The 144,179-nt window shown below is 37.5% G+C and overlaps 1 protein-coding gene across 1 annotated transcript; it reads right to left on the bottom strand.

Moving 5' to 3' along the window:
• Positions 1–40,612: 40,612 nt before the first annotated feature.
• On the bottom strand, positions 40,613–130,321 carry LOC124864047 (protein ELFN1-like). The gene is made up of 2 exons (XM_047358653.1): positions 129,953–130,321; positions 40,613–47,585 (listed from the first exon to the last, which is right to left on the bottom strand). The coding sequence occupies exon 2, from the start codon at positions 47,176–47,178 to the stop codon at positions 44,839–44,841; it is 2,340 nt and encodes a 779-aa protein (XP_047214609.1). The 5' UTR covers positions 47,179–47,585; positions 129,953–130,321; the 3' UTR covers positions 40,613–44,838.
• Positions 130,322–144,179: the final 13,858 nt, after the last annotated feature.

Here is a 144,179-nt window from a genome sequence, read left to right as displayed (position 1 = left end):
GGCTCAGTATGAGCGGCCATCTGCCACGACCGACTGGGGGTTAGAGAGAACAGAGCAGAGACACAAAGAGAACAAAGAAGCACTGATCCAGGAGTACTTTCTATGGGAAGGGAAAGTAAATGTTAATGGATGTAGCTCCTTTAGTAATTTCACCTAGTTTCATCTGTTTAATTATTATTAAAAACTCTTCAACTCACCCTGCGGCTCCTGCCCTCTTGCTTGCACTTTGGTCCTGCACCACCCCAGCAAACCTTGACAGGTCCATCCTCCATAGACTCTGACCACATCTTTATTAGTCACAAATAATTAGTCACAAACATCGCTGACAAACCTCTTAAACAGCTACATAATGACAACGTAAATATATAATTTCTATTACTTTTTGATAAAAAGTAAATAAATTGCCATATATAGGTGATTTACCTTTCTCCTTTTTCTTTGAAAAATAAGAAACCTCATGTCATATGCACACAGATTGTGAATACAATATTTGGCCTTATTTTTGGTTGCAAATCAGATCAACACACTTTGAGCTGACACTGTAATCACATTACATCACAGTTTTGTAACTGTTATTATAATAGCTGAGAAACATTTCCCCAGCAAATGTTCTCACTTCCCTATTGCTACCTTTTAAATCAGGAGCTGTGGAAAACTGTTTAAGTCTTCAGCCCATCTGCTTTCATTAAGACAGAGTGGTGCTCTCTCCATCTGCAGTAATTGACATGTGGCTGAGCAATGCCTTACAGTGGAAAGTCTCCCAGACAGACCAGCTGAAGGGAGTATCAAGAATTGATTAATATCAATAGCAAATAGACCATATTTAGAGGACAAGACAGTATGTGTTTGTGTGGTTGTGATGGAGATGGGGGGTCTTCCTGTTTAATAGTCTGTAAGCAAGGCCTGAAAGTCTTCATTAGAACCACTGGGAGCTTTAATAACACACAATCAATGAGGTCTACTGGCAAACCTTTCACGGTAAAGTTATTAATTGGCAAATGAACAATGCAAAACTGTCACTGCAGAGATGTGGGCTTCCGGCAATTTAAACAGGATCCATTTACCAAGACAGGAAAGATCCCTGCCTGCTTTGTAATTGTATTTTGCCGCCCCCTCTTAGCCGAGCTACTACCCCTCCTCATGATCTCTCTGCTGATAAGAGCCATGGATTTGGAGGATGTAGACAAAAATTCAATTCATGGCGTCCTGTGTAACATGTTGTGAGAAACATCCAGCAGTATCCTGTTAGTGCTTTACATGATGTAGAGGTTGCAGAGAATGGGAGCTTTGTCCTCTGTCAGCCCCGCATTACTCACCAAACAAAGTGGAGGGATTTATCTCCAAATCTATTATCAAAATGAGTAGGCAGAAAGCAGGCTCATAATTCAATCGAGACTTTATGGTGTTTGTTATTGGGAGCAAAGGGGTGGGAGCACATACAGATGCTAAAATACTCCTGCTGGCAGAGTCACTATTAGAGCTACTGGCCTGCAAAGACTCAGCTTTCATTTTGAAAACAACCACCTCAGAGTGAATTAGTGACATAATAAATTAGTTTTTTGTTGTGTATTTTCTCAGGAATCTGCCAACATATATTCTTTATATTTCCATACACTGGTAGTTGCAGGTGTTAAAAAGTCTCTCAAGCATGTCAGCATTATAATGGAGCTCAGCCTAATTACAATGAAAGATTATCTTGTTCTTTATTGTAATCTGAACTCCTTGACCGTCTTTCAACCACTGTGATTTTATCAGTTTCATTTGTCACTTTTGGATTAGATTTAGGAGGATTTAAAAGGTTTACCCAAACACCTAAAGTAGATGTTACCTGGAAATCACCCCGATGGGGAATTAATACAATCCTTATTGCTGCAACCCTTGCAGTACAGCAAGTTTGTAACTAATGGATATTTTAAAAATGAATGATGCCTGTGATGCTGTCATTTTATACCAATTATGGTTGCTGAGTAGTTTGAGTCTGAGTCTGAGTAGCATTAAAAAGAGTGTATATTACAATGGTGAGGATTCTATAAATAAGACAATTTCATGAACTTGTAAAATCTGAGGTTAGCAGCTGTTTAGTTGTTGGAATTCAGTCAGGCAAAGGCTCATATTATATATTACTGCTACGATGAAAATGTACACTGCCCACAGCAGACATCATCAATGTGCTCTTCTTTTTTTTCAAAACTGGCATCTGATTCAAAAGAGTGTGACTGAATAAGTTAATTCTCACAACTTTCCAGTCTAAATCAAAGCGTAGTTCTACTGTGTTTGAGCTTAAATGAGACTGAGATCTATACACACAAATTATTCCGTCTGATTATTATCCATTTTGACACAGTAATTGCCTGAAGACTATTGCATGAAGCTGGTGAATGAAATATTTAGGCACTGCAGCCTTGTTAGGGAGGCTACTCTGGAAATGCATGCTTGTTGACATGTATGTTACATCTAGAAGGGTGGCTTGTCCTGATCAGGTTGGAGGGGAGTTTCTGCCTCAAGTGGAGGAGTTTAAGTATCTCGGGGTCTTGTCGGGAGATCGACAGATGGATCGGTGCGGCTGCCACAGTAATGGGGGCGCTGTGCCGGTCCGTTGTGGTGAAGAGAGAGCTGAGCCGAAAAGCAAAGCTCTCGATTTACCGGTCGGTCTACGTTCCTACCTTCACCTATGGCCATGAACTTTGGGTCATGACCGAAAGAACAAGATCCCGGATACAAGCGGCTGAAATGAGCCTCCTCTGTAGGGTGGCCGGGCACTCCCTTAGAGATAGGGGTGAGGAGCTCGGCCATCCGGGAGGGGCTCGGAGTAGAGCTGCCGTAGAGCCAGTTGAGGTAGCTCGGGCATCTATATTGGATGCCTCCTGGATGCCTTCCTCGGGAGGTGTTGCCAAGGTGAATGCCTTGGGCTCCCCCTGGAGGAACTGGAGGAGGTGTCTGGGGAGAGGGACGTCTGGGCGTCTCTGCTGAGTGAGAAGACGATGAGTACGAGTAGTTTAGAATGCTGAATAGCACAAACCAGACAATACAGAAATAATAGTGTTGCATAAATATTAATTTGGTTGTGCAGTTTTTGCTCTTTCATTGATAAATTTTATCACATGCAAACATATAGTAGCAAAACAAATGCTCATTTTAAGCTGCTCAGAAAACTGCTGATTGCCATTGAAAACATATCTGCACATGTGGGACCAATTAAAATTTTTATAGTTATAAATATTTAGACTTTCTGATCTTTTGCATTAGGGTCTAGTAGTGGCTAATAGCAAGCCGGAGTCATTTTTAGGATGATTTGAGGCCATCATAGCTTCCATGTCAACAACACATGTATAAATAATCAATAACCTCAATCAAAAGTGAGTGCAGGGTAAGAATTAATAAAATTGATGTAGACCTAATTTCTACCAAATGGTTTGTCCAGCCTGCTGTCCTCTCAGAACTTATTTTTGTTTAATATAAGTGAGGTTGTTCAGAGAGCCATCTATTGTAGTAATGCACTCTTCAAAATAGATTCAGACCTCATTAAAGGGGACATATGCAAAATCCACATTTTTGTTATGGAGTGACATTTTGGACTTGTTGGTTTATTTTGTAATTTTGATTCTCCTTATGGCTCTATGTTTATTTCTCAAGTTATTGTTTCTATGTTCCCCTCTAGTTTCTCTGTTTACTTTAGTTCATAGTTATTCTAGTTCTTTATTTCCTCTTTTGATTTATTCTCTTGCTTAGTTTGTGTTTTCTGTTTCAGTCCTTTCACCCATCCTCAGCCTTTGTATTTGTTTCACCTGTTCCTTGTCACACCTGTTCCCTGTTTCTTTGATTACCTGCCTTTTGTTCCCCTCTCTGTGCTCTGTGTATATTAGTTGTTCTGTTTGTTTAGTTCCTCGCTGGTTCCTTGTTTCTATGTTGGTGATGTCTATGCTTCGTTTATGCTACGTTTCTATGTCTATGCTTTGTTCATGCTTCGTTTATGCTACGCTTTGGATACCTATGCTTCGTTTGGACTATGCTATGCCTTGCTATGAGTACCTGCAGGTTTGCGCAAGTTTGATCTAGTCCTTGTTTCATCCCTGCAGTGTGTTTTGTTTCCTTTTGGACTTTTATGAATAAACAAGGAAGTAACTATGATGCGGCTACCGAGCTCTTGTCTGCGCTTTGGTCCGCCTACAGTCCTTCCCCGACAATTTTAGCCTTTAAATACATTTTGTTGTATAGTTGTAGTCTGTAGGAGTGCAGAAAAGTTTAATTTAGTTTCTTCAGGTGTTGCAGAGATATCTTTAGATTCTGTTTGGGTAATACTTTTTAGTCTGTTCAGTTTTCTCATCTGTTACGTTTTTCCAACTATTACGTCACAGTATTTGCTGTGGAACAGCTAAATAAGGTCATGGACTTCAAGCTGATCAATTTTGGCTATCCGCCATATTTATTTCTCGCTGAGATTTTGTAGTCCAAGCTGAAGTATGCCTACGCTGAAAGAAGATACGTTTGGTTCAGTTGTTGGGTGTATTAACCCACTCAATTCATTACATCGTCCCCCAGCAACAGAACATCTTCAAAGTGCCTGGTTAAATTTTATTTTTCATGGAAATGTTACTACATAAGTGGGGAAATTCCTATTTCCCCACTTCGAGGGCGAGTGCCTTCAGCAACCTCTGCCAGTATCAAGAAGGATTTGCTGAAAGATTTAAACTGATTAAGGGGTCAGTTCATTCTGTCTATGGAAACGACGGACACAGCAAAGCATTTAGCTGCAAATAATGACAATAAACTTTATTTTAGACACGAATTTATTGTGCGTTCATATGACGTCCTGGCTAGTGTTTAAATAGCAGTAGCATTGTGCCTTCGGCTTACGTTAGTGCTGTGTGCTGCTTTTAGCGCCTCAAGGACATAACTGTACTGTGTGTTTTGAATATTATTATTACAAAAACAGTTTTGTATTGTTTTTGCTGTTTTTGTCTTGTTTCTGCGACACTAGATAATAGTTGTCAAACCACAAAAATGGCTGAACGTGTTGAAGTGAAGCGCACCTTGACCTGTTGGGGGCAGAGTGTAAAGGGCCTCAACAGGTTTTAAAGAGAAAGCACCAAAATGAGTTGCTCTCAGACGCATCTCAGAACAGGGGTAAAAGGGGAGCCTTTGGAGCTACCATAACAAGAAATTCAGACCAAAGCATTGCAGTTCCAGTTTATATAGACCACAATTGAATAATTTAAGTGTGAAAAGGAAGGATTTAAATGCATGATATGTCCCCTTTAAGAGATTGAAAACCAGACAGAACATGGTTGGCGTTTGCAGGGTTTTAGAGAGGTTTTTTGTCATGCATCAAGAGCCTAGTGCCCTGCCCATTTTGACTGGTGCAGCATGGTTTCCCTGAATGTTTTGCGCATGCACAAAATGGTAGTGGTGGGATTATGGATGTTTATTATTGTGATGGAAGCATTTCAAGGTTCTGCGTGTGGCATAGAGAATCCTAGCAGCAGCAGTGGTAACCGGTATGAGGCTTGTGTGCACCAGTGTGGGTTGGTTGTCAGGCAATTTTAAAGCAGGACGAACTTGACTCATGCCAAAGCTACAATCTTAATATGCACACAGTGGGCTGGCAGTGCTGCAAGTCACAGAACCGGTATGCAAATCGCCATGACATGGGGTTTCCAGCTAGGGAGAATAACCAATACACCTCCAAATTGTGCATATAGGCTGGTTGCTCAGAGAGTGAGGGAACCTGTGAGATTTTCAGGTTGCAGTTTAAAAGCCAAATATGTTCATCATCAAAATAAACCTTGACATTGTATTTTACAGGGAAAGAGAGGATGATATACAATATCACAAAAGCCACTTTCATAAACTAAAATAGACTTTAGATAATCAACTCAAAGTAACAAGTGAAAAACATATTTTGGATTTTGTATCTAAGATTCCTTCTGATTGTATTGCCAGAGATATGCACACAGATCTCTGGTTGAAATTATTGCACAAGCCAGTGCTCGGTACAGTAATCCTACCCACTCATACATACTGCTGATGACATCATAAAAGTCCTAATGTTTTTTGCTTTTGTTCTGTAAAGCTAATGGGAGAACCTCAGAAACATCCCAAAGCGAAATCTCACGAAATTTTCAGTACTATCTTAGGTACCTTAAAGATCCTAGACTATGGGCCGCCCTGAATCTGATGCAAGGACAACTTAAGAGGCAGACGTATCTCTACAGAACCTTTCTTCCAAAGATCCAAATTTTAACCCTTAATAATATTTTAACCCCTAAAATAGCCTGGTCAACAATATAGATTTTTCCCTGTTTAAACAATAGAAAACAGTAACTGAAAAACAATACAAAACACTCTCTACCTTAAATTCTCATAATTAAAATACTTGATGGATCTTTGACCTTTTCGATTTGATCAAATACTACAAATTTAAACCTGCCAAGTCAATTATTATCAATAACCAACCTGCTATTAGTGAGCCTTTGAAATCCAAAATCTTTAATTGATTGAGGCAATGCATGAAAAGCAACCCAATAATAGCTGATATTTTAACCCTCCTCCATATCACACCAATTCAATCCATGTAGTTATTAGTGATGTACTTAACTCAATTAAAATCTGCTTCCACTTTTGTTAAATCTGTGACACTAAAATAAAAAACAATGCCCATGACTTTAGCTGGATGCATTGTAGCCTTCAATTCAATTCAATTCAATTCAATTCAATTCAATTCAATTCAATTCAATTCAATTCAATTCAATTCAATTCAATTCAATTCAATTCAATATTTCTACCATTTTTCATTCTTATGCTATGAAACAATGCAAAGAGTTTTAATGTCAAGGTAGTGTGTAAATAGAGCAGACGCCTTTATAAATCAAGTAGACATCCCATCTGTGTAATTTCTGAAACCGATTACAGATCTCTTATCTCATGTGAATTGACCATTAACATTACAGATGCTCTGTGATCGAAATTGCTTTGCACTCGTTCTTCTGACAGCACAATCTGTTCACAGAGGGCTTGAGATAATTTCAAAGAGCAGTGCCAGAGTTGTGTGTTTATGTTGATGTGTGCTTGTGTTGCATCACTCCCTTGCTGAGGTGGGGTGTGCCATCATGCCTTGAACCCATTAATCTTCTTGAGGATGGTAATGAATGCAGCCTTACCAGCATGGACGTTTGATGTTCCAATAATTAGAATAGGACTATGCCTAAAGTTCATGATGCTCTTCAGAACTGGAATATTGAGAACATAGGAAGCAGTGTTCTTCACATTTCATGAAGGCTGACACTTGGCATTTTGTCATTGTGGCATGTTCCAATCTGGAGAGAGTGCAGGTGTTGCATAAGAGTCACTGAGATGGCAGCCGCAACCCTGTCAAATTCTGCAGGAAGTATGGTGATCTAAATGGGCTTCAATCTCAGGTCCTTGGCTGATATTTTATTGAAAGGGGAAAAAAGCAGATGTGAAAAGGGCTTTATTGAGAATAACTGAGTTTCAGTCTGGTGCTTGGAATAATGTTTTAGCATGAACTACTGCCGCTGTGCTTGTAGTAGTTTCATTGAAAAGTATATATTTACATGGCTAAAAGGCTAGACCGCTGTAAATAGGCACCAGCTCCCCCATGACCCTGTGCGGAAGAAGCGGGTATTGCACAAAAAAGTGGGCTAGCTCTGTGATGATAAAGAAACCTCAAGTGGTAATTTACAGCCAGATATTGTTCCTAAATATGAATGTTTATATGGTAAATATAATTGTTTTGGCAGATTTTAAAAGACAACTGTGTATCTAGGATGGCTTAAAGATTAAAGGTAATGAATTATGTTTAATGTTACTGTTTAGGCTTACGTGTATTGTCCTGCTGTTTATCATTAAACAACCCTTAGATATGAATGAGTGTGTGCATGGTTGTTTGTCCTGTGTGTCTCTGTATTGCCTTGCGATGGACTGGCGACCTGTCCAGGGTGTACCCCTCCTCTCGCCCGTAGACCGCTGTAAATAGGCACCAGCTCCCCCGTGACCCTGTGCGGAAGAAGCGGGTATAGAAAATGGATGGATGATTAGTTTGCTTATTTAATTTTTTTTTTTATTACAATAATGCATTTAGTCAGATTTTCACTTGACGGTTTGCCTCCTTATTAAATTTTTAAAGTAAAAAATATTGCTTTTATTTAATTTAAAACACAAATCATTTCCCCTTTTGAATATGAAAACCTGCTACATATTCTAAATAATGAATCAAGAAATAGTCAAAGCTTCTTAATGACATTGAGTGAGAAAAGTAATGTAAGTACAATACTGACAAAATGAATTGTGTTAATGTACACAATAATAAAATGAAAGGCTGTAATCATATAAAGCTGCTTTCCTGCATCTGGTAGAATTTGCAATTAAATCTTACTGCTGCATAAAATTGTTTTGTATTTTACAGGTTGATGAAGAAAAGGCATGCTTCATGTGCTGCTGGTGTTTTCATACTCATATGCTTTGTTTCAATACATCTGCCGTTGTAGTTAAAATAATCGTTGCTGTTTTAACACAAATCAGTTTGAGTTCTTTCTGTGTACTGAGAAATTTTCGAATGTTTGCAATTTTTCCTGAAGTACCGTTAACCTTTCACAGGTTATAATGTTCAAGACATTAAAGGCATTTCTGCTGCCCAGTAGAACCAGATTCTGTTGAACTTTTTCACAAAGCAGCAGCTAACTGGAGGAGTTGTTGCTGAAAATATTGTTCACCACAGCACATTAATGAGAGTCATAAAAGAAGAGGATATATTTTAAGGCACCTGGAGCATTTAAATTTGCCTTATCTTACAGATTTTTTTGCTTAATGTTTAGTGGTTTGATACCTTGTTGTTTATAACTTTTAAAGAGCTCAGTTGGAGCTCTTAAAAGTCTTCATAATTTATAAATTCTTTGTAAAATAATTTTAGCCTTGCATTTGCACAGTTTTGTGTGCACATATTAAACAGTGTGCTCTTGGTTTTGTGTCCATGTCCACTGGTTGTTAGACAAACCGTTTTCTTTTTGAGTGGAAGATTTAAGAGATCTAAAGGTCCAAAGTATGTGTTCATTTTAAATCATTTCACAAGGAAGTGAGTCCTTGTCCTAAAGCCTACCATAGGTGTAGTCCAATCGACAGCTCTGACTCAATCATTGCATACCTGTTCTTATGGATTAATGACGGTTTCCATCTTGAAATTGATTAATGCATTATGTATAGCCTTCAGAACATCTCAAACTTATTTTTGGATGGATCATTAATGCAACTGAAACAAAAGCAGAATTATTGTGAATGTCTCAATATTGCACATTTTTTTCAAATGTTTCCTTTGGAGGCCTGTATTGTCTATTATTTCATCTGGTAAGAAAGCTTGACAGCCCCAGAGGTGACAGCAAGAGTAAGTACTGCCACTAAAGCTGTCATTTCAGTGTGAGAAATCACTGCGGTGTGGCAGGTAGTTAAATTTGTTCTGCAACCACATGTAAACCTAATTCAAAACTAACTGGGCTACACTAAACACAAGATTTGAAATTCTGGACTTATGATTGGGGATAGGCTCAGATCCCTTAGAACATCCAACTCTTATGACTCTAGCTTAATATATAGCAGGAATTATTAGTTGTTTGTTTTTAAGTAATTTTTAATAAATATTTTCCATAAAAAACCTTTTCATAGGCATTGCATTTGTTCGTACCAAAACATAGTCTTTTTTTTTTTTTTTTTTTCAGTGTCCTGTCCGGCAGAGTAGCACTCGGAATTGTTGTCTGAGTGCCAAGAAGAAGCCCAACAGATTTTTAACACTTTCACAAGTGGAGCATCACGGCTATCGCTATAATGCTCCGCTTCAAATATATATATATGTATATATATATATATATATATATAGAGGAGCAGGACTGGGTGAATAGCTAACCCACCAAGATCCTCAATGGGCCCCAATCTGACCAACCATTTGAACAAAATTGTTGGTCAGATTGGTACATGATGTAGATTGCTGGATCTAGGGTAACAATCTCTTAAATGTGTTGTAAATATTGATGCCAATATTTATAGATATGTATATAGTACAGACCAAAGGTTTGGACACACCTTCTCATTCAAAGAGTTTTCTTTCTTTTCATGACTATGAATATTGTAGCTTCACACTGAAGGCATCAAAACTATGAATTAACACATGTGGAATTATATACTGAACAAAAACGTATGAAACAACTGAAAATATGTCTTATATTCTAGGTTCTTCAAAGTAGCCACCTTTTGCTTTGATTACTGCTCCGCACACTCTTGGCATTCTGTTGATGAGCTTCAAGAGGTAGTCACCTGAAATGGTTTTCCAACAGTCTTGAAGGAGTTCCCAGAGAGGCTTAGCACTTGTTGGCCCTTTTGCCTTCACTCTGTGGTCCAGCTCACCCCAAAACATCTCGATTGGGTTCAGGTCCGGTGACTGTGGAGGCCAAGTCATCTGGCGCAGCACCCATCACTCTCCTTCTTGGTCAAATAGCCCTTACACAGCCTGGAGGTGTGTTTGGGGTCATTGTCCTGTTGAAAAATAAATGATGGTCCAACTAAACGCAAACTGGATGGAATAGAATGCCGCTGCAAGATGCTGTGGTAGCCATGCTGGTTCAGTATGCCTTCAATTTTGAATAAATTCCCAACAGTGTCACCAGCAAAGCACGGTGGTTGGAACCAAAGATCTCAAACTTGGACTCATCAGACCAAAGTACAGATTTCCACTGGTCTAATGTCCAATCCTTGTGTTCTTTAGCCCAAACAAGTCTCTTCTGCTTGTTGTCTGTCCTCAGCAGTGGTTTCCTAGCAGCTATTTTACCATGAAGGCCTGATTCACACAGTCTCCTCTTAACAGTTGTTCTAGAGATGTGTCTACTGCTAGAACTCTGTGTGGCATTGACCTGTTCTCTAATCTGAGCTGCTGTTAACCTGCGATTTCTGAGGCTGGTGACTCGGATGAACTTATCGTCCGCAGCAGAGGCGACTCTTGGTCTTGCTTTCCTGGGGCAGTTCTCATGTGAGCCAGTTTCTTTGTAGCGCTTGATGGTTTTTGCGACTGCACTTGGGGACACTTTCAAAGTTTTCCCAATTGTTCGGACTGACTGACCTTCATTTCTTAAAGTCATGATGGCCACTTGTTTTCCTTTTCCTTAGCTGCTTTTTTCTTGCCATAATACAAACAGTCTATTCAGTAGGACTATCAGCTGTGTACTGTATCCACCTCCTGCACAACACAACTGATGGTCCCAACCCCATTTATAAGGCTTGAAATCCCACTTATTAAACCTGACAGGGCACACCTGTGAAGTGAAAATCCTTTCAGGTGACTATCTCTTGAAGCTCATCAACAGAATGCCAAGAGTGTGCGGAGCAGTAATCAAAGCAAAAGGTGGCTACTTTGAAGAACCTAGAATATAAGACATATTTTCAGTTGTTTCACACTTTTTTGTTCAGTATATAATTCCACATGTGTTAATTCATAGTTTTGATGCCTTCAGTGTGAAGCTACAATATTCATAGTCAAGAAAATAAAGAAAACTCTTTGAATGAGAAGGTGTGTCCAAACCTTTTGGTCTGTACTGTATACATATCTGTAAAAAGATGCATATATATTCAGCTAGGACTGGAGACATTCCAAACTGAAATTTTAATTTCAGACAGGTTTGGAACTGAGTACTTACAACCTTACGCATTCTTTTCAAAGAGACATTGGAGGTAAACACCCACAAGCATAATGTTGCGTTTTAGCAAAAACAATGTGAGAAAATTATGTCTGGTAATTCTGTTATATTGGAGGTATTGAATTTGGTCAACCTCTGTGATGTCTCTGTGTGCCAATTCCAAAGATTATGCTACTGTTGCACTGTCTTGCATCGCATTGCAATAAGAAACAGTAGGTGAGGCTGACTGAGCCTGTCTGAGACTGTTTGTTCTGGCCAAATCAGAAAATTCTTCTTGTATTTTGTGGGTGGTCTAGTTTGTCTCTTTATAAAAGTGAGCTGGGTTACTACACAATACAAAATTCATAAAGAAAGTTCAACTTTAATATCTGGTGATAAGGCAGTTTCTCTAATACTGATGTTAAAGAATGCTTGTATAGTTTGCAAAGCTTTTAAAAACGACATCTACAGCAACACAAAAGAAGATAAAGAACACACAAAACTAAATCTGAATATGAAAGAAAATACAAGTTGTGTTTTGAATGCACAATTGTATCAGAAGGAGACAGAACTGAAACAGGTTTAGAATTTTTCCTCCCTTCCTTGCTTGTGTTTCTGGTGATGTATCATCACATTTGTCTTAGCCATCTGCCCCTAAACATAAATATATAGAGTTACAGAGAATGATCGTTCCTCTTCCCTCACTGGAGTTTATAGGCAGAGGGGAAAAAATGCTGTACCTTATCATTAATCTGAGCAGGTATTTTTCTCAAACCAAGTTCTGTTCACAGCTCATCCTCCACTGCCCCCATACATACAGCTATTCTCATCCCTAGCTTTTTTGTAGTGGGTGTTAGATTATGGTTGAGGAACACAAGGGAGATGTGGGAAGTTGCCACAAAGCACAAGTGAGGATCAAATTAAATAGAACAAGAAAGAGCTATTCTCAGTCTCCACTGCTAAATATTAGACAACTGTAAATGCAAAACATGAAAAGGGCACATCATATTTAAAATATATATTGAACTCTTACTGCATTAGTGTTTTTATGTTTGCTCAATCATCAGACTCAAAGAATGAATAAATCAGTGGCTGCCGTCAGAGACCCCCATGCTTCCCCCACACCCCCAGACATCCCAGTGTGTTGTCAATAAACACTAAAAGCTTGTCTGGCATGACTCAAGGGATGAACATGCAGAAAAGCACCTCCTAACGATCTGAAGTACGGTGGAGGATTTGTGATGCTGTGGGACAGTTCTTCATTACAAGCCTCAGAACCTTTTAGACGTCATGGGATCATGGAACTTTGAGAGCCCATTCTGGAAGATAATAATTCAAAACACATGGCCAAATCAACACAGTGATGCTTTCTCCATGGCCATGGCCAATAGAAAACCTTTGTAGTGAACTAAAATAAAGAGAGCATCACAGAGAGCTTTTAGGACTCTGACAATCTGAAGAGATTGTGCAAAAAGGAGTGGTCAAAGATCGTTCTCTTTTCATGTTAATTTTGATGACAAACATTTTGTTGTCAAATCTAATGTGAACAGCATTTTTCTCAACAAATGGAAATAAAAACTAAATAAAAACTACTATAGAATGACTAAAGCTATGATGAAAATGACAAACATTTTTGTCAACTAATTAAAACAAATAAAATATTGGAAGGACATTAATCCAATCAGATCTAGTTTCGGATGTGTGGAAAGATAGAAAATGTGAAGATTTGAAAAATAGCCAATGAGACCTAATATTTGTATCACACAACTTATCACACAACCTATTTTGGATTTTGAAACTTATTGAAAAAGCAAATCCTGTTCCATTCCAAGATAGATATAGCACTTAGTTGTAAACAAACAATTTGCCATCAAGACCCTATAAAATTCCTACATTCCTAACTTGAACTCTATTTCTCCACAAACTTTACTGTAAAATTTATTTCACTAAAATGACTTCACGACTAAATTGTTACTAAAACTAATTACACATTAGTCAAATGACTATGACTAAAACTAAATGAAAACTTGCTATCAAACGTAACACTGCTCTGTATACTTGTACCTTGTGAAAAGTAAAACATAATATCTGAATTCGGGTGTTGTCTTGTAGGAAAAGTATCAGTTAGTTTTAATCATCACAAAGCTTAGAAAAGTCTTTCTTTCTCTTCGGACATGTTAGTTATTTTTATTAACTACGGTACCAAAGCTTTTGATAAAGGGTTAAGTTACCTTACATCTTCCAGTAGTTTCATGTTTTTAGTATTTAGATATAGTCAGTGTTGGTATAAAGCCGCAAGTATAAGCATGAAGTCAACACACTAAATCTATTGCTGCACAGAAGGAAAAAGAGGTGTTATCCAAGTGAAAGGTTCGGTTATTTTTCTAAAGCCAAATTTTAAGAGTTCATAAGCGTTGCAAGATCATCACACAGTCACAACACGTGGCAGCACAGTCCACCTACACCTTTTATTTCAGAGAGGCTGTAGCTATATGGCAGAATATAAATCTGTTCTGATGCATAAATGGAGGCAGCAAGGCTGTGTCAAACCTCCTCAGTAACTAACAGGCTGACCTAAACAATTAATTAACAGGCAATTGGTTTTCCATTGTACTGTGCTGTGAACAGTTAACATAAATAAAGTTTCACTCTTAGTTTTGTTGATGTTAATTAGCACTAAAAGTTTAGTGAGGGTTGTGCTTAAAAATGGCCCTTGTTCTTTTTATTAAGGTTGCAAAACATTGTTTGGGAAATCACGTTAAAATACTGTGTTTTATCTATAACTTTACCTAATGGTTTTAGGCTTTAGATGTTACTGCTTGTGGCTGTCTAATGTTCCCAGTGCTAATTATTCAAAGTAATTACAGTAAAAAAAAAAAAAAAAAATCAGAAAATTCTATTAATAGTAATAATTTTGAACTGTAACGAGGGTCTAATAAAGTGCAGTTTTGAAGTTTTGGCCATGGTAATGCTGCTTTGCTCTTTTAATCACAGTTGCTGAGTTTATGCAAACAATTTGTGGATTGAAATGCACAATCCTTTTCATAACGTTACGTCAAAAATGCCTTGATATCTTTCATGCTGAATGTGGGAAGGAAAATATTTCCATTGTGATTCCCACTTCATGTTGTCTGAGTGTGCATGTGTTACTTTTTGGGGCCAGGTCAGAGCAGTTTAGTATTGTTAGGGTCATATGCTTATATTATCCCAACTTAGCATTATTGTTTTTTGAGAGGACTTAAAAAACAATGTATTCTTTCTATATGACAGCTTTCTGTATGACACAATATCACTTATGGAAAAAATAGACACTATGAATGCTTTAAAGAAAATCAAAGTTACACTAAAGATACAACCAGTTGTTAACAGAAATGTGAAAGTAAAGTTGGCTTGTAGAGTATTAGCATATTCTTCCAGGATCTAAAGAAGACAATATAGCTTTAATATTGTGTACTGATCTTGTATCCATTACGTTTTATTGGCTTCATGATAGTTGGATTTTATCCAGTGTTACCACACAGTGAGCACAACCACAAGGAGCAGAATGCAGACCTCACTCTGCTTTGTCTGGCAGAAACAAGCTCCTAAGCAGAGACGACAAGGTTGTTAAGTGTATCCACCACCAAATAAAAAAATGGATGGAAATCATTTAATGTTCTGGGGGGTATCTGTCTTTTGCCAAGAGCAGAAATAAATTGTGGATTCAGACAGATTCAGGCAGAATTGGGTATTGCCAGTCCTGAAAATTCAGCAAAATGTCTATATAAATGCACTTTGTGCCTCAGTACAGAAAATTCTGCTTGGGTGTCATCAGGGCTTCATAGCTTGTAGCTCCAAAAACAGTAAAATTGTTTTTATCATGGGATTCATATACATACAAATTCTGTTGGAATAAACATTGGCCTTTAAATGACATGAGTATGAGGTTATGAAATATTGATCGAACTATTAATTTCAATAATAAATTCAGAATACAGCAGAACATTTCTCAGCATGTTTATGGACATTTTGTATGCTATTGGTAATTACCGCAAACCAACATTAAATTGTAATGTTACTCATTATGTTTCCAGAACATAAAATTTACTTGTGCAAAATGTGTCAGATTTTAAATTACCCCATTTTTTTCCATAGTGTCCAGTGTAGCTAACATTATCACCTTTGTAGATCCAGTTATATGCACGTAGAACTGACATAGTGCAATTATAAAACTCAGTTGTATTCATCACTAAAAGTTTACCAAATACTGGTAAATAGCTCTTTTTGATTTACTTTTTCAGTTTTAAGTCAACAAGCCATCAAGCCATCAAGGCTTGTTTAAAAGTTAAAATTACCAGATGATACAAAACAGCATGAAGATGACTGAAAAAGATTTCCTGCTGGCTTTGAAAACATTTTTTCCCACATGAACAAAAAGCAAATCAATATTAATAAAGTCAAACATAGCATGCAGTACAGACAGACTTCTGATGAAAATACCTCACAACAGATGGATGCTTGACCCTCTCAGATGGAGGGGGCAGAGCAAATCTATACAAAAAAGACAATATACAACAAAATGAGTGATCCCCTTCTCACTTATTAAACATTCCTCCGACTACACTGCACAGTTTAATTGGGAAACAATCAGGACATGAAGGTCAGCAGAGAGCAGGTAGATTTGAATCATCTTTATCACATGCTGTACCATCCTGGCAGCAGGGAAAATTAAAAGTTTGTGTCTTGCTAAAAAATATATTCTTTCATAACTAGGTCTGAAACTCATAATTGCATTATTAATGACATGATTTAGGAATCCTTAAAAAGCTTGCGTGGCAGATCGATCTGCAGCTGCTATGAAACTGAGCCTTGTTGATTCTCTTTGGTCTTGTTTGCTTTGAGGCAACTGTGTTTGTTATTATAAATTACCTTGAAAATGTCAATAGCTTGTTGGATCTTGAGTTTAATGGCAACTTTAACTAAAACTAATATTTTACAAAATTTAGGTTCAGGTGTTTTTAAGACTGGACCTCAGAAGACAGTTTGCAGAAGACAATATGGATCAAGTATCTCCTTTCATTTTAATCCCAAACTTTTTTTAATATATTTTAATGGTTTTGCTGTCTAAACCATTATTTTAATAACAGAGAAGATACAAGCAAAACCATTTATTTAATAACTGGATCAGAAGAGTCCTGGGGTGTCCTTTCTTAGCTGGCACGACACCAGCTTGGTTGATCCTATAGGACTTGGGAATTTGCAGAGTGTGTCCACATTACATTGGGTTTGTGTTTGAATGAGAGCAGGGTGAGTGAGTAAATCTTACTGGGGTCCTTTTTGTGTTCCTCGAGGTGTTCCTTAACAGTTTTTGCGATGCAACAAATTCATGGCCCTGCTGCTTCTGCCATAGTTGAGAGCAATTAGCCTGCAGAAAAGGTTTAAGTGTGGCACATTTCTGAGTAATATTCAGACAAATTCCATGTGTCCTTGCACAGACTTTCCTTTTAGCAAGATAATCAGTTTTATGTAATTTAACACTCATTGGTTTGATTGTGTCTAATTGTACCTCTTAATGCTCCACTAACGTATTTTAGATTGTTATAACAATATTACTTATAGATAAATCTTCAAAGGAGGCCCATATGACATGAGTTTTACATAACAATAACGTGTTTTGAAAATTTAACTATTTTGAGCACTTTACAACCATCTGGGCCTCAGCAAGTGCCTCTATAAAGCTTGGCCTTGTAGTCATGGATTATTTATACCAAGCTCCTTTCTTTTTACAGAAGCTTTTTCAGTCCAGACATAAACACTGACACAGACACAGAGATGCCAAATATATAAATATTCTTGTATGGCTCATGAACCTTTTTGTATGCTTGCTTTAAACTACCCAATTCCACTACTCTGGAGCCTGAAGGTCAAACGAGAACGCACCACTGGTTGTTCCTATTATTAATGTTTTTTTGTTTTTTTTAGCCATTGCCTTTTTTATTTTCAGTTGTATTTTTCAGTTAATCTGTTGTATAAACTGTACTGAATATAATCAGGTCACTTTTGAAAATGAGGTCTTGTGCCTCAAGGAGGCTTACCTGCATAAATAAATGTGAAATAAAAACTAAAATCAAAATAGTACTTGACATTATGGGAAGAATTGGCTAAATCATATTCTATTAACCTTATAAAATCAAGATCAAAACTGTCTTGTTGCAGCTGACAAATTTACAGGGATTTTAGGTGGTTCTCATCCTCTGTCCAGCTTCCTGCTGAGGGCTGCAATGGTCCATGAGTCTCTCCCAGCATGTGTTTGTTTACGGCTGCAGAAGCTGCCAGATCATTATGGAGGTAATACAAAGAAGCACACAAGCATCCTCACACTCACATGTATGTCTACAGGTAATTGAATCACCTGAACTGCATTTCTTTGAGCTGTGGGATGAATCTACAACATTCCCAGTTAAACTCAGCTAATGCTAAGCCAGATATAATGTAGAGAACTCCTTTACTCAGACATTTAAGGATCTTTAGATAACTGAACGTTCCACCATTGATTTTTATGAATTTTGCATTTTTGTACTTTTTTAACACTTAATGCCAGACAATGAATTTGTTCACAGCCACCTACAGGAGCTGTCTCCATGTAGTTCTGATAGCCGTGCATGCAAGGAAAGTAAAGTCGAGAATGCTTGATTTCAGTCAATACCTATATTAACAGTCTATTCCAGTATGATGCATGTCATTTGTTATTTACCACAATTGCTCTTTTAAGGGGAATACAGAGCTTCTCTGCAAAAATGCATCATTGGTGGCAAAATATTTACCCCTTGAATTATCTTAAATTTTAAATGAACGTCTAAGTAACACTTTATTTTTCAGATGAAAATGTTTAGATACAATTTCATTATTTAGCTAGATAAATGTCAGAATGGTCTTGGGTGGCTGGTTTAAGCAGGGGGCATGATGTAGACATAAGGTGCAGAGCAACCAGGTGTTTATTTACCAACACTAAACAGGTTCACAAACATGGAAAATCCTGTTCAGCAGATCCCATGAGGTCTCAGCAGCAGCTCAGGAACATCTTGACAGGTAACGTTTTACAACCAACTGCTCCCTCTGTTTCACAAACCTCCCATGAAACCTGAGTGAAAGTATATACTGTATATGCACTAATACACATCTATAAATGTGACTAAAATATCTAAGCACTTTATTTACCAGATATAAACTAGCATTAGAACATATTTAAAATGCCACTTCTGTTTCTGAATTAAAATTTACAATATTAAACCCCAAAGTGCAACATATATCTCCCCTCTTATTTAACAAATAGACCCTTCAGGAACGATGGTTTGGCCCCTAGGGAATGTTTCTGTCTGAACACTGCAGAGGAAAAGACAGAAGTAAGCCATCTCCCCAAAACAAATACTTTAAAACATCAGATTTTAGAAATGATTAGATCAAGCAATACTTGTTAGCTTTACACAAGTATCCATTTGATTGTTTGTTTTGTTCACAGGAAGGCCTTCATCAGTGAGCTGAGAGGAAGCTTGCAAACCACAACCACAAATAGTAACAATAAAATAATTCAGTCTATTTCTTTTTGTGCAAGTATTTCATTCAATGTAATTCTCAAAACAATAAATAACATATAAAGACATTGGTTACAAAATACACAGGTGCTATATGTAATCAGTATGTGTGTATGTAAACTTGTGCACAGTATTTTACGCCGACCTTTGATTATACGGTCGGGTTTTGTAACATGTTCCACCATTTTGTTATGTCAAAATGTGACAATGTCCGGCAGTTGTTTGCGCTCTGTAAGCATAACAGCAGAGCATTGAAATTAGTACATTAATCTTTTTACATATACTTGATTATTGCAGACAAATGAGACCATCAATGTTATTAGTGTTAATATATTGCAAATATAATATATTCTTACACCTAATTTTTGTTAGCAATTATGGGAAATAACTGATTAAGATTTATTATGAATCAGTCCACATATCAGGTGGAAATAGAAAACCACCCACAAAGAGTCTGTGTCCAGATGTTCTGTTTGGGTCCATCAGCTTTTTTTTAAGGCTGCTTATATTACAGCAATGTAGTTCACTAGACAGTTTAACCTGTTGTTCCTTTTCCTATCTTTTTTTTTTGGTGTAGAGGTGCTGGAGAGGCGGAGTTAGATGGAGACAATTCTGCACCATGAGTTAAGTGTGTGTTCTGTTTATTGAGGTCCACTGTTTGTTGTATGCATGTAAGTAATAAAAGCTGTATTGTAGTAGTGGAGCTTTGTGGCCCACTTGATTGAAATGTGACTCAATTAAGTCTCACCTACAAGCCTTGTCACAAAATTGTGGATGTAATGTATATACAATAGCAATTTTTCTTCATGCGTAAGTACTATTCTTACAATCCTAACACTATTTTCAGCTTTAAAAAATGATTCTCTGCTAAGACAGAACAGTTTTCCTTGATGAGATACTGTTTCTTATGATTATGAATTGACACACCACTGTACAGCAAAACAGTGGGACTTCATTTAAAAAAAATTGCAGTTTGCAAAGACAAGTTAAAGTAGCCAATGCAGAATTATTGCAAATTACAATTTGATAATCTAAACCTTTTTTGTTCACATTTATTTTACTAGGCATCTGCAAATATATACAATATATTTTGCTTTGTGGACTTTTCTTGCATGTTACCACTTGTGAATCAGTCAAATAGCGTGAAACACAGAGAAACAGAGGTTACATGCTCCTACATGTAAATCCTTTTGACTCTTCATGATAGCATCCACATAATCTGAATCTGATTGATATATTAGTTTTTTTTTGGCTTCTTCAGTCTCATCGCAGTACCCTGTACAAACAAGACAAAGCACTCCAAGGTGTACGAGTGTTTAGCTGTCAGTCTTCTTTCCACTTACCTTTCAGGGCAGCTGGATTCTCATCAAGTTCGCAAAATTGGATCTATCTTGACAGGATCAACAATATCTATTTACTACCAAAATACAAAGTGAACAGAACAGTTGTTGTGTGATAGGGCTCATTGTCTTTTTAGAGGGACGTTGCTCCCAATAAGAGCACCATTGCCATGGGCAGAGGTACTTAGTCTGCAACAATGTGTAAGTAAGCTGTGTCAGAGTAGCATCATACTGGCAACTGAGGTTAACACTGAGCTAGGTATGGGAAGTGAAATATCATTTATTATACTACTGATAAGAAAAATGATTAAAATTAAATCTTTTTTTCTCTGCTTATGCCTAAAATGAGACATAATTTAATTTGACCAAAGTCTCATACCTTAACTTCCTATAAGAAATATTAAGAAAGTGCAAAAAATAAAATGTATATTTAAAGTGTACACAAATTAATTTAACAGGAACTGCATAATAATGCAACATTAACCATAAATATTTACTATTGGAACACTGAACTCTGTAATTCTGAAAAACACATTATTTGTGAAAGCAGTGCACATTTACTATGATCTTCTACCATCACTTCATCTAAATCCAGAGTTTTCACTATCTAAGCCATGAGCCATGATCACCTTATCTTCCTAGTTAGTTGCTGTAAGCCCTTTCTATCCAATTGTCTTGGCTAGTTAAAATAGGCTCAATCCATTCTTAGCTTGGCTTACCCTGTTCCTAATCTGTCTGTTCTTGAAATTTTTTGTATCACTATAGGATACGAAGAGGTCAAGCATCAAGCTATCTTTTCAGAATGGCATTGAGCAGTGTCCTGTTATAGACGACTGGCTTCAAAAGCTTTAGAGGGGGACTAAGCTACTCTTGTCTCTCACTGTTTGCAAGCAAAACATTAAACATACCTCTCCATACCCAGCTCAATTACCAGGAGTCAGGTGGAGCAGCTCTGGTGTTCATAAGGCTGACTCTTCCAAGTTGCAAAACATTAAATAGACGGATTAAGCCTTATTTACCTACTATTTTAGAGTACATTAATTGTAAAGCACAATTTATCACATTTATAGCTTGTGATAAATCAAGGTCAAAGTCAAACAGCTTTTCTGTATCCTGACTGAAATCCATTATTAAACCAATGAGATCAATTTGACATTGAAAACTTTTAAATAATGATGCTTGGAACATGAAGGATGTAGTTCAAAACAAAGTGAACAGAAAATACGTACCTATAATTCAACCATTTATGTGTCAGCAATGTCATCTTAGTAGATTCATAACCTGCAAAAGGTTTAAGTTGTTTGTGGTGTAAACCACAAACTGGATTGTCTACAAAAGCTTACCGCCAGACCAGACCACCCTGAGCTCTCCTGATCCCATAAGGAGGATCTGTTCTGGTAAGTAGCTAAATGGAAAACCATTTAATGCTATGGGGCTGTGGTTCCCAAGGCTGGGCTCATTAAACTAAAAACTGGTAAAATCATAATGGTAATAGTTATGAAGAGTAGTTTACAGTAGTTCATCATACAGATCAAAATCAACTATGTGTTGTGTGTATTCAGCCCCCATGAGCCAATCTTCTTACTGCAATTACAGTCTTTTGGGGTATATGTTTCTATCAGCTATGATGTTGAACTCCATTAATCTTCCCATCAACCCTGACCCTGTTGTTTCTTAGGGAAAGCTTCCCAAAAGTATGATGTTTCCACAACCATGTTACAGGACTTTCCATGTTGTTCTTTAAACAACAGCCTTCTTTTTGCCACTCTCCTATAAAGGTCCACCTGATGTCCACCTGAGCTTAGGATATCTTTTGCTCCCTTAAAGTTACGATGAGCCTCTTGGTTGTTTCACTGGACAACCACACCTTTGTAAGGTATGGTGTAGCGGAGGGCCCCGGAATGCAGACAAGCAGGAGGCATCGGTGGTGAGTAACTGATTTAATTAATAAAACAGACAGGCAAGACATGCTTGGCATGAACGCAGGACATGACATAAAGAGAGATGTGATCCAAAATGTTTCTGTGAGAAATGAACAGAACAAAGGTGTATAAATGGAGCAAGGTACAGGTGAAAAACTAAACTGATTACAGGTGGACAGAATGAGGGGCTAATTGTAAACAGACAGGAGAGAACAAAATGTGATTGGAGCAAAACAGAAATTCAAGGATACAAACTAATCAGGAAAACATAACGTACAGAACATGAACTAGAACACGAGAAACTTGAGCACAGCCAGGAAAATAATAAACAGAAACAAGATCCAAAACGTAAACCGAAAATAAGAATAACTTCAACGCAAACAAAGACCCTAACACCCTCAAATCATGACCACCTTGGTATGCTAGCTGTTGTACCATGTCCTTTTCAATTTTTGAATGATAGATTAAACAGCACCGAGTAGAATGGCCAAAACATGGGATATTGTTTTATAACCTAACCATGCTTTCATGCTCTTCATAACTTCCTTACTTGCTCGTCTTGTTAGTTTCCTGGTCTTCATGATGGTAGTGGTTCAGTGATGTTCTCTAAAAAATCTCTGAGGTCTTCACAGAATGGCTGCATTTAGACTAAGACTAAATTACACAAGGATGAACTTTATTATTTACTAATAGGTGACCTCTGAAGGCAATGGTTGCATTGAATTTTATTTCAAGGGTATCAGAGAAAAGAGGGCTGAAGACAAGACACATGCATGCCACACTTTTCATGTTAGCATTTATTTATTTATGTTTCAAGTCAGAAACCAAAACTAATAAATCAAAGGTTTGGTGATGTTGCTTTCAAGTGGCCTTGTGGCACCACATAGGGTGCCAGCACACTACAGTGAAGTATTGAATGAGTGTATGTAAATAACACTGTAGGACCAGAGGTTTAGAAAGCACTGTATGGCACATTTTAAGTTAAACATTTATGGCAGTCAGAGCTAAACTTTTTAAACAGATTCAAAGGTCACACGGGAGCTTACCTTCCTCAGCTCTGGAGATGAAGCCTCCCAGAGCAGGGTGGAGCATAAACAATCATTGAAGGTCAAGCTCCCTTCTGCAGGTTAAACAAGATAAAGCAAATTGTAGAGCTTCTCCTACTCCTGGGAGTGAAAGAGTGTTTACTGTGAAGGACAAGCTTTAAATATATATATATATATATATATATATATATATATATATATATATATATTTATATATATATATATATATATATATATATATTTATATATATATATATATATATATATATTTATATATATATATATATATATATATATATATATATACAGTCATTATATCAGTCCACATAGACAGATGACAGCCTTTATTTTTGTCAATTGTGTTTATTTTCTGCTTACAGCCAATGAAAACACAACATTTAAGTCTAGATTATAACATCCATCCATCTATTGTATACCTGCTTGCCCTTGTAGACAAAAAAAAAGATCTTTAATAAAGTAAAGTGGGCTTAAGTATGTGTAATAAAAGTGTCTATTTTAAAAGGTAATTTTAATTTGAAAACCCAATCTCATGGGAACACATATTATTATTTATTAATTAAGACTGTATATGACTGTCTATATACTATACATGGTAACTTAATCAACACTAATGTAATGTGTTTATGACAAAGCTCTTTCAAAATGTTCTAACTTTAACATTTTTAAGATGGTGGAACACATTAATCTAGTTTATTGTATATTCAAGAGTTTCTTACTTCTGAAATGAGCAATAAGCACATTTGTATGGTGTCAAGGAGGAACTACTAAAAGCCTAAGCGCTTTTTATCTGTCAAAAGAATGAAAAAAAATAATTTTTGGACTTCAGTCTACTCTTGCATGATCACGAGTCTGTGTTTGGCAGAAAAAGGGAAGGAAACATGGGAAAGAGACAGATTGACTCATTAATCGCCAGAAGGAAGAGTTTTATGAACAAAAGCTATGTGGCCTGTGTGGGCACCTGACTTATGTATTTTCTGGAGATACAGCCTGCATACAAGCTCTTTCACTTGGTCTAGAATAATAATGAACTGTTCAATATCTATGGTTCTATATGTAGTATGCTCAGCAGTTCCCCCTCCTCTTCACTGGCAGTGTTGTTGACAGGTGGTCCCTGTGATTTGCCTCTGGACATTGGTCATTTGAAGGATCATTCCCTTGGTCTGCTTGGAGATCACCTGGGCTTTGCTCTGTATTAATGAGTTAGTTTTGGGTTCCCTCAGGCTCCAGAGTAATCTATCAGCATACATCTACAACAAGGCTGAAGAGTTGCAGCCCATCAACTTAGAGGTACTCATAAATCACAGGTTTCAAATCCCTTATTAGAAACAAGATAGAAACACACATTGGTCTTCCTTAGACCGTGCCCAATTGCAACAAACAAACTTGTTCATTTACAATAACTGATTTTCTATATACAGTATACAGTACAGACCAAAAGTTTGGACACACCTTCTCATTCAAGTAGTTTTCTTTATTTTCATGACTATGAATATTGTAGCTTCACACTGAAGGCATCAAAACTGTGAATGAACACATGTGGAATTATATACTGAACAAAAAAGTGTGAAACAACTGAAAATATGTCTTATATTCTAGGTTCTTCAAAGTAGCCACCTTTGGCTTTGATTACTGCTCCGCACACTCTTGGCATTCTGTTGATGAGCTTCAAGAGGTAGTCACCTGAAATGGTTTTCCAACAGTCTTGAAGGAGTTCCCAGAGATGCTTAGCACTTGTTGGCCCTTTTGCCTTCACTCTGTGGTCCAGCTCACCCCAAACCATCTCCATTGGGTTCAGGTCCAGTGACTGTGGAGGCCAGGTCATCTGGCGCAGCACCCATCACTCTCCTTCTTGGTCAAATAGCCCTTACACAGCCTGGAGGTGTGTTTGAGGTCATTGTCCTGTTGAAAAATAAATGATGGTCCAACTAAACGCAAACCGGATGGAATAGCATGCCGCTGCAAGATGCTGTGGTAGCCATGCTGGTTCAGTATGCCTTCAATATTGAATAAATCCCCAACAGTGTCACCAGCAAAGCACCCCCACACCATCACACCTCCTCCTCCATGCTTCACGGTGGGAACCAGGTATGTAGAGTCCATCCGTTCACCTCTTCTTCTGTGTTTGGCTTTTTCAGAGTGAAGTGTTGATGTATTGGTGTTGATTTTGGTAGTATCAACTCTCCACTAGTGAAACATAAGAGTGTTGGTGTCAAATCCCGGAGTTGACGGTATTTAACACTAATGAGTGACACTTTGAACATCCGGGTACTTGGACAGGTACCCCCCGTGAAGGAATTTGTCAGCAGCCATTTTCTCACACTCACATGGCACATGAGAAGGAGAGAGTGGTGAGTAAAATTTCACAAATTAGTCATCGTGCCCTTGCTACTTTTATTAAAATGAGTTTACGCTGACTCGTTTCTAAATTTAGAGACAGATTAAAATTTATTGGCATTTATAACAAGTTTTTGTCGCCGTTTTTTGCTAACTTTAAGCAGACCTGCCCGAACGTTAGTGTTTATTTCATGTCATGTTAAGACATCGTGGGTTAACGTTAAACTAAATTCCTCTCTAAAATATAGTTTTGAACAATATAGGTTAAGTAGCCAATTAAATTTAAAAGTTTTTTCTAAACGTCCTCGGTCGTGTAGCGGGTGTTAGGGTTAGGGGTTAGGTTTTTTTTTTCTTGAATCTGGCTCCCCTGCACGGCCTTGATGGCTGGCTATCTTCAACTTCTCCTGGAAGTTATGTAAACATGACGCTCTGCTCCCTCTGCACCCTCCCTTCTCTGAGGACATCTGTGGACCTGCTCAGAACTTTGTGGCCTGTTGATGAACATTCCAACATACCATCAAGGACAATGGCCTCTGTGACAGTGCTTCATGGACTTACTTGCACACACACACATGCTCAAGATAAACATATGCACCCCCTCACATCGCCTTCACCGTTCCCGGCTTGATGTTGTTTTGTAAACTTGTTGCTTCTTTGTGCTGAGGTTTATTGCAATCTCAAACTGTATCCTGCTAAAGATAAAGTGTGAAATATGATTTTTTTCCTCTACTTACCTAATGTGGCCTCTTTTCTCATCTAACAAGGGCAGCGCCTGTGAGTGGGCAGCAAAGCCTCGGTGACCCGTCCCCCCCTTGTCTTGTGTCATGATGTATGTTTGGATGGGTTGTACTGGAATTCTAATTTCCCCTCGGGGATCAATAAAGTATCTTTGAATTGAATTGAATTGAATTGAATTAGGGGTTAGGGTGAGTGTTAGGGTTTGGGGTTAGGGTTAATATTTAACACTGTAAGAGTTTATTAGACAACACTGTCACAGTGTTAATAATTTTAAGTCATCCTGTAGTGTTAATATTTAACACTGTAAGAGTTTGTTAAGCAACACTGCCTAGTGTTAATAATTTTAACTAAATAAAAAGTGTAAATTTAACACTTTGCCTGTGGTTCCCATATAAACCCTGGGAAAGTGTTCATTTTAACTCTGAGGGTGTTAAATTTGCGATTTCAGATTTGCTGTGTGTGTTTTAAAGTAAATGCTGAAAGCTGAAGAATGGAATGTGTAATACTGTGTAAAGTTTAAAACAGAGCAGATCAAGGAAAGAACTGTAGGATGACTGGGAGTGACGAGAGCCAGCTGCATGCTGACAGCGATGGGAGGAAGGGAGGATGCAACTACAGACCAGCTGCGTGGCTATTATCTGCATCTCCAAGGCTGAGAAACAGAAACAGTAGGTCACGATGACCATGACTAAAGTATTGAGCAATAATCAAGAAGCTGAGCTGAATAGGTTGTGCAATAACTGAGAAGCCTAATAAGGGGCTCACTGGTGAAAGCATCAAGCACCATAAAAGCAATGCTGAAGGAGGGAACGGGGTTGTTTCCTTGCAGAAGTCCAGCGAACAAGATCAGACGGAGAAAAGAAGCTTAGATGGAAAAGGAACAGAGACACAGCCCAACTGATTGACTGCATTAAAAAAGAGGATCAACCCGTGAGCCCAGAAAGGACTGTGCCTCAAGATTAAGAAACTGATTTCATCTAAAGCCTTTTTATCCAGACAACAGAAGTGAACTTGATCGGTGAACAGCTGATTGCTCTACAGGTCCTTCTCAAAAAATTAGCATATTGTGATAAAGTTCATTATTTTCCATAATGTCATGATGAAAATTTAACATTCATATATTTTAGATTCATTGCACACTAACTGAAATATTTCAGGTCTTTCATTGTCTTAATACGGATGATTTTGGCATACAGCTCATGAAAACCCAAAATTCCTATCTCACAAAATTAGCATATCATTAAAAGGGTCTCTAAACGAGCTATGAACCTCATCATCTGAATCAACGAGTTAACTCTAAACACCTGCAAAAGATTCCTGAGGCCTTTAAAACTCCCAGCCTGGTTCATCACTCCAAACCCCAATCATGGGTAAGATTGCCGACCTGACTGCTGTCCAGAAGGCCACTATTGACACCCTCAAGCAAGAGGGTAAGACACAGAAAGAAATTTCTGAACGAATAGGCTGTTCCCAGAGTGCTGTATCAAGGCACCTCAGTGGGAAGTCTGTGGGAAGGAAAAAGTGTGGCAGAAAACGCTGCACAACGATAAGAGGTGACCGGACCCTGAGAAAGATTGTGGAGAAGGGCCGATTCCAGACCTTGGGGGACCTGCGGAAGCAGTGGACTGAGTCTGGAGTAGAAACATCCAGAGCCACCGTGCACAGGCGTGTGCAGGAAATGGGCTACAGGTGCCGCATTCCCCAGACCTGGGCTACAGAGAAGCAGCACTGGACTGTTGCTCAGTGGTCCAAAGTACTTTTTTCGGATGAAAGCAAATTCTGCATGTCATTCGGAAATCAAGGTGCCAGAGTCTGGAGGAAGACTGGGGAGAAGGAAATGCCAAAATGCCAGAAGTCCAGTGTCAAGTACCCACAGTCAGTGATGGTCTGGGGTGCCGTGTCAGCTGCTGGTGTTGGTCCACTGTGTTTTATCAAGGGCAGGGTCAATGCAGCTAGCTATCAGGAGATTTTGGAGCACTTCATGCTTCCATCTGCTGAAAAGCTTTATGGAGATGAAGATTTCATTTTTCAGCACGACCTGGCACCTGCTCACAGTGCCAAAACCACTGGTAAATGGTTTACTGACCATGGTATCACTGTGCTCAATTGGCCTGCCAACTCTCCTGACCTGAACCCCATAGAGAATCTGTGGGATATTGTGAAGAGAACGTTGAGAGACTCAAGACCCAACTCTCTGGATGAGCTAAAGGCCGCTATCGAAGCATCCTGGGCCTCCATAAGACCTCAGTGCCACAGGCTGATTGCCTCCATGCCACGCCACATTGAAGCAGTCATTTCTGCAAAAGGATTCCCGACCAAGTATTGAGTGCATAACTGTACATGATTATTTGAAGGTTGACGTTTTTTGTATTAAAAACACTTTTCTTTTATTGGTCGGATGAAATATGCTAATTTTGTGAGATAGGAATTTTGGGTTTTCATGAGCTGTATGCCAAAATCATCCATATTAAGACAATAAAAGACCTGAAATATTTCAGTTAGTGTGCAATGAATCTAAAATACATGAATGTTAAATTTTCATCATTACATTATAGAAAATAATGAACTTTATCACAATATGCTAATTTTTTGAGAAGGACCTGTAAGTTTCAGGCTTCTGGAAGTCCTGAATCAATTTATGTCTCCGGGTTTCCTTCAGCCTCTGGAAACTACTGTCTTCGGAGACATATAACAACAAAGATCCTGTTTAACCATCAAAGCCTGGAGCATCAGTGCTTGCCACTTAAAGGAAGAAAACTGAAGATTAAGTCGTTTTCCCTTCAAGAAACCACTCGTTGCCAGAAGAATCTTCTCCATCAGGTGCATGGATGAGCCTCCGTCTTCAAAGCCTCCCCAAACTCACTAGTTTCAGCATCAGGGAAAGACAGGTTGAGTTGATTGATTCATTTCTATTATTGAAATTATTTTGTGTTGCCGAATTTAAGCTGTTACTGACCCCTGCAAAAGCGTTACTAATTAAAGAAAGCATATAAAATTCTAGTTAAATCCTGGACATTCCATTATTTGAGTCACCGTATTTTTTTCGTTTTTCATTGGTGGTAAAAAGTCTTGTTGCCTGGTTCCAAGATATTTTAGGAGGTTTTTATAGGTTGCCTTAACCAAGTTTGTTAAAACAGCGCCCTTGGGGCTCGTGCCGAGCCACTAAAATCAACCTAGCCCATATACCAAGAGCCAGTTGTAAAATTAGGGAATGAGCAGCCGTGAACAAAAGTGACTGTTGAAAGTGTGGATGACTGCGATAGGCTACTCAGTTGTCCAGACCTCCAGCTGAAGAAGGGCGAGACTTTTGTTTGAACGCTGTCAGAGGCTAGGCGAGTCATTTCCCGACACCAGCTTCAACAGAACCTTCATTAAACCTGCTTAGTAAGACCTTTCAGGGTTGGGGAAGTCCGGACCGTTGGATGGAGAGCTGGTTTGAGCAATCCCTTTAGACATTTAGACATAGGGAAGTAGGAGGGAGGGGTTAGCTCATCGGACAACAATATATATATATATATATATATATATATATATATATATATATATATATATGTACAGGGGTTAGACAATGAAACTGAAACACCTGTCGCTTTAGTGTGGGAGGTTTCATGGCTAAATTGGACCAGCCTGGTAGCCAGTCTTCATTGATTGCACATTGCACCAGTAAGAGCAGAGTGTGAAGGTTTAATTAGCAGGGTAAGAGCACAGTTTTGCTCAAAATATTGAAATGCACACAACATTATGGGAGACATACCAGAGTTCAAAAGAGGACAAATTGTTGGTGCACGTCTTGCTGGTGCATCTGTGACCAAGACAGCAAGTCTTTGTGATGTATCGAGAGCCACGGTATCCAGGGTAATGTCAGCATACCACCAAGAAGGACGAACCACATCCAACAGGACTAACTGTGGACGCAAGAGGAAGCTGTCTGAAAGGGATGTTCGGGTGCTAACCCGGATTGTATCCAAAAAACATAAAACCACGGCTGCCCAAATCACGGCAGAATTAAATGTGCACCTCAACTCTCCTGTTTCCACCAGAACTGTCCGTCGGGAGCTCCACAGGGTCAATATACACAGCCGGGCTGCTATAGCAAAACCTTTGGTCACTCATGCCAATGCCAAACGTCGGTTTCAATGTGGCAAGGAGCGCAAATCTTGGGCTGTGGACAATGTGAAACATGTATTATTCTCTGATGAGTCCACCTTTATTGTTTTCCCCACATGCGGGAGAGTTACGGTGTGGAGAAGCCCCAAAGAAGCGTACCACCCAGACTATTGCATGCACAGAGTGAAGCATGGGGGTGGATCAGTGATGGTTTGGGCTGCCATATCATGGCATTCCCTTGGCCCAATACTTGTGCTAGATGGGCGCGTCACTGCCAAGGACTACCGAACCATTCTTGAGGACCATGTGCATCCAATGGTTCAAACATTGTATCCTGAAGGCGGTGCTGTGTATCAGGATGACAATGCACCATACTAATAAATGAATAAATGATTGTGGTCTAAAACAAGGTGTTTCAGTTTCATTGTCCAACCCCTGTATATATATATATATATATATGCATGTATGTATGTATGTATATATATATATATATATATATATACATGTATGTATATATGTGTGTGTGTTCCAGAGTTGCCTCCCAACATAAAGAATTGCAGCTTCATTTGAGCTCAGTCTGTTAATTATACCAGCTATTTGAGCTTTGATCTTTGGAGCTGATCCCATTTTGGAGCCAACTGTAGATACTGTCTTCTCCTAAGTCGATCGCCCATATCCAATTAGGGACTGAATTTGACAAGGGCTGAGGAACTTTAGTGTTTGCTCTTTTCAAGTACTTTAAATTTAGAGTCTGCAAGCCCTGCAGACGGCTGATTATTGCACTCTGCCATGTCCTGAAATGGAGGACCTTCTTTACTGAACTTTGCTGAAAAGATGCCAGAAGGAGCACTTACAGGCAAACAGCAAGTGATCTCACACAGATTTTATGTTATAACAAAGTCAGGAGGAGAGATAAAAAAAAATCGTTAGGGATTTAACACACTTTATTTTCTTTCCCAATGTTAATATGAAGCTTCTTTGCTGCCGTCAACAAAACAAGTTGAATTTTACATAAGATCAAATACATTTTTTGATAATTTCAATGCTCCTGAATTGTCTTCTAATAATAATACAGTCCTAAACTTTAAGATGTCATAGATTTCATTTAGCAGTTAAGTCCCAGCTAACCAACATCTACAGTACATTATGGCTGGTGAGGTCACAATTACATGTTTTAGTCATCTATGTTATTGCAACATTTTTGTTGATGGTGCAAAACGTTCTGTGCTGTTTATATAATGCATTATTTGTGGTTATTGCTGCCACTAACTGTGTTCCCTCTGTTCTCATTTTAATAGGGGGTACCCCTGGCTCTAACTTTCCTTGTTTTTCTTTCCCATAGAAAGTACTATAGGGTAAGTGGTTCTGTGCATAGCTCTTTCTCTCGTGGATGAAGCCATTGATTGCACTATTATTTCTATTAACTTTGTGTTGTCTTCTTGTTAATTTTTCTCATAGAAAACATTCTTGGCCTGGTGCTCCTTTGTTTAGCTGTCTTTTTCATGGACTAAGCCATTGGCAGTTTTTGCTGCCATTTACCTGCTCTACTCTCCTTGATTTTCTGTTCTATAGAAAGTACTTCTACCCCAATGCTTAACTGTCTCCTTTCTGGATGAAGCCATTGATGATGCTACTGCTGCTTTTGCCTTTGTGTGTTTGAGTTTTATTTTTAACATAAAGTCCACAGAGCTTAGTGATGCTGTTTGTACAGTATCTATGTTTTGTTTCCCTTAACAAACCAAAGGTAAGTTCTTGGTCATGCTAGTGTGTTTGAGAGGAATCAATTGACTAAAAGGTTAGCTAGTGGCTCCAAAGCTTATGTCATAAGTGACATCTTACATAATATTTCAAGCACAAGAACCATCACTGAAAGTTCAAATGATGCTCTATTGTCCATACTTTTGTACCATTTAGAGACTGAATGATTTTAGTTTGGTGACATTTGGTGACAATGTTCATCAAAGCAACAAATCAAATCTTATATGTTCATAGTTTCTTCCCTTCATTTTCCTCCATGCAAATAAATTGCAAAGGAAAGGAAGCAAGAGTTTCACATTATATAACCTACTGATGACTGCATTAAGCACAACAAAGTGTAGATATGGTTGATGAATTGTGGATGTAGTTTGGTGCATTTTTGAGAAAAATAACTTTTGACAGGTTCACAGATGGTGTTCACTATAAAGAAGACTCACTGAGGATTTTTATGCCACTTAGAAAAATTCTCAGCAGTTCGTCAAACACAATATCTGGCCCCCTAAAGGTTTTTGGATGTAGTCCAATGCACCTGTTCACTTACCTGTATTCAGCCGCTGCCAATTATGACTTCTTATGTTTTACTTTTACAAAGATGCAAAAAGTAACAAAACATAATTCAAATTGTATGTGATGTTTCTGCATAACCCCTGTCCTGGTTTATTTAGGCTACTGTAATTTCCATTCTGTTTCTGTAAAATTATCCAAAATTGTGTACAAATATATGGAATAAAACTCTCGAGAGGACACTAAAAATGTTAATGTAAATGTTTCTGGTGCCTTAGTCAAATACAGCGGGGAGAATAAGTATTATAAAGATCAATGTTTTTCTCAGTTTAAATATTTCTAATGTGACCATTTGTTCCAACAGATGCTGACAACAATCCAAGTAATCCACATATACAAAGAAATAAAAGACAAGTAGTCTACAAATGGAGTAATAGGTTAAAAATGGAATGAAACAAGAAATAAGTACACACTTACAGAAATGGATCAAATACTTTTTGGAAAAGCCTTTCTTGTGAATGACAAGTATAAGAACTCTCCTGAAAGGATAAAATAGCCTCACATTTTGGATAAGTGTGACAAAGGTTTGGAGGATGACTGACATAAAAAATGGATAAACAGCTACCCATGTGTTGACAGATGGAATTAAGTGGATAGATTGCATGATGAAGAGGAAACTTTGAAAGGATCAAAGGTTCAGAAGAATCCATAAAGGACTGGTGAATGGAAAAGAAAGAGAATAGATGAGGGGGATCAAGTAGAAAAAAAGACAAACAATACTGGATGATTGAATTAAGTACTAAACATTTCACAGGCAATTATAGGATTTAACTTCATTAGATTTTGATAAAACTGGCTGGACGGGTCTTCAGTGAATTTCAGCATTGCCTCCCAACTTGATGATTCCCTGTTTAAATGTTGGCTGGAAGCACTCTGTGCATAATTTGCAAATTGTTTCCTGGACTACTCTGGTTTTCTCCCACAATCAAAAAACATTCATATTATTTGCCAAATGTAAATCCCTCGTCGGTGTGAGTGTGTGTGTTTATGTATGGGTAATGGTGTCTCCAAGCGAGAGGCTGGAAACCTGTCCACGGACCAGAGTACCTGGTCACCGTTGACTGCTAGGAAAGGAACCAGTTGAGTACTAAATATTGTTCTCTGGTAATGAGGCTACATTAAGGTAAAACCTACAACTTATATAATTTTGTCCTAAATGAGATCAATTAATCACTCAGTCATTGGTGTCTTTTCTACCTTCACTGTATTAGAATTGGTGACTAGGTGTGCATGATGAGACATCTGCTGGATGAAAAATTAATATCCAAATGAGTCTGACAAGTATGACCATCATAGAAGGAAAGGTGAAGTCTGTGGTAAGGCTTCCATTAGTCCACCATTAACAGCTGTCAACCTGATGTATATAATAAGGAACATAATACTGTGCACTAAATAAACATCAGAATGTAATAATTAACATATTTAGTATGATAAGCCATTTATGGAGTTTTGGTGAAAGAAAAAGAAAAACCCAATTCTTGGAAAAAAATACATCAATAGGAGCTATACATTAGTGTTTGATTTGTGATGTAATTTTCTAATTAGATTTAATTATATTAAAGCATGAATTTCTCAGTTAATGATTTAGAATAGCATGATATGCCTTGGCATATGTTGCGTGTTTTCAGGTCTGTATTTTTTGTAAAAAAGGCAATGATGGATGGGGAAAATAATCACATACTCTCTCTGGCATCAATCTGGCATTGCTACAACACATTCAGCTGTTATTTGGCTCCTTGATTACTCCAGCATGGTGTCAGTTTGCTGGAAATGCTTCCAAAATTATGCTTTTTCTTCTTTACCTACAATAGCTAATATACTTTTGAGCTTTACATTAATTTGCATCTTCAGATATAGCCAATGATAAACGTATATTTAAAATTAATATAAATGTGAGATACAAAGCCTTGTCGCATTTTTACTTATGTCTGACATCAGGCATTTTATTTACACTGTGGCTACTCTAAAACAGATACTGTCAGCCTAGATTTTTGTTTTGTTTTGTCAAGGAAGGAAAGTGATTCAGAATGCTCAAAATAATTTACAAATAAAAATCTGAAAAGTGGTTTTCATATGTATTCATAGTACAATTTCTTAAACTCCCAGAGCACTGTTCCTCCGGCGGCGGAGCAGAGCTCCATAGCTCAAGTATGAGAATCCGTTTCACATAGCAGCTCTTAATTATGAACTCCACATATCTGGTGGCGAAAAGAGACAATTGTTGAAAGACAGCCAAAAGAAGTCCTGTTTGTTTGCAAACGGGGAAGAACGGTGGCTGGACAGTTAAAATGTTTTACATGTTGGCCAAAATCTTACTGTTTAGTCTGGATGTAAAACATTACGTGCGAAATTCTGCATATGAGCCCAAAAGCATTATCTCAATGGTGAGACGTGGTGGTAGGACCATCGTACTCTGGAGACACTTTTCTACAGCAGGAGCAGGAAAGCTGGTCAGAGTAGGAGGAAAGATGGATGAAGCCAAATACAGGGCAATCCTGCAGGAAATCTTGCTCGAGGCTACACCACTTGAGACTCGGACGGAGGTTTACCTTCCAGATGACCCCAATCATACAGTCTGAGTTGCAATAAAATGGTTTAGTTTAAAGCATATTCATGTGGTAGAATGGCCAATACCTAAATCCAATTGAAAAGACTTGATAGTTGATGTTCAGACACTCTCCATCGTATAGTCTCCTGTATTCTGCTGAGAGAATATGTCAGTCTCTAGCTGTGCGAAGCCAGTAGAGATACACCCCCAAAAGACTTTCATCTCTAAATGCAGCAAAACGTTATCCTCGAAAGTATTCACTCAAATGGGGATATAAACATATATAAGCCATACTTTTCAGGTGTGAAAATGCAGAATGCACCACTTTGCATTTCTCGTTTTGCCACTCTTCCATAAAAATCAGATTTGTGAACTAATTGTTGTCCTGTAAACATATTCTGCCACCTGAGTTGTGGATTTTCGGTGGCTCTGATTAATGTTCTCCTTTCCAGGGGCAGAATGCTGTAAGTAGAAAGCTTTGTTACATTTCCAGTTGTGCCAGACTTTTTCCATTTTTGAATCTTGGATTAAAAACCACTCTGTTAAATACTCAAAGCTTGGAATACTGTTTTATAACCTAGCCGTCCTTGAAAAAATACTTATATATTAAGGTTTGTGGTTGCAACATGTCAAAGATAAAAAATGTAAGGTTTTTAATACTTTAGCAAAGCAAAGAAGATGTTGGGTGTTAATAGGTAAGAAAAAAAAGACTAAGAAATTTTCAAGTTTGCAAGATAATCAGTTTTGCCTCATTTGAGGCAAAGTATAACAGATAAAAATATAAAATGCAAGTTTTATTTTCAAAACATTCTTAGTTTTTTTGCTGATACAATAGCATACTCCCTCAGAGAAGGCAGCATATGTGAAAGCCAGTTTAGAGAAGAAAGCTGATGTGGTATACCAAAATAAGTAACGCTGTAAAATTTATATGTATATAAATATGACCTTCTGCAGATGTGCTTAATCAGCTTTGCTTGAACTTTTGTTTGCCAGTGTCACAAATGGTAATTTATGTTTCTCCAGTAACCACCTTTAAAGAATACCCACAGATGACCACAGGCTCTTTTTTATGGAGCAATTGCATTCAACTCCTCTCATTAATCATAAAGTCAATGCATTTGAACATGAGTAAGTGAGTTCTCATATGCCAGTTTCAGTACCCCAGTTGAGTGAGTGTTGGTCATAAATGTGTGTTTAGACGTGTGAGTATCATGAATCACTAAAGTAGTCGAAGTAGAACAAACCAGAAGATGAAAACAGACTCAAAACACATACTGTAGACGGTAAGTGAAGTTTATTCCTAGTGTAGGCTTGCCTAGGATAATAAGTTGGTGTTGTCCAGGAACCAGGGGAGGAGGACGGAATCCAGGAATCCAAGGTGAGAGTGCTGATGGTGAGTATATTTACAGAGCAGTCCTTAGGTGAGTATTTACCAGGTGCAGGCAGGCAGATAGGCAGGTCGACAGGTAGACAGGCAGGTAGGTAGCCGGGCAGGTAGGCAGACAGGGAGTCCACATAACTGAGGTTATGTTCCAGCGAAGACCTGTTCCAGCAGCTGCCTTAAGAAGCCCAGTGAGCTCATCAGGAGATGAGCTGCAGCTGCTGATAACGAGCTGCCAGAACCAACCAGGAGGAGAGGAGCTGAGATCCTACAGTACCCTCCTCTCAACGATTGCCCCCAGGCAATCCAGAACGTCTTTCAGGATGGCGTTTGTAGAAGGTCGTGATGAGAGCAGGATCAAGGATGTGAGAACGGGGAACCTACCGAGCTGCCAGAACCAACCAGGAGGAGAGGAGCTGAGATCCTACAGTACCCTCCTCTCAACGATTGCCCCCAGGCAATCCAGAACGTCTTTCAGGATGGCGTTTGTAGAAGGTCGTGATGAGAGCAGGATCAAGGATGTGAGAACGGGGAACCTACCGAGCTGCCAGAACCAACCAGGAGGAGAGGAGCTGAGATCCTACAGTGAGTGAACACAATTACATTTGCAGTGTCTTCCAAGTTCTCTGGAGGACAGACGTTTAGAAATGTATTCACTGGTAAACATTTTTGATTTCTATCTTGAAGTACAACTGAAACCAAATATTTTTATGCATTATATGAAGACCCAACACAATTTTTCTTACCTTCTGACATAAAATCTGACTAGTTGTTTCCTGTTATAGGTCACTGCTGATTACTAAAATATCTATTGGCTAAATTACAATAATTGGAGAGATATTTGTTTATAGAATTGTTTAACTTTGCTCAAATTCAGAAGGTTACATACATAGGTTACATTCCTTTGTAGTTGGTATAACTGCTTTTTAAACTGTATGACTTTGGTCCAACAGGTCCAGTGTCCTTCCAGAAGCTTCCCACAACAGTTGGCTGGGGTTTTGACACATTTCTTGAGGTGCAAACACACCCTCCATTTCTGCTACATGTATGACCCCTTCTGTTTTCCAATGGTTATAATCAGTCTGACAGAGAGAGGTATCCCAATCCTTGTGGTTTTTAGTATAACAATGACCATCAGCGGGACCCTTTGTGGGGTTCCTTGAGACGACGTTGTTGTAAATAAGCGCTGTTTAACTAAATAATCTGAACTGAAACTATCTGTGCAGTTATGCTGCTATAGGCTTAGGATGCTGGAGGACATAATGACCAGTTTCACCCTCTTCGCTACATTCTCACACTACTCTCCAATTTTGCATTATTTGCTGTTATTTCAGTTTTAACCTTGTTCTCTCTATTCTCTTCCTAGAAGCTACACCTGGCCTGGCTCTGTGTCTACCTGTGACACCTTTCTGGAGAGGGGCATTGTCCAAGCTTCTGCTGGCAACAACTTAATGCTCACCCTCTACCGATGATCCACATGGCTCTGTCTTTTAGTGTTTAACCCTTTCTCTCTCCTAGACATAGCTACTGACTGAACCTTTACTGTAACTAACTCTATGTGCTCTCTTACCTTGAAAACTGGCTCAGAGTTTATCTATTATTTCTTTCTAGGTGAAACCACTAAAGGAGCTACATCCATTAACATTTATTTTTCCTTCCCATAGAACGTACTCCTGGATCAGTGCTTCTTTGTTCTCTTTGTGTCTCTGCTCTGTTCTCTCAAGCCCCCAGTCGGTCGTGGCAGATGGCCGCTCACATTGAGCCTGGTTCTGCTGGAGGTTTCTTCCTGTTAAAAGGGAGTTTTTCCTCTCCGCTGTCGCTACATGCATGCTCAGTATGAGGGATTGCTGCAAAGTCAACGCCAGTGACTGTCCACTGTCTCTACATACTCATCCAGGAGGAGGGAATGCTGCAAGCCTTCCCTCCTCCTTCCAAGCCTTGAGACAACATGTGTTGTGAACTGGCGCTATATAAATAAAACTGAATTGAATTGAATTTCTCCTCACAGAACTGGTATAACTGAGTGGCCCACCTTGCTCACAGTTACCGTTTCAGCTCTTCAAACTATTTTCTATGACAAAGAGTTCAGGGTTTTATGATGGCTACTAAAAACATTTACTCTGTTGTCCTTATGCCCCTTTGTAACTAATTTGGTGCTAGACATATGTTTATTGTCCATTTGAATATCCCACTTCTTCCCAAGCTTAAATTTCCTGGCAGATGCCTGAAAATGTTGCTTCAATATATTCACAGAATGGCCTTTTATTATTATACCCTCTATTTTGAGAAGTGCATCAGAAAAACACACATTGAACATGATGCTGTATTTTGGAGTTGGGATGGTGCTCTCTTGGACATATGGCTTCTTCCATTCTGAGTGGCGTTTTAGTCCATATCAGGTGCATGACTGGTTTCACTGTGGATAATGGCTCCATCAGCTTTAGCCAGGAGCTTTTGTTTTGAGGTTGATAGACACATTGTACACCTAAACACATTAATCTCTACAAAAAAAAAACTTGTCTCCTGCTTGAATGGTAGGATGGTTGGTCATTGCCTTGGTGTTTTTACTTGTGTTGAATGGCTTGCACCTTTGGGCATCTGAAAATTGTACCCAAGGATGAACCAGACTGCTAGAGGTTTCTTTTGCAATAAAAACACACAATGAAACATTGTTTTCTGAGATGGTAAATGGTGATGGCCTGCATTTGTAATGTGCTTTACACTACAATCAGTCATCAACCCATTCATACACACATTCACACACTGATAGTGGTGAACTACATTGTAGCCTCAGCTGCCCTGGGGCATGCTGAATAAAGTAAGGCTGCCATACAATCAGCCCAACTGAACCCTCTGACCACCATTAGCAGGCAAGGCATGTGAAGTGTCTTGCCCAAGGACACAACAACTGAAACAGACAGAGCAGGGGTTTGAACTGGCAACCCACTGGTTACAGGACGAACCCCTACCACTGTCACCCTAATAAGATGTTCCTTAAAATACAGGTTCACAAATGTTTAGATTCGTGAATCAGAACCATGCAAGCCCTGACATCATCATCATTCTGACTTTCCTAAATTGTTTATTGGCGTAGTAGTATTAGTGAATGATTTGTTTTTTTTTTTTTTGAAGAAAGTAATAAAAGATGATCTCCCTCATTATTTTGGCATTTAGCAAATAGGCCAAATTCTGGTCATTCTAACTGACCTAAACAGGGCAATTTTTTATCAGATTTTATATCAAAATGTTATTTTGTGTATTTTTATATCATGTAAACATATCTTTTCATCAGCAACTGGCCAAGGTTGTAGGCTATATATTATTTCCAAACATTTTGTACGTGATTTCTACAATCATAATTGCTAAACCATAGCTTAGTCAATTTCTCAATGTATTATAACACCCTCTTTCTGTTATATCTACTTTTTGCTAATCATTCAATATGCACATGCTGTTTGTACAAGAAGTCATTTAACATAACCTTGAAACTAAGCTCTCATAACTGGTAAAAAAAAAAAAAAAAATAAAACAATTAAGTCATAATAAAGATACTGACTTTGCTGTATGTGCACCCTTAACTTTATTTCACAGTACTTTGTCTGAAAGCAGATAACATAGTTTTAAGAATTGAAAATAAAAAAAAACACATTTTGTGCTCTTGTTTGTTTTGATGCACTCAAACAACTGTTTGAGTTCCCTTGTCACTTTGAACTCTTATTAGACACAGAAGTTCTACAATATGCAATATAAAAAACATGGTTCTAAGTGGCTAAATAAACTAGAACCTTGACAGCTCTCGAGAGATACTGAAATGCATTTTATAAAAATAATAAATGGAGCTTTAACAACAGTATAAACATTAGAAATAAAACAACAATTTACACTTTTACTCAAATCTCAAAAAATTTAAGGCGGTTGAAATATTAGGTCAGAAAACCCAGTTAACAGATAACAAGGTGCTTACATAAGACATTCACATCAGGCTCATGAATGTTTCATTACAGAGTAAAATAATAACATAGAGAAACAGTTAAATTAGATGGAAAGAGAAAAGTACACATGGGTTTGAAATATAAAAACATGCAATCAGGCTTACAAAGGGAAGTCAACTTAAAGATGTTTCCTGATAAATTATTATACTCAATTCTGGGATTTACACTTAACACATATGAATACATCTCCCATGCTGTTATGTTTTCTAATCTATTACAGTTAGAATGTTTATCATTTATTAATCCAGACAAAGCTGAGGTCACTACATAATAATGTTTCTCCAGCCTATAGATAAGAGGGCAGTTGGAGTAAAAATGCAAGTTAAAACTCCAATCCATGTTTTTTTCTAGTCTCAAAGAAGAAAATCTAGTCAAGAGAATCTGATCAAAATCAAAATAAATAGAGCTATAAAAATCTAATAAATTTTGTTGAAACAAATTAGCTTTTTACTTTGGTGTCATTGTGTTGCACGTTTTAACAATGTGGCCAAGTACCAAAAATAGGCCCTGCTTTCATCCACTGAAAACATTGCATGTTGGGTTGGGTTGGTTCTGAATGGCCTGATTTGACCTACCACAGTTTTCTCCTACCTCTTGCACCATTACAAATGGAACATACTTTAAACCCACAATCCTTTACTAAATAAAATAGGTAAAAAAGGTTTTTTACTTTTGGATCAGGAAGAACACTGACTCATGTTGGATGAAAGGAGGATGAGTTAAAACTGAATGTAAAAAATAATATTTATAATGCATAACATTTAAAAAGGATGCAGTGACTTTGCCAAAGATTTCTAGTTATTAAAATAATTGCTGCATGCCTTTCCTAAATGTATGTTGTAAAGTTTTTCTATACATGATTCTATCCTCCTCGACTGAAATGTTCCAGACTAAAGAAGTGGTTGGAATATAAATATATTTTTAAATGAGAATAGTCAATATAATTAAGGGCCGTGAGACCGTAAGAATGTCACTCACAAATCATGTGAGAGACAAAAAATATATGTTCATTACTTGTTAACTATGCTTATGTTATGCCACAAGCATATGTGACGAATCATCATGAGCCTTATTGGAATAAAATATATAAACATCTTACAAATAAAAAGCTTGAAATAATATATTTACTTAAAAAAAAAGAATAAAACATTATTTATAAGTTCACAGCCATTAAGTCAGAGGATTCAGTTTCACATTCGAAAATTATATTTTAGCATGTTGATGTTTGCCTGGTACTTGTCTTTCATAATATACAAAATGAGTTAACAGCCTAAGCAGATAAAATTCACATTAAACCTCTCAGCAAGCAACAAGGCCCATCTGAACAACAAACTATGTTCATTCATCTTTATGATCACACATTATGCAATATAGAAGGTTGGAAGAAATATTGAAGCAAAAGAAAAACAAATGTAAAACCCACCATTGTTAATAGCATGATTTAAAAATCCTCTTGAAGATATATGGAAAAAGCTGCCTTAGACAGATCAGAATATGTATCTGTTACATTCATCTATCGGGCTCCCCTGCAGGGCAGCTTTCTGTCTACCTAAATAATGACAATGTACAGCTGCCTTCCCATTGGGGTTTTAGTGATTAATAGCAGGTTTTCAAACAAAATCCTGTTTCTGGATACAACAGTTTGCCAATTTTTTATTTTAAGGGAGAAGCTTGTAAAATGAAATAAATAAAATGATATTGAACTACTGCTTGATCTACAAACTAGGCAAGGAAAGTTGTAAACATTATTAGCTTTTTCTACTTTGGTACAAAAGATACAAATAGCGGTTCATGTAACGGAAACACAGGTATTCAGAAAAGCATGGTCTATACTGCATTTTTGCCAGCAGGGAGTCTTTCAGGATCTAACCAATGAATACTGCACTGTGTTATTCAGGTCATTTAAAAACTGAATCCATCTGAAATATGAAAAAGCTCAAAAAAAAATTAAAGAACAATAATAAAAATATTACAGATGGAGTTCTTTGAAATGACTTTAACACTAGAACCACAAAGAGATCATTTTTACTCCTTACACATTCTCATCTCTGACACTTAAAATGAACCCACTGTATTTGATACTTTATGACTTTTGCCAAAATGTCTCTCTTTAACATTACATCAGCTATGGGATATTTGTGACATAAAAGAAAAAACATTTGACCTTTTAGACCAATAATTGCCAAGTAAGTAATTTGTTTCCACGGAAACAATATTAAATACACATTGATAATTATATTTGTCTCACTGACAATAAAACACTATTACCCATGTGTGAGTACAGGCCAGGACAAATTGCCATTGCCCATAAACATTTTGCTGTAGTTTTGTTCATACTATATAAAGGCTCGAAACTAGAACAAGAAGTGTAAAAAGGTGCAAAAGGTTTTATTACTGCTCTCGAAAATCTGAATGCATGACTTGAATTAAAAAGTCGTCAACTTTGGATTATGGAGAGCTTTGAAATCTTATGGTGTTCACTACCATAAGTATTAAAAACCACTGCAGCAAATACATCTTCTGAGTCTTCTTCTGGAGCTGAATGTATGATTTCCATTTAGAATTTTGTCTTTGAGCTCCGCAGATTACTTGACTGCATTGCGTACATCTTTGGACCACCACAAAATGCCTTCTGTCATTTGCAAATAAAAGAACAAGAACTGTGCAATAAAGCACCAAGTGGGTAAAAAATCAAACCAAATAAGAGTTCATATAAAACAGTTCTATTTTGGCTTCATTTTTGTTTTAAAAATAATGAAACATAGTGGAATTGTGTGTGTTTTGTGCTGTTAAGACAGATTTATATAAATGTAGAACCTGCATCTATAGCACAGCTTGTGGACCCATATCTTCTAGGGTTTTGAATAAGTGTGAATGTCTGTGGGCTGAATTAAATGACTCTTCAAATGTTCTTCAGCATTTCTATTCTTTTTTTTTGTTTGTTTCTTTGTTTTTATTGTTGCCTTCATTTTTGTTGCCAAATTAATAAAATAACAAAAGAGATTTTGAGCATGACATTAGAAATATTTGCTATGTATAATATAAAAAAAGCATATTTATTTGTGAGTTGTCAATTAGTACTTTGCAAATTCTAAAACATGTAACTGATGTAATTTAATGCAGAAACATATTGTCCAAATAGCTTTTCTCCACTGCTCAAGTCTTATTCTCCCTATAGTTTATAAAACTGTTACAAATGACCAAAATACAGTATTTTTAAATTAAATCTTTTTCATTTTTAAGGCTCCAAGAAATGGGGATAAAAACTGTGGCAGTTCTAAAGGGAATACTGTAATGATTGCGGTTCTAGCGCTAAAGTTAGATTTCAACATAAATGTTTTCCAAATAGAAAGTGGTCAATTTGAGAAACCTGATTCATCTGCTAATACTTCACCATTTACACAGCAAACATTTCAAATATAGAAACCCATATCTGTACACAGTTTTCAATTAAATATATGCAAGGAGAAGGAAAAGTGTTCTGTTTGCGTGGGTCCCGATAGTTCCTCGAAAAATGTATAAAGTTTCAGTTTCTTCATATAGTAGTTTCATATTACACAACAGCAAATCCACTGTCACAGGACTTGGCCATGCGATACCCAAAAAACCTAATATCCATTGTAACATATATATAATTAATTTGCAATATATTTTTTTCCAGATGAATGCTTTAGATAATAAGAGACGCTTGACGAATCCTCACTTCATCTTCTTTACAGTCAAAAGAGTGTGTGATATACATGAAATATTAGTTAATTATGGTGAAGTATCCATTGATTCAGATGTCAAATGATGTTCTTGTGTCATTTTAGCGACAGAAGATCCAATTTAAAAACACCTAGATGGATTATGATTTATTTTGGGCTGAAACGCCTTTCCAGTAGTCTAAAATATCATGCAGGTCCTCATCCTTTGCAAACTGAACTTTCTTACGCAGTGCATGGCCAGCAGCCATGTACTCCTCATCTTTATGTCGCTTGCGGTGGAGTCTGAATCTCTCCCAGATGCTGTGTGAAGGTTTGCAGTAGTATTCAGGACTAGATGAGTAGCTTAGATTGTGATAATGAGAGGACATCTGGGAATAGGCTAAGTCTCTGGAGTGGGAGTGGGTAAGGGGTTCCAACAGCTTGTGGCTATCAGGCCCTTCTAGCTCCTCAATCTGAGCATCGGGATATGAATGCCGGTGGTCACTGTATTGGAGGATCTTATCTGCCTCAGCCCTCAAGATAGCTGTGGCAGGTGTTACTGTAATGATGCTCTCTCCTGTTGGAGAGGTTTTCTCTATGTACTTGGAGTCAGAACGATAAGGCCTTGGGCTTCGCATGGGCCCGCTTGTGGCAGTGCTGGGCCTCTTTGGCGAGACATCAGAGCTTCTATGCCTCTGAAGAGAGTGATGGTAGCTGTCCTTGTACACTGGAGAAAGAAGGCCAGATTTACTTTGGGGGTGCTCTGATATTAGCACCAGTTGAGGCTCTGCTGTCGACACTGCTCCAGATTTAACCCCTTGAAAAGAAGTTGATTCTGACTTTAGGGCATCTATACAGTTATTAATTATCTGATTGACTTTATCAACTTCTTTTGCAATTGTGGAAATCTCTGCCACTGATCCTTGACTGTTTCCAGCCATTCCCATATCACACTCCCTGCGCTCATGATGATCCATGCTCCGGACATCCATGTAGTTCCCCTTCATCATTTTGGGAGTCTCACTTATCTCCTGAAACTTGTACTGCTCCATTTCAGATGGTAGGTACGGCATACGGGCCATACTCTCTCCGGCCAGCAGCTGCTTCTGTGACATTCGAGAAATAGTCCCACCTTCTAGTTCTTGTCCATACTTGAGTTCCATTATATTTTTCTTAAGACTGCCAGATTTCCTTCGCTTTTCATCTTGTTGACGCTTCCTTCGTAAGCAATAATAAACAATTCCCAGAAAAATCACCATGCTAAAAAGGCAGCCCAAAATAGTCATTATATAGTGAGTAGCGGTTGCGTTGTTTACAACTGGGTCATTTCCAATCCGAGGGCTGGTGGAGACTATTAGACATGTGTGGTTGTGTCTAAGAGAATTACGTATTGAAGCAACACAGTATGTGTAGTTGGTATGGGGTTTAAGGTTTTTAAGCTCAATGTCTTCTTTTATGTCTTTCAGGTTTTGAATGTCTGTGAAAAAGCTGTTGTTGTAAAGAACCAGAATGTACATCTTCTTGTAGGGATGAGGAATCTGAACCGTAATGGTGGCACCTGTGTTTGTTACTTCCTTTACTTTCATCAGAGGGGTTCCTTGCACATCATTTTCAGTTGTACTGACTGTTATGTCCTCTGGTTCTGTGCCTGAGGGACAGTCTTCCAGCCCACAAAGTGTTGAGTCAGGTGGTAGCGTTGTGGACTCCATAGACACAGTAATAAATGGTGTCACGTAGTCATCGGTACACACAGTAGTTAGCATGTGAAGTGCATTTCGGTACGCAGGGTTGTGAGGATTCTGGCTCAATAAGCTGTAACCCGCGACACCACGTGGAGAGTCACAGACCATCCGCTCATTTGTCCGGTTTGGGAAAGTTGAAAGCCATTTCACAAACCCCAGCAACTCACACGAGCAATTAAAAGGGTTTGTGTACAGCTCGCAGGTGGTAAGCTTAGTAAGACTTGCAAACGTGGACCCATCTAACTGCTGGATTCGGTTCATGGACAGATCAATGTTTTCTATGTTGGGGCATTCCCAAAAGGCATTAGGTGTCACAGTTTCAATCAAGTTCGCCTGGAGGTAGAGGTACTGCAGCTTTCCTAAACCCCGGAGAATCCCTTCTGTCAGGTTTCGTAACTTGTTGAAGCCCATTTGGAGAACTTGCAAGTTAAACTGAGCAGAGAAGGCTCCATCCTCTATGTATGAGATCTCATTCTTGGTTAGGTTCAGGTAGGTCAAGTTGGCAAAGCGACTGAGAGAAGAATAATGGATACTCTTGATTTTGTTTTCATTCAGACGAAGGTCAACAATGGTGTTATTGATATGCTGTGGGATGGCCTCATAAGGTGGTTGATTTTGGCTGCAAATTGCAAGCCACACAAAGCCCTTTTCGCCTTCAATTAACCAGCAATCGCCACTTACTCTGCCAATGTGAGTCAAACTTAAAATAGTTACAGACCAAAACAAGGCACTCATTACCATGCCTGATCTGCAGGCCATTTGTGCTTTTCTGAAAGTTATGTATAGGGACAAAAAAATCAAAATGGCTCAATACTACAACTGTTTTAGTACCTTGATGTGATCCTATTAGGGAATCAGCAGGATGTTCAACTGTTTTCAGAGCCAAAATAATTGCTATTACATGTCTTGCTTTTATTGATGGATGTGTGATGATGCATATTGTCCCCATGTACCAATCAGAAAAAAATGTTGGCTGTCTTCTTTCAGTTTCTTCTCATTGATATATGCTTGTGGCAAACTTGAGGCAATGTTCAAAAGGAGACTTCACCACCTCAGCTTGTCTTGAGCTTTTGTCCTCAGAGGCTACCATCATTAAAGTGTTTCATCTTGGTGATTCTGACAGTTCTCTTCTTTTTCTGTCTCTCTCATGTGTACAGATGAATAACCTGCAATATAAAAACAAAAGCACAAAGTGGATAATAAGCCTCGATCATAAGATTTGTACCATATTTATATTGATAATAAAATGTTACATAAAAAGGGGATTCATGTTTATGTGTGCCCTTTGTATTTGCTCTTCACCAATTACTTTGTACACAGTTTAAGAAGTGTTTGCAGTCTCTGTGGCACACTGCTATTAAGGGAAACTGCTGGCCAATTACCACTTGACAGGTTGGGGAAAGCAGGGTCCCTGTTTTCACACCATTAACCTGAGGACTGTCAGGCGGGAGGTCCATGTTAAGAAGCCGTGCTAAATTGCATACACAGCGTCATGTGAAGTGACAGTTTGGATCAATGTATTTAGGCTTTTTCACTGAGAAACCTATGCATAAATTAAAATCTCCTAAAGGATTGGATTATATAAAAGAGAAAAATCATGTACAAAGATAATGAATTTGATCAAAAAATACATTTAAAAACCCATGAATTCAGCCTGTTCAAGCAGTGGTTACATAACCAAACAAAACAATGCAAAAACAAGTATTTGTCCCCTACAGATTTTTTCTGTTTTTGCTTTTTTGTTAACCTAAATGTTTCAGATAATTAAACAACTTTTAATATTATACTGAAATGACCTGAGTAAATACAAAAAGCAGTTTATAAATGGTGATGGTATTAAGAGAAAAAAAACAATCCAAACCAACCTGGCCCTATGTGAATTTTATGTAAATTACCCTAAACCTAATGCCACCCTTGGCAGCAACAACTGCTCTAAGTGAGGCCTCCTGTGCTTTATACATTATTCTGTTTTCGTTGGTGAACTAGTAGTTGAGCTGTCAATTGGCACTTGGAGGCTGGCAACTCCTGGGAAGGTTCACTGTTCCATGTTTTCTTCATTTGTGGGTAAGGCTCAGACTGTGGCTCGCTGGAGTCCCTTAGGAACAGTAATAGCTTTGTTACGGATTCCTAATAGATGTCATGATTTTGTTTTTCAACTGTTCCTGAGTTTCTTCAGAATATAACATGCTGTATTATATTATTTTTTGAAATCTTTTCACCAACTTCGTGTTGTCAGACAGGTAAGTGTGTTTTTGAGCCTACATGTTAGGGAATTATCAGGCCTGGGTGTTTTCAAATGAAAATGAACTCAAATGTGGCTAACAACAGTTAATTCATGATGTAACAATGGGGGTGTTACCTAATTCACACAGGGCCAGTCAGGTTTGAAAAGCTTTGTCATCATTTGAAAACTAAATTTTATGTTCACTCTTGTTTTTCCTTTCTGAGATTGAAATGTAGTTGATGTTATATATTTAAATGTCACCACAGAGGAAAAAATAAATAAATATAAAAGGGGGCAAGTACAGTTTTCACAGCACTGTAGGTATGAAAGTATTTTTGAGTATTTGAATAAGTAAAAACATTCAAATATCAAATATTTTAAGCAAAATTAGAGATTCTTTTTTTTTTTTGGAAGGGTTTGAAGGTAAAGGAGTAGAATGCTACATTGAATAATAGTTCACACAAGTTTTGGCATATGCACACATTATTTGTTGTGGAAAAACAAAACAAAACCTCTGGTAATGAACTTCAATCAGTAGTATGTGGTTGAACAGTACAACTGAATGACAAACAACATATGGCCATATAAAATATTCCCATGTCAAATTTTACTATGTGATTGCAGCTGCAGGTGACCTGGTATTATTGTTGTCTTTCTTTTAATGTTTAGCACTATTGCTTCACCACAAGAAGGCCGTTATAGGTTGGAATTTGTAAGCTCTTCCTGTGCATGTAATGGTTTTTTCGGAGTACTCCAGCTTGGTCTGACTGTCCAAAAGCTTGTGCATTGGTCCTTTTAGATATTTTCAATTTCATAGATGAGTGTGTCAACAGTTGTTTGTATTTGTAAGTGTTACCCCATTGATGGACCGGTTACCCATTCTGGCTGTACCCCACCTCTCACCCATTATCATCGGCCTATCCATTGCATGCCTGGATTCATTCACCTCACCCTTTTTTCCTAGACTTTTCAAATCTAGTAATGACAGCTTTAATGAGTGCGTGCTTTCTAATCATGTTGATTGTTAAATTGTTGATTGTTGACATAGTTGATAACTGACTGCGTACAGTCAGCTAAAATATTGAGCAGCAGTATGAACAAATTATCTTTGGAAGCCACAGTGTCAACATATCAATTTCTGCTGTGCAGCAATATGTAGCTGTGTCAGATGCTATCAGTCATGACCATTACCATCGTTCTTTGAATAGCCAGCAGGAAAAAGTCTAACTATACTGAAAGGTGTGTTTTGTGACTAATGTTCAACTGTCAGTGCTCAAAAGTATAGTGCTGAATTCTGACACCAACCTTGCTCTGTTACATCCCAGTGTAGTTATAATCGCAGCCTTCATAACAGCATTAAATTGCTCAAGGGTCATCACAGTGTTGTTTATTGGGAAACAACTTCTTGTAGCACAGATATCCAGCTATGGTTGAAAGACTACAATCACCAATAATAACATGCCAGTTAAGGCAATCTGCTGCATTGATTTCATCATGCTGGAGGGGATGTTTATACGTAATTGTAGACAAACTTTTCTGTGTAAAAGCTGATTTATTTAATTGTTGGAGTGTCAAAGGAGTTTTCTGGATTTTGTTATGACAGGAAATGCATTTCTACTGATGAAACCAAAATAAATTATTAAGATAATCCAGATGTGTTCAAAATATAGTTGTATAATTGGAAGACTATTCGTTGTTTAAGTGGTTACAGCCTGGGCAGATTATTTCCTGTCATCTTTAGTGGCATTCGAATGTGGCCCACATAAATATTTTTTGGGGATTTGTAAAGAAAATTAAAGCAAGTCTTATTTGTTTACGTAGTTTCATTGTGAATGCTGTTAGATGTAATAGTGCAAAGGCACTTTTAGTGAGAACCGAGCTAAAAGAGCTCTTGTTACAGTTCATGGCAGAGACAACATGTTTCAAGTTAATGACAGAATTGCCAATGAGGATCCAAATATTCTGTCATCTGACATTTGAGAAACCTTGAGCCTTTTAAACTTAGAGAACTTTTTTTAGATCTGCTTGTGAACCTCTAAAAGGTGACGTTTTTCATTTCTACTATTGATTGTAATCTTTAATTGTCTAATATTTGGCTCAATATAGTATTCAGTTGTTGATGCCTTGGTTAAGGGAAATTGCAGTAATGTTTTTTTCCAAACCCTGAATTTTATATTTACTGAAAATAGCATACGTACACCAATCAGGCATTACATTATCACCATAGACAGGCTCAGCGAAGTACACTGTTCACTTCATCAATGCTCCTGTTAGTCGGTGGGGCATACAGGTACATATCAGAAAATTAGAATTTGTTAAAAACATTTCTGTATTTTCAGTCACTTATTTCAGAAAGTGAAACTAATAAATGATAATTAATTAAACACGGAGTGAAATACTTCAAGCTTTCCAGTTCTTGTAATTAGAATATTACATAACATTCAAAAATGAGACTCAGGAAACCTTTGCAGGTGTTTTCAGTTAATTAACTGATTAGAGTGTGATAGGATGAGTTTCTATTATTACTTATTGGCAATATTGTAATTTTCTAAGACAATGATTTCAGGTGTTCATTGTCTGTAAGCTATTATCATCAAAATCACAAGACTTGAAATATTTAATTCTACATGTAATTAATCTACTTAATATATATATTTTTTAACTTTCTGACGTGAGTGGCGAGAAATATTAAACTTTTTACAATATTAAATGTTTTGAGATGTACATATATAAGCAGACAGATAGACTGAGTAAGTGTGTCAATTTGCCCATACTGAGCCCTGTCCTCTACAGAAAGAACCAACAATGGGCCCGTTAGCATCAGAATTGGACCATGAAGCAATGGTATGTGTTGCTTTGGGGAAATGTTCTCTTTGGAACCCCTGTTACTTTAACACATACCACCCACCTAACCATTTTTGCAGACTGTGTAGATCATTTAATAGAAACTACATTCCTTAATGGCTATGATCTTAGCCATGAAGCAAAAAACCCTAAACTCAATTCACACCTTAATCCATAACCTTACCCCTAACCCCAAGCTTTGGGCCCCATACGGAGCTGTAGGTCTTCACAATGTAGTATGTGTTAGCAAAATGCGTCCTTTGTGATATTAACTGTGTGCACTGAACTTTATACTTTAATTACATCTATGTGAGTCCTAATCAGAGTCGTCTCATCGTTCATGTTCTTATTATGGCTTCTGTAGTGCAAATATGAGCTAAACATGTAAGAAAATTGTTACAGCAAGAATACAAGGACATGAATTGGCTTCATTTGTAAATAAACTGACTGAAAACAAGCAAATCTCTTCTGAAAAGCTTCTAACATTTTAGAATGGGAGCTGCAAAAACCAACAAGCTAAATGTCTCCACCGACAGATTGGAATTCCCGAGGAAAAAGACGTTCCTGCTTAATTCAGTTCACTTCAGCCTCACTTTCACTTGTGTAATTTGAAAGAGAATCAAAAAATTCTGACCACATGTCAAAAGTAATTAAAAAACGACACATTGTCTCAATATAATAAACACTATCGGCCTAAATTATCAGCAATCAGTTGCCCTGAATTTTTAATATTGGTATTGGTACCAGAACAGAAAAATCTGTATCAGTCAGCCTCTAGTATAATGTAAACCATGCCTCGATTGGTCAGGCCTGATTGGGCAGCAAAAGTGGAAACAAACTAATATTTAGCAGGTGGTCATGATGTCACATCAGACTTAGTTACACACAATTATGTTCTGCTAATTTGAATTGCAAACACCTTGAAAGCATATCATTGATGGTCACATGATAAGTAGAGGTTATTTTCTTGCAAGGTTTAGGGGTTGTAGTCATTTGCAAATCTTGCAAATAACCATAACTCATTTCAATGTGTGGCGAGAGCAACATATATTTGCAAACCTTAGATATGTTCTTTAGTGCCAGCGTTCACTTGTACTTCATCTGTTTCAGATGTAAATTCTTGGTTCACACCTAGTAATATTGTATACAAGGCTTCCTCTAACTGTTGATAAGTGTGTGTCCCAATTAATATTCAAAATGCCAAAAAAGACAAGTCATGCTTACAAACAATTTTAACGTCCAGTTCTCCTCAGTTCACATAGTGCTTCTAAATTATCAGGAATGATGCTTAGGTAATCAAGTAAAAGCACTGGTCAGCTTTTCAAGTACAGTTACAGTGCAGGAATAAATGGTGTCGTGAATACTGCAACAGGCTGCCAAAGGCTGCCATTATAAAACCACCTTCATGATGACAAAAGAGCAGTGGCACATGGGCACTGAAGAAAAAAAAACCTCTGAAAACCCCTGAGAGGAAAGAGGTTCCAAATCAAATGTTCCATGAAATGGATATGAAAAATACAACACTGCAGAATACCTAGCCAAGCAAAAGATATTTTAAAGAAAAAAAAGGGCCTTGTTACTGTTCCCAAGTCTATGACCTATATTGCAAATACCGCATGGCAGAGATTGAGCTCATTTGACCTGGCCTTCGCTTGCTCACAGCATGACAACATGCTTTTAGCCATTAAATGGAAGTTTAAGTTAAACCTGAGAAGATTCCCACCTCCCCCTCATTTAGAATGCATTGGCTATGTTTTGTTTGTCCACAGTGACTCACTCTTAAGTGACTCACTGTATTACCGCTGAAACTGTTGCACAAATTAGGCAGAGAATAATTCCCCCTATGTAAGGTTAGACTAAAACACACCACCATGCCACCACTGATTGCTAAAACTATAAGTTTTGGGTGGCAAAACATGGAATTTGCTGTTAGATATGATAAAATATTTAACTCCTCCAACTAATGAGATCTAATGAATACACAGCAAATAGCAACAAAAACCTTGCCTGCAGTCCTAAGTTGTTAAGGGAGAAACAAAACAACTAGCTACATAAAATTAATTTTCAGAGCGTCAGTTTCATGGAAATTACACCAAAGTCTGTAGTCACATCACAAAATGAGCCAGAGGCACCTAGTGTGCATGTTGCTTTGTGAAAGCTTGGGTCTATTTGCCACCACAGACCTACTTTCCATAATAGCAGCAATCTGTATGGTCCAGTGTGAGGCCTTAGTGCAGCAGGCCAGAACACCCAAGGCATCAGAGCTGAGTGTATGCCACTATCACACACAGGCAGCCATTCCAGACCTGTTTCCATTTAGGTTTTATGGGCTCACTAATGAAGCCTTTTCTTTTCCTTCCCCCTTCTGTAGATATCCTATTCAATTCAATTCAATTCAGTTTTATTTATATAGCGCCAATTCACAACACATGTTGTCTCAAGGCACTTCACAACAGTCAGGTACATACATTCCAATTAATCCTAACCATTGAACAGTGCAGTCAAAGTTAGTTATTTATTCAAATTGGATAAAAGGTTTTTCTGTCTAAGGAAACCCAGCAGATTGCATCCAGTCAGTGACTTGCAGCATTCCCTCCTCCCGGATGAGCATGTAGAGACAGTGGACAGTCCCTGGCTTTGACTTTGCAGCAATCCCTCATACTGAGCATGCATGTAGCGACAGCGGAGAGGAAAAACTCCCTTCTAACCGGAAGAAACCTCCAGCAGAACCAGGCTCAGTGTGAGCAGCCATCTGCCACAACCAACTGGGGGTTTGAGAGAACAGAGCAGAGACAAGCCTTCCTCTTGAAAAAAAAGAGATTCTAACACAGCTTTGTAGATTTCTGTTGTAGTACAACTTCATATTGAGTTGTATTGCAGATTAAAGGATTAAAATTTCAGGATGCAACGTGAGTCATATTGGTTACACAGTGGCACAGTTGCTTTTAGGAGTAAGTGTGAACGCATGGTTGTTACTCGTGTATGTGTCTGTGTTGCCCTGTCATCTGGCAACCTGTCCAACATCTGGAACATAATGTGTGTCCTCTCTTCCTCAGAACCTCTGCATTGCTGATCAAGTCATGTCTTCAAGGCAACTTTGACAGATGCCCAAGAACACCACCTGTGGAAACAGATTGAAAACTCTGCCCATTCTCCCACCAAAGTTTTGTACATAAATAAAAAGCACTGCACTCTCTAGCTATCTCTGCCTGTCAGTCTCTTTCTATTTTTTGTCAAAGAGCCTGTCCAGAAGTCCTTCACTCTGCGTCCCAACCACCACTCTTCTTTTCAGTCTCCAAGTGTCTACAAAGTATTATATTAAAGAATCTGTTTTCACTGTTAAAGGCTCTGCTTTTTCTTGTTTCTCCCTTCGCTTCCTATCTTGTGCTTTTGTGACAGTGAAGGTGCCTCAATCTCCAAGGATCCCCCTCATCCATACCAATGACTGCCCTTTATTTGATGTCATTGACATTGCATGCACTTCTTGCTTGGAATGAAAAAAGTTAGAGATGGGAAACTGGAATAGAGGAATCAATTGAGTTGAAATGGAAGGATTTCTCTTGGGGGAAGAAAACATTGTGCTCATAGAGGTGTTGAATTGCTTTGAGGAGTGGAGGAACAGGGTCAAATATGTGTGAGGGGATACTGGATGATATAAAACGTATGCTTTAATTACACTGGAAATATATATTTAAAGAATAAATTAATAGTTATTTCTTCTCTGAATAATATTTACTGAAGATGAAGCACTTCATATTGCTTTGACGATATATCTTGTCTATACATTTCATTCATTTTTTTAACTTTTACTTTGTAATGATCTTATTTTAAAATTAAAATTAATGCCATATTAAGACACGAGCTTTGTGTTTCCTATTGGAATCCTTCATTTTTATACATAAAATAACTGATAACTTTCTGCTTGTGTAAAACAAGATTGCTGGGTCCATTTTGTAGAGCAAATCTGCGCTGTAGGTATATGGTATACCTGAAATGCTGCAACAGGACCCGTGAAAAAATAAAGTTTGAATCAGTCTCTTTGTTGTATTAATTTTGCTATCCCTAGTCAGTTTTTGTGAAGGATATTTCCTGCTTCCGAGTCCTGCACACTCAATAAGTTGACCTTTCTGTTACATTTTGATAGATGGGGTACATAATTACGATGTATTTCTTGATCACATTGGGTGAGGATTTTAAATCAAACACCAAATAACTTTCTTTGAAAGTTGGGAATGTTATTTAGAAATAGAGCTCTGCTAGTTATAGGGAAGACTATGGTCTTACCTCGCTACCACCTACAGTGAGTGTTACATATGGTTTGCTTTAAAACTGTGTGATCATAGAGGTTACTATTTGTATGTTACAAATCCTACCTTCAATGCACATTTCTTTTCTATTTTGATGGTTTTAAACGAGATGCATCTTAAGCAAAGTTACCGAACAGCCAACAGCCAATCTGTATTAACATGAATATTTCTTTCATCAAATGTCTACTGATTTGCTCAGTAGATTAAATTTGTGACCAAAATCCTTACTGCACTTATCTATCCTTTCTTCCCAACCCAAAGTGTAGGGTATTGATTTTAATGTTTATAATACATATCCCAGTGTTTTAGGACTTTAGAATAGTGCTGGTCTAGCAATGTTCTGCAAAAAGGTAGAATAAGGTGCTATGACTAGATGAGATCAGAATGTAACTTTTTGGCTAAGGTTAAGAGAACAACTAACACTGCACATCGTCATGAGGAAACATTGGTGGTTGCAGCATTGTGCTGTAGTGGTGCTTTTCTTTAGTAGGGACAGGAAAGCTGGTCAAAGTTGATGGGAAGATGGAAAGGTTAGGTGCTTGAAAACACTGGAAACTGAAAAGACTTAAAACATAAGGCCAGAACTCCAATTCAATGTTGGGATCTAAGTAAATTCATGCATTAAAATGGCCTAGTCAAAGTTCAGACTTAAAAATAAAAAGCCCTCCATCCAATGTGAAAGTGCTTAAGGGATTTTGCAAAGAACATTGGCTAAAGATGTAATTATTTAGATTGCAAAGGCTGGAAAAGACATACTCCAAAAGACTTGTAGCTGTAATTGAACTGAGAGACGGCTCCACAGAGTGTTGACTCAGGGAAGGTGAATACAAATAAACGCCACATTTGTCAAATTTTTATTTATGTTATAATTTATTAATAATTTTCCTTTCACTTCACAATGATGATAATTTAATAATCTTTCTATCAAACAAAACAAGAATAAAGTCAAAACTAAGAAAAGCATCTGTCACATTGCATTTAGTTTAGACAGTCAGAATGTGACAGTTCATTGTACAGTTCCACACATAAAGTGACACTGGGTCCCTGAATAGCATTTCATGACTGATGATCACTTTACAACTCTGATCTTTTTATATCTGTTTCTCAGTCATGCACTCTAGAAACTAGGAAAAATCAACTCATTACAGACTCAACACACCACCAAACTTCTGTTGCAAAGCATTGTGTTTTCTCTTTATAACTATTGCAATGTTCCTTCTGTCTGTCTGCTAGCATGAAGTTACACTTACAGGTGGTCCAAGGTATTTCACTCCACTGCTCATCAACCTTTGTTTGACCCCTGTTTCAAATTCAAGTCACTATTGCTTGCCATGAGAGTGACATCTGGTCTTGTACCTTGCAATCTAAACTCAATCACACAGGGCTATGCCTCTTTTCAACTACTCAGTTTTTTGAAGTATTGTCTGGCATTGCCACCTCTGTTGGCAACTTAGTTTCAGTTTGGCTTCCTTCTGAGTTCCTGCTGCGGTGATGAACCACCAAATATTGTCAGAAAAGAGTTTTACCTCTGTGCTCTCAGCTTTTAAGTTACTGTTTTTCTCCACCACCTCTGACATCACATTTAACCTCTACATGGTGATTCTTTACATGTTTTTGTCACTCTAAAACTTGATCTCTGTTCCTTACTTTTTAGCCAGTTTAGATAACATTTCTTTTCTAAATGTAGGACTGTAAAAGTTGATTGAAAAAAGACCTGTGCTTGTTTTTCTGAGTTGCTAAATTGTGTATTGGATTCAGATTTACTTTATTATATCACGTAATGTTTATGTAATTTATGGAACTTTAATAGAGCACAATCTGCTCAAAATGAAAATGTCATTTCTTTTATTTTTAAATAATATATTGTGCTGCCAATTAGTGTCATGTCCATGGCAATCAACATCACATTAGCATCAGTATAATAAGTATTGCTGAAGAGTTGGCCGATCTTAATTAATGCTGATGATACATTAGTGTTAAATGTCAGATAACACACACTTTTGGATATTTGAGACCATGTGAGGCTTTGGGTGATACAAATATATCCTTAGGCAGTCTAAAATTGAAATTGTCTCTTGGTCTGTTTTAGTTTAGTTGGTATTCCATGCAGGTGTCATACGTTGTAAAACTTTAAATGACTTACTGCCCTGCCATCTCTTGTAAATCTGCTTTATCTGCCTTTATTGTTCTTCATTGTATCAAGAGTCCTTCAGCAGGCTCACAACCTAGTATGATTTAAGCTTAGACGAGAGCTAGAAAATCTCATTACAAACTAAAGGCTCGACTTTAGGTGACACCTCTTATGAAGATGATAAGCCATGGAGAATGATACTGAATCATGGTGCAGTGATTGAAAAAGATGCATCAGTGAAACCCTGAAGGAGAATTAAAGGAGCTCATTGCAGTCGTTAGCAAAAACCAGAAAGAGCATAAGTATATCCTGCACGGCCTTCTATAGCATCTTATTAGCATTTCAGCTGCGATCTCTGTGCTGTTGACTTAAAGAATGACATTCTATAATAAAAGCATAACAGTTCAGATTTGCAGAATGTATACTGAACAGGTGTGGGGTGGGGTGGCGGCTGGAATATGGAGAGCATTTATCAAAGGGACAGGAACAAAGTGGAGTTTAATTTAATTTGGCATATTTGAAAGTAAGCTACAACTTAGAATAACACCTGAAGGTTTAAATGCAATTTTCCAGGCCATCAACTGAATATAAACGGGCCACGTTATATCGCCCTCCGAGCCAAAGCGTCTTCCAGCCATGACAGCTGCTGACTCATGACATATTGAAGAAAAGTGGGATCTCCTGCATAGGCCTGACCATGCTGGAAAGTTGTAGAAACCTCAGTCTGGGAGTATTTAAACTGAACTGCGAACAATGTGAAGGCAGTACTTCCTCTATAGTTTCAATGTCTAATTGTTAGCAAAGTGATAAAGTTCATGCATGCTGACAAAAAGTTGCGATAAGACAGCCATCCTTATCTTTGTCAATTACTTTGCCACGTTTAGGCAAGGTTTCACCACCAATTAACCTTCAGGGAGAGACAGGTGCTAATTCAATTATACAGGACATCAGGGCCATGCATCTGACTGACAGCTCAGCAGCCCTGCATGTTCTGACTGAAAGCTGTGAATAGAAGCATTTATGTGTAGATCTGTCTGACCCAGCCTTGGCTACCTGACACATTTAGGAAGAGAGCATTATCACTTTCAGATTAGTGGCCCCAGAGAAAATGTGAGGCAAGTTTATGTTGAATAAATTAGATTTGAAAGAGCAAGTTTTGTTTACTATTTAGCATTTTTAACTTTAGTCAGATTTGAGTTAATCATACAAACAAATATGTTGTGTTGTATTGGACTTGTTTAATAATCCCTCAGTGAATGAAACATTTCAGCAGATGGTAGTTCCTGAAGGCAAAGAGCAACTTCAGTTACATTAATTAAACAGATGCATCGTTTATACACAGGTGTAGAATTCAAGTGCAGATAAGTTTTTTCGGGGTCGATAACATCATCATATTCCAACCTGAACATACTCTTGCTTTAAAGAAAAGGCTATTACAACTGGGCAAGGTGACCAGATGAAAAATTAATTGGTTCTAGCAAGGATATTAGGAAAGCCTGGCTTGAATAGCAGTTTGATCCATCTACAGTAAGCTAAGAAGTGATGGAGAACTCTATGGTGGAAAATGGAAACAATCGCCCTATGTGATAGCTTCAACTCAGAAATAAAACAGTGTCTTGAAAAAAAAGAGGCATTTTTTTCTGACAGGACAACTTTGTCAGAGCCTAATATGGAGCTGGGGATGCAACTGGGATTTAAGGTAGGATATTAGAAGGAGAGAAGGTTTAACTGGCTTGATTCCAGCTTCCTCCTGCCACATGTTTATGTGGCCCTGGCCAAGGCATTTGTGTGCATGTTTGTGAGCGTGATTCGATGAATGTGGCTAGTGTAATGTGCTTCCAATGGTTGGTATGACTAGAAAAGTAATATTTAAATTCAATCCATTTAGCATTTATCCATTTATTGGCCTAATAATCATCTATGGCACTAACCAAAAATCAACTTGCTATTTAGACTCAAAATTATTTTTATTTGCAACCATAGCATCTCTCCTTAATATATTCTCTTACAAAATAATTTTCTATGTTACTTTTTATGCAGTCAGTCAGTCAGTCATTTTCTACCACTTATTACATAGTGGGTCAAAATATTTTACTTATTGCAGTCCTTGATTTAATACCTGTCTTTGGTGCTGTCCAAGGTGAATGGTCTGTATTTATATAATGCTTTTCCAGTCATACCGACTACTCAAAGCTCTGTACACTAGAGCCAAATTCACCCAATCTGACTCACTAACGTGCACACATTCATACACCAATCAGTAGGCTACTTGAAATTAAGTGCCTTGCCCAGGGGAACATTGACATGTGGCAGGAGGAAGCTGGAATCAATCCTCAACTTTCAGATTGCAGGACAACTACTCTACCTGCTGAGCCACAGATGCCTCCAAGGTCAGTCAAAAAATTAAATATAACTACTTTACAGTAAAGCTGGATATATGTCAAACTAGACCTTTTCTAATCAATGACAGCTGACATCACCGGCACATTTTTTTGACATAATAGACTAACAATGCCACCAACCACCATAGTTTTTCAAAGCACACCACAACCCTGACAAATAACCAAACAGTTCAAGAGCCAGACATTGATACAGATTGTTTATTCCCTCTAAGGTACAATTATACGCGTCAGTACTATTCTCCAAAGGAAGCAGACAATAAGGCTAAAAACAATTAGTTTGAAAATAGTAAGGCCACTCCTTAAATAGAAACAAACCCAGCTATCTATGATAGAAATAACAATTAATGTCCATTTTTTCCCAGTATTTGGAGAATGTTGACAAAAAGGGGAATAGAATACCACACTATGAGATCTAATAACATGGGCGCTTAGCAAATAGTTTATCTAATGATGCTGTGACAGTTTTCTCATTTCAGCGGCCTGCTGTCTCATATCCTGCAGTCTTGTCATCTTTCACACCACAAAAAGACTTATGAAAGACACTACACAATAGTGATGATGCCAAGGGAGGCTTATACACCTGACAGTTTTCATTACAATTTATTATAAACAATGAGTTATTTAGCATTGATTTGCAAAAGTATCATAGTTTCAGAAACAAAAACACATTAATGGTTCTAAAGACTGATTTATCAACATATTTTGGCTAGTTTTAATAAGAATTTGGTGAATTGCATTATTGGATGTCAAAATGAGCCTTACAAAAATAAATCAAAATGAAACAAAAAAACAATCGGTATAAACCTGAGGGGCAGCTTTTAACAGGAAGAAATAAATGCAGATGGCCAAAGAATTTACTTTAAAGATGAGAGTCCTCTGGTTTTTAATCCTACTTTGTAGGCAATAAACCAAAGCCTCGGGGATCTCTGTTATTCTATGTTTGTAACAATGCCATCTATGGATGTAGGCTTTAATGTTTTCAAGTGGTCCATATATAAGTCACTATCATATGGACATATGGCAGGGTCTAATAGGCAAATATTTCCAACCTCTTCCACAGTTTTATTCTTTCACCAAATTGTTATTCTTTAATTCTAAATAATTTTGTAACAGGTATTTCTTTCTTGGTTTTTTAATCAATTTCCATATGGTTGCCCACATTTACTTAACAAATTCTTATGTCTGAGTAGCCATAGATAAAAAATATAACTTGCATTGTAAGCTAAGATATAAATCCTATACCTGTTTGAAATAGGCATGTTAAATATTATGTTGCTTATAGTGGCTAAGATCCAACTGAGACTAGAGACTTTGTTTTGTGCTGCCTCACCAAATAAATGACAGGTAATAAGAGAGGAGAACTGAGGTATCATGATATGAGAGAAGCATCCTGTCATATAGAAAAAAGGTGCCACAGCGTTTTATCAGCCGTGTGGAGAAAAAGTCATTAGGGAGTGTGTAATAAAAGGCTGACAGCTGTCTGTTAAAAGTGTAGGGCCATTTTTTGTAACATCTTTTATTATTTTTTTTACATGAATGGCTTTCTCATTGCAATATTAAATAATTGTGGACATAATTTAAACAAATGAGTTTAAGAAGCAATCCCCATTTGATATATTTGTATAAGCAGTCAAGACTTATTGTTTTACTGAACAATTGGATATTAAAACATAGGTGCATTCATTTTCAAAAACACACTTAATGTTTTTTTTTTTCTCAAGAATCAAGCAAAACCACAGCTGTAGCAAGTCTGTAAAGAATTCAGCTCTAAAAAAACGATGCTTGGTTGTGGTTGCAGCATTGGCACAGATGTCTAATTACAGACTAGCAAAACACCCTCAGAGTTACATCATCAAGTTTCAGTCTGCACAAATTCAAGCGTGATTGAAATTTCTGCCACTTTTCTGTTATATTAATAAAAAGGGGCTTTGTTTAATGAAACCAAATACTAATGTGTGTTAGCCAATAAAAAGTGAATGGTTTGAAGCCATCCTTTTAAAAGCACCATTGCTGAATGAGTCTTTTGTTCCTTTCCTAACATTGGCTTTTTTTTGTGTGATGAAGTTACTTTTCTAACATTATCAAAGTGCCCAGTGACACACCTATTGATACTCCAATCAATCTCTTAAAATAAAAGTAACCAAATAATTTTGTTTATTTAAAATGTCCTTTTTTGAGCTTCAAAATGTTTCAAGAGACTTCCTATTAGGGGTAAATGACTAAAGGTTCTATCTTTACCCATATTTATGTTGCCATCATACAATGAGGGGTAGGATAAATACCAGGAAGAAGCCTTTTCTGTCCTACCAGCAAGTGTAAAGGTGTGAAATTTGTTCAACTCTACTCAGACTTTACCTGAAAAATGTGCTTCGGTCAGAGCACATAAAATGATAAGCATGTGGAAAGGCTGCTTATGCCTACTATTAATCAATTATTACATATTCCAGGCAGTTTTAACTTTTTTAGACTTGAAACAGTTGGCAGTTTTTCATAGCATGTATCATTATTTCTGAAGCCCAAATATCCCCTGCAATATTAAATACGAGTGATCCAGTCATGGAAGACAAGGTGTGCTGCATCAGTTTTGAATAAAAATGTAACTAATTTGGTTTTACATGCTTTCACTCTGTGTACTGTTATCCACATAACCAATCTGTCAGTGATGCCAAATAAACCAAAGCTGTTGTGTTTCCATCCTTCAGGTACCAACATGCCCAGCCAAGAATAGGTTTAACAAGCTTTTATAATACAATAGTATTATAAACGCACCGAGAAAATAATGATGAAGGCCGGCATTGCTTTGATGAGAACGGAGCCCTATAATTGCCAACCATACAGATGTTTTATAAGAACTTGATGTGAGCAATTTAAAACTCCCTCAGGATCTATGTCTTTCTGAGGCTAATCCATGGTGCTCTTTACGGTAATCCATTCAAATAACTCTTCTCTAGTGTCATCGATTAGAAATCCAGGTTGATAGAGGAGCTGGGGCTATACAGCATGATGGGGCTAAAATGGTTGTAACTCAAATTGAAAAACGTCCATTCTAATGACGGTTGACCTGATAATATTCTGAAATCAGTTTTAAGTTTTATTCTGATTGTATAATTAAAATACAAAAGTAAAACTACTCATAATAATGGACAGCAAGTTAAGCAGTATAAATGCACACAATGTTTCCAAGATCTTGAGTTGCTGGTTGTGCTTGGTTATTAATTATGATATCTTATTATTATATATTATATATTATTATTAATATTCCACCTCTCAATCTGAGGAAAAATAAAATTTACTCAGTATAGCTAAGATAAATTAATGTAACCCAACTGGGATTGGACTTCTGGTTGTGACTCAAATTGTACTATTGTGTAGGTAAAAAAGAAAACAACTTTGATATAAAATTTAGCAAGTAAGGCATATATGAATGTTATTCCCTTAGTTTATTATAAAATTACCCAAAACATATTTTTCAGCTTATGTTGAATCAGTTCATCTGTCCATCACAGTTGAAAGTGTTTGGTAAGAACTGAAGCGGACAACAGTGTCTTAGGTACAAGTCTTGGTGGATACATATTGTCTCTGACAGACAACAACTTGGGATCTCCAAAAATGTTACTTTTCAGGATATTAAAAAAAAAAAAAAAACGCTTTCTTCTAAATGAAAATTGCTATTGTATGGTCCAATTCACATCCTGTCTTTGATACTATTTAATGCATATTTACTAACAAAACAATAGTCAGATGTTAAGAGTGATCAATAGAGTTGATTTTTATGAGAATCAACAAAATGGAGATTTTGCCCTTAAATCAACACCTGGATCTAGGAATTAACTCAAACTTAACTTAACTAAACCCTATATACATATCAGCGTGAGATAGCCAACTGATTTGATTAATAAAAAGGCAAACTTGACTTGCGTTCATACACTTGAGAACATGTCTACATACATATATTAAATACTATATCTGAAGAGCATTTATTTAAATAGAAAACAATCAGAACTGCAAATAAGCCCTGGGTCCTGGGTTGGTTAAAAACATCTGAATTTCCCATTTAGTGTTAGTTTTTCATCTTGGAAACTTTGACTTCTTAATAAAAATGAAACAATGTACTGAAACTGCTACCTTCAAGTAAAAATTCATTTCTAATTGATAGGAATTATTATTTTTCTTTTGTCTATTTTTGTGACTAAAGAACACATTAATCATGTTGTACCACCAAAACATTTTTTCTATTTGTAATTTTCTTTGCACTTTAGAGTCATTGGAAAAGTTAAATGCACAAGGAAATCATTGATTGGAGAAAAGAAAATCCCTCTTTGATTTCTGTGGAACCAAATGACAAATGCTCTAATGAAGCCCAAGGGGCAACTCCCTTTGCTTTTTGTTACACGACACCTGAGTGACATGTGAGTCAGCTGAGGTGAAAGGTTGTATCAGTTAGGAAAATGTATTGCAAGAAAATTAATCTGTGGTGATTCACAGGGTCAAATCCCTTCCATAAGGCCCACTTAATTAGTGCTAGCTTTTAAGTGTGCACAGGCTCCTGTCACAGCTGCCACAATTATTCATTTATTCCCCAGAATCTTTTTAAATAATCAGTATTTAGTTGAGTATTGTGCACAAATTAAATGCAAAATCTTTTTGGTAATGAAAAAACACAAGCTACATTAGAAAGTCCCTCTCGATATAACAAAAATTACTAATTAAAATTTTTTGAAGGAATCTTGATCAATGGGCTGAAAAGGCAACAGTGGTGGTGTAGATATATATGACTCAGATTTCTGTGACTCAACAATCATCATCATAAAAATTATTTTAGTGAATTAAAACTTAATTATAGACTAATTAGTTCCAAATTAATAAAAGTAATTAACATAGTCTAGTGTTTTATTCGTTCATTTACTTACTCTTCACTTTTATAGGCAGAACAACACTGAGATAGTTTTAAATTAAGTTAAAGTGAGAACAAATGAACTATTTAGAAAGGAAAAGTGTATTTTAAGTTCACTTGAAAACTTTTTAATTAGAGAAAGTAAATTAGGTAAAATAGTTAATTTGACGAAATTTATTTTAAAACAGTATCTGAAAAACACAAAACTTTGAACTTGAACACAGCTTAACTCCCACAGAGGGATAGTCATAGTGTTCACAAACACAGGATGACACGTTCTTTGAGTGACTTGGCTTTGGCGCTGTACTGTTCTCATCGTATATTGACCAGCAGATTAGCGATTTGATCCTCTTAGAGGTGCGTTTGCTCATGCAGAACCACAGCTGAGTCAAGTTACATGCACAGCTGTGCTAAACACCTGTACTCTTACTCCTGGAATCTGGGTTGGACTCCTTAGTTAGAGAACACATGAAAGCCTGCAGGATGGAAGATCTTTCCCGATTCCTCTCATTGAGTTTTGTGAACAAAGATTGATAAAGACGTGTAAATGTTCCTTTTCCTAAAATAAATCATCATTGGAAGGGTTGCCGATTTAACTCCACAGATATATAGCTGAATGATTTTCAAAAAAAAGCTCTTTGTACAGAGGCTAACCTTTCGGTCTCTGCAGTGTCAAAAATGGATTTAGTACTGTGTTTTTTTAGCAATGGGAGCCACCTCATTAACCTTATCTAACAAACGTTAGCTAATGAAATCCTCTGTTTCACTTCTTGGTCTTGCCGTAGTTAGTTTTACTAATTAATCAAACATGGGCCCTCCCCCTCATCTCTCCATCATCTTAATGACATCCCTACAAAGCAGGTAAGAATGCATACACTGCCCAGGGGAAAGCTAGAGAACATCTTTCATGCATTTTTATTAGAAGCTGAAGTAACAGCAACGAAAAAGCTTTGCACAAAGAAATATGGAGGCTTTGTATCCCCAAGATAAGCTAAATGGAGATGCAAGATAATTTCTTTATTGCTTGACCATCTTTTATCCCTTTGTTATGTATCTCTTTACAGACTCTTTACAGAATACTGCAATTTTCCAACCCACATACATATTAATGTCTTGAAAACACAGTCTAGCACACAAAGTATTTACAATGTGCCTCTTTCAAACAGTTTGGTGCTCTCATCCCTTGTGATTCAGTCTGTGAAACATTGTATCAGATGAAATCATGGGTAAAACCCAATCTTCAACAATCAGTAATGGGAATCTGCTGATTTTAACTAAATTGGAGGACAATAGATAATACAATTCAATTAGCTACCACGACTGCTATCTGCATTTTAGTGAAAGGGGTGATAGTTAAAGTGGCCTATGGCAGCTGCCTTTCTGCAAACACCCATGACAACACAACACAGCTGAACCGAGAGAAAAGGGTAGTCTGGGAGTCTTCAGCTATATTATTTTAATTACTCATCATAATGACACCATTTAGCTGTTCAATGACCCATTTCACAGCATTGAAGAGACATGGGAAGCTCTCCGTCCTTGGCAGGGTCAGTTCTGCAGCTGCCCCTGCTGACATGTTTTTTTTTTTCCCTACTGGGCTTTGGGTGGCAGGTTCCTGGTTCCTCTGTTATATTCTTAAACGCATTCACACTTGCACACCAAAATCCTCACCACAAATTAGGTATGATATAATTGCCTCTCTACGAGGAGCTTCAGTTCAGAAAGGTGCTCATTATATAGAGAAAATGTAATTATTCTTCCTGAATGTTGGATAGATCTTCCTGAATGTTGAATCTTAGTATGCAAATGATCACTACAGACAGTTAAGATATTAACAGATAAGTAGATACTGGCTTTTAACAAAAACAAATATTTTTCCTAAGCAATTTTTTTACAGTATGACACAAATTTGACTTTGCTTGTAAACATTAGCATAGCAATCCCAAACATTTTTAATAGAAACACTCTAAAAACATACATGATGGAATGTTAGCATGTTTCTCTTCATTGTATGTTCTGTCCAGTTATACTAAGACAGAGGAATATGACCCCAAAACACATTTAGAAAATCACCCTAAAATTGAGCATGGTCTAGAATAAGCTTTTAGTTTGTGATAAGTTAAAAATACAAACAACAATTTAGTTGTCCTGCAGCTGAAGAGAAGGACATTTCTAGTGACTAGGGGCCTCTTTTATTACAAGACATGATTTTCCAAAACTTAACTAGGTAGTTTTCCTTTATTTAATCCCCCTTCCCATAAAAAAATGGAAAAAAGCACTATCAAGAAAACGGATTCCCTGAAGTCAAAAAGTTGCATTTGGTAATGGTTTTGCTTGAGACCACAGGACACCTATTCAATCTCACAGGACAATTCTGGTGAATTGTCTAATTCAGATGCCTTTTGTGCATCTTGAGAGATTTTTAGACAGTCATTTTTAAGACATTTTGTGGGGTTGTGGAAGTCGTGCCAGAGTTTTTGGTCTGGAAACCTCTGGGTCTCATCTTTGCTTTTTGCAGATAATGTGGTTCGCCTGGCAACTTCAGTCAGTTTGCATCCAAGTGTAAAGGATACAAGTCAGCTCAGGTTCTCAACCAGAAAAATGTGGACTGCTCTTTCCAAGTATAGGGTATGCTTCTTACTTAAGTGGGGGAGATTGGGGTCTCATCTCCAGTAAGACAGATGCTGCTCTGCTCTGTTGTGAGGAAAAAACAACCAAAAAACAAATCTACTGGGGTTTAACGGTTTTTTCAATGTTCCAACCCTCATTTATCATGAGAAACTGATTATGACTCAAAAAAATAAGATCCTGCATCCAAGCAGCTGAAATAACTTAACCTCTTAGGGTGGTTGGGCATGGCCTTAGAGATAAGGAAAAAAGCTCTGTCCTGGGGTTACATTAGAGTATTTGGCATTAGTTTTGTGCCATCAACTTTGGACAGGACCAAAGTGCAGACAAGAGCTGGGCAGCTGCATGTTGTAAGAAGTCTTCAGTTTAGAGGTTTTTACAACAAACCTAGCAACATTCACTGCAGGAATTAACAGGTGTCGAGACCAAAACTTACATAAGTATTCTTTGCAGGAACGTAGTAAAACAGAATCAGGGGAGTAACAGAAGGAACCAGCAAAGCACAATGAAACAAAACCAACTAATATACAGAGGGAGACAAAGGCAGATAATCAAAGGAACTAAGAACAGGTGTGACAAGGAGGCAGGGAGACAGAAGGAACAGGTGAAACAAATACAAAAACCGAGCAAGGACGAAGTGACTAAAAAAAAACAATAAAGAGAAACACAGACCAAGCATACCCATAAACAAAGATAAATAATCAAGTGAAGCATAAGAAAAGTAGAATAACCATGAACTAAAGTAAACAGAGAAACTAGAGGGAACATAGGAACACCAACCTAAGAACAAACAAAGAGCCCATAAAGAGAACCTGATTACAAAAGTAAGCAAACCTAACCACACTGACTGAATTGACAGGAAAGGGAACAGAACGAGAGAACCAGAATATCTACAAACTAAAGCTAACTTATAAGGAGGAGCTGGAAAGAAAACAAATCTAACATCAAATTGACTGGAGAAATAAACTAACAAAACTGCTAAGGCCAAAGAATATATCTTTATTCTTTGGCCTTAGCAGTTTTGTTAACTGAAAAGCAAAACACAAAGCCAAACAGAGTCCAAAATGTCAACCCCTGACATATACAGTACATGCCCACATCAGTCTTACTGTGCTCTCAGGTTGGTGGCACAAATATAATGCCATAGGAGTAGAGCCCCTGCTCCTCCACACTCAAAGGAGTGCTCTACGATGATTCAGATATCTCTTTTTCTGCACACATTCTACTGGGAGGAGACCAAGGGAAAACAAAGAACACATTGAGGGACCATACAACGCATTTGGCCTGGAAATGAGAACCCGAAGAATGAGTTGATTTTATCACTTGAGAGACGTTGCTAAAGAGAAGACAATTGCTAAACTGCAGTTAAGTTCTCTGACAATTATATTCAAAATATGTGGTTTACCTCAAACCCTCATCTTTTGATTTGAAACTCAGACTTTTAATGTAACTTAGCCTACCTGAATGTGGGCTGATTAAAAAAGCAATTTATTCAACTATGGACGCTAACTCAGGTACTAGGTATCAAGCCTCAGTGTCCTGTTTGTTTTATTCAGCCATAACCAATCCACTGTTCTCATGTAGAATTATTTTAAAATTTTTGTACGTCTTTAGCATACAGTCTGAATAGACTTAACAGCTTACATGTAGGAAAATGACATGGACTGTCTGTTCATTAACATTTATGACCAAAGGGTGTAAGAAAGCTTTGGTATGTGATGACAGACAGGTGAGAATCTGTTGGCAACTGTGAAAAATTGCATGAGTGCAAATAGATTTTTGTGTTATGATAAACTGTTTTGCATCATCTGCCTGTGTAAAAACCCTTTTATTATCCTCGTGAGGGTACGACAGCATACCAGCATTAGTTTAGCTGAAGAGGTCAAGTTTATGTCTCCACTGCTACCTTGTTATCCTACAATGTTATTGATTCTGGAAACACCAGTGTTTTTTATATTCAGAGTGGTTCCCACCACTCACAGTGTTGTAGATGAAAATGGGGGAACTTTGTCCTGCTCCTGGGCACCCATCTGCTTAATGCTCCCTAGTCCAAGACTTTTTCTGCACTAAAAATCTCCCCATCGGATCTTGAGTCTTATACATTCATATCCCAAGCCATGTTTTGATAAAGTCAAAACATATATATTAAGGGCAACATTAGGTGTTTTCTACTATTTATGCCAATTCATTTGAGCATCCAAAGAGGTGACACTATTAGAAATCGAATGTAATATTTTTCCAGGTTTCTGATTCATATTATTCATTTAAACTTCACACATTTCTTTTTCAAAAGTATATGCTTATGATACACATTATATGACCTGTATGTGTGTTCTCTTCTGGAAATAATTCAAAAACTAATAAATGTTTAAAACACCTTCTCTGCCATTTAGAGCCAGGGCCAGCCCAAGGTTGTATTGGGCCTCATACAAAATTAAGTTTGGGTCCCCCATTCCTGTTAAGAACATAACCACCATCAATTCAGAAGAAATTTGGTGGAACCTGGTAGAGGGAGCCAAGTTTAATTAGTTGAGCTTAAAAGCAATCACAGATAATTGGTTATTATTTGTCTAGATGTTTTTGTGAACAAACTGAGCTCAAACACAAGGAAAGCATTAAACTCGTAGCATCAGATTGTAAACACATATAATATGTCAACACCAGTGAGTTACGCTTTAGTTTGAAAACTTGCCAATTCCTTTTACTTGCCAAACCATTTTACAATATTTTTGTTACTCCATGCTAAAAACATCAAATCAAATTTAATATTATTTCAAATCTCAAAAAAAAAAAAAAATACATTTATGGTTCCTAATTAAATTCAAGCCCTAATGGGAGCACCTATTAGGGGGCCATAAGCAGCAGCTTTGTTTACTTATGCCTCTGGCGGGCTCTGCTTACAGCGGGTATACTATGAAGATGCTGTGCACTTTAGAATGCATCCTTCTTCTCAAAAGACACCCTGTTCTTGTTATGTCTTTTTATCCTTTCATTGCTTTTCACAAGGCATTAGAAAGGCAAGGATTAGAATGCAGCTCTGGAGGAAGATGTGCATGAAGAGAGGTATTGGTGGTGGTGTTGTTGGGAAGGTGGGGGCTGGATCATGGTGGTCAAGGTGGTGAGGAGCAGCAAACCAAATATGGTCTCAAGGAGCAGGGGGTTTCTGGATCACATCCATAATGCTGACCTGGAGCATTCAAAGGTTGAGCTTTGGCACTGATCCGACTGATTCTGCACAGCTGCTGAGGTGCAGAGAAGTGCACGTAGATATGGGGACAAAAATAGATTGTTGCGGTCCACAGCTTGATGCTGGTGTTTAGAATTTAAATCACTGTCAGGTGATTCTGTCCCATGCTAACTTTTAATGAGGTAATTTAGGATGACAGCGGACAGCTGTTCTATAAAAGGTAAAGCACAAACATGTACAAAATAGATTTTTGTTCATTTTGTCAGACTTAAGAATGTTGATATGCTGATGTTAATAGTTCACAAAGAGACTGAAATTTCCAAAAATGAATATTACTTGAAAATGTTACATAATGTGTTTGTGATGCCAGCATTCTGTTCCACATGTTGTTCCACAATCTGTTCAGCAACTTTATGAAGTTCCCTGATAAGTTTGTCTTAAGAGAAAAAAACGCTAAAAGACTTTTTAATTAGTGCCTTTTTTTCTCTGAGGGGCAACCCGTGGGCAAGGCAATGTTTCTGGCATATTAGCACATAAATAGATTTGATAAATAACAAAAATGTTGGGACAACACTTGTTACACAAATTGCAGTTCCTTTTTTTTTTCATTTTTCTCTTTCATCATAGATCAATAGTATTCATGGTTTTGCCAGATGACCATCACCTTATGGCATAGCTTTAGATCAAACTGCAAAATTATGTTTTGGTGACACCTTTCCCTCCTACTAAACTGCCTTAGGCAAACAAAAAGGACATTCCAAGTACTATTTTAAATAAAAAACCTTACTTCAGCTTTGCTATTGCACTTTATATACAGGTCCTTCTCAAAATATTAGCATATTGTGATAAAGTTCATTATTTTCCATGATGTAATGATGAAAATTTAACATTCATATATTTTAGATTCATTGCACACTAACTGAAATATTTCAGGTCTTTTATTGTCTTAATACGGATGATTTTGGCATACAGCTCATGAAAACCCAAAATTCCTATCTCACAAAATTAGCATATCATTAAAAGGGTCTCTAAACGAGCTATGAACCTAATCATCTGAATCAACGAGTTAACTCTAAACACCTGCAAAAGATTCCTGAGGCCTTTAAAACTCCCAGCCTGGTTCATCACTCAAAACCCCAATCATGGGTAAGACTGCCGACCTGACTGCTGTCCAGAAGGCCACTATTGACACCCTCAAGCAAGAGGGTAAGACACAGAAAGAAATTTCTGAACAAATAGGCTGTTCCCAGAGTGCTGTATCAAGGCACCTCAGTGGGAAGTCTGTGGGAAGGAAAAAGTGTGGCAGAAAACGCTGCACAACGAGAAGAGGTGACCGGACCCTGAGGAAGATTGTGGAGAAGGGCTGATTCCAGACCTTGGGGGACCTGCGGAAGCAGTGGACTGAGTCTGGAGTAGAAACATCCAGAGCCACCGTGCACAGGCATGTGCAGGAAATGGGCTACAGGTGCCGCATTCCCCAGGTCAAGCCACTTTTGAACCAGAAACAGCGGCAGAAGCGCCTGACCTGGGCTACAGAGAATCAGCACTGGACTGTTGCTCTGTGGTCCAAAGTACTTTTTTCGGATGAAAGCAAATTCTGCATGTCATTCGGAAATCAAGGTGCCAGAGTCTGGAGGAAGACTGGGGAGAAGGAAATGCCAAAATGCCAGAACTCCAGTGTCAAGTACCCACAGTCAGTGATGGTCTGGGGTGCCGTGTCAGCTGCTGGTGTTGGTCCACTGTGTTTTATCAAGGGCAGGGTCAATGCAGCTAGCTATCAGGAGATTGTGGAGCACTTCATGCTTCCATCTGCTAAAAAGCTTTATGGAGATGAAGATTTCATTTTTCAGCACGACCTGGCACCTGCTCACAGTGCCAAAACCACTGGTAAATGGTTTACTGACCATGGTATCACTGTGCTCAATTGGCCTGCCAACTCTCCTGACCTGAACCCCATAGAGAATCTGTGGGATATTGTGAAGAGAACGTTGAGAGACTCAAGGCCCAACACTCTGGATGAGCTAAAGGCAGCTATCGAAGCATCCTGGGCCTCCATAAGATCTCAGCAGTGCCACAGGCTGATTGCCTCCATGCAACGCCGCATTGAAGCAGTCATTTCTGCAAAAGGATTCCCGACCAAGTATTGAGTGCATAATTGTACATGATTATTTGAAGGTTGACGTTTTTTGTATTAAAAACACTTTTCTTTTATTGGTCGGATGAAATATGCTAATTGTGTGAGATAGGAATTTTGGGTTTTCATGAGCTGTATGCCAAAATCAATCTGTATTAAGACAATAAAAGACCTGAAATATTTCAGTTAGTGTGCAATGAATCTAAAATATATGAATGTTAAATTTTCATCATTACATCATGGAAAATAATGAACTTTATCACAATAAGCTAATATTTTGAGAAGGACCTGTAAGTATTCCCAGGTAACATAAAGGCCATAGCAATCAATTCCTGGAATGAGACAGTTGCAGTGAAGAGCAAGCTTTTAGACTCCCTTTTTCTTTTAAGACCCACTTAAGTGGGTCTTGAATTTGCTTTTTTTATCAGTGTTTTGCACGCTTAGAATATAGGGATCAAATTTTTGATTTTAATCCTTGAAGTGGTTTCCTGTGGAATAAATATGCTTTTGGTGGCATGTGCATAGAATGTTGCCCAGAACCCACCTGACATGTTGGTTTTTCCTTTGGATGGTATTGCTAGGTGATACCACTTTTGATAGTGCAGCTATACCTAGGAATGATTATTTTTCAACAAGCAGGGAGGATGGGTCTCTCTACTACAGCTGACTTATAACTCATCTACCTCGCTTTATCAAACACTGACCTCATCATTTCTGACTAAGGTGTCATGTTCTCCTAAAGATTGTAACACTGTACATTAACTAGGGGAAGCTTTTGTCTGTCTAGGAAATAAAAGTGTCTACAAATGTACAAAAGTATTCATTCCCATCACATTTCACCCACAAACATCAGTGTATTGTATTAAAATCTTGTGTAAAGGACTTTCAACATTTACTCATCTAAAGAATAAAGGTTTTGACCATTTGTCTTTACAAAATAATTTCAAGATCTCAAGATCCATCAGGTTTGACGTAGACCTTCTGTGAACAACATTTTTAGGGTCTTAAAACAAATCCTTAGTTGGATGAAGGCCTGCCCTTTCACTTGGCCGTTGTAACACCTGTTTAGGCATTGATTTAAACCATTGCATTTCAGATTTGGTTGCATGTTTAAAATTATGTTATTTCAATAGGAACAGTTCTGTAGTCCTATTTCTTTTGCAGCAGGTTTGAAATGTATTTAGCTCCATTCGTCTTCTCATGAACTCTTACCAGCTTCTCTGTCCCTTTTAAAGAAAAGCATCCCCACAGCATGATGCTGCCACTACAATGTTTAACGGTAGGCATAGTGTGTTCAGTTTGATGTGCAGCGATAAATTTCGAACATACATAGTGTTTTGCATGTAGGTCGAAAAGGTCTGACTCATCCGTCCAAAATAACCTCTTCTGTATGTTTGCTGTGTCCCCTGATTGGCTTAGGGCATGCTGCAAACAATATTTTTTATGGCTATTTTTCAACAGTTGCTTTCTTTTTACCACTGTCCAACACAGGCCAGATTTCTGGAGTGCAATACTAATAGCTGTTGTGTCAACATTCTCCCATCTGAATTGTAGATCTCTGCTCCTCCTCCAGAGTGAGCCTCTTGGCTGCTTCTCAGATTCATATTCTCCTTGCTCAACCTGTCAGTTTAAGTGGACAGTCAGGTCTTGTGAGATGTTCAGTATTGTTTAACAAACTTCTCCACAATGTTACCCCTGAATTGCCTGGTGTGTTCCTTAGTCTTAGTCTTTTGTTCAATAATGTTCCCTAACAAACTTTTGAGGCCCTCACAGAACAGTTGTATTAGTTTTGGCATTTGGTTGCACTGGGTTTTATTTAGGGTTGTTAGAATAAAGTTTGAGGGAATGCAAACCATGCCTTTCAGAATTTTATTTTGAATAAAAAATTCAACCCAAAGACATCCTTCCTCTTCTTAGGTTTATACTACCTTGTGTTGAGCTATAAAATACAACCCCCAAAAATTAATTGAAGGTTGAGGCTTTAAAGCAACAAAATAGGGCAAACCTAGCCCTGTACAACTGTCACAAAATCCCTTACTGTGCCAAGTTATATGGCACCACTCAGATGAAAACACTATTGTTAGAAGAATCAACAGCAGCAGCATTCAAAAATGAAATTACAACTTTGAGTTCAGTATGTGTTCACAGAATGTGACAGTGCTGTTTCTTTGATTGCATGAATCACAACCACTTGTGAAATTTGTAATAAATTTGCACATTTTTCATTTTGGCAAGGCTATGACGAGGTTATGCTGGTGAGAATGTTTCCTGTTATTCACTTCATTGGAGCAGTCAATCAAGAAGTACCTAGCTGTCCTTAAAAGCATGACAAATGGTAAGGAGGAGGGAGTACAAAAGCGCAATGAACCTTTTAAGCCCAATGCAGTTGCAGGCAGGCTAAGTGTTTCTCTGAAAGGTTCACACGGATGTGGAGAGGCTGGCTATGTGACTGGATGTGTCTCATGAACGCTGCTAGGTGGGCTCATTGTGTTAGACTTGCAAACTCAACCTGTGCTGGTGTCTGACAAGGATTTAATTGAGGAAAAAAGGAAATGAGGCTTCAGTTGGAAAATGCGATTTTCCAACTGCCAATAAAATGTCTGAACTAAAGTAATTAGATTCACATGCCGCTTTCTCGATACTTTGAAGAGGAAATTCCTGATTTAATATTTGAGCGACTGTTTCTCACATTAAAGACGAGAAGACATTGCATCTTCTTTCTCTAATGTAAAATATAAAAGCATAGTTATCTGTAAAATGTAGAAATAAGCCTTGAACAAGTAACACACAATCAAATATCTAGATATTTATCCATGAGTATGTATATGCAGATAATAAAGTATGTCTTCTGTATCCTTAACTACAGTGAATGCAGTCCACAGCGAAACACACGTATTTCCAGACAGAACAGGTTTCTTTATAGGTTCTTGAAAGCAAGATACTGCTGTGCCGTTCCTAGAGTCATTCAATATTAAACTGGGACAGTATTCTGTCTAGAGTACAAAAGATGATGTCATGGTTTAAAACAGAATACGACATTTCTTTGCTACTAAATTATAAACAGAATATACAGCAGAAAGAGTTCATGACAGTATTCTAATATACAGATGGGTAAGGCATTGTGAGATTTATTCTAATAAGATATTTTTTGTCAATAAACTGGCTGGTTAAAATCTAATTTAGCAACAGCTGAACCATTTTTGCAAAGCCAAGATACAGTGATTGTCGCATTCAATGCCAATATCATCATGCTGCTCAAACATAAAAGTCAGACATGGAGCTCGAGAGCAAATCAATAAGGATATATAAGTTAATAGCTTTTATGGGCTATTTTTACGTTTAGAAGAAGGATTTTGAGCAGGAAGATGTTTTGCATAACTTTGCAGTAGTGCAGTAGAGTTCCAGACTTCTAATCAGTATTTAAATTCGCAGTTTTATGTACGAATTTAAAAGTTATGTAGTTCAAGTGACATTATTTTAGCATTTTAAAGTTAAACCTTTTATAAATGTACGAAGTTGAAAGGACCTTAGCTGTTGATGCTTTATGTCAGAGGTGCATTTGTGTGCTTTTGTTAAAGCCATTCTGTGCTTTCTGAGCAGACTGGACCCTTGGGCGCAATAGCTGCAAAGCTATTGAGTTACACAAATTCCGCTGCAATTTTGTTTTAGAATTTGTTTAATAACTGATCTCTGTCTCTTAGTTTCTTCTTTGCATCCAGGACTGCTATGAGCTATGATGAATATTAAAAACATGACCATGTGTCCGACTTGGAGAGACTTATAGCTAACATATTGGTTACAAAAACATTAATGCACACATCTTGTGAACTCAAAGACTGATTTCTTGAGTGGCATGGGCAATTATTTGTTATTCTCTGGATTAAGTAGGGTGGAATGTCAAGGTTGACCAGTGGTATCAGGGGCTCTGTATGGTACTAAACCTTGGCTTTAATATTTTCTGCAGACTATCTTCAGGGTAAGATCTGCAAACAGGCATTTTGCTTCGCTACTCTAGAACAGCCTGAAACAGTAAGAGACGTGCATGTGAAAAACAGACTAATGCACAGATTCTTCTTTCAGGAAAAGAAAAGATGTACTAGTACACTCAAACACATACATGGGTTCTGCTTAAATCACAGATATTCAGTATCTCTGAACACTGGATTCAACACCATCTTTAAGATTTGTGCCAGCATGACTAAATATGAATTTATGACAATTGCAACAACATCACAGTAAATGCCGAAGTCATCGTGGGTAAAACTTGGTGCTATGATCACTGATTTTGCTGTGACAACCCTACATTTTCTAGACAAAGCTGTTCCTAGATATAGCTCATATATAGCTGGTAAAGTCACTTGCAGAGCAAATAGACAGCCTCAGCAATAATTTAGGATAAATCCATGCATTAGTGCCATTATTAAACCTACTTTCAAGCCATGATTCAGAGACAAACAAGTGTACAATGTATGCAGTGCCTAATCCTGGGCAATTAACCATGGAATTAATGAATTTAATAAGTGGAATATTAAGATTTAGGCCAAAAGAATAATAAAATGGACAAAAATATGGAGACATTTTATTAAACTTGTAATTTAGTTTAACAGAGCTTAGTTGATAAGACTGAAACAACATTTTCTTCGGCTGTAGAGGCAGATCACGGCTTAAATCACCGTAGCATCCCCCTCGAAAGTTGCTAATACTGCTGCACTGTCCTTGCACAAGTGTGCTTACTTGTTATCAAATTTGCTGATTAACATCTGAATTGGATTTATTGCACACAGACTCATTTACAAAACCTGAATAATACTGAAAAACAAAGAAGACATGTCAGCGAAATCAGAATAATAACAGCCTTCCTGTCTTCTTGCCTCTTGTTCAACCATTTGCAACTCAATGTTTCACACACTCATCAAAGCAGAAAAACCTGCAGTGCCAAATGACTTGTGGCTCAGTCTTACACAAAACCCCAACAGAATAACAAAGTAGGGAGGGCAGGAACGCAACATCAAAACGAGCAACAAGAGCAAAATCCCACTCACACTCAGTGCCTAAAAAGAGACAAAAAAACATGCTGTGTGATAAAAAGCTTTTTTCTTGTACTTCTTTGAAATCACTTTTTTGTTTTGTAAGTCACTTGTTTGATTATTTTTGTTATGCTGTCTAATTTCAAATTTTACACATGTCTATAATGACAATACAAAAAGAAAAAAACTGTTTTTTTGGCCTAATTTGAGAATTTTATATCATGCATTAACCCCAATTAAACATCCTCCCACAATTATACTGCTTGCATTAATTAACAATATGCTTTATTAGTTTAATATTAAATATAGCAAATATATGTCAAACATGCACTTTCATTGCAGAGAAAGCATGGTGCAGTTGTTGCTTCAAAGTATGAAGGTTTTCATTTGTGTTTGTTAAAGTACTGAATTCATCAGTCTGCTTTACACCTAAAACAAATATTTTAGTTCATATTTTTATACAGAATATGTAGGACAGTCACTATTATGCTATTCAAATGAATACAATTGTGTCAGTTGGCTGAGACTGGCAAAGCCAGCATGTAGGTTATGTGGACAGCTTTAAGGCAGCCTTTGTATGCAATCTTAAAGACAAAAGGCATATGCCTTCTCTATAAAGAAGCTCGAAGTTTAATTGTTAGGATCACAGGAGACTTAGAGTGTGAATATCCTCAGTTAGCATCTTTAAGCCTTTCAGTTGTTTGCATAGGTTACAGGGTGACAAATTGTGATGCAGTCCTCATTTTGAAGTGTATTATTATGCATCGACCAGCCCAGTTAAAAGATTTGTTACAGTGCCAGACATAAGAATGAGAAGGAGGACACACAAAACATATCCTGCCAAGGTGATGCATATCTTGGACATGATCTGACATGAAAAATTGCAGAAGATATCCCTCTCTGCTCAACTCACCTAGCTCAGCAAGCAGAGCCCCCCATGTAAGACCCATGGGGGTCTCACAATGCACATGTTAAACGAGGCCGAATAGCAGGAAAGACACAGCATGCAAAGCACCTTTTAGCTGTTAACTGTGTGCCAGCAGTTTACATGTCAGGTATTTTTAGCGGAGCATGCTTAACAAAGAAGCAAGCATTCTCAACCCATTATGATCACTATTGAGAACAAGCTGTCGGAGCTGCTACTTTACTCTTTCTTTCCTCATTCACATATTCACACTGGTTAAGAATTAAATTGCCTCAGAAGACACAATTCTTGCAACTGTTCATTAATTCACTCATGAATATGGAATCATTCAGACCTCATTGGCTCTCTTTACAGTAATGTGAGCAGTGAAACCTCAGGGGAAAAAAATCCTGCTCAGACCACAGTCAGTCATACTTTTCAGGTAAGAGCACTTTATTCTCCCCGCTTCCCGCTGCAGCAGATCCACTCAATAAATCACAGTGCAAAGCGCTGCCTTTACTCTGCAGCTAAGACACCAATGTCACTGGCTGTGTGGGTGAATTATCATGAGTCAGCAAACTCTTGGCTGAAAAAAGTTTGCTATTGCTTTTTATTTCAAGAATTGAAGCAGAATATTCAAAAATACTTCCAAACTTCAAACTGAAAACTACAACAAAGGGTCATTTTGGCTTCGTGACTTTTACTGCAACTTGAGGGATGATTAGTGTAATTTGCTCCTTTAAACAATCTGAATTATTAAAAAGGGAAAATGAACAAAGATCATCTATAATACAAGGAGTAGAAAGCAACCTGAGATACGTGCATGTTCAGGTATTGTTGTCTGTGAAAGAACTGCTCAGAAACTGGTGTTGCATTTCATGGTTCCATTTACAGTGTGCCTCTAGAGGGAAATTATTTAATGAAGCATTTCATGCTGTATTATTCCAGCATTATATAAGTATCACCAGATTATTAGAATGGTGTTAATATCTATATGTATAATTAATCAAATTGATATATTACAAAGACTTCAATTAGATTGATGTTATGAATGAGGGTACTTCACCTATATAGGCTGCACACTCCCCTGTTTCTTCAGTCAGCACTGAAAGAATGAATGCGGTAACAAGCTAAGAGCCTGCACTAAAGGCATTATTCAGTGTCTTCATATTGATGAGTCTTGCCAGTGTTGATTCATTAAAGAGTTTCAGTGCGACTGGTAATGCACTTTGAAGTCTGATGAAGCTACAGGCAGTGAGTGTGAGTCATTGATTTGGGATTTTTATTTTGTTTAACAATTACAGCGGATCACTGAAGAGGAAGCAGTAATAAAACTAAAATGGGTTTGACTTGAATTATCTACAGAAACTGACTCACCGTGGGATTTGGTTTATTAAATCCCGAACAGTTGCCAATTTATTGGTCAGACATATTCAGGTTAATGTTAAAACAAAATGTATTTGATGTGTAAACCTTGTTTTTAATGGAGTATGTTAGATTGATAAATGTATACAAACAATAACAATACCAAAACGCAGTCTTTTATCCTACCATGTATAGCTTAGCTGGTATAATTATGATAGTAAAGTTTACACAATTCAAATTTAAGCTAATTATAGAGAAAACAAGTTTGTCCCTAACCATCATTTAATCTATTTTAAAATTGTTAGAAAATACATTTCAGTGTTTGCTATTTCAGCCCAATCTTTCTTCAAAAGGTAGAATGCTTTCGAAAATCTAGTAAAATTAAGTAATTATCTCACTGTCGGTTCTGACCAGTAATTAGCAGGTACAGTCTGTACTGATAATTTGAATTTTTTACTTTTACTTTTTTGGTCCGTAAATGCATTAATAATATATGTTGTTTGGAGTGCCTTGTTTTGGGGTGAGTGGCACATTCTTTGATGCATAAATGGGGAACATCTTATAATTGCTACATTTTCGGTTGGATGAAACAAAGTAACAAGCAGCCTCATCTGACTGAAGGTGCGTCTGTTAAATTTTCCTATCTCTTTTATCCCCAATTTTGATTGTTATATGTTCACTATTTTACATCTTCAATTGTGTTTTTGTAGCGCAGCTTGTCTTGGCCAGGAGGCTCTTGCAGGCAAGATCTTTGATCTCAATGAGCTATTTATGGGTTAAAAAAGGCATACATAAAATATAAATATTTCATAGTTATCATCTCATTGTTAAAGCTTAAGTACTCCTCAAAACATTTTCAATTTACAATTGTTTTTTTTAATCTTTATTTAATAATGAAATCTGTACAAAACACCAGTTTGTTGTGTTTTTACCTAAAACTTTTTATATAAAAGGCAAATAAGTCAGCTAATTTTGTATGTCTCAGGCTTTGTGACAGTTTCTGCTCAGTCTTAAATTAAACCACTAATCTTCTGCTGTAACAATCATAGTGTCCCGGATTCAGCAAATAGCAATGTCATCCACTATGTGTCACAACCGTATGTTGTTAGTTTTAGTATCTGCTTTACGCTTACAGCATACAGACCTTAAATATATAAACTTTAGAGGTGTTAAAAATAAAAACAGCAGATTCGTGCATATATGTGTACACCTAAAACTTTTTTTTTTTTAAATACACTAATAGACAGACAGATGAGATTAATGCAAGTGTATGATGTTTTGAAGAGCAATAAAATCTAAAAAAGAAAATATCCATGAAATCCTGTAATAAAGAATCAGGATACCGCTGACAATGAGGAACATATTTACTGACTGATTGAGTATTAATTTACAAATGTAAGGTCAGAGACTCAAAAGGCATTTTAATGTACACTTTACAAACTGAAAGAGGCAAATCTGAGTTGGAATTAATTAAATACACAAACTTAAAACTCGAATAGGTAGACATGAAACATCAGTGACTTCCAATTTCACTGCAAACCTGACATTTTTCTGATGGGGATGTCCATAATTCAGCTAAAGTTTTGATTTCTTTCTTGCCATTTTGTTTATTTATTTCATTGGGCTGCTGAACATGACTGTAGTGAAGATTAAGTGATGATGAGTGATTAAACTTTTATACTCAATTTCGGATTAATTTATTAATTTACATGACTCTTAATTGCACCAAACAGTGTTTCTACATGTGTGATCATTATAAAGTCTGAAGAAGCACTAACATTGTTCAACTGGTGCAGATCACAGTGATACTAATAATTTTAACATAGATTTTTGCCCCGTTAGCATTGTGTGAGCTCAGTGGTTGTTTATCTCATCTAGGAAATATCTTATCCTTAGAAAACCAGATGAATCTAGCTTATAGATATCGAGTAGTCAAACTCTGTATGTTGCAGCTAGAACCCAACAAAATTGAGATCTTAATTGCAATAAGAACTAAACAGGGTAATCATTTCATAAAGAGCCATTTAAATAAATTCATATTAATATCTATACTTAGGTCAAAAATAAAGCAACATATTTCATGAGTTTATTATGTACTATGCATGCAGGACATCATTGTGAGATCAATCATTATCAACATATGACTGTTTTTTTGGCCTCCTGACAGCTCCATGCACACACCATCTCAATAGTAATCCTGAGGCATAGACAGACCCATTTCCTCCCCATTGCCTCTTTCTCTCATCTTCTCTTGATCTTATTTTCTCTCAAGAGGGTTTAATGTCTAATAGAACTTGAGCTGCCACGGCAAAGGGGGACAGAAGTAAGGGGTTTAGTGACATGCTATAACTTTAGCTGATAAAATATGAAACCTAAAAGGTCTACTGCAGTTGCTTTCTAAGGTTGCTTTGTGATATTAGGCAAAGCTGTTGGTAAAGATTTTGTCACCTGTGTCTAATGAAATACTCATCTGTTTGGTGTCAGAGCACTAACAACAAGTAATATTTTTACTCCACATGTCTTTACCTAGCTCGATAGGATAAAGTTTGAAAATAAAGTCAATCAGCATCAGAGAGCGCATTATATTTAGCTCTGTTAATGCACCCGGATTTGGACAGTTCAAAGGGATGAGAGGAGTGCTAAAAATAGCTGGACTTAATGTACGTCTGTCTGAGAAATATAAAAGCTAAATGCAAGTTTTCAATGCTGCTGTTAGGTATATATAGGAATTATTAGCTGATATCATTCAGGTTTTGTCTGCATGCATCACCTTTTGTCATGATTTGAAGGTGTTGAATTTTGTTTGAAGTCTTCCCTCTTATCACTGTTTATGTTTTCCAGGTGGTTCTTTCATTCATTCCTTTGGGTTTTCTACTTTTTCTGTTTATGATGCATTTTATGTTACGTTAAATTTGTAAGATTTTCCTTTGGTCAGATTGTTTCCCTGCATCTCTGTTCTCCTCATTTATGTTTTGGTTACCACTCCCTGCCACGGTCAACCTATTATCAGCTTCATCTGGTCCACCTGTTTTATGCCAATCAGTGTCTCTTTTTTCACCTGTGCCATGCCCTTTATATACACTGCTGTTCCATTTACTCTTCACAGATACATACTGTTGTTATGCCAAGTCTGTTGATGCCTGTTTGCCACGCCAAGCATGCCTATATTCACGCCTGCTGTGAGTTTTCTTTTGTAAATGAAATTATTTTCTACTCTCCACGCCATGCTGCTTCCTGCCTGTCTACGTTCTGGGGTCCAGTTAGGGTGACCAGATGTCCTGATTGGTGTGGGACTGTGCTGCATTTTTCACTCCTGTCACGGTGTCCCTCAAACAGATACAATGTCTTGCATTTGACTGGGTCAAATTCTGATAGGTCTAACAACTATTCGACTGGAGCTTTTCTGAAATGTAAAGAAAGCAGAGCTGCAGTCATCATCACAGAGCAGCATCAGCTGTCAATCAAAATACGCAGCAGCGTCCCACATCATGACCAACCTGCGTACCATGATGTTAGTAAAATAAAACAAGAAAAGGATTTTCTTCTATAGCTTACATCAGTAGACTATACAGAATATAATGGAAAGCATGTCACGGAAAAGATAATGCAGCTTCAACAAAGAATGGGAAACGTATTACTGAGTGGGGCCAGTGAAAGGTGATCTCTGAGGGATTTTAATCAAGTTTGCCAAAGTTATTTTTCAGTTTCACAAAGAGGGGAGCACAATGTGAAGCAACACTGTAAAAGTGAGTGGCACAATAAATGCGCAGCTGAAAAAGCCGCCTGCTGATCAATGGACTCATTTTAACTCAAACCCAGAGATGACTGCCAGACAGCAAGGTAACAGCAGCCGAGATTACCTGTGTTAAACTTTAAAAGCTGTTAAAGTGTTTTTCAAACTTGTGCCAATTCATTGTTTTGCACTAACAGGCATAGCGGAGATTGATGAATGTAATGTGAGGTCTTTGTTAAATTCAAATTCATGACATCATTATAGTGTTGGTGATGTGTCCCACAATGTCCCTCATATCTGGTCACCATAGGTCCAGTCCAAGAGCCCAACCTGACCTTTAAATTAAATAGACAACTCTTCTCCTTTGATTCTCATATGCTGCATGGTCATGGTTTGAATTATTTAATTTGCGTAAGCAACATGTTGGCTGTTGTAAATATGAATCTGAGAATATTATTTAAAATTTAATATTAATATTTTAATATTAATATTTTAATATTTTATCAAATAATATTTCGGTCTGTTAAGGATTGTCCTGTGAATACCAGCCCATTAAGGCGATGGTATTAGGACAAAATAGAAAGGTGTGAGATGAGCTCTGGCATTATTGAACAGCATAAACTCTGCACATATATGGAACGAATTCACGCAATTTCTTAAAATACAAGAATTTATTGACAAAAATAAGTCAACTCAAAGTCAAACATATTTCAATCAACAAACTCTTTACCATGCTAAAACAATTCAACTAAACTACCAAGCAGAATGAAAGAATCATGAAGACTAATGGGCTATGTACAATATAAACAAGTTGATTAAAGATGATTAGAAATCATGACCAAAAAGAGTGATGCAACATTACCATGCAATGTTTATGCTTGAGAACCAAGGATTATCTTGAAGAATCTGGAAGTGAAGTTAAGTTAGTCTTGGAACTAACTTAGGCAATAATCAGCAAACGTTTAGACCACCCTTCACAATGCAAGATCAGATAAAATATTTATTTTAATAAAATAATGTTTTAAATAATGATCTACTGAATAAAACCAACCTTCTGGATGACCATTTTACAACGGTGTCTAATTAGCTGCCTTTAGTTATTGAAATAATATTCGAAGAAAGATTATAAAAGGGGTATTTTGGAAAAGAGCCAAATCTTTCTGAAGAAATGGGGCTTAATGGTGTTTACTTAGTTATCAAATCTAGTAAATGATGTTCAGGGACGATTATTCACTAGCTTGAAAACTAACAACCTTTCTGTTTAATAGTCTTAGTGCTACCATGTGTCCTTACCGGCTAGCCGTTGAGCTAACAAAGAAGCAGAGAGCTTAGCACCAGAATCAACACATAACTTTAAAATACCAGGGTTAATAAAAGGGTTAAAATGCATAAGCGCGGACGACACGTTATGAGCAATGTTCTGGTTAAAACCACCCTTTAAATAAAGTTTATCTTAACTTTAAAACATACAAAGAACACAGAACCGGCACGTGCCGTAGCTAGCCTACTAGCACTAAAGATAGCCAGGTTCCACAAAACAAAACTTCATAACATGAAAACGTTTAGATCATTTCATCCTAAACCTATCTGTTAATCTGCCCAAACCTAACCTCTGACCTATGGCGAAGGAATGTTGTCCAAGGGCGATGAAGTTCGAAGAAAGTATCCAGTCAACAAGCGATTGGCTCGGTAGCGTTCGCTCTGTGAACAAAAGAGTTAGCTCCGGAGAGCTGGTCGGCTTGTTCGGTCCGCTGCGGTTTCTGCCGTCTTCCTTCAGGCCGGGGCTTTTCTCGAACACCGTTTGCGTCTGCGGGGCTTCGGAGAGACAGTCAGCAATGCTTGTACCTTAATTATCCCCGTTCATGAATGAAAATACCGGATACACAGACAGTATTTCATTCTACTTAACTTTGCATATAATCGATGATCGTATGGCTTTGGATCCAGTTGAATTTATGTCCTTTTGCCAGCAAAAGACATCAGCGCACTTTGTTTCCCTCCTATCCCGATGGTCATCAGTGTGGAAGATATGTGGGAAGGGTGGGGGTCTTATACGGGCAGTGGCATCACGGGGAAGTCCTCTGCTACCCCCCTTCCCCCTTCGGAGTTGCGCTTTACTTTGGGTAATGGCGCCACAGGAAGTCCGCAGTTATCCCCTTTCCTGGCTGTGCTGGAAGAAGGTTAATGCACTTTATTTTGAAAAGTTCCAGAAACGTATGTATCGGAGTTTTAATGTGGAAATCCATGGCTGTAGGTCCCAACATGGCATTTCCATTCACCTACCTTTGTGCTAGTATCTGTTTGTGTTGGCTATTTTCCTTGTCTCTTCCTCCATAAATTCTTTCAGTAGGTATTAAAAAGGGAAATGTATTTTATAATTCGTGCATTATTTTTCTCCGGTTCATCATCTTCTAGTGTCTACCACATGTTATAGGCTATCTGTGTATTTAGTCGTGATGTTCTTACATCAGTCTCTAAAGACACTAAAACACACAGGTTATGCGTTTAAAGGATTCAAGGTGTTGACCACAAGGATGTCTCTGAAACTGCCAAAACACTGGAGTAATAATAAGGGGCAGGGAGAAAACTGCCAAGGCCAGTGCTGAATTCTTTCATTTTACTGGGAGAAATCAGGTGTTTAAGAATAATGGACAGACTATTGCTTTGCCCATGCTTCAACTCTGTATAAAACCCCATGAAATATAGTGTGAAACATTTTGCATTAACAATCTAAAGTTAAATCTGCAAAGGTCTCATAAAATCCTTACAAGGGATTTAAAACATAAGCATCTTAAATTATTTGAGATAGAGTTTAGTTTTATCAGTGTTACATAATAGACAACATTTAAATAAAGGACGTTCAGCCAAAAGGCATCATTGAGCTATAAACGTAAATGCTTAATAGCATTATCACGGCAGGGCAAGAAAGAAAATCCTGTACAAGATCTTGATGATGACCAGAAATATTCATTTCTGATTTGAAAATACCCCTCTGCTGCTAAACCAAATCCATTTATCTCATATATGTACATGCAAGCCAAATCAATCCCCTAAACTATTTAGGAAGACTGGCACCCAGAAGACTAAACAATAGTGGGATATAGATTCTTAGCAAATAACATAGCATTTCCAATAGCTCACTGATGCCCTCCATACCATTCTGGATGTTCCACATCAAGTCCCCGCCCAGTTTAAAGCTCTTAGGGCTTATATGAAATGTGCCACAGTTATAAAAATCTTTTTATATTCTTCAAATTTAGAAGTTAACATATATTTCCTTGGTATTTGGTAGAATTGCCTTTTTCAACTGTATAACTTGGGTCAAAGCTATTGGTAATATACAATATGTGTATATTGTACATTGTATATTGTAAATTTGTATATTCTGTAATGTAAAACAGAACAAAAGATCAAAGTGTACCGGAGGCAAATTCCTTGTTTGTATGTACAAACTTGGCAATAAAGCTGATTCTGATTCTGATTCAAGCTTCTCACAATAGTTATCTGGAATTTTGACACATTCTTCTTAAAATATGTATGCACCTGAGTCTGGTTTGTAGGTTGCCTTTTTGCACACACCTTTTTAGGTCTACCCCATAAATTTTCCATGGGACTGAGGTCAAGGCTTTGCGATGGTATTCAGTTTGTAAACAACACCCTCCATTCTCCATATCAGGGATAGTGTTCACAGATTTGTTCCCTCTTTCTCCCTTACATGTAGCAATGGTCATTGTGGAAAAACACGCTTCATCAGACCTCAGGACAGATCTTCAAAAAGTAATATCTTTGTCCCTCAGTGCTTCTACAAATTCTAATCTCGCATTTTGGTAACTTTTAGGGCAATGGTTTCTTCATTGCTGAATGGCCATGTTGATGCATGATACATTTTACAACCTACCAGCTTGAGCCACCAACATTTTCACAAGACTTTTTACTTTTCCTGTGATGTTGATACACATCTTGCAAAAAAAAAAAAAAGTAACATGAGTAAGTTAATCTTTAGGATGCAAAACATGTTTTTTTTTTTCTTGAACCATATGATTTCTGCACATTTCCACAGTGTTTATATTTGTGTATAGTTGTTTAAAGATGAACATGGCACCTTCTGGCGTCTGGATATTGTACTCAAGGATGAACGAGACTTGTGGAGGTCCCATAGTTTCTGCTATATTTTGATTTTTCCATGACATTCCTCAGTGAAGCAGTATGTTTGAGAAGTTGCCCTCAAATACCACCACAGGTGTGTCTCACGTTAACTGTAAGAAGTGTATAAAGCCATCATTATATGGTCTTCCCCAAATTGTTCAAAGGCCATTTAAACGTTCCAATTTAAAGAAAGTTATAACATATTTTCTGTCATTATTCTGTTGTTTAGCAAATACAAGCACTGTTGGAAATCCCAAGTGATCTAAAACAGGCAAAGTTTAATCTGGTTTAGTGTCAGACAATGAGAAAAATGGTTATTGTTGTGTATTGTGTGTTCTTACAGAGTGTATGTAAAAATCCGTCTTCAGCTGCGAGCTTGCACATATCAGTCAGGAGTATTCATATGAAAAAATTAAATTAAAATGCTTAATCTATAATGCAGCAAAAAGAAAAAACGTTTCTTATGTAGTATTTATTCCTAGTATATGTTAACAAACCTTTCAAATATACATTGTTGTACCCTGAAACCATCAGTCACCATTATTTAACTGTAAAAGGGTTTGTAAAAAGTTAAAGTTAAAGGCTTTGGAAGTACAATATTGACAGGATGCCTATTTAATATCTCACCAAAGCACATTTACACCACAGTCAATTCTTTATTTTATATTTAAAATAAAACCTACAAAAAAAGTCTTTACTGACAAAAGGACAGTGATGTTTCCCCTTTCAACACTCTAATTGTAATTTTTATGTAAAAATATAAATCATCCAGTTCCCACACGAACACATACGCACACACATGCAAAAAAGAAAATCACGTCCCAAATGTAATTACTAAATGTATGTCATTATACTCTTACAGAGGTTGTAAGAACTGCATATTTCACCACTTTACCAATTTCATTCATGATAAAGCTGTTATATTTTTTTCCCTAATGTTCTATAAATTATTTTCATCAAATTACTGTGGAAATACATTTTTTGTGAGAGAAGCCATCATAAATGAGATTTTTGACAATCTGTTGGAACCTTGACCTCCTGTACAAACTTGGTTGCTCTATCCCCACATGGCTCTACTAAAGCTAAAGCTGTAGAACTGCTTGTGGTGGATTTGTGCCCCATTTTAAAATAGATAAGCTTTTTTTTCAGGTCAAAGTTAAACAAGCCAAGTGGTGTTTTTGACCCACTCTAGTAAATGCTTGGACAAAATCCTATACTCTGACAGTCAACAAGAATATTCACATTGTGCCTAGGTGCACTTGAAAGTGGGGTATAAAAAGGTATTTGTCTTTGCTCCAGGGGAAACCAAGTGTTTTCCTCTGCCTGTGCTGCATCATTTATGAAACACAAAAGTCAAGGCAGAGATTGCGTTCACCTAAGTGTGATTTGCTGCCCATCACTCATGCCTGCCTCCTTACCATATGCCACCTGGTTACACACTACCCAGCTGAAAACCTTACATAAATGTGCAACAGGGAGGAAATCTTTGCAAAAATTAACACCTACCCAGGAGGAAGCGTGTAAAATTACCTCAGAGGGCAGAATTACACCAGATTTTTTTAACCGTGTTATTATGGAGAGCCATTTCATTCAAAATTAAATAAATAAATAAATACTGCTATTGATAAATTATTAATAAATATTCCATGAAATAAATAAATATCCCCATGAAATAAAACAAAATAATTATGTTAAAATAAATTTTCATCTAATTTTATTTAATTCATTTTAAGATTTATTTAATTTACTTAAATATTTATTTATTTATTTCATAATACAGTTTTATCTTGTGACATTTTTATTTTGTAAAGCTACTTTAAGTATTTCAGTAACTTTTACTTTTTAACCCCGTTTTTCATTTTAAGCTCTTTTTATTTCATGTTCTTATAATCAAATGAGGGGGTGGAGTTTCATCTGCTGAATTGAGCTCGGCCCTGCGCTGGGACAGCAGGGCTGAGCTCAGTTCGTGGCAGTGGCCGGCAGAAGACAGCATCCCGAAGCTGCTGCCACCAGTGCCGCAGCATGTCGGAGGGAGCCAGACTGGCCGTAAAAGCCTGCAACGGCAGTTTTTGCTGTTTTTGTGGACACCAATGCTGATTATTAGCAAACGGGATATCATTATTGTAATAGGCTGTTATTTTTAAATGATGATGTCTTTATTGGTTTTTATTTAATAAACAGTGTTAGACCCATAACATAAGGTGACTGTATTTACTTGAGATGAGAAATAAATAGCAATATATGTGTGTATGACGTGCTGAAAGGATGACAAAGACTTATTGCACAAACAGCCTTCACAAAAACAGCGGCAACCGCCGTGGCAGGCTTTTAAGGCCGGTCTGGCACCTTCTGGCATCCTCGCAGAATCCTTTGCCTCTCTCTGGCATGCTGTCTTCAGGTAGGCAGCGGCATGCATCTGCTGCCCACAGCCACAAATTGAGCTCGGCCCTGCTGTCCCAGCGCGCCCCACAGATGAAACTCTGCCCCCTCATTTGGATGTAAGAACATGAAATAAAAACAGCTTAAAATGAAAAACGGAGTTAAAAAGTAAAAGTAATTGAAATACGTAAAGTAGCTTTACAAAATAAAAGTGTCACAAAATAAAACTGCATTATGAAATAAATAAATAAATCTTTAAGTAAATTAAAAAAATCTTGTAATGAATTAAATAAAACAAGATACAAATGTATTTTAACATAATTATTTTTTGTTTTATTTCATGGGGATATTTATTCATTTCATGGAATATTTATTAATAATTTATCAATAGCAGTATTTATTTATATATGTATTTAATTTTGAATGAAACGGCTCTCCATACATTATATGAAACAGTTCATAGAAAGGTATACCGTCCTAATCCATATTCATGTTACTCTGCCCCTCTTTAATGTTTTATTGTTGAAGTAGTTTTGTCATGAATAATAAAGGTTCACTGTGAGAAAAACATATTGGTAAAATACTGTAAATATGAATCCTAGTAGGACTTTTGAAAAAAATCAGTAACAATCTCCCAAATTGTTCATAAGAGTCCCGAAATTTCAGTTTAATTCACTAAATTAGTCATGATTAAAATATATTGTTAGGTAGACTACAATAAACACTACCGCATGTATTTTTTTTGTCATTATTTGTTAGTAGTGAGTTTTGTTTAGGATCTCCCCTATGACTATATTTTAGAGGTGGTGCTTTTTTCATTCCTTTTGTTTTAGTTTCCTATTCAGTCTGTTTATGGTGCATTTTAGTTCTGTTACTTTTTGATTTATCTTTTGGTTTTATTGTCTTTTTTCTCTCTGTTCAGTTCCTTTCAGGTTTTGTTTCCACTCTTAGCCACTGCCTCCATAATCAGCTTCATTCAGTCCACCTGTTTCATGCTAATAAGTCTCCTTGTTCTCGCAGGTGCCACCCACTTTATATACTATGCTGTTCTGTTTACCTCTTGCAGATACATACTGTTTGTTTATGCCAAACCAAGTCTGTCCATGTCCTCAAGCCTATCCATGTTCATGCTTGCATCTGATAGAGCATGCCCTCTGTGAGCTTTTCCTTTTTTTTTTTTATTAAAGCCTCTTTTTTATTTCATCGTGCTGCTTCCTACCTGTCTGCATTCTAGGGTCCGATCAAGAACCATTTCTTGACAAATTTTACTTCACTTGTTAGTACTACTGTCACTTTTTCAGAAACTGCCATTGTTGCAAATCAGTTCAACATGTTAAAATTGATTAAAGCATAGAAGATTTGTGTATACATAAAAAAAAGCTAACTCGGGGTGCCGCATAGCTCAATGGTAAAGCAGGTCCACTATATGCAGAACCTAGTCCTCAACACAGTTGTCCCTGGTTCAATTCCCGGCCCTGGGCCATCTTGCTGCCCTTCTTCTTGTCCAGCTACTGATGAAGAAAGGCCACTAGTGCCACAAAAACCTTTTAAAATTAGGTTAACTTATCCGCTAACAAAATAAGAAATCAGGATGTTCTGATTTGTTCCTCTTTGGCCTCCTATGTATTTTTCTGGCCTAGGTTTAAAGGTGATGTGTTTATGAATCAAGATATATTAGAACAAACAGACCACAGTTGCTGACCTGTTACTAGAGATTAAATAATGCAAGTTGCATTGGACCCACTTCAGAAAATAATTTCGTTACTGCTCCAGTGTCAGGGCAGAGGGCTCTGGAGTTGCACTTCACTACACAAACTGTACCAAAGTGGTGTTTTCAAGCTGCTCCCAGAGGACTGACTTGGATACTCCTGCCTGACTGAATATGCAGATTTAAAATTGAGAGATGCAGAAGTATGAGGCAGAGTTCCCTTTAAAGCCCTTGGTAAGGATCTCAGAGCTATAGTTACACTTCTTAACTTTGAACCTCATGGCAACTTCTCATCAGTCTGCCTTATTTGTTGAGTTATACCAAATAAATGGATCTATAAACGTAATAAAGCCAGTAACAGTCCACCTTCAAAAAATGACTCACCCATTCGCTGCCATGATGATGCATTTGTGTAATCGGAAAATATGCCTAAAATGTTCCTTTGAACACTTGGTTGGTATTAGCTTTTCATAATAGTTGTGAGTGTTGCATACAGAAAGACGATCAGTGTCTGGATGGTAATAGACTTGTCAGCATTCTCAATCACAGCCATAGACTTTATATATTTATATTCAATGCCTGAACACTGTCAGTGTGTGAAACCAAAGTGAAAATCCATGTTTGTGCACACAAACCTGCCCAAGAAAGGTGATGCTGATTCTGACATGAAACTAGCTATTTATTAATACTTGCTTAGCATTTGACAGTGTAAATGTTGCGGTTAGCTCTTTGAAATTTTCCTTTTTAAGACTGCTGCTCATAATAATTTAAAAGTTATCATTTCATTCTCCTAAATTCTTAATGATAGATTTATACTTCTATTAGAAACGTTTGATCCTTTTTGATGTGTATGTTTGTTTTGCAGAATAAACAAAATCCAGTGATGTTAGAAATAGTCTAACATCTTGATTAATTAGTACACAATTTTTAACACTACAAACATTTACCAACCCTGAGATGGAGTGGTGAGAAAGGGCAAGGCCCTCCCCTGTAAACCTACAAGGATATGCGGATAAAGACAATATGCGGATCGAAACATTCATTGTCTTACATTCGTTGTTAACATTATCCTGTTGCAAGTTTGTACAATTTCTCACAAAATACCTCCCACAAGGATAACAGACATGATAAACACTGTCTCACAAAAGCATGCTGCTCGTCTAAACTTCAAAGTTCAAGATGAATGTTAGCACTCATGTTTGTTGCCACCTCCAAGGCCAACTCTGCCTAAGCTAAAACATCTGCTGTAGCGCAGTCTGTGATTATACTGAAAGGATGCACAAATTGCCAGAACACTCAAGCCTCAAGCTACAAACCAGTGGAACACAAAACATTCTCCGAATGTGAAGAGCACCCAGAGGAATATAGTGCAAGAAACACTTAATCAAAAATGGAATATTTTCACACATACTAGCAAGGCACACGCCTTCGAGGAAAAGGAGAAATGATTTTCAGTTCAGTGAATTTAACAGCTGATCTGTGGGAAGAGGTCTGTCCTTTCCAAGAAAACCCGAGCAGCACTTTACCTCAATATATCCTTCCTTTTACATGAAGCCGTCGAACTGCCAAGATGTCAGGCAGCAGATTGGTGTAAGTCGCTTGACTTTTTTCTCATCACCTGACACATGTCTGTCACTGTGATGTATTGAAGGAGTTCAGAGAAGATAAGATATGCAGAGATGTACTGTGCTTATAGACTCATGATTGACTCATGCCCTAGCACCCAGGAAGATGCAGCACATTTGTCAAAACCTTGAAAAAGCATGCACAGTTTGCTGCATTTTTATTTTTCACCACACTCCTTCCACCTCAGCTGTGTCAACCCAGTCTGTCAATGTGGACCCAAGCAAGCATCTGAGGGGAAACGTTATCGCAACATGCAGGTCGTAGCTTAACATATAGAGGTTAAAAATCCTGTAAAATTACACTTTCACAAGCTAACTGGCCTATGTTCCATCTGAGCCTCAGGGTAGGACTGCTGCTTAGTGATAACTTTAAAAGATCCTTATTTCTGTCACTAAACCAAAAAGATTTCATAAATCCACTCGCACACTTGCAACAATAACATTTTATTTTATAGAGATGAATATTAGATACTAATGTGTAAGTGGACGGTACATTTAGCAATACTGATTTAAAAGTGACTTTAGAGCAATTAACATTTACTCTTAATGTACTTCAGTTATAATTTTGCCAGGATTATATGTTTACCGAAGTTATTTGTTTTCTCCATTTCTGGATAATGGCTCTCATTGTGGTTTGCTGGAAATGACTTTTTCCAGACTGATAAATGTCAATGACTGTTCCTGAGTTTATTTAGTTTGAGACATGATGTGTTGCTTTCTGAGAAATTTTAACCTCAGACTGGATTGGGAAGTTTCTTTTACCTTAATGCATGAAATCATCATTTGAAAACAATTTTTTGTATTTACTCTTTGTCTCATATAAAATTTTATTTGATTATCTGAAGCATGTATGTGATAAAAAGCAAAAATACATAAAAAATTGTGGGGGGCATAATACTTTTTTTACAGCACAGCAAAAATTTACCGGAGACATCTCAATTCACTGTTCAAGCACAATTCACTCAAATTAATTGCTTTGATTAAATTAAATATTAAACGGTTGGTTATGATGCCTTGCAATGCAATACAATGTAATGAAATAGAATGAAGCAAAGAAATTAATTTTTGCGACCTAAAAAGTTATAGAAATATTTTTCTACATGAAAGCCTTGCATCACAATTCCTGTGGAAGGGTGCCTCAGTGCAATATGAAAAATGCAGCAGATGGTCATATCAGCCTTTCAGTAATTGTGAGCAGAATAATTTTTTTTTTAGATTATGATCAATAAAAAATAGGCAAACATTTCAAAGAGAGGTCTTAATGGCTTCTCATAAATGGACAATGTAAACTTAGAGACACTGACACAAAGCAAATAAATAGTCTTGTTAAAATAACAACAATTATGATGCAAAATATCTTAGCCGTTGTGTGATTCATTTTTTTTAAAGAGACAAAAACGACAGAAAAATTGGTACCAAGTAAATTAGAATATCCCTTTCATGTTCTACAGGTGTTTCTGTTTTGTTTGTGTTTATTTATGTTCCTTAGGTTTTGCCATTATCCGTTGTTATTTTTGCAATTAGGGTCTTGTCATGTAGTTGATTCCTTTGTGTTTAGTTTCTTATTCATTTCTTGTTTTCTTTCCTTTGTATATTCTAGTTTATTTCCTCATGATCAGTGTTAGCATATGTTCCCCTTCGTTAGTAGTTTCTTTGTGTCTTAGTTCAGCTGTGTTAATTAGTCTGCCTCCCACAGCTTCCCTGCTTTCATCCTGATACAGTTGTTGCACATTTCTTCTGATTAGCTGTTCTAGATTATTCGTCATTTTCCATCCCTGCCTTAGTGTTTAAGCTCACTGGTTATCATTGTTCATTATTGGATTCTTTCGTTAGTCTGCTCGTTTCTCTGTCTGTACTCCTTGACTTGCTCCTCCTGCAATTTCCTGCAAGTTCTCCTTTCATTTATCATTAAACTACTTTTGTTTTACCACAGTCTGCCTCTGCCCTGGAGTCCAGCACAACCTACTAACACGACAATCACAAATAAAAGACCAGCAGAGTGTTCGACCCACATGAACAAACATAATAAGGTCTTTCTTCCAAGTTTGCAGGAGTACCGTATAATAATTAACCAATTAAATTCTGATAGAAACTTAAAATATAAAGTGCATCTAGATTTGATCCAAAAATCTACATCTAATCAAAACTGCTCTATCAATGCACTCCTGCAGTAAGTTCAAGTTTATGTGAATCACCACAAATCAGTTAATCTTAGCATTCCTAGTAACAAGTAATAATGTGGTCAAAATGAACAAGTGTTTTCTTTTTCTCCCACATATAATACAGTGGAACCTCTAAATACAATACATCTGGATACACATTTTTCTCAAAGTATATGTAGGACAACTTTTGCAGGTGCAATCCACAGTGCGAGCCAGCTATGTGCAGGTATCTCACGACCTGGGTGTTTCGTCAGTACATGCTCCACGTGTTGCTGCTACATTCTGCACTTTCTCTTTTTGTTGCATCCCTTGATAAATAAAATAAAATTTGTTTTCAGAGGTTCCAATATAATAATTTTTTTTGTGTTTAAAATAAAGCAAATAGAAACTTAAAATGAGAATGAAGGTAACAGGAAAGGTCACGGTTCGGCTGTGGCTCAGTGGGAAGTTTAGTTGTCTTAAAACAGAAAGGTTTAGAACGCACAGATACAATTCATTTATAATTGAATGAGTGTGCTAATGTTATGAATGCAGCTGGGTGAATGAGACTGGTAGGGTAAAAGTGATCAGTATAAGTAGAAAAGCAATAAAAGAGTCAATTTAAAAAAATCTTCTGTCTCTTGAAAAAAAAATAGTTTGAAAAGAAAAACTAACACGAGTGAAATCAAAAAATAACAGAAGAAACATTTTTTCAGTTGGTGGATTTTTTTAAAAACAATGCCTCACGGATGGTATGATAAGCACATATCTAGTATCTATTTAACACACCAATGTACAAACTACAAAAGAGAAGAAACAACATGGTCACTGCTTAGGGACACAATGAAAATAGATGCACCTAAAAGCATAAACAAACAGTTGTCTCTAAAGACAACCAGTCTCTGCATCTAACTGGCTACATCAAACATCATATCTTAGAGTGGTGGTCAGGCCTCTTCTCTCTGCCGTGGGAATCTGTAGAGACAGAATGGATTAACAAAGAGAGACAGAGTGCCTGTGGAGTTGAGCTGAGCCTGGGCTGCCTGGAGGCAGCAGCAGAACGGAGACTTGAGGTCTAAACTGCATCCTAAACAACACCTGGGAAGCTCATGCACCCACAGAGCACATCCTGCCTCTGGCTCCTTACGTAAAGGCTCCTTTACCTTTCCCATTGGACTTGACAACAGACAGTCTTTGTGGTGGTACTTTATTAAGATGTTTGGCTTTTTCTCAGCATTTGGACGGTATTTGTGAACATGATGTATGTAATTAAATCCCAAACTGTTCAAGATCAGAAACAAACATTGCCGAGTCTGAGCTCCAGTTTGCTGTGGATGTTCTCTCTAGTTCTCAACACAAACCAAGTTAAAGGCATAATTTACAGGGCTGCCAAAACAGAAGGATTTAATTTTGTTCTTGCAATGCTTGGAGAGAGAACAACTTTCTCTGGTCTTGCAGAGTATGTAGTGGCCTTTACTGGATGGGGTGAGGGGGTGGTTGTTACATTCAGACAAGTATAAACCTCATATGTTAACCTGCTTCAAAGTGAATAAACAGAATATTTTCCACAACCAAGTTTTTATTTTAAATGAATATTTTTATTTCAACATCCATATGGTTTTCTGTGTTTACTGCATGCCATTTAAAGTTGTCCAGTTTTTGAAGGATTTATGACATTTTTACGGCAATTGCTGTAGCTGATGGCATGGCTTTTAAGTGTATGCAAGGCCGAGAAAACATCTGGAGACAAGAGAATCTGCATGGATGTCTTTAAAAAGATACAAATTATGATAAATGTCAGCTACAAGAAGTACTAGGTGTGTTTCCTTCCAATGGGGAACTAAAAGCCTGCTGATTTTACACGGTTCAAGACTCAGGCGATCATTGGTAATGGTAATATAAATCAGCACCCCATAAATATATGAAAATATTTTTAAGCAGCCATGTTACTGAGGCATGGGCTCCAAGGTATATCTGCTGTGCCCAAATAAACTTTCCTAATCACATTTGAAAAACGCATGAGTATATCAGGGACTGACTGACAATCTGTCCATTGAGGAAAAGTCCAAAACGGCCATTGGCCGGCCAAGTTCATTTAACCTTACAGTTAAATTGTACTCCTCTAACAGCAAACAGCACCCCTAAGACTGCCAACAAGCTTTATTTCTGATTAACCAGAAACTAAGTAGTTTTCAGGGTACGCCCCACTGGTAGGAGACCCAGAAGTGTTCTAGGGTATCCATGCTGGGGTCCATCCTAGATCTCAGCATGAATCCCTTTTCAAAGTGCTTCTGCTTCAACTCACCTGAATCAAATTATTAGGCCATTTGGAAATTCAGCCATTTGATTCTGGCGTGTTTCACCAGGAAAACGTTGCCGTACACCTGCCTTCAAAAACTTTGGTTGGACACCAGTGCCCTGGAATGAGAGGGAGAGGGTCACTGGGGAGTGGGATGTCTGGGTTTCCCTCCTTAATCTTTTACCACTGTGACCCAATCTTGGATAAGTAGAAGATTCTGGATTGATGGACAGACAAATGAATGGACTCAGGGGATGTTTAGGAATGCCTGATTTAATCACCTCCATATTTCTTAAAATTAATTAAATCTAAAAAAATAAATAATGCAGAGAAATTAATATTTTAGCCAATTAAGGCACTGAAGCATTTAACTACCACGAGGATTTAAGGATCTTGGTGTTTTCTACTAAATAAAAGCTTTTTTTAAAATCAATTTTTCTTTCAATTGAATCAAGCACTGAGCCTTAAAGATGATATTGACTTTCAGTTGTTAATAATAGCCACAAAGTTCTTGGGATGTTATCAGTGTCATTTATTCCTACAAAATTTCAAACACAGGGAGCCAAATCAGAGCATAAAAAATATAATTAGAAGGATTAGAAGCCAGCAAACATGAAAATAACTAAATGTTCTGAGTGATCAAGATGTATGTTTTCACAAAGTAATTGATAAAGGATAAAGTGAAAGCTTGGACACTATAAAGCAAAGTGAGATGAACAGAGTGGTTTTTATGTGCCTGTGTTTGATGTGCAACTTAGTGGGTTGCAGAAATCAATTTACGGAAGATAATTGTTCATTTCCAAGGGGAAAGCAGGAGGCAATGAGAGGCAATGAAAGATTGAGTCTACATCACTGTACACAAATGGCACTAATGGGTACAATTATCATCTCCATATGAATCCAATTACAGAGCTGCTCTTCTCACACCTCACATTTTCACATCTTCATAAGGGCACACTTAGTCAGTCAAAGAAAGATAATAAAAAAAACTATCTTTCGCACATTATACCTGGCTAATAAAATCATATTTTGTCTGAAACAGTCTGACAGTGAAATGTGAGCAGCTGACAGCTGTTCTGGAAAGCTCAATTTGGGAGTTTATGATTGTAGTGAAGTCGATGGGATTACCAGAGGGGATTAGGGGCTCTAAGTATGATGACAATATGGCTCGATGTGGACACAATTATATGCCATGTTGGAAACAAGCAGATAAAGGCAGGGAATGTGAAAATGTGTACCTGAGTCACACTTGAAAATTGGTTCCTGCTGAAAAATGAACGTGTGAGAGTTACTCAAAATATATTTTAGATTTCTTAAAAAGTCTTCATTAAAGCAATATGGACTTCATTATATATAGTGTTGTGTTGTGTGGACATAGGGATGATTATGTTAACATGAAAAAATAAGGTGAAAAGTGTGACATAGAAATTCAAAAAGAAATGAGAACAAGGTTTCTCTAAACAGTGCAAGATCACAGTTTAATTAAACATCTAACACAAATTTCTATACACCTTTTTTGTAATTCTGTCAAAAGCCTTTCATTCAAATTTCAATATTATGAAAACCAGTCCTAGCTGGCCTCCTCTGGCACTAAAAAGTCCAATCAGTGGAAGTAAAAATGAAATTCCTCCTGAGAAAGCTAAAGATGCAATTTCCCCATGTCTCCTTAACCCAACATACTGAAAAGCCAGCACACCATTGAGACTGTAATCAGCACTGTGCTGAAATTATATCAGATCTCAGACTACCATTCACAAATCTCTCATCACCTCAACATTAGACCTAAAGCCTCACAAATTATGGAAAGCACTCCTTCAAGGACCAACTTCTTTCCCTTGATGAAACCTTTCCAGATGGTTTAGGAACACTACGGAGTCACATATCATTTCCCAAGGGTATTAGGAAGAATAATCAAACTCAGAGAGCTGACTAACTACCTCTCCAAGCCTGAGAACCAATACTTTACTGCAGTGTCAAACTGATACACAGCCTGGAGCTCCCTCATTGGTAATGAATAGGAAATGAACTTGGAAGACTCATAAATTGTTTGTCTGAACCACAGCTTAAAGAGCTTTACATTATTCAGATGTTACAAAATTGATCAAAGGGGAGCCACTGCAAAAGATTCTGTGAACTGTTTCTGTCCCTTATTCTGTCTGTGATTAGTTAATGTATCAGGCATTGTGCATGTGGAAATAAGGGTTAGTTCAAATTCAAATTATGGGTTAAATTTATGGTAGTGTGAAAGGTATCAGGGTCACTTCTACATTGTTTTTCACTTTGGCACTGGCAATTCAACATATACAGGTCCTTCTCAAAATATTAGCATATTGTGATAAAGTTCATTATTTTCCATAATGTCATGATGAAAATTTAACATTCATATATTTTAGATTCATTGCACACTAACTGAAATATTTCAGGTCTTTTATTGTCTTAATACGGATGATTGTGGCATACAGCTCATGAAAACCCAAAATTCCTATCTCACAAAATTAGCATATCATTAAAAGGGTCTCTAAACGAGCTATGAACCTAATCATCTGAATCAACGAGTTAACTCTAAACACCTGCAAAAGATTCCTGAGGCCTTTAAAACTCCCAGCCTGGTTCATCACTCAAAACCCCAATCATGGGTAAGACTGCCGACCTGACTGCTGTCCAGAAGGCCACTATTGACACCCTCAAGCAAGAGGGTAAGACACAGAAAGAAATTTCTGAACGAATAGGCTGTTCCCAGAGTGCTGTATCAAGGCACCTCAGTGGGAAGTCTGTGGGAAGGAAAAAGTGTGGCAGAAAACGCTGCACAACGAGAAGAGGTGACCGGACCCTGAGGAAGATTGTGGAGAAGGGCCGATTCCAGACCTTGGGGGACCTGCGGAAGCAGTGGACTGAGTCTGGAGTAGAAACATCCAGAGCCACCGTGCACAGGCGTGTGCAGGAAATGGGCTACAGGTGCCGCATTCCCCAGGTCAAGCCACTTTTGAACCAGAAACAGCGGCAGAAGCGCCTGACCTGGGCTACAGAGAAGCAGCACTGGACTGTTGCTCAGTGGTCCAAAGTACTTTTTTCGGATGAAAGCAAATTCTGCATGTCATTCGGAAATCAAGGTGCCAGAGTCTGGAGGAAGACTGGGGAGAAGGAAATGCCAAAATGCCAGAAGTCCAGTGTCAAGTACCCACAGTCAGTGATGGTCTGGGGTGCCGTGTCAGCTGCTGGTGTTGGTCCACTGTGTTTTATGAAGGGCAAGGTCAATGCAGCTAGCTATCAGGAGATTTTGGTGCACTTCATGCTTCCATCTGCTGAAAAGCTTTATGGAGATGAAGATTTCATTTTTCAGCACAACCTGGCACCTGCTCACAGTGCCAAAACCACTGGTAAATGGTTTACTGACCATGGTATCACTGTGCTCAATTGGCCTGCCAACTCTCCTGACCTGAACCCCATAGAGAATCTGTGGGATATTGTGAAGAGAACGTTGAGAGACTCAAGACCCAATACTCTGGATGAGCTAAAGGCCGCTATCGAAGCATCCTGGGCCTCCATAAGACCTCAGCAGTGCCACAGGCTGATTGCCTCCATGCCACACCGCATTGAAGCAGTCATTTCTGCAAAGGATTCCCGACCAAGTATTGAGTGCATAACTGTACATGATTATTTGAAGGTTGACGTTTTTTGTATTAAAAACACTTTTCTTTTATTGGTCGGATGAAATATGCTACTTTTGTGAGATAGGAATTTTGGGTTTTCATGAGCTGTATGCCAAAATCATCCGTATTAAGACAATAAAAGACCTGAAATATTTCAGTTAGTGTGCAATGAATCTAAAATATATGAATGTTAAATTTTCATCATGACATTATGGAAAATAATGAACTTTATCACAATATGCTAATATTTTGAGAAGGACCTGTAGTTCTACAAAAAAGACATTATGAGGCCATAAACTGCACTATTTACAAATTAAATGTAGCAACTATTCCCATTTATGCTGCTGGATTTTAACCAGATTGTATGTTGAACTTCAAAATGCAAAGCAGAAAAACAGAAACAAAAAAAAACAGAAAACAAATGGAGTTGGAAGGTTATTAAAAATGAATTTTACATTCTAACAGGTTGTTCACCAGTTGATCAACAGTTTAAGATTAGTCAAAATAACCCCAACCTAATTAAACGTGTTAAAAAGTATGCAGTAGTGTGAAACCCCAATTGTCTTGTTGATGACTTCAAGAGATTTTGTCGGCATGAATAAGTTCCAGTTGGCTGGTGGGAAAATAGCTCCCTTTAAGATCGCTTCATAAATGGCATCCTACCTTGCCATCCATCCCCAAACGTTGTAAAGGAATTTTAATCAGGAGAACATGCAAGATGTTCCAAAGAGGGGTTTCATTCTCCCAGAAGTGCACTATCTGATGGGAGTTGAGACTTACAGTCTTGTCCGGTTGAAAGACCCACTCATCACCACACAGACCAGGATCCTCTGTCAAGAGGGTTGCGCAATGAACCATCTCCACATCCCAGCTGTGGTGTGACGCCCCCCCTTCACAACATAAAGCTTCATTGTTGATGATGGAAGAAGTTGCATAGATCATAGTGGAGCACACTCTACTGTCCTGTGTAGTAAACACATCCAGGGATATTTCCTTGACATGACAATCTCCCATGTTTAGTGCTCTGTTGCGAAGTCCAAAATTTCAAGTTTGTAACATGGAAGGCAGGAGACGTGACCTTTGAAGACGTTTCTTGTTCTTTAAGCTCTTCTCTCTCAGATGCCATGTTTGGGTTGGTGGGTTGCATTTAGCTTCAGAAAGAGTCTTAATTTTGATCAATAATCTGCCTGTGTCTTCATGGTCAGCCTGTTGGATTGTCCAGAGCACAGGTGAACACATTTTTCAGTCTCCTCATTTATCTCATAACCCTCAGAATCGTTAAAGGAATTTATATGACCCTCTTACTGCATCTAACCTTTGTGGCGAAGTGGCCCTGCGTGTGCATCTCAACATTTCTGCCATGTTTAAGAAAGCCTTTTTGTCTTTGTTATCACAGGATGATCATGGCAATGCCAGATGAAAAATTACATTAAAGCCAGATTTCTGACTTTTAGAGTTACTTAAACCTTTCATCAGCTCATGAACAGCCTGTTTGTTTTTAAATGCTGAGTGCATAAAACTTCTAACTCTGCTTTGTTTTTTTTCTTACTTCTGTTTTTAGGCTCTACTTACAACCTGGTCATGATCCACTGGCACAAAATACAAGCACTTGGTCTTAGGTTTAGTGTATACACTGTATGTGTATATACAGAGTCTCAGAGCTGTGATGCTCATGCGTAAAGGTTTTTTGACATACTCAAGATATCAGTAGCAGCCTGGCTTATCTTATGTAGTACATTTTCAGACTTGTACAAAAACAGAGAAGGAAAATTATGTTCTTAAAACTGTGCATCTTCCTAAGACTACTAGGCAGATACACAATTGTATGCATTCACTAACAAAGGTTGTGTACTAGTGTGTGCGAAACAGATTTAATGCAATAAAGCAATTGGACGTATAAACAGATAAACAGGTCATAGCTGCACATATCACATTTTATGCACATGGCAACCATGTTGGTAAAAAAGCATGCCTTTAATTTGTTGTGCAGACAGCAGTCTCATAAAAACAAGCACACAGCATCGACATCAAAACAAAAAGTCTGAGTTCATCATCACGTTGTTAAGTTCACAGCAGCAAAAATAAAATAATTCTTCAGTCTGTTCGCTCTACATCATGGCATCCTGCACCTCCTTCATAAAGGCAGCAGGGAAAATTCTCCCATAAAAGATGGCTGTGGCCAGCGAAAATTATTTTAGTCTTCTTTAGAAATCTGGTATACTGCATACATTTACAATACCCTGCAGACGATTTTGTTTTTAACTGAAAGTGGCCGGTGCCATCAGATAAAAGGAAAGGTAAGAACAGACTCAATAAAACAAGAATAAAACCTCCTCATAAAAACAGAACTGACATTAAAAGTGCAAAGCTTTCAGTTAAACAGCATGACATTTTGGCCACTGACTCCAAATGTGGCTCAAAACATAATATGTCATCAATAACCACCCCGAGGTATTTAAACTGTTGCACCAGCTCAACAATTAGATTATTGTCACTGAAGAGATCATTGTAGGTCTTTTTCCAAAGTCTTTGGACATTTCTTTTATTTTCTCCACATCGATATTTTAACAGGGATGAAAGTTTGAATGAGAAAGCTGATCAGGAAGATGTGATAGATCCTATGACAGCATCTTTCCAGAAATCTCAGGGTAAATGTGAATCTATGGATTCACAGTGCAATGTAGACTTCTAAGACTTCCCTTGCTTGTTTAACCTTATAAACACGTGTACAATTTCTACCTAAACCAAAAAGGAAGTATAATAAAGTATTTTGAAAAGCTTTTGTAAATGTTGTAAAATGTGTAGGATGGAAAAAACACCCTGGGGACCATCATTGCTTTGTACAAGGTGTAAACTGGCAACCTTGAAGCTTATCCAAAGAGGGAAAATGGATAAGATACTTTAGATCTAAACTGAAATGGCATATACAGGTCCTTCTCAAAATATTAGCATATTGTGATAAAGTTCATTATTTTCCATAATGTAAGGATGAAAATTTAACATTCATATATTTTAGATTCATTGCACACTAACTGAAATATTTCAGGTCTTTTATTGTCTTGATACGGATGATTTTGGCATACAGCTCATGAAAACCCAAAATTCCTATCTCACAAAATTAGCATATTTCATCCAACCAATAAAGGAAAAGTTTTTTTTAATACAAAAAACGTCAACCTTCAAATAATCATGTACAGTTATGCACTCAATACTTGGTCGGGAATCCTTTTGCAGAAATGACTGCTTCAATGCGGCGTGGCATGGAGGCAATCAGCCTGTGGCACTGCTGAGGTCTTATGGAGGCCCAGGATGCTTCGATAGCGGCCTTTAGCTCATCCAGAGTGTTGGGTCTTGAGTCTCTCAACGTTCTCTTCACAATATCCCACAGATTCTCTATGGGGTTCAGGTCAGGAGAGTTGGCAGGCCAATTGAGCACAGTGATACCATGGTCAGTAAACCATTTACCAGTGGTTTTGGCACTGTGAGCAGGTGCCAGGTCGTGCTGAAAAATGAAATCTTCATCTCCATAAAGCTTTTCAGCAGATGGAAGCATGAAGTGCTCCAAAATCTCCTGATAGCTAGCTGCATTGACCCTGCCCTTGATAAAACACAGTGGACCAACACCAGCAGCTGACACGGCACCCCAGACCATCACTGACTGTGGGTACTTGACACTGGACTTCTGGCATTTTGGCATTTCCTTCTCCCCAGTCTTCCTCCAGACTCTGGCACCTTGATTTCCGAATTACATGCAGAATTTGCTTTCATCCGAAAAAAGTACTTTGGACCACTGAGCAACAGTCCAGTGCTGCTTCTCTGTAGCCCAGGTCAGGCGTTTCTGCCGCTGTTTCTGGTTCAAAAGTGGCTTGACCTGGGGAATGCGGCACCTGTAGCCCATTTCCTGCACACGCCTGTGCACGGTGGCTCTGGATGTTTCTACTCCAGACTCAGTCCACTGCTTCCGCAGGTCCCCCAAGGTCTGGAATCGGCCCTTCTCCACAATCTTCCTCAGGGTCCGGTCACCTCTTCCCGTTGTGCAGCGTTTTCTGCCACACTTTTTCCTTCCCACAGACTTCCCACTGAGGTGCCTTGATACAGCACTCTGGGAACATCCTATTCGTTCAGAAATTTCTTTCTGTGTCTTACCCTCTTGCTTGAGGGTGTCAATAGTGGCCTTCTGGACAGCAGTCAGGTCTGCAGTCTTACCCATGATTGGGGTTTTGTGTGATGAACCAGGCTGGGAGTTTTAAAGGCCTCAGGAATCTTTTGCAGGTGTTTAGAGTTAACTTGTTGATTCAGATGATTAGGTTCATAGCTCATTTAGAGACCCTTTTAATGATATGCTAATTTTGTGAGATAGGAATTTTGGGTTTTCATGAGCTGTATGCCAAAATCAGCCGTATTAAGACAATAAAAGACCTGAAATATTTCAGTTAGTGTGCAATGAATCTAAAATATATGAATGTTAAATTTTCATCATGACATTATGGAAAATAATGAACTTTATCACAATATGCTAATATTTTGAGAAGGACCTGTAATACTGTGCACCCTTGCTTTCAGTGATCTGGTTCATTTAAATTCTTATATATCCAATTTCAAACAGCAGAATGCGTTATTTCTGCATGGATAAAAGCAGAAGGAGGACATTCTCTTTTGTATTGGCTGTCAACAAGGTGTAGGAAGAGAGAGATGAGGTTGAATAAGAGCAGACAGATAGCTTAGCAAAAGGGGTTAGAGATGAGAGGAGAAAAACAAGGGGCTGAAAACAAAAAGTGAGAGGAGGAGTCAAGGAACAGGGGAGATGAGGAAAAAAATGAGACAGCTTGGCACGAGTGCATGCGTGTGCATTGCTAGAGAATAATATGGCTACTGTGGTGGAACACACATCTCACATCACATTCAACAGGTGGGTCAAGAAGGGGCAACTCAAACAGGCATGCAGGAGCTTATCTTAATTCTCAGAGAGAGAAAATCCAAGATCCCATCCACACAGTCTGTCTGTAATCGATACTGACAGGTAATTCAGAGGAGAGCACAGGAGAGCTCACAGCTTGCAGGGCAAGGTGTTTGTGTGGCCTTGGTTTCTATACTCAGTGCAATCAAAACACCTGACGGTTCTTACATGCGTTCAGATGAATATCGGTTTTATATGATATAAAAATAGATTTAGTTACGAAAAGAACTTCGAAGATTTTTCCAAATTTGTTTCCATTTCCTTGTGTTTACTGAACAACATTTAATAATAAATGTCACTGGGTTTTTTAAGTTCTATAACTGTCGAGCAATGACTCATTTCTTTCTCCTTTAATTTAGATTTTGGGTAGTGATACCAGAGCTTGACTTTCTACATCATAATATACATCTGACCTTACTGGCTTTTAGATTAGTGACTAAAAATCTCAGGGAGTAGCAACAAGGTTGGAGCTTTAAAATGCCTCGAATGAGCTTTCTTTCTTTCTCTACAATGTGGAAATCACTTGCAATATGGACAAACGCCAAAGTAGAGAGTTGGTGTAATAGAAAGAAAATTAAGAAAAAACATTTTGTGGTCTATCAATCAATCTTTCCATCCAATAAATATTATCTCTCCCACACTGACGTCAGTCTGTTTTTCTTTACGTCTTATCAGATGATGCTCTTAAATGGGGCTGTCCTAGTTTAGATTATTAAATGCTTTGGTTTTAATGACCTGGTCTAGTCTGGAATTCATAAATGAAGATTGATAGATATGATAAAAAACAAAATATGAGCTGGATTTTTTTTCTTCTTGCAAGACCATTATGTGTTACATACAACACTACTGAATTGAATAGTACATTGTCAAAAAAACAAACAAGTTACAAGAAGATTTGACAGCTAAGTCAGAAAATCCAACTAAAAAAACTCTTGATGGCAACAACTGCATTCGTGATGCTTGGGAATGAGTCATTTACATCATTGTGTTGCTGTCCCATTCTTCTTGGCAGAATTGTTTCATTTAGCCAGACTGAAGTGTTTTTTGGGTATGAACCAGCTGATTAATGTCCTGCCACAGCATCTAAATCTGATTGAAGTTTAGACTTGGACTAGGCCATTCCAAAACTTTCATCTTGTTTTTTGGAGCCAAAATGTTTCGGAGTATTGCATTTTATTCCAAGAAACTTTTAGTTAGATTTGGGCTGTTTTGATATGCATTTATGATGGTATTGTTTTTGTTTTCTGTACCTTACATTGCTGTGTATTTTGTTGGGTTACCCTTCTTGTGAGTCACTTTGTGATATCTGTCTGTGAAAATGTGCTATTTGAATAAACCTTTACTTATTTTACTTATTTACTTACGAACTTAGAAGTTGGAAACACTGGTGTGCTTTGGATCATTATCCTGATAACCTAAATGAGTTTAAGCTTAAACACATGAATTGATGGTCAGACATTCTCCTTTTGGATTTTCTAGTAGTCAGAGCAGTCTGGAGCTGCTTAAACAAAGCACCTCCAGACCATCACACTACCACCACCATATTTAATCATCACTATAATGTGCCTGGTTTTAAATGCTATGCTTGTTTTATACCAACTGTAATGGGACACACAACCTCCAGAAAGGAGGTCTTCTAATACTAAATACTTTCCGAAAAGTTTCGGGGATTATCAACATGTTCTTTTGGCAAATGTGTGACAGGCCTTTTTGTCCTTTTTGGTCAGCAGTGATTTTTGTCTTGGAACTCTACCATGAGTGCCACATTTACCTAGTATCTTCTCAATTTCATGAACACTGAACTCAACTGAAGCAAGTAAGGCCTTTAGTGCTTTAGGTGTTTTTCTGGATGTTTTTGTGACCTCCTAGGAGTAATTTTGGTAGGCTGGCCACTCTTCGCAAGGTTCACCATTTGCGGATAACTGCTCTCACTTTAGTGGGTCCCAAAGCTTTAAAAATGGCGTTGCAACTCTTTCCATCCTGATAGATTTCAGTTACTTTGTTTCTCATTTTCAGTTTGTCAGACAAACAGGAGATAATATAATTTCTATTATCTCCTGGTTTGGACCCAATCAGGCCTGGGTTTGGCTAGTGAAATGGAATTCAGCCATCCAAACCACGTGATTATACACAGTTAATTCATGATTTAATAATGGGGACAAATCTATTTTTATATGGGGTCAGGTTTGCTTGGATACCTTTTTTTGCCTCTTATTTCATGCACACATATTTTTGGGCTATTGACACAATGCAAAGTAACTGGAGTAGCTGAAGAAAATCCACAATGTGTGTGGGAAGAACATGGCAAGTCCACACAGAAAGATCCTGGCCATAATTTGAATCCAAGACCTCTTGCTTCACGGCAGCAGCGCCAACAAGCAGCCTATTTTATTACTTCATGATTGATTAAATGAAGCAATTTAAGTATTCTTCTACTAAAGTGATTTATTAGTCTGTATGTAATCAGGCCTGGGTTTGGATAGAGAAATTGAAATGAGCTTTCTAAAAAAAATGAGGTTGATCACAATTGATGCTGATGTAACAAGCTGGGGATCAACATAGGGCCTGGTTGCTTTAGATATTGTTTTTCCTTAAAGAACTGAAATCATCATTCAAAAACCTAATGTTATATTTATTTAAGTTATCTTTGTCTGATTGAATCAGAAAACAAGCTTGATTTTTGTGTATTGTTGTCTGTATTTTGCTTTTCTTGTTGCTTTTGTCCAACATTGTTATATGTAATGGATGAGCACAGCACGATTAATTATTGTGATAAAGCCTGGACACTGTGAGTACCAGTGGATCCAAAATAAATGTGTATTTTATCTGTGTGCAGTGTCGGAGTACTGACAAGGCTCCAAACAGAAACTACCCCCGGTGCATTATCTCACTCCTTTTTCCATCTTCAAGCCTCTCATTGTGTGCTGCTCAACTGTCTGAGTCAATAAAAACAATATACAGAGGAAAGCACTCCATCCGCTTTGCCATTTAAAACCACCATTGGTGTTTTGGGAAAAGTCAAAGACACCAAGATGCTGATGTAAAACAAAGAAAAGAAGAGCATCTATGTAGGCTAGTGTTGGAAATATAACGGTTCATGGCTGAGTTTCCAGAACACATTAAAAAGAGAAGACAAGATCCGTCTAGTTGCTCCCTCAAAGCTGCCACTGGCATCGATCCAGAGGACTTGTTGTGTAATTCTATATGAACCTGTTCTCTCATCCTTGAGTGTTGCAAAAAACAACATGATTGTTCAAAACAAAAATAAAATACAGATTATCTGCAAACTCGATAATTATTATAATACAAAAAATGTGAAACAAAAAATATCTCCAAAGATTTTTGAACTGCTTAGCAGCTGAACTGAGATTCTAAACCAGGCAGTAAAAAAAATGCCTACAGTCATTAAAAGCAAAACAAGTTAAATGTTTTCTTTCATTTGACACTGATCTGTAATTTTAGTTAATTTTGTCCCATGAGGCTTGTAACATCAGCAACAACAAAAATCAATGCTTTGTTTCTTCTCGAGGATGTTATTTCTTTTGCCACAGAACTAAGAGATTTCCACTGCAACCCACTGTCTGCTGTCACTGATTCCTTCATAGCATCAACTGTACTTGTAAACTGAAAACAAAATTCATGAGCAGCAGCAGATGAACATTTTGAAGGTCCAGCTTGACAGAATAATTACTGGATATGCCATGATTGCCACACACGCTGCAGGGAGTGACCTGCGAAGTCAATTAAAAAGAAAAAAACTAAATATTGAAACGTCAATCTTTACTCCCGTGTTTATTAAAATGTATACAATTTATTATTGTACTGTAAGTCCATTATACAAGATTTTGTGATATTTTTCCTCTCCATATATTTCTATATTTGGCATTTCAGAATAACACTCGACAAACAACACATGGGGGAAGTGAACATGACATGACAAGTGAGAAAGCCACCCAAAACCCAACTGAGGACATTGTGGTTATATGCTGTGTATTATGACACTAGGCCACAGAAAGCCCTATGTGCACAGGGCTTGAATGTGGTCTGATGCATTCAAATGCAAACAAGCCAAGGTGGTGCACCAACAGACAGGAAGCTTCATGCACAAAAAATACATGAAAGGAGGAAAGACTGGTGCTTTCCAGCAAATTAAATTAAATCTGAAGTTAAGACAGAGACATTATTAAGACCTCTCCAAAGGCTATTAATACTCCTCTTTAAACAGATTCATGTATTGCTAGGAAATATTAACAAAAAAATGAAAAAGATTATGTGCAGTGAAGGTTCACTTTAAATAAATTGCATAGATCGCACAGGGTCTTCTGAATATCATGTTTCATATTAGGATGAAAAGATTAACTTTGAAATGATCAAAATATTTCTTTATGACTGTACCACTGCAATATTATTATTACATGCATGTAAATTCTTTCTTTCTTTCTTTCTTTCTTTCTATTTTGCTAATGCATCATTGCACTGCCTAAAATGTCATTCATTTTCAACAAAATAAAATTCAAGCTCCAGATAAATGCTGAGAAGCTTCAAATTACTTTACGAGAATTTGATTTCCACAGCAAACTTAACTTTAAATCAATAAAAGAGAGAGTTCAAATTTGCCCGCTTTACAGTGAGGTCCCTTGAATCTTTGGCACCCACTGACTAATTTGAAACTCTGGCAGCAGTCTGAGCTGAATGGACGACAGCCAAGATCCCCCACGGGACCTGAGTCCTGTCTATTGGCTCCTGGTGACTGATGCATTCTGATGCAAAAATCTTTAAACGCTTTAATGTGCATATGGACCACCTATGTTTTATTTATTTCTGTTTTCTACAGCTTAGTTGATGAATCCTCCACATTTTACTGTATGTAAAACTACAATGTCATCACTTTGAAATCTATTTCCATAAAATACATTTGCAACATGCCACACTATTTTGTCAGATTCACTAAGCTGGGTGTTAACTTATGTTTGAAATCCACTCTGCAATCTAGCTTTATAAGTGTGTGCACTTTTATTTCTTTTCTTTTTTTCCCAGAACATTTGTGTTCGGGGAACAACTTCGGAAAAGTCGTTAAATCTGGATTTTTCACTGTAACATGAAAAATATCAGAAATGACAGTACTAATTTTCATGTTCTAATTACTAATCCCACATGGGAAGTGAGTACTGATTCAATGTTATTTTGTTTACAGTATTCCATATCTCACATTATGCTCTTCTTAATCAGATCCAACAGTTATTAAAAACCCTTAAACAGTAGGAATAATCAAATGTGAAAGATCGAACATTTTTAATTAAAAGTAGTGTTACACTGAAATATAGACTCAGGCACAAGCATTTCTGTCTGTAAATTAGATAAGACAGAAACAGAATCATTTAGTCCAGCTTTAATTACTAATATCAAGGTACAGAGCCCAACACTTCCTACTGTGTGCACTTTTCCTTGTGGACATGTCCTCTTTGCCTGATGTGAATTGTATGCTGCTCAAAATGGATTATACTTTTTAATCAGGCTCGTATTTTTGAGGACTATCAAGAAAAAGTTAATTGAAACTTCAGCCTCTTTTATGCTCTAATTAAGCTACTTTGTACTATGCATGCTGTACTAAACAGGTCATCTCCCACTTACATTCTCCCAAATGTATTTATTTCCACTATGGAAAATTTTATTTTTATGTATTGGATGGATGGATGGATGGATGGATGGATGGACTGTTTGGTGGAGCTAAAGTAACTGAATTATGATGATAAAATAAAAAAAATAAAGTTTTCTATCATGCTGACAACGCTGACATGTGGTGACATAACAGATGTACCACTTTGAGATCCCCCTTAAGGAGAGACTGGAGGCAGGACACAGAAGAACTGACAGAGGGTCTATGCCTGTGGCGGACTGAAGCCTGAGTAGGCGACCCCGCAGGGCTAATAGACGCTCAGGCCCCCAAGGGAAGTCATGTCCTCAAATAAAACATACAATAGATATACTGTAGTAGCTGATCAGACTTATTTCTACACTATGTCCACCTCTCCTGGAAGTATTTTGAATATTAGAATCACAGTTTTGAGTATACAAGAATTTAGATTTTATATTAAAAAGGGAAACTTTTATTATGTCATGCTTATGCAAAAGTAAAAAGGTGGTCGGTCATTTTATTATTTGTATATAAATATTTCTCAGTAAAATGGTAAAACATCAATCGACCCAGTCTGTCAGATATCACAAATGCATAACCCAAAGATCACTTTTGTGTTATTTTAGGAAATTGATAATGATTACTGTCTGGTTTGACTTATTTTCTAAATATAAAGGATTTCAGGTTTTTATACTGAGGTTTACGTGGACTTTTCTTGCTGTTTTGGCAACAAGTTGTGAATGTGAGGTCCCGTGTTTTGCCTAAAGTGCTCAAGGCAGATCTAAATTCAGGCAGGTTACAGGGAGCATCCAGATTTTTATTTTTATTCACTATTGATGTTCAAACCTTTCACCAGTGTGGATCATTCCACAAATTCACACTGCTTAATACCAAGGTTGTCTTCTACTCACCTTTTTACAGTTTTTCACTTGGACCTTGATAATATTTTTACATTAGGTTCTTAGGTTTTGCTCTGAGAACAATTTAAATGAATGATATCTTTGGAGTATATTTGCAGAAACAGTATACATCTTTCAATAATGTCCTCGCATATTTTAAAAAACAATAATAAACAGCAAAGCTTTGTAACATTTAAATGCATTAAATGCATATTTTACTGACATTTACTGTGGTTTTCAATCAGTTTCACACAAAATAATGCATTAACTAAATGTTTAAAAAATCTAAGTAGCATGAGAAGAGAATTAGTTTCACTAGTTTAGATAGTGAGACTAATAAGAGACTATTTAGAGCCAAGCGTTGTGGGGATACTTTTGCTTTATTAGTTTTTTCATCATTTATGTGCTCCTGTTCCCTTTGCTGTCATTTTCAAGCTTATTTTCCCTGACTCCAATGCTTCCATCTGTCTCTCCAAATCTGACCCGTATGGCCAGCGGTAAAGTGGTCCACAGAGTATATTCTTTATTTTCAAACCTTTTGTTTTTTGTTTTTCCCAAAACATTTAGTTCATCCAAGAAATGGTGTGGCAATATATGGTCTTTGTCTAGTAAAAACCGCTGATTTTAGCACTGGAAGTAGAAAGGGAGAGCTAATGTGCAGTTCAATAGCAGTAAATTACTAAAATTGATGCACATCAAAAGAATAGTGGGCATAGTCTATGATGACTTAAGAATATATTTGTTCCACTACTTTACTGAGTGACTCTGCTCAAAGAGACCTAAGATGTCATCCATATTCATACCAAACGCTGTTCCTATGTTTTATAACACTGATAAAAGATCAACAAAGTTACCCGAGCCTCAGCCCTCTCTCTGACTGTCCTTGTCTCTCTGAGCCAACCTCTGTTCAAAGTATTACCTTTTCCCAATCACACTATTATTAAACATTTTCATATAAACTTCTTTACTTTCTTATAAAGATTTTATCAACTGCCCTTGATAGAACAGGGGACATTCTATTTGCCAGGCACACTTCTGAAAAGTAATCTAAAGTCTCTTTTTCTCTGCTCTGTTGTTTTAGCTTACCTAACAAAGAAAGGCATACATACTATAACCAATGACTACTTTTCATTTGGTTCAACCTATAAATATAGTGCATAATTTAGGTTTAATTTACACCAGTGCAGCACATTTTTAACACTTTTAAGTAGGCAACAGTGGTAATACATTGGTAGTAACAGTACAGATATTCATATAGAACCGTCGCAGGAAACATCATTCATGAATACATGTAGTTAGACAAATACATAGCGATAACCACTCTTAGGGTGAGTAGGTGCCTCCCATGCTGGTTTATTGCATGGGAGGTTCGCAGTGAAAGGGCTAAATATACAGCTAAAAAAAGTGAACTGGGAGTCTTATAACGAGCAGAAACAAGCAACAATAGTGCTTGTTTTTAGGAAATGACTACAGTGTGTAGAGATAGGTACCAAACTTCATTCATTTCTGGTAAGAATTCACTTTATTCTTTCTTTTCTTCAACTCTTCTGATCAGACAATTACCGTAAAAAACATTTTTAATCAGCAGTGCTCAAACATTTCAGCTTTTTGTTGAAACTGTGGTAGTTGTGAGGAGTGAGCATGGAGGATACATGGAAAGCCATTATGTTATATATCCTGACACTATATAACACCTGGCAAAGCCTGAGGTAGTTTAATACACCACCAGGAATTGATAATCCCAAAAGGCACCAAATTAAAATTCCCAGATGATTAATCAAGCACCAGCTGCTGGTGTTGCTCAGGATGGTTGGCATTACTACTATTTTGGGTAGACATTATTTAATTCTGTACTTTCTAATGTTCTGAAGAGTCTTATTATCTAAAAGAACTCCTTGTCATCTTTTGCTTTCCACAGCGTTCACAACACGACAGACACAAATTTCCCAAAGTTTTATCTCACAGTAAACCTGTAGGGCATATTTTAGTTCAAGTTAGATAAAAACTGTTAAAATGTTTTTTTTTTTTTTTTTTTTTTTTTTACATTTAAAGGGATATTACCAGTAGTCATTTAGTGAAATTTTTGCCTTTGAGTCTCCCTGCCCTAAAAAGAAAGGTTTGTCTATCTCTCTTTTCCTGTGAGCCTTTTTTCATTTCAAAATAAGAGAAAACATACCTTGCATTTTGCATTTGTTTCCGTGGATGATGGGAGCTTAAACCTTGCAATCAAACATTCCCTCCCCCACCTTAAAGCTTTTTTTTTTTTAACTTAGATAAACAGCTCTGTTCCACTCTGAGATGTACAGCTATCGCTCAAGTCTTATAGGGGACGACAATGTGCTGATTGATACCCATGTCACTCAGATGAGGAGTGGAAGAAAATAACCACAAACAAAATAATAAAGTAATTTGAAACCATAAAATCAGTGCTTTTTTGAATCCTAAGAGACAAATGATCCACACTGGGAAAACAGCAAATCTCTTTTTGCTGTATTTCTGTTAAGCAAGATTCCTTGGTGCTTTTTTTCTACTTCTCATGATCTAAACTGTCTAGTCACAAAAATCCGGCTTGCAGTAAGAGGTCTGCTGAAAACCCTGTAGTGGGCGAATTACAAAGGACACAATTTATGTCACACAGCTTTTGTGGTTGAGAAGAGAATATATCAGACCGGGAGGTTTGGCATGGCCACAATAATATTAAAACAAACCAACCTTATTTGTTTTATAATCATGTTCATTTTGATTTTACTTCTAAATGAAACCTTACATTTTGGGATCTCGGGCAAGCATTTTGCAAGTTGGGATGATTTTAGTTGAGTGGGACAAATGAAGAGAAGAGTGGAGAACAGTGAGAATTGATTCATAAAAAGTGGGTAAAGCCTTTTAGAGCAAATAAAGAGGCTGGTCCAAAGTTTTAAAGATTACCAACAAATGTCAATGCTGTTTGTTTTTAAATTTTAAGTCCTGTAAATTAACACCGATCAGTTTTTGATACAATAAACATATTGAGAAGACAGAGTGTGTTTAAAGTTACCCCCCTTGTTAATTCTGAATGTGACTCAATAAATCAGTCATATAGGTCACATAAAAATAAGGATGGTGAAGACCATCTTTTCACAATCTAAAGATTAAGCGAATTTTTGATTTCCACCACAAAAATATTAACATTATTAAGCATTCTAGAAAAGTGTAATGTGTAAGTGTTGTTTAAATTGGTGGCGTCAAATTCTAAGCCTTAGGGGCTAGTATCCTGCACCAAGACAGCTGATTAAAATGGCTGAACGACTTCCTTAAATTCTGCAGAGACCAGGAATGACCCATTTTTTTGAATCAGGTGCATCCAAGCAGGGAAGCATCTAAAACATGCAGAACGCTGCCCTTGAAGGACTGGATTAACTAAGTAAGTATTAAATTTTGTCTTTTTTGTGTCCTGACTTTCTATACATGATCTAATTATTTAGTTTTCTCTTGTTGCACTTTCCCACTCCACCATTTTACCTCATTTGTGAGCTCTCTGAGTAGTGTGCTGGATGAAAATGTTCTTGAATTGCAGCCTTAAAACATTCTCTGGAAATCACTTTGCTGAAATTGCTACACGGGAGATACTATCATTATTTATCAGCTGCAAATTACAGACCAAAAGCTTGAGCAGTGCAGGCGTTGGTTGTTGACCAGAACTCTTGAATTTCATAGCCTGTAACTAAATTTTAGATAAGGGGAAAAGCCATGCAAAAGAGATTTAGGCAGGCTTGTATTTAGTGGCAATGAATATTGAAAGAAATATAGTTAGTCTAGAAGGAATACCTTAACACCTGCTTGATTTTGCTGCTTAAATAAGGAATAGTGGAACATAGGTAATCTGCAGACAGGTGTAAAGCTTTTAGGTAAAGCTGTGTTCTGTGAGGAGCAGATAGCTCCTCATTTATACTATTTAATATATATTATTTATATATTCAATTGCACAGACTATGATTTGAAAATAACAATAAAAAAATGCATTCATACAAATTCCAGTCACTACAATGTTTTTCATAAACATAAGGACACTATTAGGCAAACAAAGATGTAAGGATAAGAAAAAAATATAAATAAAATATGTCTGGATTATATAACATTTAAAAAATGTTTTAAATAAAAAGCAAACTCCTGCCAATCACATCCACATGCTTGTCTCTTCACCTCAGGGACAAGAAACCATGATGCCTTTTTGAATTATGTTCCATTTGTTTGGTAACATTTTTGCAATTTGCAGAGTTTAGGCACAAACTTCTGCTTTGGGGTTTTGGGTCTGTGATCTCATAATTTTGATCATCTGATAAGCAGCCTATTTTAGTACTCTAATTGTTTTGTCTCTTGTTCCTGTTTTTGCATTTTGAAGTTGCTTACAACCTGGTTACGATCAACCAGTGCAAAAAAATGGACTTTTTTATGAATAAACTTAATGCTCCACCTTATTCTGTTCCCCCCTTTTGTTTGAACCAAGTCTCAAAAGACTGTGCCTACATGTGTTCATTGTGCATAACTTCACACAAACTCCAAGTGGTCTCAATAAAGTGAGAAAGCATAATTGGCATATAGATTTTACACATAATCTCCATTTTTACTTAAGGAATAACACCTTACAGGCTTGACAATCTGGCACCCCAGATCCTTCCTATCTCTGTGCTCTGGTCTCCCAGTGGGTGATCACCATTCTGTGCCGATTCGGCCTGAAAGGCAGCACTGTGTAATGAGCAAATGAGGGCCTGGGTGAAGAAACAACAGGTGGGGTGTCAGATGATACTCTGCAGCTGGTGATGGGCTATTTCTATTGCCAGCTGTCAATCTTGAAGATAATAATACTCAAAAAAGGGAGGTTTGTAGAAATGCTGCCAAGACAATTGGATAATGAGATGGAGTCACAATTTGTTCACATGTCTTGCTGTTGTTCACATTCATCAGGTACCAGCATGACAGTTTTTAAGATTAATAATGATGTTTTTCTGTAAGCTCCATGAAATCTGGCAAGAAAGGACTTTCAGTTCATGTGGATCATAAACTTTAGTGTTAACCAAGAATCTTCTCAAAACCTGTAACTGGAAAAAAAACGGATGTTTCGGTACACCAAAAAGATAATTTACTTTGAGTTTCGTTTATACACTTTCTACAACTTTACTCGGCAGAATACTGTGCATGCTGTAAAAAATGCTGTTTGTCACAGTTTAATGTGTCTGATCAAAGTCACAATGTAAAGCACAATAAAACATCTCAGGTTTTATTGAAATGACTGTAATTTGTTTGAGTAATTTGCTTCATCATGACTACTAAAGCTCACGTTAGTGTCAATGAACACTAAGTCAAGTATTCAGTAGTTCTCTCCAGAAACGAGTGTTATGGTACATGATGCCCTGCTAATGGTGTGAAAACTGGCACATTTTTATAAGTAGTTGCTAGTATGTTTGCTCCAAGTTTGGAAGCAGTTTCTATGATAACAATATTCTATCTTCACTTGCTTGCTGATAATTTGCAGATTTAACCATTATTTCTTTTTGTAACAATCATTAACTAAATGCTTTTTTCACAGACTCACATGTTGTAATTAGTTGTGTTACTTATTGTAACTCAAAATCTAAAGCTCACCGGCACGCACTGTTCTGGTGTACTGATGCATTAGAGTCGTTAAGGCATTTAGCACACTCAAAAGCTATTAAAATATATTTCCCTCAGAGTAATTTCTGAAAGAAATTACCTTTGAACCCAACACTAAGAGAAGCAAGCTCACATAAAGGCTGCAAAGGCTTGACATGTGGCTGTTGAGATTACTGATGAGTCACACTGTTATTTACAAAATGCCCCTCTGAGCTGGCTTTTAAAGTTCCAATCTTTTAATATTTGGTGCAGAGTGACTTTGTGATTCGTCTCTGTCTGATATATTAAGTCTCTGATCCCCATTTTAAAAGTTCAGTTCAGGCTCAGATGGAACAGGTTTAATAATGTTTGTCCAACAGTAACAGAAGAGTTACATTTGTGGAACTTAAATATAGATACGTTTCAGTCTTTTGGTGTAGCTGTTTTCAAGATGAAGGCAGAGAAACCAAACTACTGGTAAAACAAATGGTTGAATTGTTGTGGGACAATAAATAATTGGTCAACAGTCGAGAGATTTAACTTGCAAGGAATAAAAAATGTCAGTTTTATACTTTTTTTAAATTGAAAAATAAATTTTAAAATCACATCAAGTGAAAATATCAAATTACAAAACATTGTCTTTACACTAAATATACATGACAAGTTTCAGCAGCTTGAGTTACCTTGAAGTGCTAAATTGAAAAATTTCAAAGTAGTTTTCTTTGCATTCAAAAACTCACTGAATGAGAGTTTCCAAATAAAAACTGAAAAAAACATTAATCGAATGAAAAAGCTAATAACAAAGATTACGATTCAACACATGATACTGAGTGCCGAGGAAGCTATAAACTCCTGTGTGGATCCAATGAAAGAGAAATTTTACAATTAAGGCTTTATATTTATTGACACCATTTAACAGGTTAATTTTCTCAAGTGCAGCATTAGATCATAACTAAACAAAGACCAGAGTATCTCAGCATTTACAGGAAGGAAAGACCATGGATTGATTACTATGGATCAAATCATGGCACCCACAATGTTCCTGTTTGATGAAAAGCAGTCTGTGTAGCGCATGGAAGCAGCATCATTTATTGAGCTTCTGTCATTTTCAATGGCTGCTGGTTTAAAATTTTGTAATTGGTAGGAAACTACAAACAACTCATTCATGCTGCATTACCAATCAGCGATCTAATCAGCTGATTTCTGTTTAACTTGTCACTGCACTGAAGGTATGGCTGCAAAACAGAATGGGAAGTGGATTTGGTGTAAACATGCTTTATTGTGGGACCAATTAGTCTTGTTTAATAAGTATTTTTATTGCATTTTTTCCGTACTTATAATAAATAGCCATTGATCATTAAAGTCACGGTTGAAATGTGGGGCAAAACATGTATATTGTTTTCAAGATGTTCGTTAACATTTAATTTAATTTAAACGGATCTATGAAACAATGTTTTCTCTCAATCTATTCAGCTTCACCCAACCAATGACTTATATTTTGTACATTTATAACCAGTGGCGCGTTTCATTCTCAGTGTGTTTAATTTAAGTCATGGAAACCTTTTTCTAGGTTCAGTTTGATTGAGCAGGCAAAATGCATGTCTTTTCAAGCTCAAGTGTGCTCAAAAACAAAGCAGCTCGACGGCATAGAAAAATAGCCCCTCTGTCCTTGTAAGAGCAGCTGATGATAATTTATGCAAAGAATCCCATCAAAGATGTTTATCCTTTCCATCATAAAGCTGCAGTATAGATATGCCTTTATTCCATACCATTCTCTTTACAGTTTCTGACTAACCTAAACAGACTAATTATCACATCATCTATTTTCAGTCTGAGAAGCCTTAGAACAAAGTCACATGATCACCTTTGTAAAAAGAAAAAACAAATAGACATATCAATTGCTGCATTTGGAATCTAAATAAAAACAATAATGATAGCTTGTAATGTAGCTCATAACTACAATTACTCTTTGATTGGCAAAGTATTTTGGCTGCACTGAAAGCTGATGTTTAATAGACCTGTAATTTTATTTAGTCAAAATTGCACTCAAAAGCTGACATGGCAGGATGTAGAACAATAGTTTTAGAAAATGCATCTTGCTTCAAATATGTGAGGCCTGCAGTTTATGTTAGTTTACCAAAGGTGGGAACAAATACAAATTTATTTGTTTCAGATATGTGAAAATTATATCAATGGTGACCAGTGTTGGACACAAAACATTATGAGGAATGGAGAGCCTCCTCATAAATCAAATTAAATAGCAAAACTAAATGGAAAAGCATAAATATTATTTCAATCCGGTAAGACTCACAAATGGAAAACACAAAGAAAGGCTATTAGAAGTTTATTTTTTATATACATTTCTTTGGCGCTCAGACCCCGGGGGAAGACCTGAACGCTGCGAATGATGAGGGCTTGAATTAGTTTTTTTAGTATTAAATTAGAGATGTCTTCCCCCCGGGAGCCGACTGGTGGTGGAGTGGAGGCCTGAAGGATCGGGTTGTTGCGAGTCCAGAAGGAGGAGATGGCGAGGAGGTGGGTCAAAGCTCAGCGGAAGAGCGAGAGAATCTTGCCGATGAGGATCTTTAAAGTGAAGCCTTGGAGATGATTGGCTGAAGAGAAGGTGCAGACTTGACGCTGATTGGATGGGCGGAGACGCATGGAGGAGCCATTGGACCGGCTTAGGTAGGAGGGAGTCTTCCAGATTGAATTTTCATCAAAGCTTCATTAGTTGATGCTGTTTGCGTAAGCATTGTTTAACAGACTAGCAATGCTGGTATATTTAGCCAATAGTTGGGGTCTCTTAACTCTTGCAAAAAATAGCCATATTATGGATAATTGTATTATCATGTTGGGGTATGGAGTGTAAAGACATAATGGATTAATATAGATTTAGGGATTGTTTTATATTTAAAAACTGTTTTACAATGCTAATTATGTAATTTGGACCACATTATGACCCTTGCCCCACTTTCTTAGAGGTTACAAAAATACAGAATCTTATATATTGTGCTATACTACATTTCAACCTGGAAAGACTCATAAAGAGAAGACAGGGATGCAATTAGAAAATTTTATTAGTGAATGTTTATTTCTTTGGCACTCGGACCCCAGTGGAAGACGTGAATGCTGAGGATGACATGCGCTTAAATGAACATCTTAGGGTTAGATTTAGAGATGTCTTCCCCCATGGAATACGATCCTGGTGGTGGAGTGGAGGCCTGAGGAGATTTGGAAAGAGTTTGGAAGCCAAATGGTGGAGATAGGGTGGAGGAGTGTCAAAGTTCAGTTGCAGAACGGAGGGTTCCATGGATAAAGATCTTTTAAAACGAAGCCTTGAAGGATGATTGGCCGGGGAGAAATGCAGACTTGACGCTGATTGGTGGAGCAGAGCCGCATGGAGGAGTAATTAGACAAAGCTGGAGGTGATGGTGAGTCTTCCATATTGAATTTTCATTTAAACTCCATGACTGAGATGTGGAGTATAGAGATAAAAAGGACACAATGCTTCTAATAAAGCTTGTTCTTCCTTTTTTGTATTATTTTTTTTATTTTATTCAGGCCATATTATATTACCCTTGATCTTTTTAAAATAAGGAAAATTACTCATTGTGCTTTACTTCACGGGTTTGTCTTCTAATAATGTAAGCTATACATTTTGTAGGTGGGAGAGTTATTACATGTCTGTGCTTTGTGTGCTGATGGTGGATAGAGGGCCCGGTGGTGCCGATTGTATGACAGCCCCACGTCCGTCAGTCTGCTCCAGCTGTGGCTACAATGTAGCTTACCCCTGTCAGTGTATGAATGTGCGTAAATGGGTGGATGACTGATTGTTATGTAAAGCACTTTGGAGTCCTCACACCTCTTTTTACTGTCTAAAATTAAATCAAAATTAAATGTTCCTGTTTTATGCCAGTTAGTATTATCAAAATTATGTATATAGCCAGAATAATGAACAAAAAGATTTTTTTAGATTATTTTAATTAATGATTTTCTTCAAAAACCAGAATTTAACATACACTAAGAGCCCACATGATGATATCATGGCCTTCTAAACTTATGATTAATTCAAAACTATTTCAGTTAATTGGAGGCTCACCTGTGGCTGTATTTCAAGGCAACATCTCAAACATAACGCTTCCTTTTGTGACACCATAGGAAAATCAAAATATAATAAATAAAATAATATTAATTTGTTCAAACAAGTATACACAAGTATAAACAGCATGGGAGAGTCCAGCTATTATATCTTTCAGGGAGGTTCTCTGTCTCAGAGATGAACAAGTTTTAGTGCAAAACAGAACAAGAGCAAAAGACCTGTGTTATTATCCATAGAAACAAGTCCTGTACCATTAGTCAAAAAGCCACTTACAGTTTGCAAATACACATAGGGACAAAAACTTTAATTTTTGGAGGCATGCCCTAAAGTTGAAATATTTGGCCATAATGTCTATCGTTACATTTGGTGGAAAAAGGTGGAAACCAGCAAGACAAAGAATGTCATTAGCCCATGTGAGGGGGAAGCATTTTGTTGTGCGGGTGTTTTGCTGCTAAAACTTACAAAATCACATTCACCCTAAGCATATCACCAAATTAGTTACAATGTGGTTTAAGGACAGGATAGTCAGTGTTTTGGAGTGGCCATCACAAAGGCTTGTTCTCAATTACACAGAAACTTTAAGGGCAGAAGTGAAAAGGTGGCCATCAAACCTGATACAGTTGCACCTGTTCTTTTAGGAGGAATGGGCAAAACATTTCAGCAAACAATTGTGAGAAGCTTGGGGAAGGATATCTATTGAGTTTGACCCAACTCATATAGTTTAAAACACAATGCTACTAGATGTTATGAATATGTATGTAAACATCTGATTTAAAAAAAAGAACAGATTCTCAAAAACCAACCTTCCTCAATATTCTGACTTTTAGCAAATAATTTTGTTAACCCTAACTAACCTAAAACAGAGAAAGGTTCAAATACTGTTTAATTTCAGGCTGTGAGAAAAAAAAGGCTGTCTTTTTATGCAATGTATGTAAATATATTGCAACATACACCACAAAGTCACAATTTATCAGTTGTCTCTCTGTTCCCAATCATCTAAAAATTGCTCTCTGTTAAGATTTGTATGCTATTCTTTCAGGTTTCCCAGCCTGTCTCTTACGTTTTATTAACAATAAAAAGGTAACACATCATAAAACTCGTTCTGCTGTGTTTATTAGCACATACATAATCTGTCGCTACAAAAATTATTCAGTGATAGTGATTATCCCTAAACAGTTAATACAGTGTAACCCAAAGTAAGGTTTTGACAGGATTTTCACAGGCCAGCTGTATTGGGGTCTCATCTAGAAGATATTCATCAAGCAATGCAGGTGCCTGAAGATGCACTGCCATGCAACTCAGCGCCCAATTATTTTGCAAAAAGATGGGAAATAAGAGGCAGAGCAGCATTCAGTATGCCTCATTCTGCCATTTCATGATGTTTGTTTACTAAAGTGTTTTGTGCATCATAAGGCAACCAGCAGGTGGCTGAGGAAACCATACGAATGTCTCTGGCATTCTGTGGTGGATTCATTTTTGTTCAATTCGAAATGAATGATGACTGATTCACACCCCAGAGTGAAACTTCACATTTCCAACATGTATCCCCACAATTTGTCGGTGTTACAGTATGCTGTTTGTTTTCTCATGTGCACAATACATATTAAGTCTTTAGTGATCAGTTTTTAAAATATAATAAGCCCTGTATTATATTCGTTTATTTTTTTTCCCAAAAGACGTAAGCAAAAAGGTTGTAGGTAATAAAAGAAATAAATTTGCTAAGAGATAATAGCTGCACCTGCCATGTTTCTTTTCACGTGAGATAAGCTTGGAATTTAAAAAGCCATTTCTGCCACTTTTAGTTAACAACTCTGGGAAAATTTAAATACATATTTTCCCCAAATAGAACTAAACTACAGGTATGTAAATACTCTGAGCTGTTACTCATAAGATGGCAATTCAAGGTGTTTGCTAATGGTTTTTGCAAGAGTTGAAGAAGATACCATCTCAGAAACAGCACATCTTTGTTTTGCATTGTCTAAAAGAAAATGTTTCGGAGGGTGGTTGCATTGGGGGGAGGCAGTGTTTTTTTTGGGTTTTTTTTCTCTTTTCAGCATTATCTGCTCATTGCAGCCTTTGTTGGACCTTGGAAATCCTCAGCAAATACTTCATCTTTCCAGAACACTAAATTACTTTCTGTAACACTTTCTTTTAATGCCAATTGTCCCGAAGCAAAACTCAGAGGACTTCTCTTATAGGCTTGCTCTTTACTCTGAACATCTCTAAACAAATAGTGCCACAGGAAACACTGGACTAAAGAAGTTAAGAAACAAATATTCAAATCACAATTTTTCATGTGATATTTCCTATCTTATATATTTAGATAGGCATAAGTGGCTGATAGAAATCTACAGTATAAGACCTGTTCACAATGGAGGTAAAAGATAGACTTGTTTACAGCTAACATTTTATAAAATTACTCAAAAAACTTTTATCCTTTGGGTCTCAACAAACATAAATCTGTCTTTATTTTGACCACTCAGTAATGTAATTTTGAAGCAATCAGAGTATGATAATTCAGTCCTGATGTGTCCTCAAAATAGCAATCATCTGACTCATTACTGACACCAGTAAGATCAAATTAAAAGGAACAACAGCTGATTATACGCTTGCATTGCTTCCAGTGATGTGTGTGTGGTATAATATTACTTGATTTCTGCATATTAAAGGCTAACTCTGTCAAAAGCAATGAAAACTTACACTGCTTAGATTAGATTTTTTTACAGATTGACAGAATGATTAACAGTGACTGACAAAACACACACCATAAATTGTGGCAACATTCTTAAGATCTTTAATTCAAAATGGCTGATCATTGTGATAAAATATAACCTACAGTGCCTCTTAAATGCATTCATTCCCCTTACACCTTTTCACATTGTGACATATTACAACCCCAAAGTTCAATGAATATATATATACGTTTATTTTTATGTGACATGTTAACATAAAGTATCACATAATTGCACAATAGTAAGGCAGTATCATATGATTTCATTTTTTTTCTAATAAAAATCTGAAAAGATTTGAGATTTTCTGTCCATTTGTATTCAGCCCCCCTGCATCATTACTTTATAGAACCACATTCTGCACAGTTACAGCTGTAAGTCTTCTACGTTACGTCTCTACTATCTTTGAACATCTAGAAACATGCTGCCTTGAACAAGTTCATGTTCAGCCAGAATGGAAAAGCATCTGTGAACATACATTTAGGGAGTTTTGCAAGAGTTTCTTGGATTTAGGCATGTACTTTGACTGGACAATGCTAACATATGTTTTGTCTTTTTTGCGAATGTTTTGTTATAACCTGTTCAGTTGTAATCCCTGCTGCATATTTAGGGTTATTGTTCTTCTAAAGAGGAAACTACACCACTGTCTGAGGTCTTTTGCAGCCTCATGCAGGTTTTTTGTGAGGATTGCCCTATATTTAGTTACAACCATCTTCCCCTCATCTCTGATAGCATTCCTGTCCCTGCTAAATAAAATAATTCCCCAAGCATAATGCTGCCACCATGGTGATGGGAATCTCAGGGTAATGTGCAGTGTTTTCAACCACAACTATTGTTTTTCATGTAGCACAAAAAGTTCAATTCTCTCCTCATTTTACTAGAGCACTCTGACAATCCTAAGCATGTCCCTTACATGGCTTGTGGTAAACTTAAAATGGGACTTCTCATGGCTCTCCTTCATCAATAGCTTTTTTCTTTTCACTCTTTTATAAAGGTCAGATTTGTGGACTGTGCACCACTAATAGTTGTCCTGGGGACAGAGTCTCCCAACTGAACATTGGATCTCCACAGCTCCTCCAGAGTTACAACTGGACTCAGGGCTGCTACTTTACATAATGCCCTACTTGTATTAACATTAACCATCCATTTTCAGATGATAGAAAGAACATTACTCCATGACATTTTCATGCAGGGACATTTCTTTATTTTATTACCTAACTCTGCTTAAAACTTTATTTGTGACCTGTCCTGTGTGTATTCCTTGTTATTCATGATTCTGTGGGTTTACTAATGTTCTCTGATATAGTTCTGAGGCCCTCACAGAACAGATGTATTTAAACTGATATTGAATTACACACATTTAGACTCTATTTCTTAATTAGGAAAGTTGAGAAGGCAAGTGGTTGCACTAGAGTTTATTTTTACATATCAGAATAGTGGGGGATTGATATAAATGCCGGCCCCATTTGAGATTTTGTTTTGTAAAACATTATGAAAACAATGTAATATTTTCCTTGCTCTTTACAAAAACACGTCACTTTTTGTTGGTCTAACGCAAAAAATCCAAAGCATTGACATTTGTGGTTGTAATATAAAAAAGGTTTAAGGAGATAATGCCAGCACTAAATTCTGTTTAGCTTCAGTGAAAATTAAATGTTGCTTCTTTAATTCATTATCTACAAATAAACAGTTTGTCATTTTCATTTGTTTTCCTCCTCTGGGTTATGGCATGATACTGTATGTCCTTTTATCATAAACCTCATTATTCTTTTTAGCAAAACAGCTGAGAGTCACATATGACACTCGCAAATGAGGTGGCAGATCTGCTCTTGTAAAATGGCACACAGTATTCACAGCACAATAAGTATTAATGGTCGTCAAGAACTGTGCCACTGAATTAGAACATGCTGTTGTACCATATGTTTCACAGCTTTGTCTACAAACCCTGCTTGGTCCCATTGATTACAGTTTTGCACGCTGTTAACCAAACAACCAGTGCGTCGTGGATTTATTTTGGCCTTGATAACTTCTCTATAATCCAACACTAGTGTTATTATAGAATTAATAAATTAAATATATATTATGTTTCAGTTTTATTTGGCCAAGTCTATAGCAGAAGATCAGAACTGACAAGAAAAGAGAAAAATACGCATACATGAATAGCCCATTGATAAATTTAATGCATATGTTCAAGTTAAAGCTAGTTTTTATTCAGAAAAACTATCAACTTGTATCTAACCTGGAGCCATCAATCCATGTGTAGATTTGTGGAAAACTGTAATGCACACTGCCATTTCCATTTAGAAAGGTTAGTCACATTTCCAAACCACTGTCCCCCACCCCCTGCAGGATATCTGTCTCTCTCAAATAGCAATTTATCGAACAGGGCAGCCTCGTCTTTTCTGCTTCTCATGGTCATGAGCCTCCGTAATTCTCTCTCAGTATCCTCAGCACGATCTCGTTCTCTCTCCTTCACAAAGAGCCGAGCCAAGGCAGCTTGCATACAAAACAGCTGACTCAATCATCCAGCTGTATAATCAAGATAAGGGAGACGGGGGCAGGAAAAGGGAGATGTAGAAGGCAAATATGGGAGACAGCAAAACGGAGATGTTTTGGAACTGTCACAACTCTCAACATCAAAAGTTGGAAGATTCATTCTGCTTGTAAAGCTAAACACAGGTGAATCATTTGCACACAAAAATAATTACTGGAACAAGAAAATCATTGCCAATTTCAGTGCCAAATAAATCTTAAAATACACTCTAGAATTTTAAACACCACTAATACATATTAAGAATCAGCTAAGAAAGAAATGGAATGTAGGCCTGTGTAACAACAGGTCTACATTACAGTACATCTGCCATTCTACAACCTACTTATCCCCCTCTGACTTCCACCAGTAGGTCTTTATTTGTTCAAAAGTCTCCCCAACAGTCTAAACATCTGTAAAGATCAATTATATGCTGACTTACAAAAACACAAGTCACTCCATATGAAGACCTGGGCTGCAAATTAAGCGACACGTCCAGGATGCAACATTTAATACGCTATCTTCAGACAGATGACACACACGCAGCAAAATCCTCAACTAATCTGAATGAGACTGCACATAGTAACTATAGGAGAAGGACAGCAGTACTGCATAGCATTGCATGACACACTTTGATCGATTAAAATTTGCTTTTTAAAGTTGCATTGACTTTTCATGATTGTGTCAAATTTACGTGCAGATTCGTGATGCAGGCTGTCATTTTGTATGTGCGTTGTTAAGATGTGAGTGGGCCCAGCAAAATAGCAACCTTAATATGTCCTAAATAGTGTTTTGAGAAAAAGTTAGAAAAACAGCTCACATTAATTGGTATTCGTTTATTTCCATGAATCTAATAAATAAAGTTAATAAAGTAAATAAAATAAAATAGGAGCTGTCCGCGGTGCTGAAGCGGCTGAAGCAGGAGGTTTACATCTTCTAAGTAAACGCTATGCTTAACTGGACTTGGAAAACAAATACACACCTTATACAGTTTAAAAAGAATCATAATTTGCTTAATGAAAAATAAATAAAAGTAAAGATTAGTGGCACGACGGCGCGATAAAGTGTTCCCCGTGCTTCGGTTCCATTTATCTGACATCAGGGCTCACAGCTCTCAGTCAAACTATTGCAAAATCCACCGACTTTAGCAGACTGGAGCTCAAGTTGAACTATTAATTGTTAAATGAGGTATGCATGACTAACTTGTTACACACGCTGACCCAACACTCAAACCATTTCAGCCGCGCTAGTATTCAGATGTACCGCTAACAATATGTGGATGCAAAACACACGAAGCAGATCATAACAAAGTCCGCGACATTAAAGTTAGGTATAAAAATGCAGCTTACCTGCTGAACGATAGCAGAGCAGGAACCTTCGTCCCGATACTAAGCGGAGGGCTTACTGTATCTCACCACGAACATAACACATTTTCAAACAGAGTGGAGAAATGTATGACGTTAAAGAATAAAATGAATGATTTAAAATAAATAATAAAAAACAAGGTCCAGATTTTCTGTTTTCGGCTTTGAGGACGACTCAGTAGCGACTGCCTGCGTGAAGCGAGTCTCAGAGATCCATTAAGCGGAGACGGATTTAATTCAGTACTGAGCTCCTCTCGTCGTTCGCCTTCATGTTATTCTGAAGAGACCCGGAGCCCTGCTTGGGTCTTTCTACTACACAGAGGGCTGACACCGGCGTTTAACCACTGTCACGGGGAGGCGTGTAGGTAGGCAGATATTACAGTATCAGTTGGGGAAACATCGAGGAATAGATGCGAGGGGAGGGTGAGCGCATGTTGATCCTTCAGACTGGCAGAGGCAAAGTTTAAATCTCATAATAAGATTGTTTGTCACCGCGAGGCTATAAATGGTTGCTGGTTGAAGACGGATGCCGGGAGGGTTACAGCAGCAGCCCCTGCAGCCAACTTGGAAATAAAGACGTATAAACGTATAACGTAATAAACTCACGTTTGGTTAAAGAAAAAAAAAAAAAAAACTCAGAACATTTTTCAATTCACGAGGGAAAAAGTCGGTTACGTGATATTGGTTTGGAGCCCCAACAACTTGCTGTTATCTATGAACAAACTTTTTCTTCGGAAACAGTTCCGAACTCTCAAATTTTACAGTCTGGTCGCAGGTGTGTTTCATTTGATATCGAGATTATTCACCTACTCAAGGAAAAATAAGTCTATCATGACACCACCAGGAGGCTCCTTTTAAGTCAAAAGCCATTTAAATCTGATCATTCATCCCTATTTGGTAAATGTATTTTGAAAAATGAAGAACATGTCTCTGTCTGAGAATATGTACTATACTTAATACACTCAGAAGCCACTTTTTAAAGTACACCTTCCTATCAATTTTGCCCCCCAATTGCATTCAGAACTACCTTAATTTTCTTCATAGCGTGAACTTAACAAGATATTAACATTCCTTAGAGACTTTGGTTCTTTTGACAGCATCACACAGATGATGAGGATTTTTTTTGCTGCACGTTTATGATGCAGATCTCCTGTTCCACTACATTGTTAAACTGCCCTGTTGGATTTAAATCTGGTGACTGTTGAGGCCACTACAGTGCATTAAACTCATCGCCATGTTAAAGGAACCAGTTTGAGAGGATTTGAACTTTGCGACCTGTTACATTATCCTGCCGAAAGTAGCCATCAGAAGATGGGTAGAGTGTTCTACAGGGATGGACATGGTCAGCAACATTACTTGGGTAAGCTTTGCCATTTAAACAATGTTTACTCAGTAGTAAAGGGCACAAAATGTACCAAAAAAATATCCCCCACAACACCACCAGCAGTATGAACCGTTGAGACAAGGCAGGATCTATGCTTACATGTTGTTTACGCCAAAGTCTGACACTACCGTCTGAATGTTGCAGTTCCAACCAAGAATGCTTTACCAATCTGTTATTGTCTAATTTTGTTTAGTCTGTGTGAATTGCAACAACATTATACTGTTCCTGTAGTGATCTATGGATGTTAGGTTTCAGTTCATGACTCTGTTTCCTCATTTTGTTAGTTGTTACCTTATAAGTTCATTGCTTTGTGCTTAGTTTACAGTTTATTCTTCCGCTTTGTTTTATTTATTATATTCTGTGAGATTTCCTCCTTGTTTGTCCCTGCTATTATTCTCTCTCTGCCTTAGCTCCCTGCTTTTATTCTACTCAGCCTTTGCTCATTCCAACCTCATTGCCCTCACCTTCTTGCCCTGCCATTCTCTCACTCTCCCCCTTTGTATATAATAAGTAGTTGGTCCTCATTGTTGCATTGCCAAGATCTCCCGTTACTTTGTTCCATGCCTCCTGCTCCTTGCCCTTGTTATTTGCCAGTGGATTCTACTGTTTGCCTGCCTGTTCCATGCCCCTCTCTTCACCTGTGCTCCGTGTTCTGTTTACTCCTTTGTAAGTTTACCAATTATGTTATTATTGAATATTCCAAACTCACCATGCGACTCCCAAGCTCCTGTCTGCAACTTGGTCCATCTCCTCCACATGTTTCTTTCTAATAGGAGCAGCATCTTGTCTGTTCTTCTGATTATGTAACCCATCTATTTCAAGATATTCTGCATATCTTTGATGTAATGGTTATTTGATTGATTGTTGCTTTTCTACCATCTCTTAACATTTGCCCATTATCTTCTGACTGCTAACATTAGCAATGCATTTTCGTCCACACAACTGCTGCACACTTATTTTGTTTTATTTTTTTCAGACTATTTTAAACCTTAGAGATGGTTGTGTGTGGATATTTGAGTAGATCAGCAGTTTCAGAAATCATCAGACCACCCTGTCTGTCTCCAACAACCATGCTACATTCAAAGTCATATAAATTCTATTTCTTTTCTATTCTGACACTCAGTTTCAACATTTGCAATTCATCTGTATTACATTTAGATGCCCTAAATCAGTTATGGTTTGCAAGTACTGCTAACAATCAATTAAATAGATGTACCAAATGAAGTGGCAGGTAAATGTAGTTGTCCAGTAATAATACAAAACTGTGCAGTGCAGTATTATTGAACCACACTTATAGACTTTCACCAGCCATTACACAGTGGCACGAAAACATTAACTGGCCATTTTAGATGGATGAAAAACAATCAAATGAAAGGATTGGGGTTTGTAGATTTAATGGTTAAAATGGCGGAGAAGCAAGGAATGCACTAAAATAGCTCTCACTTCAAAGAGAGGTCAAACCTTGGCTCCTGAGATAGTAAATCAATAGAGATCAAAAATCCAGAATTCATGTTCCGACTCATTTGAACTTGCACTGACACAAAGTGTTACAAAAAAGTGCTTAGAAATATATATAAAGTTCCTAATAATGCATTTTTATTTCTTTTTACAGTTTTGTCTACAGTCTGATATTATGTGCTCAACTCTAACAAGAAATGACACCATGAGACATATATAGAAAAGATCAAACCCTTTAAATTAAAAGACAAAATAAAAACAAATAGCTGTGTGATGTGCACCTCAAGGGTTAAACTTAGATTGAGTGCCCCTGTGTAAATGCAGTCCCAGATTTAATTTATGGAGAGTGCGGCCTGATGTCTTCTGTAATGACGTAGTCTGGGGGATGACCCAAGCAAGCCAGGATGCAGATACTGCTCTCTGAGAGGAAGCAAGTGGCTGCTCAGAGACTTGGCACGAACGAGGCAAATTCCTCCTCTCTCTGCTGCAGTCACGTTGGAGCTGTGAAATGTAAAGATAGACAGCCAGCCCAAGAAAGTCACAGCAATGCAGCTGCAGCTCAAAGTATGACGGATACAACGTTTGATGCTCCTAATGTCTACACAACCTGTGCCTCATTCAAACACTGTTGCCCCAAACACATTACATTTCAACAGTTTCAATTATGTCTAGCCCTCCAAATATAAAGATTAAAATCTGACACATTTACATGTAAATGTGAATTACGTGCACTGTCCCTATAATAATAATGTAAATTTAATTATTGTCAGTGTCCCTTTTAAATCTATATATGAGATTTCTTAGATTTATAATTCCTCATAAGGGCTTTGCAGTTTAAAGATTAAAGCAGATTGAGGAGCAGATTTATAGATTGTAATAATTACCGTCCCAGCTAAATTTACCTTAAGGACATAATTGCTCACATGTCATCGATCTATAAGATTTGGTTCCCTTTGGGCATAAAAGTCTTTTCCATTATACATTTATATTTTATAATACATAGGTGAGGATAGGAACATGTCTCGGACATTTTCAGGTAACTTACAGAAACAAAAACAGTCCACTGTTTAATGTAGAGTGTCATGCAAAAGGATTCATGACCTGGAACCTTTTCACATCAAGATTAGAACAAATAAAAATCCAAGAAAAGTGGCTGCATTTGTATTCAGGCACGCTAAATCATCAATTTCACCAACCATCTTTCTCTGCAGTTACAGCTACAAGGCCTTTGGGACAACAGGGTTTTGCCCATTGTTTTTGCAAAATAGCTCAAGGTCGGACTGGAGAGTACCTGTAAAAATGTATTTCCAAGTATTGCCTCAGATGTTTTATTTAATTTCAGATCTGGCCTTTAACTGAGCCATTCAAACACATGAATATGCTTCAATCTAAACTGCTTCATTGTAGCTTTGGCTGAATGTTTAGTGATTTTTTTGCTGGAAGGTTTCTTTCTAGACTGCCCCGTGTTTAGCTCCATCCGTCTTCTTATCAACTCTGGCCAGCGTTCCTGCCCCTGCCAAAATAGCATGATGCTGCCACAACAATGTTTCCACATGATTGGTTATGGCCATTGTGATGCACAGTGTTAGTTTTGCTCATCACAAAATATTTTGCATATATCCCAAAATGGTCCATTTGGGTTAGATATGAGCAGAGCACATCTTCCCCATTTGCTGTGCCCCTTCATGGCAGGTGAAAAACATAGAATGAGAATGAGACATAGCTTTAACTGCATATCAAGTTTTCTTCTATGGGAGGACGTATAGTTGAGATGGAGAGACTCACTGTACAGAGCTATAAAATATTTTTTTGTAATTCTAGTAGCATGTCTAACTGTAATTTAGAATAGTGAATGAGATTAATCCTAATTTCACTGAGAAGTAAGTTGAATTGTTTTGTACTCCAGAGGACTGATGATGCTTAAAAATGAAAAAAAAAAGAAATTACAATGTCACTTAATGAAGCTGAGTCAGGTTAGGTGAAGATGAAGAAGGTGGGCCACATTATTCAAATCCTAAATTTGGCTTCGCCAATTTGGTGCTGAGACAAGTAACAGGGATAGCAACATTTCAGGTTTCAGGGGAGGAGACAGTGACTGTTTGTTTGCATAACGGGACTTGTGGTGTTGGTGAAGCGAAAGGGAACCCATTTCAGAGGCTAAACAGTGGAACATATTGCTTAGCATCTGTACTGTTATCCACAGTTATAGGCACTCCTGGTGAAGATGTGTAAAAAAAAAAAAAACATCTTATACTGCAATAGCATGATCTTAAAGAAAAACAGAAACAAATAAAAACTTCAGGTTGAGTACATTGTCCAGTGGAGAAAGTAATAGCCGTGCTAGGAAAAAATACGATGTGGCTCAATTGCTGGAACTTGTTGGAGTCATCCATTTTGGTCACACAGTTGAACATGTGCAGCTCAACAGACATTGTTGCTCTGACAGCACCCACAATGTTCCTGTTTGATGAAAAGCAGTCTGTGTAGCGCATGGAAGCAGCATCATCACCTGGGATTGTAAAACCCGCAGAAAATAAAGTTTCGTTGCCATTTCCAGTGTGTCTCACGGGACGACGCAGCGGAGGCGCATATCTGGAGAGACAAAAGCTTGCAGGCAAACTTTTTCTCCACAAGGCCATTCCCGGAAGAGCTTGAAAGCTGGAAATCTGTCTGATACGAGAAGATCAGAAGATTCATAGGCCGATGGAAAACCATGCCGACTGGTTAAGAAATTAATTTTTTTCAAATTATGATTTTAAATTATAATTCTTGATAAATATTAATTAATCAATAACCATAATCCTTACACACTCTTAACAATACTTAATACAGGAAAATAAATAACTTGAATTGGATTGAATATACTGACGCCCTGTCCAGGGTGTACCCCGCCTCTCGCCTGTAGACCGCTGGAGATAGTCACCAGCTCCCCCGTGACCCTGTATGAAAGAAGCGGGTATAGAAAATGGATGGATGGATGGATGGATAGATAGACTGAATATAACCTAAAACACTGTCCTCAGATGCCTTTTTTTGTTGTTTTGTTTTACAATGTAATTAAAGTAAACTCAAATGAAGTGTGTAATGTGAAAATGTGTAAATCTCCCTAAACATATTCACACACCATGACACCACCACCAGCCTGAGCTGTTGATGCAAATAAGGATGGATCCATGCTCTGATGTAGTTTGCTCCGAATGTTGGACAAACCATCTTTGTGTTGCAGCTGAAATCAAGATTCACAGCACCACACAAAGTTGTTTTCAATCTTTTATTGTCCATGATTGGTGAGATTGAGACAGGAGTGTTACATGGTGTGTTCTTTTGCTGCTATTGCCCATTTGCCCTAAGTCTCACAGTTGCATTCAAAGATGGTATTCAGCATACCTTGGTTGTAATTACTGGTTATTGGAGCTACTGTTGTCTTTCTATCATCCAAAACCATTGTACACATCTTCCTTTGACCTCTGACATCAACAAGGTATTATGGTGCATACATCTGCCACTCACTGAATGTTTTCTCTTTTTCTGTGCCTTCTTTGTAAACCATAGGTATGATTGTGTGTTAATTTCCCAGTAGGTCAGCAGTTTCTGTAACAACACATGCCCGTTTCAGAAACACCTAGATTCTCTTTCTTTTTCATACTGACACCTGGACCTTCTAGATGCCTAAATACACTAGGTTGCCGTCATTGGCAAAGCAATTGAAGACCTGTACTTATTGAAGTGGCCTTACCTTTTCAAATAATTTAGAGTGTCTACGAATGTTTAATTAGCAATCCATGACATTATATTTTCTTGGGTTTAAAAAACAACATGACAGAGAGGTTCATTATTCCTGGACCATCTTCAAAATAGGTAAGACAATAGAACATGCCTTTAATGTAAGCTAGAAGTGTGTTGATCTTTAATGGCTTTAGGATAATGTCCACTCACATAAATTTGCTCAAATCTACACACAGAGGAAGGATTAAGCAGGTTTAATAACTTAAAATGTGACAAAAAAGAATGGACAAGGATCCATGTTTATTTTGTTATAACATAGTTAGGAAAATAAGTGTCATAGTCTGTCTGTGTTCAGGGTTTTGAGTTAGGGTGCTGTTTACTTTCTCTGCACTGCCATAATCTTCACTTGCTTTATTTCAGTTCATTTAGGCTTATTGAATTAATTCTGGTGTTTAGGTGTTTGTTTATTCCCTGGATTCCTATGTTAGATTTTTTAGTTTGTATTTTCTTGTTGATCTGTTTTCTCTCTGTTTATGTTCTTTTTATACAGATCCTTCTCAAAATATTAGCATACTGTGATAAAGTTCATTATTTTCCATAATGTCATGATGAAAATTTAACATTCATATATTTTAGATTCATTGCACACTAACTGAAATATTTCAGGTCTTTTATTGTCTTAATACGGATGATTTTGGCATACAGCTCATGAAAACCCAAAATTCCTATCTCACAAAATTAGCATATTATTAAAAGGGTCTCTAAACGAGCTATGAACCTAATCATCTGAATCAACAAGTTAACTCTAAACACCTGCAAAAGATTCCTGAGGCCTTTAAAACTCCCAGCCTGGTTCATCAGTCAAAACCCCAATCATGGGTAAGACTGCTGACCTGATTGCTGTCCAGAAGGCCACTATTGACACCCTCAAGCAAGAGGGTAAGACACAGAAAGAAATTTCTGAACGAATAGGCTGTTCCCAGAGTGCTGTATCAAGGCACCTCAGTGGGAAGTCTGTGGGAAGGAAAAAGTGTGGCAGAAAACGCTGCACAACGAGAAGAGGTGACCGGACCCTGAGGAAGATTGTGGAGAAGGGCCGATTCCAGACCTTGGGGGACCTGCGGAAGCAGTGGACTGAGTCTGGAGTAGAAACATCCAGAGCCACCGTGCACAGGCGTGTGCAGGAAATGGGCTACAGGTGCCGCATTCCCCAGGTCAAGCCACTTTTGAACCAGAAACAGCGGCAGAAGCACCTGACACAGGCTACAGAGAAGCAGCACTGGACTGTTGCTCAGTGGTCCAAAGTACTTTTTTCGGATGAAAGCAAATTCTGCATGTCATTCGGAAATCAAGGTGCCAGAGTCTGGAGGAAGACTGGGGAGAAGGAAATGCCAAAATGCCAGAAGTCCAGTGTCAAGTACCCACAGTCAGTGATGGTCTGGGGTGCCGTGTCAGCTGCTGGTGTTGGTCCACTGTGTTTTATCAAGGGCAGGGTCAATGCAGCTAGCTATCAGGAGATTTTGGAGCGCTTCATGCTTCCATCTGCTGAAAAGCTTTATGGAGATGAAGATTTCATTTTTCAGCACGACCTGGCACCTGCTCACAGTGTCAAAACCACTGGTAAATGGTTTACTGACCATGGTATCACTGTGCTCAATTGGCCTGCCAACTCTCCTGACCTGAACCCCATAGAGAATCTGTGGGATATTGTGAAGAGAACGTTGAGATACTCAAGACCCAACACTCTGGATGAGCTAAAGGCCGCTATCGAAGCATCCTGGGCCTCCATAAGACCTCAGCAGTGCCACAGGCTGATTGCCTCCATGCCACACCGCATAGAAGCAGTCATTTCTGCAAAAGGATTCCCGACCAAGTATTGAGTGCATAACTGTACATGATTATTTGAAGGTTGACGTTTTTTGTATTAAAAACACTTTTCTTTTATTGGTCGGATGAAATATGCTAATTTTGTGAGATAGGAATTTTGGGTTTTCATGAGCTGTATGCCAAAATCATCCGTATTAAGACAATAAAAGACCTGAAATATTTCAGTTAGTGTGCAATGAATCTAAAATATATGAATGTTAAATTTTCATCATGACATTATGGAAAATAATGAACTTTATCACAATATGCTAATATTTTGAGAAGGACCTGTAGCATCATTGTTTAGTTATTTCAGTTCACTCAGATGTTTTCCCCAGACTCCCTGCTCATCAGTGTTAATTAGTCACCCTCCCTCAGTTGCCTTCAATCCCTCTTTTCCACCAGCTGATCTTGATTCCCCTCTGATTAGCTCCTTTGGTTCATTGGTCCATTCTCCACTCTCCCTCAGTATTTATTCTTCCTTATTGCCATTGTTCCTCACTGGTTCCTCCTGCAAACTACCCCGGCTACAACCTGCTTTATGTCCTTAGATCAACCTGTGATTTCCTATAATGTTTACCTTCCTAAAGTGTAGCAATAAATGTAAAGAACACATTTTATCTGGGAAAAGTAAGTTGATCAAATGTTAAAATTTTTTAATTTATCTTATTGTTGTTCATTATGAGAGAAATAATAATAGAAACAAATATCAAAGCAACAACTGAAGTACATGTACAGGGGTTGGACAATGAAACTGAAACACCTGTCATTTTAGTGTGGGAGGTTTCATGGGTAAATTGGACCAGCCTGGTAGCCAGTCTTCATTGATTGCACATTGCACTAGTGTTCAATTAGCGGGGTAAGAGCACAGTTTTGCTCCAAATATTGAAATGCACACAACATTAAGGGTGACATACCAGAGTTCAAAAGAGGACAAATTGTTGGTGCACGTCTTGCTGGCGCATCTGTGACCAAGACAGCAAGTCTTTGTGATGTATCAAGAGCCACGGTATCCAGGGTAATGTCAGCATACCACCAAGAAGGACGAACCACATCCAACAGGATTAACTGTGGACACAAGAGGAAGTTGTCTGAAAGGGATGTTCGGGTCCTAACCTGGATTGTATCCAAAGAACATAAAACCACGGCTGCCCAAATCACGGCAGAATTAAATGTGCACCTCAACTCTCCTGTTTCCACCAGAACTGTCCGTCGGGAGCTCCACAGGGTCAATATACACGGCCAGGCTGCTATAGCCAAACCTTTGGTCACTCATGCCAATGCCAAACGTTGGTTTCAATGGTGCAAGGAGTACAAATCTTGGGCTGTGGACAATGTAAAACATGTATTGTTCTCTGATGAGTCCACCTTTACTGTTTTCCCCACATCCGGGAGAGTTACGGTGTGGAGAAGCCCCAAAGAAGCGTACCACCCAGACTGTTGCATGCCCACAGTGAAGCATGGGGGTGGATCAGTGATGGTTTGGGCTGCCATATCATGGCATTCCCTTGGCCCAATACTTGTGCTAGATGGGCGCGTCACTGCCAAGGACTACCGAACCATTCTTGAGGACCATGTGCATCCAGTGGTTCAAACATTGTATCCTGAAGGTGGTGCCGTGTATCAGGATGACAATGCACCAATACACACAGCAAGACTGGTGAAAGATTGGTTTGATGAACATGAAAGTGAAGTTGAACATCTCTCATGGCCTGCACAGTCACCAGATCTAAATATTATTGAGCCACTTTGGGGTGTTTTGGAGGAGCGAGTCAGGAAACGTTTTCCTCCACCAGTATCACGTAGTGATCTGGCCACTATCCTGCAAGAAGAATGGCTTAAAATCCCTCTGACCACTGTGCAGGACTTGTATATGTCATTCCCAAAACGAATTGACGCTGTATTGGCCGCAAAAGGAGGCCCTACACCATACTAATAAATGATTGTGGTCTAAAACCACAATAATTGTTTCAGTTTCATTGTCCAACCCCTGTATATTGGCACAAGTATAATCTTTACAACATTAAAATAAATGCAATGAACCGGTAAATTCTTACTAATCACTGACATGACCTTTTCTTTGAGTACCCTGCTGAGTGAGACCTATCATGACATTCATCTGAAACCATGAGTAATTAATTATGCGAGTGCTATTTGAATTAATTTAAATACTTAGTCAGCACAAATATCAAGACTGAAAAAACCTTTCTTTTCTGGATCTGTAAAGAGACCTGCAGTGAGTGACCAAGTGAGCAAGCAATGAACTTGTTGTCATGTCATGCAGCTCCACAGGTCTGAAATGTTGTTTGTGCTGCTGAAATATAAAACAGCTGTTACACAAAGACAAGTGGACAAATTCAAGATTTTATCTTCTTATCAGTGGCTCTGCAGGGAAAGTGAAATGTCGCTTAAGCCAAAGTATTATCCTCCATGATGTTTATTGTCTCTCTGCCTCTGCACTTATCATCCAGTAGTCAAGGTGTCAAGCTTACACCATAATTTCCCCAACAGCTTAGGAAAAATAACAGCATAACCTGCTCTGTTATTTAGTAATTTTATGTCCACTCCTGGCACCCTTAATCCTGTATGTTCCCTGAGAAGATGGTTGACAGCTTGGTGCTGGAACAGACAGACAGCTCAAGTGGAGAGGGGAGCGTGGGCAAACTCCGCCATCACTCAGGGAGGAGGGTCGAGCTCCTATGGTGGCCGCCTCAGCACAACCGCTGGTATAAACACACCTCCTACACTAAAAGCCTTGCAAAGGAGACAAGGCTATTGTAACAGCTGTGACATGCAGCCTGCACCCTGCGACTATGAAATGAATGAGGATTATTTACGGGTTTGATGGAAGAAAGGCTGAAAATACGCTTTCAGCTCTTTCAGCTGATATACTCTAGTTTAGGTTTAGGATTGGTTGCCGTCCCCATTACCAGGGGAATAAATACCGTCCAGCTCAAATGTGCTTACTGGGATTGCTATGAAAGGCTATTTTGACAGGGGAATTTGAAACAAATATAATTAAAAGTGCCTGTGTACCTCCTCCAGTCCGTTTTCACCGTCTTCTCCTTCTGCATCCATCAACTTTTCTGTGCTTTCCTCATAATAACAGTTACTTTAACTTTGATCCAGAAAGCTTTATTGAAAGCAGAGAAAACACCAACACTCTATTAGATGCCCCCTCAGGGTTTATAATGGCTTTATTTACAAGAACAGCATTTCAAGATGTAGCATGAAGTCACAATACCTTTGCATTTGAATTATTCAAATTTGAAATTCTGAATTCAGCACAAGCCATTCTTAGAGCCTTTTATTAACAAGCTTGGCTGCATGCCCATGAAGCCATGAGATCTTCTGACTCAATGCCATCGTTTATACAGTCAGCAATCCTCTCACCTGTCTGCACACGTACTGGCAGCCGCTTCATGCCCCCAAAGGGGTAAAAATAACCAGTTAATTATTCATCCAGTGGAACTGATGCCTTCTTTCATCATACAGAATGTCTTTAGAAAAATCTCAACCAGACAGTTCCAACGCACATACCAACATAGATGTGAAAGAGAGAAAAATCTCTCGGTCGTGAAGGATGTGCTGTCCATTAAGGTTATTCAGAACTTATTATGGATAATATAAAAGGAAACCAGGAAATATTAGCTGATACTTCATGTCAAATCCACAGCTTCCGAGGGAATGCTCTCTGTCTGCAGAGTGAAGAAAATGCTGACACTTCCACATTAACTTTCTGAGTTTAAAATACAGCCAGAACACATGTCTTTTACTACATGAGGCAACCATTATTCAACATTGTGCTGAAGAATGTGCGTACTTCGTAAGAACATCATCCGTCCGTCCGTCCCTCCGTCCGTCGTTTTAGAAACATCCAATCTGATAGACAGATTACATGGATGCTCAATGCTGAATTAGACTCTCCAATCACCCCAACATTCCATAATTTCAGCACTGATACAGGCACAGCAGGAGCATAACTCTATACAAAAACACTTTAGACCTTCTGGCTGTGCACTGCTTTGTTTGCATCATACTAACTTGAATAAGTTATAGTTCATTTTTTATTATATTGGCAAAACCTGTCAAAGGATTTGTGTATTACAGTCATATTTTGTCTCAAAAGGGTCCTATTTATGGGTTTTATCAGTTTGCAGCATTGAATTGCCCTGGGAATAGTTAGGATTTTCCTACATTTAGTCAAAACTGAGAAACTAGAAATTCCCTTCTTCAAATCAAATGGGTGGTTCTGTTTTCAGAGCTAAAATGTTGATATATAATATTTACCCAGATATTCAATCAGATTAATTTTGTTTTTATTTATTATCAGACTTAAATATTTTGGATTATAAAAGAAATTAATCTCCAACAAAGATAACTTGAGATAAACACAAAATGTGAATTTCAAATTCATTTGTTAAAGTCATAAAATCTATTCAAATGAACCTGGTCCTATTTGAAAAGGTATTTGCCCCCCTTTTTAAATAATAAATTCACTGTAATCAATGACATTTTTGAACAGTTGAGTTAACTTTCCAAATTGTCCTGTCATGGCCACAATATTCAACCTGGAGTTCTTCTTAAGCCTCCAGTCCAGCTCTTCTTAGTTTAAAAGCCATTCCCTTGTTTAAACAGTCCTCTTCTTATTTAAACAGTCCTCTTCTACAGCAACCTAGCTTCATTCATTCATTAGCTTACTGCTGGTCCCAACTGATCAACTTGCTGGCATTCTCCGGCCTGTCTGTTTTCCTCAGAAACAACCCCTAAAGATCAGCAGACCTGCAAAGGAAAAACACAGACACTAATACTCACCACAACCTACTTGTCCACCATCTGGTTCGGCCTCTCCAGGATCCTCAGCCTATCCCTTGTGCCAGTAACCTACCTGTTGGTAGTAAGGCTAATTCTTATAAACACAGGTTCTCTAAAATCCAACCTGAGCCTCATCAACCACAACCTTCTCTCACCCAGGGAAATCCCTGGCTGCTTCATAGAATGCAGGAAACTCAAAACCTCAAAAGTATTCACAATTTTACAATTAACCTTCCTAAACTTTATTGTGGAACAAAATTTGTGCATTTTGATCACAGAAAAACAAACCTAAAAACAAAGCAAACAAGACACTAAACAGTATACCTGCTTTATCCACTTTATTCAAAGAAAGGTAGAATAAATGGCTGATGAAAAAGAACAGATTTAAACAGATGCAATTTTATGTTCTGACTTTCTTTTTTTCAGTTATTTCAGAGGAAATATTACAAGTAAAAACAATGCAACACAAAATTTGTCCACTGTAGCTTTTTTATTAATTTAACAGAAGGATGACTGTTTTAATCACAAAACAAAGAGCAAAGTTTTTCTAAAAAATTAGCAGTTCCTAGAAATCAAAATTATTTCTAGACATGTAAATTATGAGGCAAACAAAAAACAAAGTGGTTATATCATTTATATATTCATCTGAACTGATGAGACATTTCTCATCCTACACAGTATTGTTTCTTCACTCATAACATATGACTCATTATGTAAACAGACTGATGGTAGGTCAGAGGTCAGAGAGGACTCAGGCACACATGTGTGGTATACCCTCCCCACTGTGGCCATGACTTCACACCGAGAGTTGGTTCACTGCAGCCGCTGTTTGTGCGTCTGTCTGCAGGCAGTTAGCAATCAGGCACCCACCAGTCTGCATCTGTCAGACTACAGCCAGGGAGCTTGTGCCTTCCAGTGCCCCATCCATAAGAGAGCTGAGGCCAGCAGGCAGCCCACACAGAT

The sequence above is a fragment of the Girardinichthys multiradiatus genome, chromosome Y (assembly GCF_021462225.1).
Source record: "Girardinichthys multiradiatus isolate DD_20200921_A chromosome Y, DD_fGirMul_XY1, whole genome shotgun sequence".
Taxonomy (NCBI): Eukaryota; Metazoa; Chordata; class Actinopteri; order Cyprinodontiformes; family Goodeidae; genus Girardinichthys; species Girardinichthys multiradiatus.
This window is presented reverse-complemented; position numbering and strand designations above follow the sequence as displayed.

Coding starts and splice junctions, on each gene's coding strand:
- LOC124864047 (XM_047358653.1), bottom strand. CDS start 47,178: ATGGCCTGCAGATCAGGCATGGTAATGAGTGCCTTGTTTTGGTCTGTA.